This window comes from Astyanax mexicanus, chromosome 1, assembly GCF_023375975.1.
Source record: "Astyanax mexicanus isolate ESR-SI-001 chromosome 1, AstMex3_surface, whole genome shotgun sequence".
NCBI lineage: Eukaryota > Metazoa > Chordata > Actinopteri > Characiformes > Acestrorhamphidae > Astyanax > Astyanax mexicanus.
The window spans coordinates 84922028-85066206 of NC_064408.1; the positions used below are offsets into that span (position 1 = coordinate 84922028).

A 144179-nucleotide genomic window follows, 5' to 3' on the forward strand; every position below is an offset into this window, starting at 1 on the left:
GAATGTAAAGTTTTATCGGATTTATTCACTGGTTTTATTAAGGAATATAGAAGCAGGTATTCCACATGGATCAGGACACAGAGGCAGAGTTTCCTCAACAGGGATTAATCCTAGTCTATATTTTAGACTATATTTCTCTTTCAATGGAAAATCTCCAATCATCTGCTGTACAGTCCAAGATCAGGCTTAATCCATGTCTGGGAAGCTGCCCCAGACAGTTTATAAGGAGCTTGGTCAGATCCTTTTCATTCCATTATAGTAAAAAAAAAAACTTTAACAAACACTAGAGGGTGCTCCTGAGCAAGTTAAGATAAGTAGGTGAGAGAGGGCTAAACTGCCATTTTATTTTGTAGAGTAGAAGTAAGTATAAGCCACATCAAGCATTGAGGCTCCTATGCGCTGACTACATAAATCAATTAGACACTACTACATAGTCCTATAACTGGAGCTAAAGAGTGTTCAGAGGTATGAACTCAGTGTTCAAATATTTGATCGTGATTCATGCTAAGGTGTAGCACCGAAGCTTCATTTGAACTCATTCAATCTGGACCTGCTCAGGAGTGTCGGAATCCTCAGGAGCATCTAACCAATTCTGAAGACACTTAATCGAAATTCTCCTCTCTACAGATGCTGTGGGTTTGGCAGCATTCCACTTGTGGTAAGCACGATAGCTGCACTCACATTTTACATGCTCATGTTTAGAGGGAAGGTGGCTAGCTTAACATTTTGGAAACCACTCCTTACTGCTGCAGCTTGTGTAAATTAAATGTGCCATCATAGTTATGGCCAAAATGGATTGTAAGCAACAAACAAAAGTAAATCTTGTTGAAAATAGCCAATAAAACGTGCATCTAATTAATAGATCCTATATATATATATATATATATATATATATATATATATATGTATAATTGTGTCATATAGTGTCTGATACTAAATGTCTTTTTTAGAAACTGTGCAAAAGAACCTAACTCCTGACCTAAACCTGATAGAACATATTTGAGATAAATTGGAGTGGAGACTAAGCCAGACTTTTTCGTCCAACATCAGCGTCTGACCTCACAAATGCACTTCTTTAAATGGTCAAGAATTCTCAAAAAACACACTCCTAAACATAGTGGAAACTTTTCAAAAGATGGGCAAACATCATACAAAAGACAGGCAGATTCTTTTGGAAACATAGTGTATATATCATTATTTTCTTGTGGCTGGATTTGATAAGGACAGATTTAAGAGCTAACACCAGAGTGAAAATGGCTGATGACAGATGACTTTTAGTATTACTGGGATTAGCCTACGTAAGCTCAACTGCATTCATTTTACAGCCTATAAAGGTGTTTGTTTATTAATGTTTTTGTTGTTATGAGTAGTCATTAATGTGTGATTCTTCTTACTTATATCTTCATTGTTCAACAGTTCTGGTCCATCTGGTGTTTGTTTAACAATTTTGTTCCTGTTCTCTGAGTCACACTGCATGCGAGTGCTCTGGGTTAACTTTGCACATGTAGGAGTGATTTGGCACTTTTAAGATCACGGGTAGCACTCCACCTTCAAAGGTGCTGGGACGAAAATTATGCTATTTGACATGCACAGCTATTTACACTCAACTAATTATGAATTGACACTAAGACTTTAATAATCATTACACTATTTTAACTAGTGTCTCAATTCATTATTATTTACAATATTCCAAAGCATTATAATTTAATAATGTTTAATAATGTAATAATGTCTTACTTAGTGTCAGTTAATAATTAGTTAATACATCACTTAACTATTTAACATTTTTTATTAATGTTGTAATTACAGTTATTAACATTTATTTTAAGACAGTGCAGTTTTTCCCTAGGATAGTTTTTTTTCAATGCAGGGAGTGAGGGAGAGAGCTACCCTAAAGAACCGGGGTAATTTGTATGCTCTACTAACATACATTAAATAATTTAAAGTGTTTAGCATCATTTATCATACGTAATGTCAAGTTTACTAGCCACCTGTTTGAGAACTGACCATTTAGCAAGGTAGAATAGTAATATATATATAGCTAAGCTAACTTAGCCTCAGCATTTATTTGTTTACCAATAGGGCAGTTGCTTTTCTCTTTGTGAATGTAACTTGAGTAGCGCTGCATGATCAGAATAGTATTAAAATTTCCATTTTGATCACCATGCTTCAAATTTAAAGCATTCACTAAAATCAAGCTCAGTGTGAACAGTAGCATTTTTCCTACTGAACAGCCACAACACATGACGGTGTTGTGGCAAATTCAGCACCCCTGTCAGGAAGAGCACCCTTTTGGGTGTGTGCACTATGTCGCTTTCTATGTAACCGTGATTTTTGGTGTGTACTTCCAAATAAGTTAATGTGGACTATTTTCGCTTTCATCAAGAAGACCTGATCCTGAGAGAGGGTGTTTTTCATGGTGCGGGTGCTGAATTTGGCACAACACCTGCAAGCCCTCTAAGCAGTAAGTAATGACAAAAGTGTGCTCAAGCACAGATTGTTTAAACGCAGTGTGAGTACAGGCCAGTGGGGGAGTGGGGAGGGGTCATAACCGTGCTCCAGCAATATTTAACCAAACCATGCTTAGCGTGAGTAAACCCTAAGCCAGGCTATTGGCTGGTCCATGCCTGTAGGTTGGTACTATGAGTGGTTCAGGGGACTTTTATTTTTTATTACCAGCAGCTTAAACAAAGCAAGAAGAAGCTTGCCCACTCGCCCCTGTGGTTCTGGAGCCCGTGTTGCAGATGCTGGTTTACTGCTGTAATACAACGTGCTTTATATTAATATCTGCTTGGTCCTGGTGGTACCAACAGAAAAGATGGACGACTGACTAGCTAGTCATGCACTCTCCTTGGGCTGCAAACGACAAACAGATCAATTGATCTTAAAAACTGGGCTGAGCAATCATGTTAAAGTGAATGTGCACAGGCTGTAATTGATGTAGGTTCTGTGTGGATATAGGACATGAGTGCATGCAGGTGATTAGTGTTGGAAGTGAAGACACCCAGTGGCATTAGTCACGCGCGGAACTGCTGCGTTAGTGCTGGAGATGGTCCAAGACACACATTTGCGATGCGAAATATAGATTTATGGCACATGGGAGAAAGGCGCCGGTGCTTTTAGTTCATGTGAAGTGTGGTGTTACGGCCTGAACCCAACTGGCTGAAGATTAAATTACTTTTCTGATGCTGCGGCGTTCCATTGTAATGCAGTCTATAAATCTGATTAAATGGGACATGCTTAAGATGCTTGATATTTGCTGCTGCATCAATCTTAACAGGAAGCTAGGTGGCCTGGGTCGGTGCTAATAGGAATACTCTAGTTTTCTATTCCTAATCTTGAGCTCATGCATCTGCTTCATACTGAGAAATACCAAGGACCATACTGTACCCCTATACTGAGAAAAGGAGATAAATCTTAAAAAATGTCTCATATAAATGTCATATAAATATTACATCTCTTATAATTGAAGATGTTGGCTTTTATTTTGAAGGGGATTCTGTTGCATTAGCACATTGTTTGCAACATAATTTAGGTGGTTTGATGTAAATGGTGTAACAACTCTGATTTCTATATAGTGTACTATTTAAACTCTCTAGTAAATGTCCACGTCTTCTAAATTGTGCAATGTAGAGTTAATAATAGTAAAATACAGTAGATGCCAATTGGAAAATAAAAACCCAACAGGAAGTATTTGGCCTTGCAACACTCTGCACATATTTTTTGCCCAAAATCTCAAACCTATAGTTTTTTTTTAAGGCATCAGACAATATATTCCCAAATATTTGGCCTAATACTTTTCTTATGTAGCTTTTAGAGCTTTTCAGACATACTGTGACCATAGCCACAGTAAACAATTCCTACTTAAACTAAACTATTTTTATATGACAATTAAATATCTATTCATAAATACTAAAATTGATATTTGACAAGCTGAATGAATTCCTCTTTAAATATATTTGTCAATGCACTTCCTTCTGTTTTCTAGACTCTGGGAGCCAGGATTGGACAAAAAATTCAGAATTAAATTGAGAATTGAGTTCACAAACAGTAAGCAGAATTGCTATTCAAATGTAAATTGCAGCATGTAGAAAGAAATTCAAAGAAATTCATAATACATAATTATGAAATATTTAACAACAATGATTTACAGTATATATTACATATGATAACATAAATTTAATAAAACATATTATTGTTTAGGGCACAAATTAACATTAAAAACTGTAATAACTTTCAAATTGTGGAAAATGATTGGACAGCACTTCATTTCCCAGAATACCTTCAAAAAAGTTGTTTAAACATTTAGGCCATTTGAGGAACTGTTAAGCATTGGCTGTAACATCTTTAACCTGTAATGTATTTTAATAAATGATAAATTATTGCTTTTATCATCGTTTCATTTGTGATATGTGATAATGTGATAAGAATACATTTTTAAATGGCAATTATTTCAATTTTGCTTCTTGTAATTCCAATTCAAAATCAATTCAACATCCTGTAAGGTGGAACCAATTCAAATTTAAATTAATTAATTGAATTGAATTAAATTCTGAATTCTGCACAGCCCCGCTGGGAGAACATTAGACGAATATAGAAAATAGGGTAATAATCAGTGTAGGCTCATCCAGATACTAAATATAAAATATCAGCACAGCTCTGTTCAGAAATAACAACCACAGGCCTTTTCACCTGGACCGACCCCGGGGGAGATGGAGCTTGTACAGGAGCGCTGCAGGGCTGCAGGTTTCTGTCTCGTAAGCGCTGCTGTTGTGCCTTTGACAGAGCACTCAACCTCAGGTCACTCCAGGGGTGCAGACCATGTTAACCCAGTCTGCTGTGCTCTGCTGGTGGTGGAAAGTTTTCACATTTTTAGTCATGGCTAAACTGTTGAGGATCAGTCTGGGTTTGTGTTTAGATTCTGAAGTTCTTTACTTTGTTGTACCTCACATTTTATTGATGTGCAGACTTCATTCCTTCCAAATATCACCATACCAGGCCATACAGTGCTTGATTAAGACATTTAATAGTTTTTTTGTTTGTTTAAAAAATAATAAAATCAGCAAAACTGCATATATTATAACTCTACCAGAAGTGTTTGTAAATACTACATAAAATACAGATTTTGTCATTTTAAATTAAGAAGTAGTAAACAGTAACAGTTGTGTCTTCCATCAAGGTACTGAGGTATGTTTAAACTAGTGTTGTCACATTACCAAATTTACGACTTTCGATACAATACCTGCCTAAATAATAAACAATACCTCGGAAAAAAAGAACAGGAACCAGGAAAAGTAATGGAATAACAGATAATTGAACTTTTAATTTTAACTTAATAAAATTTTTATTGCATTAAGTTATGTCAGAGCTGAACAAAAATAAAATAATTCTCTGTTACAGCAGCTGAGCTTCATGGCCAAGTTATGAGGAAAAAAAACGTGTTGTCCTCTTTATTTTCGCTGACTTATTTTCTGGACAGTTATTTGGCCACCTCAAGGTTTTAAGACAGAAACATAAGCGTGTCAATGTGCTCTTTAGTCAGTCTAGTGTGTCTAGGACTGCAGTTAATGCCCATTATTCTTTAAATAAATCTGCAGGTCTGTCAGAAGGATTTTTGGCTAAGTTGGAGGCGCTGGCTCTTTTGGTTTATATAGGTTTAAAGCATCGTTTGCAGACCGGTTTTGATGTGTTCACGGGGTAACCCTGACTGTCAAATGTGTATGCAAAATAAATCCATACTTCGCTTTGTGTGTGTAGTTTTTTACAAGCTGAGGACGGTCTGCAAAATTGCTCCTATTAGCAGCCATGCTACACGTTCTCTTCTGACTAAGAGAGGAGACAAGTGCTGGAGTGCTGCGTGCGCACACTGCCCCCTTGTGGCACTCTTTGTAAATACCGCTCTTATTTTAAAACATGCTCATCATTTAGCATCGGTACTAAATAAATGGGGTATTGTACCGTTTTTAAAGACGAAGTATTGAAATACATTTTTAGTATCGGTATATCGTGCAACATTAGTTTTGACTCCTGAGAAAGGTCTACAACCCTGCTTTGGAGAGCTACCTTCCAGCAGATATTAGCTCCAAATGCTAATCAATCGCACCTGATCCATATAATTACTGCCTCCAGGAGAGCTTGAATGGGTGTGTTAGATTTGGGATGGAAATATAGCCTGTAGATTATTATCCTTTTGTAGAAAACCACTGGCAGCATCATAACCCCAAATGCTTGACAGATCTGCCCGCATGCTTCACAGCTGGTAAAGACTTCTTTTCATGACATGCAGTTACTTTTTTTATTCAGATATACCTTTTCTGATTGTAGCATATACTAGATAGTGTTCTATTTTGACCCCAACAGTCCAACCCTGCACCTGAGTTCCCAACTTGTCTGGCTTGTACACATTTTGTGGTGTATATCATGAAGTTATATCTTTGATCTACAGTGAAAAAGTGCATATCTGGTGTATATCTGGTCAAATTGCTATAGTGAGGACAGAATTCAGTCCAGTTACAGAAAATAAAAGAAAAGGAGTCTGTGACTAGAATCAGCATCTAGCAATTCTGTCATACTCTTCACAGTGGACTTTGATAAGCACAGATTTCAGATTTAACAACTGAACTGAGAGAATGGGAAACTCTATTATTTTGTTTATAAAAGCAGTCATGAATATGACTTCTCTTAAATACCTTTTCATTATTTTAATGAATGGCAGTTCTGCTCTGTTTGGTGTGTCTTTAATAAAGGTTTGCATACACTGCTTGTAGATATTCTGTAGTTTACTTTTAAAATTTATGTCTCTGCAATCGTCGCCCCACAGTGAAACAGTGCAGCTAAACATTCATCCAAATACTTGCCATTCTTTGGGGAATTTTGCTTTGTCCGTCTTACCAGAACTTACAGAGTCTAATTGATATTTCAGATCTCATCTTGACCTCCACAGTTCCCCTGAACCGCCATTCCTGATAACATTGTGCACTACAGAAAACATAAGCAAAACACTGACCTGTGGGCATTAATAACTTCTATTTTTAGAAGGAGCCCATGTATATAAATTTAGTTTTTTTTGCGTTTTGCTCTGTGAAAAGTTAATTTTAAAACTGTTCAGCATTTCAAGGCTGTTAACAGACAGTGAAATGCTGCAGATGGTGTGATTCCTGATACCTCCAAAATTGCTTTAATCCCCTGTTACTCATTTATCAATGGTATAATCCCCCCTCGGTGGGCGCTGCTGGAATACTGAGAAGGAAGTTATTTTCATTTAAATGGATGAGCTCTAGCCTGGGTTCTGGCGGCGTGACAGTAAGTGAATTTACTGTTTTGTAGGGCAGAGGATATTGAAGTAGAACAGGAAAACAGTGGACGAAATGACTATTTGGCATGGCCTGCTGATTGTGGAGGGGAGTTCGTCAACACACTACTAGATCTCGCTTCACTGAGGCACTGAATTAATGCTGTTGAAATTGGATGTTTTGGGTCTAGAAAGAGGTGGCAGGATTGTTTCAGTCAGTATTTCTAAGTATTACTATATGGAGACAATACAGTATTTATATTTAGAATTATTATATTATGCTTTTGCAAAGCTCAAATACATTTTTTAGCATAAAACATTGTATTTATGACAATGTATTTTATTGTATTTATTATAAAAACAGAGAGAACAGGATGGATGTAATATTATATTTCTGAAGTTACTAGTTGGCTAGAATTATTCATACAATCTGTTTAATGGCAAAACAATACCAGTTCCTGTCCCATATCTTTGGCATGTCAGTGTATATTATGTAAATTATTTGCTTAGTTGAATAATTAAAACAATCTACTTAATCTACTTTATTCAATGCATAATCAATGTGCCATCATTAAATCTTCTGCGGAGCTGTGACTGTAATCCAGCATATCTGGTCAAATTGCTTCAGTAAGAACAGAATTCAGTCCAGTTACAGGAAATAAAGATAAGATAAAGAGTCTATGACAAGAATCAACATCCAGCAGTGCTGTCGTACTCTTTACAGTGGACTTTAATAAGCACAGGTTTCAGATTTAGCAACTGAACTGAGAGAATGGAAAAGACTATTATGTGCTTATTAAAGCCGTCATGAATATGACTTCTCTTACTTACCTTCATTGTTTTAATGATTGATAGTTCTGCTCTGTTTAGTGTGTTTAGTAAAGGTTTGCATAAACAGGGGTGATTTATTGTTTTGCAGACATTATTATACTGTTGCGATTGATGGAATATGCTATATATACATGGATACCGGCATCAACGTTAGATGAATGATTAGCTACTCAGCCCACTTTCCTTCACTTTTTAGAAGGTCATCCAGATATTTTTAAATCGGTTAAAGCTGGAGCAGCAACTGTAAGGAACTGCATCAATATTAAAATTCATTACTTATTTTAAGGGGTCATTCAAAGTATGTCAGTAATGAGAAATGTGACCTGAGACTGTGAAATTAGACCTAATTACATTGGCCAAGAATTGCATGGCCAATGGTTGATAGTTGTCAGCCTTGATGTTTTTTAATCAAGGTTTTTTGTAGGTTTTTGTATTAAACGTTACTGGCTAGAATTTCCAGAACTTCATGACTGCATATGTTACTGATATCAATATATCAAATGTAAATGTGACCCTTACTACTTCTGTGTCTCAAAAGCAATTCAAAACAGATTTACCATCACAATTAAACTGTTTATTGTATATTATCACTGACAAAAGCCAATTACAGCAAAGCCAACTGGCTAGCATATTGAGCTAACTAAGCCTGTCAAGCTCACAGAGGATTTCTTTGCAGCCCATATGCTTATGAACTACCATTAGCCTAACTAGATAGGGTTCTTTTTTATGACCGTATATCCTCAAAGTTAAATATGTAAAATCAAAATCCTTAAAGTGACAAAGTATATAAAAAAATTATCAGAGTGACAACAGAAAATAAAAAATCTAAGTGAATGTAGGTGATAAATAATAAATGAAAACAGAACCTTTAAACTAGCAGGCTGTTTGTGTGCCTACATGTCTGGAGCATTAAGAATGTTCTTTCATTGCCTGGCTGTGTGATGTATGGTAAGCCTTTATGGTCGTTTGTTCTGTGGAAAAGTGTGCTGTTGTTGAAAGTCGTCAGTTTGTACATCATCAATAATGGGTTATCTTTCCCCATAGGTTCAACGGGTTGCCCATTTCATTCTAAATCCAGTTCACAGGAGTGTGGTCTGTGCATTAGCCTCTGCTTCCCTATAGCCCCCGCTATAAAATATTCCTGCCGCTGTTGCTGCCGCTGACCCTGTGGAGGGAGGCACAATTCATTTCCTGATGATTTATGAATGGGTGCCTCAGAAAGCTGGGAAAGGTTAGCTCGTGATGTGGCTACAGGTAATTTATTGTTACAAAGTTTGCCATTTTCTTTCTCTCATTTCTCTTTTTCTGTCTTTTCTTCAATACTTTTTTTCCTGGCCACAATTTAATCAACCATTGGTGACATTTATCACATTTAGCCCACTCTGACAAGAGCGATTTGAATAGGGAACAGGATGACAGTTGCTGTCACAGTATCCTGCAATGGATTTCCTCATACAGCGTAATTACCAACCATTATTACTCAGTACCTGCAACTGCAGAGTGAACTGCTTATCTTCCCAATGCCATGAATAATTCAAACACAATGATCCAATGCTCTTTTTTATTAAACACCCTCCAACATAAAAAGTAAAAAGCACACACTGGCACATAATAATAATAATAATAATAATAATAATAATAATAATAATATTTTTTTCTCTTATGTTGTTTAACCAAATAAGGTCTGCAAGTGCATTCACCGACTCCAAGGCTTTTTGTGTGAGGGAATGTACAGCAAGATATATTATAATAGTTCATAATAACTGTCCAACTTATTTATATATTTTTCTCTCTCTCTATGTTTTTCTGTTTGTATATCACTCTTTAATGTAAGATCCTGTTATCAATTCTGTAATTAAAAATCCACACACTGGCCTACACACGTTCCTATATGTACAAGTGTATGTAAGTAAATACACACACGCTGCAGTACCTGAACACTGCCAGTAACGGTCCATAGCTATTTTGTTGAGTTTTGTCCAACATTTGACCATAAATATTATTTTAACACAAATGGACATTTGGGATACTTGCATTCTCTCAGAAATAAAGCAAAAAGTACTTTATCTGCCTCACTTCTCCCACCCTAGACCTTTTCACAAAGTCCATCTGTCTCCCAGGAGCTGATTTAGAGAAATGCTAATATATACTGGTATACTGGTCAGGTATGCAGCAAACGAAAAGGCAGCATTATAAAAATCCCACATTCCTCAGTGTTCTCGGGGGGGAACATGTTGAGCTGCAGCCACTCAGCCGTCACTGAGAGGAATCTATTCACGCTGGCAAAATACGGCAAATCAGTCAGTAAAAATCTCTTTCTTGCACCTCCCCCCCAAACATCTGTTCGTCAGAGGTGCTCATGTAAACGAGTTTCAAAGTTGTCCTCATTTTATTATATCTTGATCCAAAACTAGAAAGAGTAAAAGCTCAAAAATGATACAAGCAACACTATGTGTCCACAGTACCCAGTCATTCAAAAACCCACGACTAGCAGTTCACTCCAAGTCTTTCATGCATTCCAAGATGAAACCTTCTAGGATGAATCGATCACGAACCGTGACTTGGTCATGTATCAATAATCTCTTGAACTGGTGTAGGTTCATGTGGAAGGCTTGTGGCGTTTGGTAGGGCTTGTCCATGTCCCACCGAGTTCTGCTGGATCTCCAAGGGAATGCCGGTTGCGTTCTCTCGTGCTGCTGGAAATTCGCGACACTGTTTCCGATATTCCAGGAAGGTACAGGCCTTGGTGGCTATTGCCACCACGTTTTTGCCAACAAAGATGGTGGAGACACGGCTGTCCTGAAAAAGCACCATGTTGACGCCGCGTATGAGGATGGTGACCACGTTGATTGTGACCAGGCTCAGCATGGGGTACAGCATCATCTTTTGGGGGGAGACGTGTTCCCCCTGAACACTGATCTCACTCAGTGATACACAAGGAAGGATGAGCAGAAGGATGTAGCAGTAGAAGAACATTAGCCCCTCTGCCCAAATGGGCAGCCCTGTTCGCTGGGGTTCCCACAGGTTTGCCTGGATGTCTAGAAGGTCCAGCAAGTCCAGGGCTACCCAGAAGAGTCGTCCCCTCATGTCCTCTTTCTTCCTAAACGTCCGAACGTATTCCATGCTGTCCAAAGCTACCAGGACTAGGTACAGGCCTGGGACGCAAACTGATAAAAGCAAAGTCAAAGCCTTTCGTGCCACCGTCTCAAGACTCTTGCGGTCCGCCTTGCAGTTTTGGAAAACGAAGTAGAGCTTGATCTCCAAGACGAAGATGTAGAGGAACCAGAGGATCATGGCGTAGCCGCGGCGGGCTGTCCGAACTTCAGCGCCCACCCAGACCGCTACATAGCGGAGGACTATGAGGAAACACACGTCCCCAACAAGGACAATGATGCAGACGCCAATCTTCCTTGGCCCCTGGTTCTGTTCCACCAGGTAGGCATCCATGAAGGCCATGCTGGTCATGATGACTATAGTGGTGAGACAGACATGTCGTTTGTCCGGTGGTGGCAACACCATGGCTAGGGCCACCACCACTGGTGCTATCTCACTGCTATGTCGTCCCTCTTGTGCACTGGCTCTAGGGAGTCCGCTTCCAATTACTTAGCCCAATTCTTTTCACTCTATTTTGCTTGGCTGTGGGCTCTCTCTTTTTGTGTAAAAGCTGATTCCCATTTCTACAAGGCTGAAATACGTTCCGGTAAATTGAGAGACTCCTTTTTATATATCTAATCCTTGAGAGTGAGCATGACTATGAGAGTCATTTGTCTTTCTTGCCAAGCAAAGGACAGAGGCAAATAGGTTTTTTTTTTCTGTAGTTACAATAATTCGGTTATGGAAAAGTCAGGCCTAGATTACAAAAAAGCAGGACATTCAGCGTTTTTCTGTTACAGTGGAGTCTTTATTTCTCAAAGAGATGCAGTTCCAGTTTGAAGCAGTATAAAATGAATCTGAGTTCAGGCAGAGGTTGGAGCTGAACTGCTTTGCAATGGAAATGCGAGTGTGTGAGAGAGGAAAGCCAAGCTGGGTTTTGGCAGGTGATTCCTCTCTGGCTCACTGAATGGAAGAAGCTATCTGCTCATTACTCACTGAGGTTCCATTGATCCCGCTAGACTACTGAGACTGCAGGCCAGCCACGCCTCAGCATTTATGGACAAAATGCCATGATTTTCCTGCATCCGGCCTGTACAAGGAGAGTGAGGGAAATCCTTAGTGGGTATACACCAGATTGAGTGCGTGAGTGTGTGGGTTTTGGGTTTATAAGTGTCTGGCTGTGTAAAATGAGAAGGAAGCTGAGAGGATGCGAGTAAAAAAGACGTCCGCTGAGTCAGTCGGATGAGTTATCAGACAGTCTCCAGAAATACAGAGAAATATATAGACTGTTCAGGCTGGAGGTCCAGCAAAATGGCCAGGCAGTCTTTGAAGGTCAATGTATATTAGGTCCAGAGACTTGTGTGAGCGAGACTGGGCAGCACTGGACAATTGACTTTTAGAAGACCAGCCATTCATCACCCAGACACTGTTACAGCAGCTCCAAGGGCCAGAGTTCATCCATGGCATCCACAGCAGGAGGCTCTCTTACTGGACTCCAGTCGCATCCTCATCGCTCTCGCCTGAAGCAGCCTAGAAGAAAGAGAGAGAGAGGAGGAAGAGGCATGTCAGCACAAAGCTGATTAAGACTGCTAATGGCCAAAGGAACACACTGCATCAGGGTTATTGTGTCAGATAAACTGGACACAGTCATTTCATTTGTTTTTCAGGAAACACTTCAGTGCTGAGGGATTTAATAATGGCCATGTAAAGTCCTGCCCTCTAACAAAAAGGGTCTATACTGTACTAAACATATATACACTTTGACTTATTATAGTAGTGGAACCCTTTTGGTGGTGTATAGAACCATCTTTTGAAGAATCATATACAAACACATATACATAAACATATATATTTTCGAAAAAAACAAAAAATAATAAGAGTTTAACCAGACAAAGAAAAATGAACGCATTCTGTGCTTCTTAAATAGACCCCTTTTTTAAGGGTGTCCATAAGCCTTATATTCGTAACCAATCATTTGCAATTAAGAAATGAATTGGGCAAATTAAGCCTCACCCAAAGCACTTTCATTTGGTATTACACATCATAGTCTTTTGCACAGCAACCTCATCAAGCCAATAGCTGTAAACTACATTACAGAGCCAATAACTGCTAATTGACTTGCTCCAGATTGTTGTACATTTCTAAGCAGTAACTGGGGGAAATTAAGCATTTTCAAGAGCATTTTTTCCATGGTTTGTGTGTAATACAGTGATGTATAGTGTCATTCAGTCTGTATTTTAGCCTGTGTTAATCAGCATGCGCTTTCATAGTTTTTTCTTTATGCAAAGTAATCATTTCATTTAAAGTTTGTCCCCAACTTCCTCCCATTATTTACTATTTGTAAACACAGCATTGTAACTGTGAGTTGAAAAGTTAGATTACTTTTAATTTATTTTAAAACATGGATTAAATCTCATAACTCAAAACATTAAGTTTAGTATTCATAATGTTTTAAGAGTTCAGTGATCGATATTTGGTGGAATAACCCTGGTTTTTAATCACAGTTTTCATGCTTTTCATTCTTGGCATTTTCTCCTCCACCAGTCTTACACACTGCTTTTGGATAACGTTATGCCAAGCCTGGTGCAAATATTCAAGAATTTCAGCTTGGTTTGGTGGCTTGTGATCATCCATCTTCCTCTTAATTATATTCCAGATGTTTTCAATTTGGTCAAATCAAGGAAAACTATAATTTCTAACAGGCATTTTAAACATGGGCAAACTACACAATCCTGCATTGTCCTGACTTGTGCTGTGTAAGATTTGCACATGATGCACATCACACAATAATTCACATCAGTCTGTGGACATGTTGCCATTACCAGTCAATTACTTATAGCTTTTTTAAAATTGACACATGAAATGTAAATTGTCAAACAGAATGTATACTTAACACCAATAAAGGTGCTATATGAAATGCTTTATTTATCTCTGTCATTGCATAACAATGTAGGAATAAGCAGCCAGTCTGCCAAAACTAGCTTGTAAAGGCTTAATCAGGGATTTACAAGAGCATTACAATCAAGAGCACACTCCACCCTACTGCTCATAGTATTAAAAAGGTTCTGTATAAAAAGGTTACAGTTAAATGTTTTTCAATGAAAATAAATTGATATCTACATATACTAAGCAATATTAGCTATCTTACCAACAAATGAGAAAACATCTCTTAAATGTATTGAATTTATGCGACATGTGAGCCCACACAGTTACAGTCTGCCGTTATATTTAAAGTTAGGTGTGTGCTCTCTCCACTGATGCATGACAATACATTAATTATAGGCTGCTATACAGGTGGATGGGTAGAAAAAAAAACACACTCTAAAAGATTATCATGCTTCCTGCATATTTTCTGGCAGTTAAACACTAAAATGCTGCAAAATGTGTCAAAAAGTTAAACTGGAAACTTTCTTGCTTGCTGCATCTCTCTTTCTCTCTCTGTCTCACCATGTCTCTCCTGAACCTTTACTTCCTGTGGAGACTTTGGAAAGCGAATCCCCCCACCTTCCATCATGTGGATGCTCTCTACAGTCCATCTACAGAAGATCTGGTGTGGGAATTGCAACATCTCTGTTCACAAGACCCTAGATCACAAGATCATTGGATTCTCTGTTCACTGCATCATAGACCTTTACGCCACATGATGCACAAAACCACAAACATTGTGAAAGATTCCACGCATCCCTCTCACAGAGTCTCACTAATGCTGTCTGGAAGAAGATACTGCAGCATCCAAGCCATCATTGCTTGACTCTGCAACAGCTTCATCCCCCAAGCCATCAGACTCCTTAACAAACATATATATATATATATTGTAAAAAATTAGAGACCACTTAAAATGATGATTTTCTTATAAACCTCTGGAATATAATCAAAAGAAAGATGGATGATCACAAGCCAACAAACCAAGCTGAACTGCTTAATTTTTGCACCAGGAGTGGCATAAAGTTTTCCAAAAGCAGTGTGTAAGACTGGTGCAGGAGAACTTGCCAAGATTAAACTGTGATTAAAAACAGGGTTATTCCACTAAATATTGATTTCTGAACTCATAAGGTTTTATGAATATGAAGCTAAAGAAATACCCTTATCACTTTTATCTTTTATTTTTACAGTTAGTGCTCGTAATTAAGTCCATACTTTAATCTATGAATAAAAAGTTCCTTATGAAACACAAGTTAAAAACATAATCGATTCACATCCCTGTATTTACTTGTTGGAAAGTAATCCATTTCCCAGCCAACAAACTAATTTGGGGCTCACAAGGGTTGGAACATGGTCTCTAAATGTGGGTTTATATATGCTTTGTTACTGGAACCCATTATTACAGTAGATAATAATCTCACATGGTCTCATCTAGGCCCTGTATGCAGAAGTACAACTCAAATGGTGCCCATGTTTAGTCCATCCTGTTCCAATCACTGACCCTAATGGGACCCATCACATGGATGGATGGATGGATGAATGGATGGATGGATGGATGGATGGATGCTTTATTGATCCCACTTAAAACCCATTAAAACTTTCTGTTTCCAAGTTCTGCTGTTCATTCAGGCCCCACATGGGAATGTTATCTTAGTTCAAGGAATTCTGCACCACCCATTTTTCTTTTTTTAAACCATACTTTTTTTCTTGTTTCTAAAAAAAGCCTTGTTTAGATGTTCTGTTGCTGTTGCACCATCACTCCAGTATCTACATTTTGTCTCTAAAAGTCTTTTGCACTCAAAGAATAGTTTTATTTTGCCTTCTTAGCAAACTAGACCATGCAAGCCTTTCCTTCTAAATTCACAGACAGATATCAAGCTAAAATATAAATGCATCATTACTCCCAGATCCATAAAAAGCTACTTTTATTTTTACAAAGTGAAAGATCTGCTGTACAGAGAATGAAAAGGAATGTATAGACTCTGGACTTTTCTTACATAATAAATCTTACAATCTCAGATTCTATTTCATATATTAAGTTTCAAAGTTACCGTATCCATTAAAGCCTCAAAGGGTACCATAAACAGAAACGTTCGTCCTTCTTAGAAAGCTTTAAACTCTACTCATTTGCATGGATCACATTAATTCATGCTGCTGTATCTCTAAGTTTAATCAGTCAAGCTGCAAATGTATCGAACCTTGCTCAAAGGTCTGCCAGGACTGACCCGTTTAATATTCAAATGCTTACTTGCTGGAGTTTGTCTGACAGCCAAGGTCTCCAGACGTCTAATCAGCGCACTGAGCTGACATTTGCAAACATTTAACACAAATAATGAAGACTAGACACAACACACACACCCCGACAGTTTCATTGGGGCATTCAGCAACAAAGACATTTAGCCTTGTTCAAAATGACTTTCTGTCAGACTTTTCTGTTTACCTCTGCTCACAAGGAGCATATCTTTTTGCACAGCTCTTCGAGGTATAGATGCTGCTATCCACACCACTAGTGCATCTCAAAAAATTAGAATATCATTGAAAAGTTTATTTATTTCAGTAATTCACTGATCTGCCATCAATGCGGCATTACTAGTCTCCTTGCACACTCATACGCTTTATGCCTAGGGGTCAGAGTTAGGCTTGAGGGGGAGGCGGAAATATTAGGGGTATATTGCCCTTCAAACTGAGATTTAATAAAGACACAATCCAAACAGAAAGCTATAAGAAATCACTGGCAAGATGGCGGCACAAGCAACCAAAGAAACCCACAGGTATATTCCTTCTTGAACAATTATGATAGCCACTATAATCCATGACTTAATGTGTAGTTTCAACATGTTATGGCCATTTTCTTCATTACTAAATGACTAAATACAACAAATTGCTAGTAGAAGCTAGCTAGCTAAATTTGTTAAATTGTGCAACAGACAGCAGAGACTGTATCATATAAAAATAAAATAACAGCTAATAAAGGTTAATTTCAGTTTACCATCACAGAAGTCTTGAATAATAGGGTTTAAGTTTAAATTATAGTAATCAGGATTGGACAATAATAATACATTCTTTTACTACCTGCCTTCTTTTTAAAGACATGCAGTGCCTTAAAATGAGTCTAGCAGCTAGTTAAGGAACTTTAGCACGCCACTGCTATCACATCAGCCTGGCAGGGTTGCCTACAAGTTTTTAAAGGGTTGTCCCTGTTTTTAGGGGGAGGATTTCACCCTTTCCTGTTGTAATTCTGTTCTAAGAGAAAGGTTTACATTTGAAAACAAGGGGTAGGTGATCAGCCACAAGTCTTTTGAGCCACTGTTAACTGTAACTGTTTAGTCTACAGTTTGGAGTTTGGAAACTTATTTCTTTACTTTTTTTCTAAATGCAAATGTAAAAATACTGTTATATATGCATTAAAGTAGCACATGGAAATTAGCTCTTTTTTTACATTTCTTGGTAATAATTAATGCACCTTGGGTTTGAACTTCTGCACTCTTCTGCATTCTGTTCTTTTTTAGAGAAAATGCATTTAAGCAGTCTATCCACGTAGGACTATAATTAAGTTACAAAGTGAGCAAAAGCCCCAAACATTCCTGGTACCTCTGAAAACTTTTTTTTTTTTTTTGCTGAGGCTAGCATCAGTAACAGTTTCTGGCAAAGGCAACACAAGCATATCTGGTGTCCACATGTGCCTTCCCTCCAATTAAATTACTCTGCCTTATTTAATCAATCAATTAGTTTTAAATTATCCACACCACTTACTGTATATGTTAAGGAGCAGGCCAACTGCATTTTCATATAAAGAAAAAAGCTGGAAAAAGCCTGACCTGCAGAAGGTATGAATGTATAAGAAAATGAAAAATGTCCTTCATTATATGCAGTTCCACCAGGAGGGCTGAATCTGGACTTTGCTTCTGCTAAACCAATATCTGCAGGTTTGTTTAAGCATGACCGCTGTTCTTTTTTTCTTTTTTTTTTGCTAGTGGGTATTCAAGATTCAAAGATTCAGTTTGTCATCTGCACAGTAAGAAAACAGTTTTTCTTGTACAATGAAATTCTTTCCTTGCTTCTTGCCAAGTATGCTGCATAAAGAGAAAAATAGAAAAATACAATAAAGCAAGAAATAATAAACTAAATATAGTATACCACACGTTATGCTGATGTTTAATAAACTAACATTTTTAAAGCAATGCATCAACTATGTAAAAAAGTGTCATAAACATTTTATAAATGAAACACAAGCTTACAGTTAGATAACTAACAGACTTTTTGAACAGACTGTAAGCTTGTGTTAGTTTAACAGGAGCAGCCAAACATTTTATAAGACTTTTGGAACCGACTATTTAAATCTGATTTAAGTCTGAAGTTTCCTTGTACATGTTTATGTTCATGTTTAAAAATCTCAACAATAACTTAACTTTAAATGTTTAAAAAGTTTAACAATTGTTTTAAATACATTATTCAGACCAATTGTAGGTCTATTCTTCTCTCTAAACCTAAATATAGTTTTGTAGCTATTCTCAACAGTGTGTTTCTGAACATCCACGAAAGACTTATTAATGCTGTTTCTTATTTTCCTGTTTTATACGGTGCATCTTTGCAAATAAAGCAAATATAAACATGGAAGAGATTAGGGGACATTCTTGGTGTTTCTGGTGGGTTTGTTGCTCAATGATTAGCTAGCTACATTATAGAAGCATGCTAACAGGCCACATCAATAAATGCCCACACTATTCAATTGTTTCTCAAAATTCCCCACTGCTAGAAATTCTGCAGACTAGGAATGAATAGCACAGAATCAGCCAAACAGAAAACCAGAGCTAAAATCAGGGTAAAAAAATCATGTAGTGCAAATCCTGGCTTTAGAAACCACAAGCTGTCCTTCAGCCGCCAAGTTTGGCAGCGTTTGACAGGGGCAGACCTCGCTAGTGGGTGGCAATTGGTCACGACTAAATAAGAGGGAAAATCGTGAAAAATAAACAAGCAGGATTTAATTATTTTTCCTCTGCCTGCAGGGGTTAAAAGGAGTGAGCTGTGCTAAAACGGCTTATTTGAGCTATTACAGTGTGTGCTGTCAGCTATACAGCAGAGTAGGAGACGTTTTCTGTCATGTCTGACTCTGAGGCTTTTTAACAGTGGATAGAGAAGCAGATGGGCGGCTGAAATCTCATTTCTGTGCTCACCAGTCCTGTCAGAACATGGTGAAAAAAAGCAAGAAAGAAAGAATGAAACATAAACTACTGAAGATTACCTCATGAGTGGATCAATAAGAGCCCTTAGCAATCAGAACACATAGCCTTTAAGCTAATGATGTAATTTACCTGCCTAATCCATTCCCACTCAGACTCAAAGCACTGTGTTTAACCGTCTTTTGACTGAGACTGAGACATTTTCCCGTATATTTCATCTCTGTTCTGCTCTTTTTCAGCACAAGCCCTCCCAGCAGATCTCACATTTCATATCATTCCTTTTTGATGGCGTGATATAGCTCAGAAATCGATAGGCAGGAAGAAAACAATATGCTGTGAACTTTGGACATTTTATTTTTTTCTTCCTTTTGCAGCTGAAATTTAAATACGCTGTCATTCATGTTTCTCGCTTGAGAAACTTGAGAGGACAGGAGGAGGCACCGGCTGTCAATGGCAGAATAATTGATATTTCTGTTTGTTTATTTATTTATTTACTTACTCACCTATTCACTTTTTTTTGTCAGGCCATTCAGAGAAAAAACAAAAGAGCCTTTTCATCTCAAGTCAAGGGCACTGCTTAGGCGTGGAGTTCTTTGGCAGTGTGCTCTTTTCGCCCCGCTTTTTCTCTCCTTTGGACAAGTAAAGTGTTACGAATGAGAGGGTGGACGTAAGTGCAGATATATTACAAGTATTTTTAATAAACAAGATAAATGAAAACAAACAGAAAACAAACACGGGTATCGCATAAATAAAGAAATAAACCCTTAGAAGTAGAATATTGAACAGAACAAAACTAAGTATGACTAAACAAACAAAACACTGAATAACTAGAACACTAGGGACACAAAATAAAATAGGTACACTTACTGAATTAACAAAACAACAGACCTGGATTCAGGGAACATAAATTCACAAAATACAAAACTTGGATATACAGACAACAAAGACACAAAAGACTCCACAAGGCAACACTCATACAAGAGGCTATTTATACACAAGGAGGGTGAAGACAGGTAATGAGGGGGCGGGGTTACAAACAAGACACAAGGTGACAACACTAATGGCTAGGGCTGGGCTAGGGCGGGGCTAGGGTGGAGACAGAACAATAACAAAACAATGCCATGTGCTCAAAAAAGCACATGGCTGGAAACACAAGACAGGAAAACAGGGCAGGAGCACAGAAAACCAAAAGAGGGAAAAACACAGGACAGACAGGCTAATATGTGACATAAAGTCCCTGAGAGAGGTTGAATACAAACCCCACATCCAGCCTGCGGCGAAGCTCGGCTTTAAAAGAGGAAGTGCTCCTGCTGTGTTCTGTCGTTCTGCTGGAATCTGAATTATGGCGAGGTCTCCACAAGCTTTTTTTGGAGTCAGTGAGGGATTGTGTGAGATGCAGGTGTTCGCCAGCAGGGACGCCGCCTTTCACGTGGTGCTTTCAATCTCTATTCTATCCTCACTGCACTAATGACTGCAAACAAGTTCTCATTTAGTTTTACACTGAACAGACAAACTACCCCGTGATCAATTTTCTGAAGATAACATTTTTAATATTCATGCTTTTATTGAAAATATTTCATTAACATGAATGAAAATTGGAAATGTTAAGTTAATGTTAAGGAAATGTTATGATAGTGTTATATATTTCAGTGAATGTTTGAATGAATCTACTCTGAAACATCCATACATAATGCATACCACAATTTTTAAAATAGCACAATCATTTTTATTCAGACTAATGTATTGTAAAATACAAGCGTATGGTGAAAATATAAGATGTTTTGTGTTGCAAAGCCTTTACTAAGGTAAAAGTAGAAGAAAAACAATACCAGTCAAAAGTTTGGACAAACCTTTTCTCATTTAATGTTTTTTTTTCCTTTACATTGTAAATTTAATATTGAAGACATTAAAGCTATACAGAAACACATGTGAAATTGTTAAACAAACCAGAATATGTTTTATACTTTAAATTAAAGTAGCACATTTAGCTTTAAGGACAGATCTTTTCTCAGCGTCTTAAAGGAGTTTCTGGAGGTGCTGAACAATAGTTGCTGCTTTTTCTTCATGCAGTGAAGCTCCAGTTTGTCCCGAATCACCTCAAATCACCATCTTAATTCAGGAGTTTGTGGAGGACAAACACTATTGTACTGTTTACTACATAATTTCTTATGTAGTCATTATTTTCATGTCCTTAATGTTAATTAACAATGTATGAAACAAATCAAATTAAGAAATAATAATAAAAAAAATGAACAAGAAGGTGTGTACAAACGTTTGACTGGTACCGTATGTTTAACAGTAAATGAAAAGGTTTCTTTCTTCATGGAGTAGCTCCTGTTCTTAATCAAAGACAAATTAGCATAGTACTGGCTTGGGTTTATTTTGTTGGGTATGTTCAATTTCAAAAACAGAAGAATACAAACACTGATTTGGACTACTGAGAAATCTCCAGGTCTTGTTGTGTAACCAGTACTTTGAAGGTCTAAATGAAAATGAAAGGAGCAAAAAGTAAGCGACAATTTAAAAAAGCACAGGTTATTCCAGATAATGTCTGCTTGAGTACAGCAATGATGTGCAATTGCTCAAGCATTTTCTGCCTCGGGCACAAAATCTAATTTACAAATGAAAGGTTCCCTTTTACATCACTAATGTAGTCAATTAAGCCATTCTTGGATCCAAACAAATGGTTAATTATGGAGAAAATTTCAGCTCCAGCAAGGCTGCTAATACAGTACAAAAAAATGCTAATTCGCTATTAATATATTGCTTCAACATCCTAATAGAAAAACGACACACTTAAAGTGACAAATAGCTGCGCTAAATGTTAAATGGATTCTATGTGGGATCTGCAAAAAAGGTGCTTAATGTCATATGCTAATACGCTAAATAGACGCAAAAAGAAAACCCCAAAGCCTCCCAGGAATGATACTTTCACTAAGTTACTGTAGTATTGAGAGTTTCAAATCCATATTGTTAAATAGAGCCTTAAATAATGACTTAATTCGTCTGACGCAGATTAATCGACTGATTAGCCGATCGTTGCAGCTCATTTGCATGCTAACAACACTGCTTGCATATGTATATCAGCCTAATGTGACTGTTATTAATTAATTCTGGTAAGAACCCATTTCCAAATGGAAGAGTAATGCGCTCTGTCACGACTCATTATTAATAAAAGCTATTTAAATAGTTATTCAGAGGAAGAAGCATGAGATCCACTCTTGGATTCCATTCGCAATACTTCCCTCGTTGCCTTGCAGTCCTGGAATTTAAAGCGGGATGAACTTTGACAGTGATGGATAAGTGTTAATCCACTCTGTCTCCCATCTTGGCGGGCAGTCCTCGCCTGCAGGAGCCCGTTGCTGCAGCGCTTTACATATCAATGATATTAAAGTAGTGAAATGTGTCAACTAGATTTCTTTGATCCTCCACAGGGGGTCTGTTGAGGTGTTGATGCGCAGAATCTATGAGTGCGATGTGACTCTGAGGCTCAGCCAAAGAAAGTTTGGCCTAAAGTACACACACAGCAAGTTATGGCTCGACATAAAAAGTCAGGACGAACTAAAGTCAAAGCGTGGCTACGTTTCTCGAAGAGTTTCAGGTCAGACCTGAGATTAAAGTGATAGTTTGGCAAAAACCTAGATGTGTGTCTCTTTCACCTTTTTCTAAATGTAATCAATCAGCCAAGCCATGTTTACTGCTTGATGTTTACTTCTCTTGTTTTGTACTGGAGCTACCAGGCTAATGTAGCTTGCAGATAATCAGTTAGCATGATGCTAAGTGCTTTCCCAAATCATTACACAGAGTCCAGAAACCTTTGCTTCTTTTCTCCTCCTCCTCCCTTCCTACTGCTCCTCTCCTACCCCGGAAGAAAGTGAAGGAATGGAGGAGAGCAGAGGAAAAGGGGGAAAGGAGAGAAGAAGCAGTAATTGAGGAAATGGGACAACGGAAATGGGACAGCATCCCTTTTAATTGGATGTAGACTTTAATTGGAGCCAATCACAGCTGCTGCAAACAGCCTTCCTTTTTGATGGGGTTAATTACAGATGTTTAAACTCCTGCTCATTATAGAGAAAACACAAAATGTCTGAATTCGTGTGAATTATTGGCAAATATTATAAAATATTTAATGAGATAAAAGATAAAAGTGGAAGGTTTTTGTTTTTCTCTTTTTTTTACTTGTTAATAAGAAATGATTATATATGTTATTTTTTCATGTCAGTAAGGGGATTTTATAAAACTGTTATTTCTACACAATCTACCACCAAAAATAATTCATAAAAAAATTAATAAATATAAAAACATGTGATCATGTGCTCTGTGAGTGTGACCACAGTGACATCACTCCTAAAAGACTTCTTGGGTAGGATGCTCTGGTGTCTCCGCCACTAAAAAGCTGCTTCAGAGGGATTTTAAACGGCTTCTATTGTCACCTTCAGTATTTGGACAGGCGTCAAAATGGCATCACTAAATCAGCTTCCAGGTCATGGAGGAGAGAAGGAGAATCAGCTATGTTATTTTTCAGAATTCAGAATCACTATTGCTTTAAGGAATGTTAAATTCTTCTGATTTACAATTGTCACGAGCAATTTTGTCTGAAAATAACGTCACTCAGGCCTTCTGAGCGTTCAAATATGTCATTGTCAGTATGAGTGACAGTATATCAGTTGTCAGAAATGGAAAACAGCACTGGCAGTTGTGTGCCTGGAGTCTTTAAACTGCTACATACACGCTCAAATATGAAATAATGTCTATTACAAGCTTTAGAAAAAAACAGGCATAATCTTTTCCCTGTTAAAAAGTATGGCCAGTTCAAGTCATTAATAGTGGTTAAGATGGTAGACCAGATTAGATCTATGACCAAACTAGTCAACTAAAATTACATGCATGACCAAGGGGGTCTCTAGTCCTTTTTTAAGGGGGCTCAAAAGTTGTGTTTTGTCATTTTTAAAAGTTTGTCTCTGATAAGCTAAAATGCACAATTCTTACAAAGTATAGAATTAAACCTAATTTTTAAATCAAAATATAACACTCTCCCCTCATTACGCAAATGGTACTGCACTCTTTACATTGAGATTGTATTTTGTTTTTTTATTAAGTAAAATAATGCTGCATTCTGCAGCCACTGTCCTCTGTTTAAACTGAAGTAAGAGGGGCTAGCTCTGCTGCCATTGGTCAGTCTGTGTGTTTATATTAAAGCCAGTGTGCTAGACTAGTACTGTCTGTATGTGTATCAGATAATGTTCCAACAGCTAATGTGCGAAGGATTTAAAAAAAAAAAAAAAAATGTGCCGCCAGTAGTTTTACCTTCTTATCTGCTGAAAAGATGTTTCCCTGTGATTGTTTCATGTACATATTAGTTTGAGTGCCTGATTTGGATCTAAATCTGATTTTAGCCACTTAGACCTCCTGGGAACCACATTTTCGTGGGGCTGTTTTTTTTTTTTTGAGGCGCTCAGCACCCCAAGAGCATTTTTTGAGCAGTTTTTTGAGAAGCATGATTAGCATAACCAAGCTGGTCTACTAGCATGACCAGCATGGCCACAAATGCATCATACACCATGCTGGGCAAAAGCTGGTTAACCAATTAGCTTACCAGTAATGGTATGGGTTTTTACCTTGACCTTGATCCAAAACCAGACCAACCCCTCTGCAAAAATCTTGAACTGTTTTCTTCAGTAGTGTTCAAACGTTTTAAATGTCTGCTTTTTTTGTTAAGGATGAGATAAATATATGTATTCAAATGCAACAGCTATTAAAAACCTGAAAGGGTGCTTTCAAAAATTAGCTATTTAATATGGGTGTTTATTCCCCATTTGTGAACCCTGTTTTAACATGCATCATCCAAAATGAGAGCCCAGATCTAATATCCACTATATTGCTGTATAGCCATCTTAATCTCATCCGTCAGCAGCCTGTTAGCACTAATAGCATGAGGCTATGTGCTGAATCATGATAAAATGATTGCACTACTTAGTCAATACTTCTGTAGGTCTCATTGCATGCAGCTTTTAGTGAAGATATCGAGCTGTCTTTGATATACCAGCTTGAAGCACACCTCATACAAGGTTTAATTAGGTGTTGCTGTCACTGTCGTTATGTCTTCTGAAGAGTTAACAGCGGGTGGGAAGCCTGCTTTGTCAGAGACTTCGGCGGTATTGTCTTCATTACCTCAAAATGGCCTCCATATGTTACCCTGGCATGGAGCCACGGCTGCTAATTCGGCAGGTGTGTCCCGCGTCCTTTTGTGTTTTGGCCAGCAGTCAATGTCTTGTCTGACTGACTCTGTTAATTGACTTACACTCAAGTACACAGGCAGAACATATATTCTGCAGCAAGCATATGGACATGTTGATACGGCAGCAGAACACAGCTTGTTCTGACCATGCAATCTGATTGGTCGATAGGCTTTTTTTAATTATCTTTTTTTTTTTACATAACTGCATCATCACTGCACTGGATGCTAGACTTTTGACTATTGATCATATTTATTAGATTACAGATTACACATATTCTCATTTTAATTGCATCAGATTATACTTTTTAATTCCTGTCCTATGCCCACCGTGTTATGACAAGCTGCAGGACAGTAAGGACAATGATAGGGTGTTGCAAAGGTATAAAACTGTTCATGGGAACCTTGTTTTGTTTAAAAGATACATTTTAATTTTACAAAAATATTGGAATTACGAAAGTGTCTTCAGTGGGTAAAAAGAAAAGTGTGAAAATTGTGATGTCACTGATCTTAAAGGGGAGGTTATTTAAAGACAAAAGAGGATGGACAGTAAATTGCACTTTTTTAAATAGCTTGAAAAAAAAAAGAAAATGCATTGTGTTATTTTTTATTAAAAAAAAAAAGATTACACTTACACAACACTTACACAACCAGTTAGCACTTCAGACATGGCAAAAAAATTGAAAATGACCTCCACATCAAAGAAAACTGTATAAAACGTACAATAGGCACTATAAAAAGAAGTCTGTGTTCTTCAATATTTGTAATAATGTGTTTTTTTGCTAGTATTGACCCACGCCCTTGACTGGGAAGAGATAAAGAAAAGAAAAGAGGGGGAGCGAACTCACTTCACTGTAAAGTGTGAAGCTGAAGCCCCCCCTCACACGAAGAGAAACATGAGGAAAAAGAATAAAATTAAAGAAGGAGGAAGATGGGGAGGAGGTAGGTGCGAGGTTGTTCAACGAGCATGTATACAGAAAGTGACGGTTTAAATAGGGAAGGAAGTGGGAGGAGTGAGGGCGTGGATCAACTCCCAAAACTAAGCTATAATACATAGCTCCACATTTAGAGTAAATACTGACAAATTCATTGTTACATCCCCAACATGCGAACACCCCTGTGTGTTATGCACAAAGACACTTAACCCCTGAAATAACAATGCGCCAAGTCAGAGCTCATCTGGCCATTAAAGGAAACAGCAAGTGACATGCTGCCTGGTTTATTTCACAGTGTGCCCTAAACACACCTATGATTAATTAAGAGAATTAGTACACTAGGTCAAGGTGTACTTTTCCCGTTATTACGATAGCAAAGACACAATAGCATGACATAAATCAAGCTGTGCAGTGTGTGGTTAACGGCTTGCCTATAGATTGCTAAAATAGGGCCCCCTGTGTTGATTTTAGATAAAGGGTATACGGTTGTTTCCTAAATAGGATTTCAGCTTGTTTTTGTACTACACACCGTTGTGAGTAGAGATTCCTCATTGCAACAGAAAAATGTGTTTAGGACTAGTCTTTTTTGTCCTGTCCTGGAAACTGGCCCATAAAACACTTTGCAAAGCTGTTGTATACAAGCAATGAAACAAGCAAGGTGTTATGTGTTTCTTCTTTTATGTATTTCTATCTAATTTAATCTTAGCATAGAATAAAAGATGCAACAATCTAAACATTTTCACTGTTACAAAATGTAATCACATATGTCAGTATTAATAATATGTATTATTCTTTGCTCAAAGGGAACAATAGAAAGCTGGAAATCACAGGAATTTCTTTTTACACTTTACTTTCACCTGTATGGGTGACCACTATAATACACAGCCTCATCTGTCAGCAGCCTGTTAGCTCTAAAAGCCACTCGATGTCCACTTTATGAGCTCGACCTGCCTTATTGCTCCACTATATAGGTGTACCATTACAGAGGTCCACAGTTTATCAGTGCCCTCCTCCACCGCAGGATCAGATACACAGACTGGCCAAAAAAGGGTCACCTGCTGGATTTAACCAATTAAAAAGGTAATAGAGGCCCCCTAATTGGATAATTACTGCATGGCTAACTATGTTTCAAGTGGCAACAGGTTATTTAACCTTAACTGATGCAGTGAGTAGATTCTCATTTGTTAAACATCGATGTTGAAAGACACATCCTTTTTCGGGGAAAATATGTTATTCTGTCAAATTATTGGCATGCATCAAGCAGAAAAAACATATAAAAAGATTACTGAAAATACTAAAATCGGTTTGATAATTGTCCAATGTTTTATTAAAAAAGTGGAAGGACCGTGGGAAAGGAAATAAGTTCTTTAAGAAAAGAATGTGGTTGGAAAAAATTCTTGAACTATTGTGATCAGCGATCAATTAAACCTTTGGTGAAATCAAATTGTACAAAACAACACTAGAAGTCATGGATATGTTTAATAGTGAAAGTAAGAGCATTTCCACTCACAGTGCAATAGGAACTCATGGGATTTGGACTAAACAGCTGTGTAGACCTAAGAAAACCACTTTACAGTGAGGCTAACTGGCAAAAACTAGATTCAATTTGCTGGGGAGCATAAAGATCAGACTCTAGAGGAATGGAAGAAGGTCATGTGGTCTGATGAGTCCAGATTTACCCTGTTTCAGAGTGATGGAAACATCAGGGTGAGAGAAGAGGTGGCTGAAGTGAAGCATCCATCATGTCTAGTGTCTACAGTACAAGCCTGTGGGGGGCGGTGCTATAATCTGGTTTTGCTGCAGTTGGTCAGGTCTAGGTTCAGCAACAGTATGTGCTGAAAGAATGAGGATGATGATGGATTTTTTTTTTTTTTGGATGTCAGGATTCATGGGGCTGGAATTGTGAAAGAGTGATTCAGGGAGGATGAGATCATCATTTTCACACATGGATTCCAGACCTTAACCCCATTGAGAATCTTTAGGATGTGCTGGAGAAGACTTTGTTCAGAGCTCCAAATCTCCCATCATCAGTACATGATTTTAGGGACAGAAATTAATGCTGTGACATAGCAGAAGCTTGTGGAGATGATGCTACAGTAAATGTGTAAAGCCGCAAACAAAGACTAACTGCATTGTTTTTTGGCCAGGCAGTGTATTGTATTATTTGAGTTGTAATCCAAAACAGATAAGATGATGAAGAACAACTTTCATACATCAAAAATGCAGCTTAAAGTGCTTCTCAATAGTTCAATGAAACATCATGCCATTTATGGAAAACAATACCTGAGAAGGTCTTCCTTGGCCTACCAGTCCTTTATTTACACTGTGCTTACCACTGTCTTTATAATGTTCCAAATTTTTTTATTTTGGTTTTGGTTAGCATAGGATCTAACTGATAGGGTCTCTTACTGTTTTGTAGGCTATTAAAGGTTTCCTTGTCTCCCAGTGGATCAAATCTGTTCACTCCAAAGACAATCAAAAGCAAAAAAAATAAAATAAAACACTAAAATTATCTTCTTTAATGAAGCAGTTAAACCCATCTAAGTGAAAAAGTAAAAAAATTGAGGAAAAAAAACATGTGAATCATTTAGGTATATATATAAACAGGTGGAGTAAAGAAACAAATCTAAAAGAGAATCTAGTGCCTTTGTGCAAAATGTCATGCATGAAACTGTGTTTTTTTTATGACCCATGCAGTTGTTTGATATTCAATAAGTACTCAATAAGAAAAAGGGTACTGCACCTTCATTTTATGTAAAAACAATAACACTGCATTCTTATTTTTTCTTTTTTTCACTTTTAATTTTAGAAAGCTAAGCTTGGCTGGAGCTCCTGCATGACTCTCTTTGCAAAAGTCATTTCAAACATGTATTAATGCAGTGCCTGGGGGCGGGGGAGCCTCGAAATTGCCTGCAGACCCTTTCATTTGTTCCCGGTGTTATGATTCAGGTCACACTTTTATTCTGCCATTTGAAAAAGGACCACAGTCTGACCATGAAATTAAATTACAAAAACACAGCCGTATCGAGTGTTTAGCTGTAATGAGTCACTGTGAGAAATGCCTCTCTTCCTGACACTGAACCCCCCCGTCATTCGAGAATAAAAAAGATAATTTGGCGAACTGCATTTGTGAACTGGCGTCAGGTACAGCATGTGTAATTGCTTAGGGTCATTTAGGATAGAGTTATGAGAACGATCAGAGCTGAATGAAACATTCACAGTGTATTTCTGAGCCGAGGCTGTTTTTCATCAGAAACGCTGCAGGCATCAGACATGAGAGGGTGATTAACTATAGATTAGCATGAGCTCTAATCATCATGTGTTCAAGGTTACAAAGTTGATGCAAATTCGTCATGCAACGTTTAGAATCTCTCTGTGAAGTTTCGGTGGAACATGAATCAATTTCTATCTGATTTGGAGTTTTTGGAGTAATTGGAGTAATTTTTCAGCTCTAGGGGGCTTGCCTTTAATTAACAAAATCTGCTTACATTTTAAAAAGAGTACTGCACTGTAAAACATGCTATTCATGCAGAAAATGGCTAATTATTAATGTACATGTACTTTTTATACCATATCAATTATTATTATATACCTTAATTAAATTTTCAATAAATATAAGGTTCATTCAACACAAAACTTTAAAAAAGTCTGTTGTTAGGGCTTTTTGCTCTATGAACTTTTGTTAAGTTGGATTTTTACAGTGTTCTGATGTAGTACTTTATATTGTAATAGAAACATTTATAAGCAAATCAAACGTTATTTAAGTATTTTCATTAAATAATCTGACCTTGGATGGTGCTGGAATTATACATTTTATTTTATTGTGAATGCACATGCCAGTAAAGAATTTCAAAGATAAATAATGATATTTTAAAGTAAACATTGTTAACATTACTGAATGTGAGCGATAAGGAATGTTTTAATTTTATGTCAAATATTTTTCAATAATAGACCAGTTGCGATCACATAACACCTCATTAGTGTTTAAGATACTTTCTTTTGAAATGACCTGGATAAAAGTTCTTTTAATAAATTCTTGTTTGGTAGAAAGAGCTTTCAGAGGAGTCTAGTGTTGTGTAGCGTTGTGTATATCTGATGAAGGCCTTGAAGCATGAGCTGAAACAAATATTTTTAACCCAAAATGTAGGTTGACGCACCTGTTTTCTTGCTTTTGGAAGAAAGGGAAAATATCCTTTTTCATGTCACTGTATGACTAACAAAAAAGAAATACATGACTGTGTAAGAAGGACATTTTTTGCATTGTTTTGTTGATACAGAATGTAAATTGATTGCAAATGTTAATAATTATGCAACTGTCACTTTTGTGTCACAATAGTACAGCACAATGACTTCAAGAGATAAAGAACAATTCTTCTGAACTATGTAACTCTGTCATTAATTAATTATGAATTAAATAGTACAGAAAGAAAGACAATACTAACTTTCAACTTGAGAGAGTTAATTAATTCTAATGATTTCGTACACTGTGAGATGATGGCCTGACAGATGCTAAATTCATTTCAGACAGCAGCACACAGCCGTGTCATTCTTCTCTTTTCAGAAGAGCTATTTTCCACCGGGAAAATTGCGAGAAATGTCAATCCAGATTTATTCTTCATGCACGGAACCGAACAGAAGATCAAAATGAACATGCATGAATAAGTGTTTCTCAAAGGGGAGAACGAGACGAAATGTGCTCTCCTGTCTGTCAAACTGAGAAACAGAGAAAATAAGTGCTGGCTGGGTCACTCCCAGTCAGATATGCTGGTTTTGCAAGTACAGTCACGAATGGATGTCATGGCTGTGAACAGCATAGAAAACCGTCCACCATCTGTCTCCTACATTTAGTAATGACCCAAAGGGCACCAGACATTTGTCAATACTGAGATTGACAACTTATTCTGGGACTAATCTGGTGAAAAACAGATTTACACCGGGCCCTTTCCCAAACCCTCTTCTACCATGAATGTAGTGGATCAGTCAAGATATCTTTGGTGTCTGAAGTTTGCTGTTTTATGTTTGTACTGGAACTATAAGGCTAATATAGCAAAGAGCAGAAAACATCCCAACCAATACTTCTGGGTATTTTATTTAGGGTATTTTTAGGACATTTTCACACCTTCAGAAGTTTTTCTGGTCCGGATCAGTTGATGAGTTTGTTTAATTGGAGCGTTTTTTCCCCCTTTGTTTGATTTGTTTCACACGGGCATTAACATAAATCCAGCAAAATGAGCCCCAACAAACCACAAATGCATACTGTCTTCTCTGAGTGGTCAGAGCTATCTGCTGCTGGAGCAAGGAAATAAATATATCAAGATAGTCTTGTGTTTCAGAGCATCTCATATAGTTGTGCAGTCTAAAGTAGTAAACAGAGTTGAGTGGGTTGAGTGGGTTAAGTGGGCGACGAGCACTGCAAATATGGCGTTCAGTGTGAAAACAGATTAGCACGAAGCAGCAACAGAGACCACACTAAATTCTGGCTAATATATCAAGTTAAACTGCACCTGAACAGCCGTTAAGCTCAAACCGTTGGAGTTTATTTGGTATTGGTTGGATTGAGGTGGGATCACATTCTCACCACAAACCATCACCTTTTCTGGCTGGTCTCTGTACGGACGTTTTAGTCTGCACCAGAGTGTGATTACTGTTTTCAAATCTGGCCAAACAAACTGCACCAGAGGAACCAGGGTCCATTTTTACCGAAGCAAATAGTGTTGGTGTGAAAGCGCCCTAAGAGTGAAAAAAGTAAAGGAGTGCAATGAAAAAAATTGTAGAGATTTAAGCTCTTAAATATTAGCTTATTAATAAATAATATCGTATTAGCTTGGTAGGGCTATAGCTTATTTACAGTTATCATTAGTAAAGGCCAGATGATGAAAAATGGAAAGCTTTTAAACACCCTGACACCTCAGAAATATCAGCTGCCATGGGCTCCTCTGAGCTGTTGTGTAGCACTTAAAAAATAGACGTATTTGATGCCCACAAAGTAGTAGTAGTCTTTAAAAAGATAACAAAGCACTTAGACTATCAAAAACCCCAGATTAAATACAGAACAGGAACATTACACAGACTGGTTTGGTGAGGCACTGTTCTTCTGTGCAGCAACACCTAAAATGGATGAATCATTAATAGAAAACCTTTCCTGCACTTTCACAGCAAGATTTAGCATCAGAATACAACAAGGCTGGTTCATATTGAAAACAAGTTCTTTAGACTGATGAAGTAAAAATAGACTTCTGCGATAAGCACATATACAGTTGGAGAATAAAGAGTGCAAAACTTGCTGTGAACTTGTATCGCCAGTGGTAAAAAAAAAAAGAAAAGGCAATAAAAAAAAGTGCCAAATAAAGCTGCTGGTTAAAATAGCTAGCAGATATATATGAAGTGAGCATATAGAGTTTCTCATTGCATCATCGATGTGTCTGTGTAAACTTGGGCACTGTACCTATAAGCCAACTCTCACTAGGCTATGTTTTATCTTCAAAATAGTGTTGCATTACAACCACCAAGACTGTTTCAAAGGGGAAAAAACATTAGGGTGAATATGGATGAATAGGCATTAATGCAATCTAGTGGTTGCCAGATTTTTCACACCAGAAAGAAAAAAAAACTTATGATACTTATGATACTTTTATTTCTCACCTTCTGATCATTTTTTGCTCGTAGCTTGTCTGCAATCACAGACTATGTTGCGGGAGAAAAGAAGTCCAGAGACTTTGGTAATATTTCCAGAGTGGCGATGATATTGATTTGTGCGATGTATAGAGCGGCTCATTTCTCTAATAATGATTTAGACTTCATATTACCTGAGGCCAATAATGATTCCCATCCAGTGGTTACCCAGGGACCTTTATTTAATCTTACAATGTCAATATTTTTTTCTTTTTGCATTGGATTGTGTTTTTGCTGTGCTGAGGGTTTCTGCCTGTTCTCCTCTTGTTCAGATACAGGAGCAGCAGCTCTGTGTTCGATTCTGACTTTCAGTGGCGGAATTAGAGTCTTTTCACATTGAGGACAAGTAGCAGAACCTCTGAATTCCTATACCTTTCAAACAATGACTGACATTTTTATAACAGCCCTATATTAGCTGATCTACCCAGTCTACTGTACATATCCAACCTGTTAATAAATACAGTCTTTAAATACTCATACTCGTATTTTGCAGTACAAGCTTTACAGAAAGCTGAAATGTATGAACTGTCTGAAATGTATGTAATTAATCCACAGCAACCCGCTTGATCACTATTAAAAAATGATCACAGAGGGCTTCTCGGCCAGTTATGCACATATTTAGTTTCCCTCAAAAAATTAGCATGCAGAACCCACATGCAAGACATGCATTATTTAGAGCAGACACACAGGGGAGTTCTCTTAAGATTCAGAGTGAGATCCAGAGTTGAGAGAGCAAAAGCATGTGTACGACACTCAGAGAAGCCCACTGTGAAAATTAAAAGAAACTTTTTACCACCATTTGTTTAACAGATGGCCCATTACTGCCCTAATAACACTGATTTGAATAGAACGTAATCCTTTCTCATGACATTCCTACTTTAGAGCTATTTCTAAAAGCAAGAAAACATCAAAAGGTCTGTTGAAATGTGGAGAAACACATGTTCTGTACCTGAAGTCTGAACCTCTTAATCTAACATCCCACAAAACACGAACTCAACCTTGTTCACATGTTAATAACAGATATTTGCGACCCTCTACTACCTCATCGTCTTCTTAGATAACTTTGTTAACTCAACTTTGTATTAACTCAAGCCCCAAAATGTTCTCTACTAATAATATTAGTGTGGGTTCATGTATCAAAAACATTGATAACTCATATCTACACTGACATTTGAAACCTTTGTTAAACATGTGTTTACATTCAGTAGTATGGAGTAAGATTAGACCTTGAAACTGGCTTATTGAATTTTTTTATAAGTAGCAAACTACATTTTTAATAATGGACGTTATGGACATTTCAATATTTTAAAATGTTCTGCATTGTAGATTAATACTAAAAAAAAGTCATCCAATCTATAAAGAAAAAAATGTAAATATTTATTAAACAAAAAAGTGTTAAACCAACCAGAATATGTTTTATATTTTGTACATATTGGCTGAATTCACTTTTATGAGGTAGAATCACCTGGAATGGCTTTTAGTTAACAGCTGTGCTGAACTTCTCAAAAGTTCAATACTTGAATTTCTTGTTACTTGAAGAAATGAAGGTCAGTCAATTAAAAAAATCAAGACCTTTTTAAAGTCTCCTCAAGTGCAGTCGGAAAGACAACCAAAACATTATGATGAAACTGGCTCTCATCAGGACCACCCAAGGAAAGGCGGTTACCTCTGTTGCACTGGACAAGTTAATCAGAGTCAACTTTAATTCTTCACGGCATATTTTGGTTTGTTTAACACTTTTAAGTTACTACATGATTCCGTATGTGTTCCTTCATAATGTGGATGACTTCAGTATTAAGTTAGTTTTAAATTCATTCATAATTTAAGAAAAAAAAAACATTCTATTAAAAGGTCCAAAATTTTGACTTGCCATTTAATCAACATCTTTACCTTTAGATTAGACATCCTGTGTTTGGCGTGTTTAGATGACTTTGGTAAATATTTTGATCATACTTTAATTTACCTACACCAGAATTTGTTTGCACCACTTTATTTATGAAAGTGAATGTCTACAAAATTATAGCACATGGTTTGTACAAAAAGGCATTGTATATTAATTACAATGTAAAGAGAGCATCTACAGTTTTATAGCGATGGGAAATATAAGCTTATCACACAAATTACACATAAAAAACATTACACTCATACTAATCATTCTAATGATCTGCACCAAATTTTCTTTTAGAAATGGATCCATCTACTCAGGGAGTATCAGTTCAATTGTTTGATTAGCACCAGAGTTTATATGGCAGCAAGTACACTTACAAACTGTATTAAAAGAGCAATCACACCAAGGATCATTTTAATCAAGCCAAAACTGACAAGTATAAACAGAGGCTCTTAATCTGGGGTTGCATCCTGAGGGTCTAGACCTAGTCCCTGGGATGTTGCAAAAATCATGCTAATGGGTTTTTTATGCAAAACATGCAGAGAATCAGGTTTGGACATTTCCCATAATTGTCCATTCTCTGAATCAGGCCATCTCTGTTACCATTCCACTCGACTCTTCCATTCAATTTGACTCAGGTGCATTGTGGATCTACAAAACCAGATTTGCTTAAAATGGGGCTCTTTTTAGAAGGTAGAAGTGGAAGCTGAAGACAAACGATAATACGCAAAAACAGATATGAGGCAAAATCAAGGTTTTCTGCACTTACATATCAGGAAAACAAATACAGAGCCTGTCTCACTTTAGACGATGATCTGCTACTATTTTTAAGCCCTATCAAACCACATATGGAACATGTGCCTCTATCCATCACATTAATGCATGAATTAACGTGATTATTCTCTTATTTTTTAGAAAGCAGTACTATGGTAATTTTAAGGAGAGGAGGGGGTTATTAAATATGTTGAACCTTAAAAACTTTAAGAACTTCAAGACCCCCTGCTTATTTTTAGAAATAATCATGTTTGGAAACCCATGCTGAAAAGCAAACAAGTGGAAGTGTACCTCAGCGCTACTGTCAATGCAATATATTGCCAATACTCTAGTTTAATGTTTGGCAGCCCTTAGGGGCACCCACTGGCCTGAGGCTTTAAACAGTTGATGTGCAAGTGGCAATCACAGCAAGCAGCGCCTCTGTGGAAGAGTACTCAACTTTTCCTGTGTCCGCACCAAAACATTTAGCACCATAAATTTCTGAATGAATCTAAACAAGTATTGTGCAGTTAATGAAATTGAATTTGAAATTGAATGAATAATTAGGACTGAAGTTAAATCAGCTAAACAACTGTTAAGCACGGGGGTGGGTGGATCATGCTTTGGGCTTGTTTAAATCCAGTGGCACTGTCAGGTAGGACAGGTAGGTATTTATTGCAAACAAGGAATAAACAAAGCCAAAAAAACAGAACAAAAAGAAACACTGAAAGCATAGAAAACACTGAAACACAAAACCTGACTCATGCAAACACGTACAACCACGGATGCATAACAAAAGAACCAGGAGGACTATTTATACACAAAGACGTGGACAGGAAATAGGAAACACCTGGGACTGGGTAACAAGGGGGCGGAGCTACAATCGAACAGGGTAAGCACACACAAGATAGGGACAGAGACACAGGATACACACAGAGCACGTGCACAGAAGGGTAAATAAACACAGGGACACACCAGAGAGATGCAAAAACAGGACGAGACCGTGACAGGCACGGGGAACATTTCAGAGGTAGAAGGAAAAACTGATTAAATTAAATAAAAATTAAATTACAATATTAAAAGTCTAAAGAATTATAAGAACATTTTTTCTGATATTAAACAGTATCTAAAAGAACCAAGAAGAACAGTGCCTGTACTTTGAGAACCACATTCTTATGGTTGCATATGTACTTTTAAGGAAATGGTTAGCTATAGCGACACATGAAATTCATAAAAGAACATCCATGTGTGTGTGTGTCTCTGTGTGTTTTTTTCTGTGTTCAAATGGCTGTAATTATATTTATTCATCACTGGAACTAAGTGTACATGGCTCACAGTGGCTGGTTTTTCTGAAGCTAAGAGGGGGGTTTGATGCAGCACATTCGGCTAACCCCGGCGGGAGCAAACACACTTATCCTCCTTTCAGAGCAGAATACACCCAGGAGCAATTTCTGGGGCCGGCAGACAGCAAGCAGTCACTTCTAATGCATCAGCTCCTGACAATACAGGCACTCCCATTCCTGCTATTGTTTCCAAGAACTTCCAAGAAGAATAGCTTTTCAGACATCAAACCGTGTGTATTTTAAGCGTGGCCAATCAGTTAAGACAGGTTTGGTGTCTGAAATGTATTTTCTTTGTCTTACAATAAAGCTATGAGGCTAATGTAGTCAACAATGAATGGAAACGCATCCCTCATCAGATTACACCACCGTTTCTAAAAGGGAGCCCTTATGAAATACACTGCATGATTTATAAGAGGAAACATCAACAAAATTTAGCCATTGGCAGTGTTTATCAATTACTACATTTGGTTTATGGAAGGAAGCATCTACAAAGTATAATGCTGGAGTCTAACATTGTGTTTTGCAATTTTAAATGTGGCCTTATCATTATGAATTGGGATTAAGTTTAGCAAAAAAAAAAAAATGGAAGTTTATTACTTAATTACAGCATTGCTTTCTGACAGGGAGCACCTACAAATTACACTGCTTAGTTTCTGTAAGGGAGCATCTACAAATTATAGCTCATGGTTTGTTTAATTAGAGTTCTGAGTTTATGAAAGGATGCGTCTTATCCAGTACCTTTGGGATAAGATAAAGTGGCATAATGAATCATCCAACAGCATAACGTTACTTTAGAAATGCTCTAAAGTGACAGAATACTTTAAAACCCTCGCAGCAATGCCTCAGCATTTAGTGTAAAGTGTTCTCAGAAGAGTAGAGCTTTTGTCCTTGAAGTGTCTTATGATTTTGTTGGATAAAACAGTGCAGTTGCCCTGGTAGCCTGTTAAGAACTGATTTACTTATTGTTATTGTTATTTTCGGACTTTAAAAATGCAGGTAATCTTAAAGTAGCAAATAAATTCACAATAAAACACTAAAAAGGGGTTGTTGTTCTTTTTAAGTACCAAAATCAACAGTTAGAACCCTTTTTGGTGCAATGTAGAATCTGGAAAACATCTAAATGTTTCTTAGATTTAAATGGTTCTTCATCTTTACTAAAGAACCACAGTTTTAACAGTGTACCCAGATTAATACTTCTGGACTAGTATTGGCTTATGTTGTTTCAGTGTAATTGCTAATCTATATCATAATATATTCTAAAGTGAATAAAAAAGCTTTTTGTTGGGTTATATGCTTCCATTTCTTAGCTACATTTGACTCACAGCACCAGTTCAGACACTGAACATGATTTGGCTGATTGACTAAAATTAGTCTCAGGAGGAGAAGAAGTGAAAATTGTAAAATCTTTTTGCTGAAATGTCACTTTAAGTGATATTTTCTACAGTCTGATGCAGAAAAGGTTAACAGAAAGACACTGATAAGCAGACGCAGGAAAATGGAGAAGAGAAAGAGAATAATTCGCAGAATTGTGTTGCGGAAATGAAGTGTGATAAAAGTCACTCTGTATTCAAAGGACACTGCTGTAGTCACACACACACACACACACACACACACCTGCTCTATTTGAGCAGATGCAAATGAATACATAGAATTATTAACACACACACACACACACACACACACATACACCTACCTAATATTTCACCTTCAGTCCACATACCAAACGTCAGAATCAAGGTGAGGGTAATGCGAGATGCAGCACTTTCATCTCCACAAGAGCTGCATGAATAAGAAGTGTTGACAAAAACACGTCCATATCTCTGGAAGACATGGGAGTGTCTCTTTTTCTGCCTGCAGGCGACACCTGCTCACTCCGATAGTGGGCCACGGCCGACCCCAAATGGTTCAGCAGGGATTACACATGACACAAGGAATGCTGGGTAAATGGCACACCAGCTCCCTCTGTACTCGCGACTAAAACATTTTGTAAATGTGAAATTTACACACTAGTTTGTTACTATGGGACTGACAAGAATGCTCTAAGATAATAGGGTAAGCATTTAAATGTCAATGCCATTCAATTAAGCACGGTTTCCAAACATTAAAAACAGGGGTTTGGTTTACAGTTGTTCAGAATATGGAATACAATTTGCAATGTCTAAAAAAAAGAGGGGTAAAAAAGAGGGGTTTATAAAATAACAAACGGTTGGGAGGATGCATATGCCTTAAGCCTAACAGTGGTGGTTTCTTTATTAGGACAATCGAGTGATGCCCCACCAGAGGGTGAGAAAAAGGAAAACGTTTCTAGCACATGCAACCAGTGTTACACTAGCTGTGACTGTTCTGGACAGCCAGTCCTACCTCTGAGTATCTTGCACCAATCAGGGTCGAGTTGCGCTCCCCACAGTACCGCCACTTTTGAGATCGCTCTCATTGACTCCCAAGTTAACTGAATCTCAATGGAATCAGGCAGGGCTGGAAAGCACTTGCATGCTTGTGTCACACGTAACCTGGGCAGGGATTTCACAGACTTCACACAGTGTATGTTTCCCCATACACTGTGTATAGCACCGGAGTGGAAGCGACTCACTACACCAGTTACAGTTTTTTTTTCACTTAAATCAGGACCATTAAGTGCCTCGTAATAACTATAAGTCAACTGCTGTTGTTAGATGTGTCCTTATTTAACAGTTTGCCTGTTAGCATTGCACTGCTAACCTTGCTACAGACCGGATCTCCGTCCCTACAGTGGAATAAACACACCAGCTTCCAGCTACTGCAGTGACTGACCCATGACTGAATGCACAGGCCATGCTTCAGGTGGAGAGGAATCAGGGTCAAAAGGGGGATTTATTACTTCACTGCTTTAAAGGCAGATTAAAGGCAATTTTTTATACAAGTAAGTGATGTCGTTTTTAAATTGTTATTGCACTTATATTGTATCTTCCCAACTGTTTAATTGTGTGTATTTTATTTAGTGCACATCAGCCGTAATGCCAATTTTAATTCGGTATCAGCAGCAGCAAAAACAAAATACAGTCAGAAAAAGAAAGAAATTGTTATTTTCTTTATTTAATTTATTTAAACTAATAATGGTAAAGTTTTATTCAAGAAGGCATTTACACTGAACTTCTGAATAAATCAGTCCTCAAATACTGTACAGTATGTAACTTAAAGATAAATATATTTATATTGCCATGTAAAGTTTATTCAAGGTAATGCTAAATGAGGTGACCAGAAAGCAAAGACTAATTGTGTAATGCAAAGTGACAATGTCAAATTAACTAGCTAATTAACTTGCGCAGTGCAATTTGACTATTGTCGAGTTAGATAGCTGTTATTATTGAACAGGTCTCCATAAAATCATATCATCATAATATTCCCCCCCTGAGAGATCTGTCAGGAGCCGCCACTGCAATCTAACATGCTATAAATAGCATCTCTACTACGATACTTCCATGATTACAAGCCTAACGTATCTTTCACAACAGCCTAACCACAGGAGAATAGGTTTAATCCTGCATCCAGGAGAGTGTTTCCTTGCTTCTGTCATTCTTATTAGAGGAGAGTGTATAAATAAATTGAACCACCTTCTTACCGTCTATCCCTATTAACCTCACCTGCAATCAAGCTTAAACATTTTAATTTAAGCATCATATTACTTTTTAACCCAGCCACGCCCCATCATTATACACCGCTCTATCATGTCTGGGTTAACTTCTGGACCACACAGAGATAAAATAGCATGTCAGCTGTTAATCCGCTCCACACCATAAACATTTAGACATTGACATGTGTGCAATTACTTAACCTGTACAACTGTAATAAATCTGTTTGTGTGTTTGTTATCAGTAGTTACGATGTTATAACATGTATTGTTATTGTGTAACTATACAGTTATTAGAGAGCTAATTGGACAAGTTGATCAGTATGTAACTTACTAGTTGGAGCGGATAACCTTCTGACCAGAGCCAGATGTTGAGTTATCTTGCATAGTCAGAACTCTGAAGCCTCACTCTTTGGGTGTTGTTTTTTCCTTAAACTGTGATTTGTTTTCCTTTATTTTTCATTATCTTTAAAATGGAAATTATGAGCAACAGTCTGCTGCCTGTAGGAGTCTTCCTGTCTGTTCTTTAGCATAAACTTTAGTAAACTTTCATGTGAAATCTCTGCAGGTGCTTAATTAAACCGGTTATATGGTTAAATGTACAACACTATCACATTTCCACCCCCAACATGCTGACCTGACTCACATTACTGTCTTGCTTTCGATGTCCACAGATTAAAATATTTTCAAACAAACAAACATTTTACTCAAACCATAAGCTAGTCTTATTAGCTCACTGTGATGTATCTTATGTTAACATTAGAGATGGACCAATCTGTGGTCCAATTGGTCTGATTTCATTTGCTGATTGTCTTTCAGCTATATATACCGAACTTGGGCGGGGCCAAATGACACATTAATGTCACACAGATGGCAGGCAAACTTGGTACAGATTCCCCTATTTACAGTCACCTCTAATCGAACACTGGGAATCTGAGCTGACAGCATATAAATGGACGTTCTTTACTCACCCAAACAAACCCATTTCAGGAAAGATGTGTGTAAATAGTTGTATGTGTGTAAATAGTGTTTATATATGTGTGTAAATAGTTGTATTTTTATTTATTTATTTTTTTGTTTACTTAGACGCTAATACCAGAGGAATTAGTTACTTTACATAGGCCACCTCGTTGCCTGTTTTCATTAATGGAGTCATCTTACTGCTTAAAATATATAAATATATAACTAGGTTATTATTTTTAAAATAGCAACAACAATCATAAAATGCGGCTCAGCTACAGTGTGGAGCTTAAAGTGGAAAGAACAGAAAATGGCTGTTTATCCAGCACGAAAAACAGTCTGAATTTGATTACTTTAGCTTTCTGTATTCTGCTGCTATACTTCTGCAGCACGTGGTGGTGTGTGTGGTTAGTTAGCTCTGCTACTCACTGATTGTGTCACGTCTTGGCCTCGTCTCGTGTCTCTGTGTGTCTTCCCCACGTGACCTGTGCTCCCCTGTGTCTCCCGTCTCAGTACTTTTCCACCTGTGTCTCATTTGTAGCTCCGCCCCTTCCCCAGGTGTTTCTAATTATAGTGTGTTTCCTGTTTCTTTAAATAGCCCTCCTCTGCCACTTTGTCTCCGTCGGTCTTTGCACCTTCCACTGTTGTCTGTCTCTCCGCGTTTCTGTGTTGCTAAAGCCCTAGTTCCGTGTTTATTCCTAGTTTGTTTCCCTTGCTCCTTATTCTGTGTTTTTCTGTTTATTTCTAGTTTCCTGTTTTTATCCATTGTTTTTCCTCCCTTGCCCTGCTTAGTTTAGTTTGACCTAGTTTAGCTTCTTGTTTATTTCCTTGTTTAATTCTAGTCCTTCCCTTGTATATATATCCCTAGCCCTGTTAGTCTATTTCTTGTATCTCTTGTTTGTTTAGGTTTATGTTATTTTGTTTCACTGTTTATTTTGGTTATTGGTTTTTGGTTATTCTTTGTTTATTTACTCCCTGTTTATATATATATATTTAGTACTTCTTGTTTGTTTAGTTTATGTTCACTAGTTCCTCTTGTTTGTTTTGGTTTATTATCTTTGATACGTGTTTACTTGTTTCTTTGTTATTTATTTAATAAATTATTTATTTATTTCGCCCTACCTGCACTTGTGTCCGCCTCCTCGTCTACCTGCCTGGGTCTCCGTGACAGATTGGGCTGAAGAGAGTAGTATTATCCAGTTATTTGGCTTAAAATCTGTATCCTCTTCCGCCACAAGGAGCATTAGTACTACATATATGAACTGCAGAAACTGTAAAACTACAGACTGACTGAACTGAGCTGAGCCTGTAGCTGGTCTGGCGTGTATTGTCAAGCGTGTATTGTCACGTGTGCTCCAGCTAGTGGCTTGACAAGGAACTGCAGCTACCTGTGACCAAAATGCTACAATAGTGATCCACATACAGCACTGTAGCCTTAGCTCCTGAATCGGATTGACTAAATCAGTGAAATATGTTAGTAAACATTTGTTTTATTCATTACACAAAGTTTCCTTAAACAAGAAACACATAACATAAGATACGTGCCCTTTAACAATTCGCTTAAACATGCATGATATGCAGTTAGCAACATGCTAACTGACATACAGCTCAGAGACCACTTCAGTTTCTGAATCAGTTTCTATGATTTTGCTATTTATAGGTAAATATTTGAGTAAAATGAACATTGTTGATTTATTCTATAAACTACAGACATTTCTCCCAAATTCCTAATACAAATATGGCCATTTAGATCATTTATTTGCAGAAAATGAGAAATGACTGAAATAACAAAAGATGAGGAGCTTTCAGACCTCAAATAATGCAAAGAAAACAATTTCATATTCATAAAGTTTTAAGAGTTCAGAAACCAATATTTGGTGGAATAATCCTGGTTTTTAATCACAGTTTTAATGCATTTTACACACTTCTAATTTTCAATAACTTTATATTACTCCTGTTGCAGAAATTTTAGCAGTTCAGCTTGATTTGATGGCTTGTGATCATTCATCTTCCTCTTGATTATATTCCAGAGGTTTTCAATTTAGTAAAATCAAAGAAACTCATTGTTTTTAAGTGCTCTCTTATTTTTTCCAGAGCTGTACTTATACTTTTATTACTTACTTGAATTGTAACATTGTAGATCCAGTACAAATACTATACTGTAAAACCTCTTTAATGTGAAAGACACTTAACATGTCCTGACTAATCGGCTAAATTTGGGCTAAACTGGGTAAGTCTGATATTTGACTAAACTATTGTTTTAAGTAATGATCTGTGAATATGGTATTATTGCAGCTCCATTAAACATGCGCTAATTATGATTTCCTGAGTCTATCCGTCAAGACTATCAGTCAAGTGACAACAAGGGAGCATTTGAGCCTAATCACTCACATTAAAAAGCCTAGAGTTAATAGAGCTTAAACCAATCACACACAATTTCCACCTTCTACAGGAATGATTTCCTCAGAGCAGCATAATAAGTGATTATATTTCTTCTATAATGACTAAATTAAAATATGTTGCTGTAGTATACCTTAAAGATGTCTCCATGAACTTGAACCGTGAATTATAGGAACAGATTGAGCCTTAGGGTGATTTTGTTATATGTACCCAGGCTTATGATTATTGGGGCTATAGATTACATAAGGTTATTGAGGTGATAATAGTATATAGACACACAAATATTAAGAAAATAGAAATAGGAAAGAAGTAATCAGCTATTGTGCAATGTAAGATGAGCGTGGTTAAGACTGTAAAGAGCAGGGTAAAAATGTACGAAAAGTGATGCAGCATAATGCTGCATGAGTGAAAGGAATAATATAATCAAAATGTATGGTTTGAGTTGAAGGTGTATTATATCTAGTGTATTTCTATGTATAAAGATATAGTTAAGATATAGTTGTTGATATCCAGAAGAAGTTTTGGTAACACTTTCAATGAAGCCTGCATTTGTGAGGCATTATACATATGGTTATAAGTCATTACAGCTTGTTAAGTTGAGCATGTTATAACACAAGCATTGTAATGGTATATAAAAGTTTCAAAAAGATTATGAACATTGTTTTACAAAAACTAGCATTTATAAGTTACAGAATAGAAGTACTGGTTAGCTAAAATACAGGGATGTTGTTCTTGGCTGCCTATTCATGATATCAGAATATACAGTGCACATAAATGTGCCTGAACACATAACACTGTTTTTTTTTTTCTTTAAACTGTAAATATCACATTTATTACATGTAGAAAATCACTACTGACTCACTTGTACCTGTACCTCGTTAATAGGGCTTTTTTTTGTTTGATTAAAGACAAAATACTCCTTATTGTTCTTGCTATGGGTTAACGGTTTAAATTGCAACAGTGTTTTTGTCTTAATGTGCATCTTGTGGAATTTTGCATATGTTTGAATGACAAAAATGGTAGGAACTTAATTATACTTTTTCTTAAAGCATGCATTGATGACATTTCAAATAAAGTCCATTAAGTTGTTTATAAAACATTATAATTGTGTGTTATAATTATAACTATAATATTGGGTTATAATATGTTCATTAGTTAATTAGGAGAGCATCATAAGGCATTACAGCAGTTTATATATAATGACTTACAAATACCGCCTTATAGAATTGAATAACTGAATTTCTAATTAACTCAATATCCATGATGAAATTCTAGTAGAAATATTCAGAATGAAGTTTTAATAACATCAATGACAAGAATTAAGTTCTAATATCACTCAAATCCAGATGGAAATTCAAATAATGTAAATATTCAGAATGCAGCTACGTGATTTACACACACACACATATAAACACATGCTCTTTCAGAGCCCCTCTCTCTCTCTTCGACAGGCGCCCACGCTGCCTTTGTTTTTGATAATTACCAAAAGCGTCAGTCAGGAATTATTATGTTCACTTCTGTCTTTCACATTCGCACACCCACTCCAGCACACAGTGCAGAGCTCAGTCTCAAACAAAACGCAGCCTGTCAGAGGCTCACAACCTGACGAGAACACAGTCTCTGCACATTTATGCAAGGTCAGTGATAAGTGTGCAGTATGGAGGAGCTGAAAGGCCCTTTCATCAGTTGACTTCATCAGCTTGGAAAGAATGCGGGAGATGCAGGAATATGAACTGAATGTACATCTTTTGAAGAGCTTAAGATGAAAGAAATACCTGGCTGGCAGATGGTAAGGTGAAGTTTCTCGCATCCAAACAAAGAGCGTTCATTCAGACAGCACTAAATGTTCTCCAATTCCGCTGTGTTATCAGCACTTTACACAAAGTGCCAAGGACGTCAGGAAGTAAAATGCTTTGGGTGCAGAAATGAATTTACAGTAAGAGACCTCGCACAACTCAGAACTGGAATACAAAGACAAATGATGTAATTCTGAGAAGAAGCAATATTTTAACTTTTTCTTTTCCTGCATTCACAATGTACCATTCCTAAATCAGACGAACAGCAACTAGTGCCATTTACTAAACTCCCATTTACTCAAATCCACTTTTATTCCAGTTTCTTGTTTCTCGCTTATGTTCCATTGTATTATTCAGAACCTTTTTAGTCATTTACATTTAGCCTTAATTCTGTTGTGTTGGATCAGCTCCTAGACTGTTCTACTGTAGATCACTCCTCTCACTTTCTGTGTTTTATTTTACACCAACAGAAACCAAAAAGACAAAAACACAGTCTAATACTCATCAGTTCCTGTTCTGAGACAAGCTGGATGGACTGAGTTATTCTAATGAACTCAAATCAGTGTGAATCAAAAATCAGAGCTCAATTACTGTTGTGATTATTAATGTATTTCTGAACAAAACAGGACAATTAGTCTAACATGATTCTCTGAACATGATTTTATCTATTGGGATTTGATTGGATCTCATAAAAGGGGGTGTTCCAAAATAAGCATGGAGTCAGACCTGTGATTATCATTTCTAGCCTTTGTCCCCAGTAAGCACTGTAAACAATACCAGATGATAAGACAGAAATCTTGTGAACAGTACTGTGTGCACACCCCATGTAATGAGGCAATAATAAATAGAAAGAATCTTGGATTCTGAACTCAATGTTGGTGAGTCTCTCCCAATTTTCTGAGTAGAAAATCTATGGAATCCTTCTAGTTAGATTTTTTTTAGAAATGCTGACAATCAAGTTCAAATGTCATTTTTGTCATTTAAGATCAGGATCTGTATCTGTATATAACATTATACATAAATGTGTCTTTACTTCACAGCATTAAGCATCTCCAGAAGGACACACTTTACACTTGTATTTGGAATAACTGGCACTTGGAAAACTGCCACTAAAAGTAAAAGAAGGAATGAGTAATAAGACCATATTGGTTAGTATTTCTCCAGTGTTTCACTTTAAAACTGCTATGAAACATTTCGGAATATGTTACTTGGGTGCTTAATCAGTATTAGGCGGGCGTGGCTTTGTTGGATCCGTGTCCTGTAGTAATACAACAAAGCTGCATCTTAATTACCTCTAAGTCTATGTGAGATTTGAAAGTTTTGGCTTCTATGTTTGGGACTTTACTCTAAGCTTAATAAATTATTTGGTAAAATATTGGTTTAGTGCAGTTAATTAATTATTCTGAATGAATAAGGCTTGCTTATTTTGGCTTATTTTATGTGGTTCAGGCATAAGTAATTTGTATTTCAAAGATTACAAAGATTTTATCCTTGAGTATAGTGTTGCCATTTAGCCAATAGATGGTACATGCCGTGTATCCATATGAGGTCAGGGGGTCAACAGTTTAAAATTAAGTATCATGGTGCAGAAAAGGGTAAATATAATGTCCCCAAATGAGGATGCAGGGTCTCAAGAGGTAAAATAAATTTTAAGAAAGAACATCCTTACCTATGATAAAATTAAAGTAACACCGACTATATGATATTTATTTTATATTTGTATATGCTGGTGCACAGCAACATAATCAAACATGATAAGGTTGCAAAAGCTGTGATATTTTAATTAAAGATGACAGAAGATATGATGAATTATGCTAGAAATAGAAAAATATGAGACTTTCTTGGTAAAATACTTTTATGTGATACATTAATTCACTGAAGTAACAGCACATTCACTTGACTTTTTGTGGGATAACTTCACTTCCAACCATGTTAGGAACTGGAGTAAGCCCAACAAATTACCTCTGACCATATAATTAAGCATTTCCTCCATTGTTAGAACACTAGAGAAGAGCTTATTTGGAGATAGACAGTAAACATATTTGTCTGAGTTGCTGTGTCAGAAATTCAGATTGCAGAAATAAATTAAAGTGCAATAGGAATGACTGAGGGTTCAATTGCATTTAAACATCAGCATAAACTGCTGGCGTTTTATGGAGGGCTTGATTCTAAACACAACCGTAAATCTACACGCAACACTGCGCTTAACTCACATGTTACTGCCCATCTGGCTTTATAGGGCTTTCCCTGATGTGCCATGTGCTTTACACACAGACACACAGATGCAGACAGTGGGCCGGCGAGAGAGTGTGAGAGGTGGTAAAGTAAGTGGAGGGTGGAAGATGAAGGGAGTTTCCAAGCAGGCATTTAATGGAAGTGGTAAAAAGAGCAATAGGAGTCAATACGCAGTGCACGGTGCGTGCACACATACACACACACACACACACACACTTTCTCTCTTCTGTTTCCACTAAATTATGTCTTGGTCCAAGTGGTTTTCAATAATTCTCTGGTTTCCATTCACTATATCAATAAGCCATTTACTTTTATCATCTTTGCGTGATTTATAAGCTGCACTGCAGGAACTGCTGTGTGGTCACAACTCAGTGTGTGTGTATGTGTGTGTGTGTGTGTTTGTGTGTGTGTGTATTCTAACTCACTATGCACTAGTGATTAGTCTTGTCTTTGGTGTTGTTCTGCAAAGGCGTGGCCTGTCTAGCTGCTTGTCTACAGAGTCTACTATCATTACAAAAGAAAAAACGTATAATATCCATATTTATGTGTAGACGATGTGCCTTAAGTATGATATTTATATATCATTGCTGTCATACAAAAACACTGTCTGTTCAAAAGGTCAATTTTACAGGAGACAAAAAGAGAGCAACTTCCTGTGATCAATGTTAAATATTTCTTTCCAAGTCGTTTCGGATCATGTTTACTGTTTTATTCATCATTTAAATCATGACAAAAAATAACGGTCAGATTCAAGTTAAGCGAAAAATTTTACTGAGTGGCACAGTGGCTTAGCGGTTAGCACGTTTGCCTCCTTGCACTGGGGTCTTGGGTTTAAGTCCCTATCTGGGTGGAGTTCCCATGTTCTCCTTGTGTCTGCCTGGGGTTTCTCCAGGGACACCGGTTTCCTCCCACAGTCCAAAAACATGGACATTACCCAGAAAAAAAAAATTACCTTAAATTCTTTTGTATATGTCTCTATAGGTATGTGTACTGTATAGGATTTTGGATTGGCACTTTGTCATTGCTGTAGTGCCCGATGCAGTCCTTCAGGTGGACAGTTGTGTCCGGTTGAGAGTACACTGTGTGCTATTGGATGCTGCTTTTCACTGATGTGTGGATGAGTGCTGAGTATAAATGATTATGTGTAAAACGTGTAAATTGTAAAGCATCTTTGGGTTTCTAGAAAGGCGCTATATAAGTGTAACTTTATTCATTCATTCATTCATTCATTCATTCATTCATACATATTAGGCCAAAAAAGCGAAAAACTAACAAATCGAAACTCAAGGTTTCTGCATGACAATGATGATATGTAAAAAATCTGTATCTAATAATGCTATATATATTTTTAATGTATTATTCACTATGTACGTGTACATGCCTGTAACATTATTAATCTTTAATTAATGCAGTTTATGTAGGTAATTATGGTGCAAAAATGCCCATATTTTATTTATGATGTTTATACAGTATTGTCCTTATCTGAATATGATATCCTATTCAGCATTCCTCTACAGCAATTAAGTTCTGCCCTTCACGTCAAAATAGTAAACACTGATGCAGACCCTCTGTTGCAGAGTTCATGTAAAGGGCTCGGATCATCAAGGCAGATGTAATTTGCATATATCAGTCTTATAAGGCACAGTACATAAACAACACAATTATTAGTGTCCATTGTAAAAGAAAAAGAAAAAAGGGAATATGAAATTTTAATAACAGAAACGGACAGGCGCACACACGCTCACACACACACACCTTTCTTGGTTTATTGCTTAGTTCCAGAGATGCTGATGTGATGTGTGGCAGCGTCGGCCATGAAGATTAAAAAGAAAAAGGCGAGTGATGAAACAGCATCTGGCGTGACATTTCACCAGCTCATAAAAACATCACGGTTTGATCTCATTTCTGCTGCATGTATTCTGGCTTGTCTCTGATACACATAGCAGGCTGCTTTACATGCTCAGTGCAATGCATGAAAATGTACATTCATCTCTGGCTATATAGTAATATGATACTTTTTTTTATTTATGGCATAAAAGGAGAAAAATGTTAAATAAGCCTAATCTGCTTACTAAAATATAAATTATGAAAACATACTCAGAAATATATCCAAAAGAGTAGTGCATTTGTTATACAACAGGATACACTGAGTTCTAAAGAAAACAAAACATTAACCAGGAATTCCCACAGTTACAACAAATATATACCAAATAAATACAAATAAAACTATGCTACTAGCTGTCTGTTGAGTTCTGTATGTGATGCTTATGATAGTACAGTTACATTTACATTACGGATATTATTTCTTATCCAGAGACATTTACAAAAGTGATTTTTTGATTACTGAATTATTGAAAAGGTCCATAGCTAATTTGTAGAGACTAGAATCAGAAAAATAAATCAAGCTTTGATAATGTTTAGACACCTCTGTGAAAAGTTGAGTCTTCAGTTGCAGTTTGAAGAGCGTGAGTGACTCTACTGTTCTGATACCAAATGGATCACTGTTCATTTTACCACCTTTATGCAGGACAGAGAAGAATCAGGATGTCTGTCTTCTGTGGGACTTGAGGGAGTCAAGCTTAACTGGAAGCTTGAAGATCTCTTGGTACAGATCTGGTTTTGACCATTACTATCAAGTATGAAGGAGATGGAACATTTTTGACTTTGTTGGACATTGCGTCAGGTCAGGTATTTGAATCTGATGCCTGTCGCAATAGGAAGCCAGTGGAGGGAACTCAGTAAAGAAGTTATACAAATAAACTTCAGGATATTGAACACTCAAGTCATGCTGCTGCACGAAAAAAAGTCTCAAACCTGAACAAACACAATTTTGAATCTGATAGCCTAGTTCTCTCTTATTCTTGCATTGCACATTATTAGGACCGTAGTGTTTAATATGATATAGCAATCTACTCCTGTTAAAATGAGGGACGTTGAGGATTAGGTATAGTTATACTTTCATATCGGTTTCATCAATAAAGAAATACTTAATCTGCTGGAGCATAGGACTGTTAGCAGTATAAGAAGCTCTGAAACGTTTGTGCAAGAAACTGTGTTTATTCAGAAGAAAGAACCTTATAGACTTGAAGGAAATCATCTCCTTTATTGAGGACTTGCGGGCAATAATATGAATTCATTCTCACAAAATATTATGACGCTGTTCTTGAAATATTACAACTTCATTTTCCAAATAATATGACTTTATTATCAAAATGCTGTACCATACATGTAATATGGTGGAGGCAGGATGCAATTATCTCAAATAATAAACAAAGAACAAACATTAGGGAAGTAAAACAAACACCAAGGCTGCTGAAACAAACACTATAAAATAAAGGATTAACCATACCACTAATAAACAAGCAAACAAACCAGAAAAACAAGAAACAAACCAGAAACTAAACTTACACAAAACTGCAGGATAGAGGATCAAACAAATAGAAATTAAACAAAAGACTGGGTCTACTGGGACAGGGTCTAAATCTGTCCTGTGAGGCTAGAGCTCACATAAAGACAGAGGATAAAACACAAAAAGCACAACAAAGAACAAAGGAGTACATGGGATATTTATGCACAGACACAGACAAGGAACACCTGTGGAAGTAACGAGGGGGCGGGGTTACAAATGAGACAGGAGGGATAACAGATGACAGGGCGGGGCTAAGGCAGACACAAGATCAAACAGAAAACAGAGCCATGTGGAGCACATGAGGAGACAAACCAAACAAAAGAACAGTGGACAGGAGCAGGAAGGACCAAAAAAAGGAAAAACACAAGACAGACACTGGCTAATGTGTGACAGTGAAAGTTTATGTAGAGCTAAAATGCTGTTGTAATTTATAGAGGAGTAAGCTGAGAATATGCGCTAATGAGAACGATGAGGTCAATGAAGCCTTTTGTAATGAAACCATGGCCATTGTAAGGAGTGGTAATGTGAGATGACATTAGCAAAACATTGTAAATGCAAATTGTAAAGAAAACTACCCACAGAACATGGTAAAAACTACATACTCAAAATCAACCTGCTGAAAATGCAAGTGCTTTTAAGTACAGTTATCTCAAGCACTGTCCTGCATCTCACTTCATAGTGTTACATAGTGCAGTTTGCATCATTCTAAACATGGATTATCAATAATAGAGATGATACACCCCTAATTACAGGTCAATGGTATGTCATCATTTTATGTTTTTTTATTTTAAGGTCCAAATGCTACATAGTGTTGCTTCAAGCACTATAAGGGCACAGCTAAACGACATGTTTTTAAATCTATTCATTTACATTTCAATACTATTTCCTTCATAATATTTTGGCTGCTATAGATTTGCAAAATTAAAGTGGGTGCAGAGTTAAAGGCCAGTTCTCTGTATCTTTACATCAAGGGGATTGACAAAAAAACAAAAACAAAAAAAATGTTTTAACCACCTTTCAATGTTATAACTGGCTGCTGCCCAAGAAAGATGCAAATTTGCCACCACAAAAAGCATTCTGGTGTTGCTACTGACTTTGAGTGTGAGCCAATCAGATTTATTAAGCATAACTTTCAGTTGGCAGCCAGTCATTTACATTAGTATAGAGCTACTCTGCATTAGTGTCATCTGAGTTTCGCTTCAGTGCTTCAGTGACATTTCAGTTTAATTTAATACATTTGTAACCCTGACGCGAGGCCCTGACCTTGGCCATAAGCGTATCATAATCAGTTTAGCACAGCCTTGAGTGGTTTAATGCTTCATTTCATGTGAACAAAATCTTTGCAGGTGTGATTTCTTGCGTAATTGAAAAGTAACAGTGAAAATCACCACAAAATTAGCTGGAAATTTTCAAAAGGGAGCAAAGTGGCCCAAAATTTTTAAATTCCCCTCAAAGCACTGCACTTATATGTCTGGTTTAGTAGAATAGCTGAGTCTGAGGGGTGTGAGTTTGCCAGCTCTCGGCATTAGCAGCACTGCTACAAGCATTCAGTGTGTGTGTGAGAGTGTGTGTGTGACAGTAGATCAGTGTGTAATGGCTCAGTGGCTCAGCTGAAGCACGGCACATATCTCCCATCTCCAAGCACCTAATAACCCCCCAATCAGGAGCTTTTAATTACCACTGTGCTCCTCACTCATCATTCTGCCACCATCGGCCCAGAGCAGAGAGAGAGAGAGAGAGAGAGAAAGAGAGAGAGAGAGAGATGGAGGGAAAGAGAAAGAGGAAGCAAGAAGTAGAGAATGAGAGACAGAAACAGCGAGACAGAGAGATGAAGGAGATAAGTGAGAGGATTAAAAGGGAAAGGAGGGAAAAGAAATAAATAGAAAGAGATGAGAGGGAAGGAGATGGGAATAGAATACAGACGAAACGGCGTAGAATGAGAGATGGACAGAGAGAAAGAGGAAGAAAGGAGATGGCAGTACAGAGAATAAGAGAAAAATAGGTGAAAGAAAGGGTAGAATGAGAAAAAGAGAAGAATAAAAGAGAAGCAAGGGGGTAGAGGATGAGAGCAACAAAGAAAGACAAGATGAAAAGGAGAGATAGAAAAGAGAAAGGGTAGAATTATAGATGAGGATAAAAAGAAAGAGGAAACAATTAGTAGAGCAAAAGAGTAATAGATAGAAAGAGAGAGAGAATGAGAGAGAGAAAGAACGAGAGAGGGATGGAGGAGATAAGTGAGAGGATTAAAAGGGAAAGGAGGGAAGAGAAATAAATAGAGAGAGAAGAGAGGGAAGGAAATAGGAATAGAATACAGACGAAACTGGTTAGAATAAGAGATGGACAGAGAGAGAAAGAGGAAGCAAGGAGTAGAAAGACAGAGATAGATGGACCAAGAGAATGAAGGGAAGAGAACCAAAGGGGGATGAAAAGAGAAAGAAGAAAGCAAGAAGATGGGAGTACAAAGAATGAGAGAAAAATAGGTGAAAGAAAGGGTAGAATGAGAAAAGGGTGAAAGAAAGAGAAGCAAGGGGTTAGAGGATGAGAGCAACAGAGAAAGACAAGATGAAAAAGAGAGATAGAAGAGAGAAAGAGAAAGAAAGAGAAAATAAGAGAGAGACAGAAGGGAAAGGGTAAAATGATACATGGAGGGAGAGATACAAAAGATTTAAGGAATTAAGTAAGAGAGACAGAGAGAAAGAAAGAGAGAGATGAGGAGGGAAAGAAGGAGAGAGAATGAAAAGAAGGGACACAACAAGGAAGCAAGGAGTATAGGAAAAGAGAGAGAATTAAAGAGAATAAGAGAGAAGAGGAAGCAAAGATAGATAAAAAGAGAGACAAAGCAAGAGAAATGCAGTGAAGAGAAGGAGAGAAAGATAGAAGAGAGGAAGGGTAGTTTGAGAGATGGAGGGACAGAAAACAGGGAGTAACGGAGGAGAGACAGGAAGAAGATATGAAAAAGAGATGAGAAATTGAAAGTGTAAGACAATAGAGTGAGAAAAAAGACGACAGAGAAGCGAGGGATTGTAGAGAGAGAAAGAGGAGGGTAAAGAAGGAAAATGAGAACGAGCAGTCTATCTCCACTGTGCACACTATTATATTCTCAGTCTATCATCTAATTCCATTCACTCACTAATTCTTTAATTAATGTGACAAATTAGTGAAATAAACTGAAAGGCGAAGAATGATGAAGCCTCTGCAGCAAACGGGGAACACGTGGAGCGCTAGATAAACTCTGGCTGTAGACAGACCTGCTGAGGCTGCAGCACGTTCAGAAGACCAGGGTTTCCACAGACAGTAGTTTTAGTAGGCTTTGCAGGAAATTTTATTAGAATAATTGTGAAAGATAAGACTTACAATATCGACTGAATGTCAGGGAGAATTTGGTGAACAATCCATCATTACTTTTCAGTCTGTGGACTGTTTGGGTGTATCTGAGCCCCTACAGGTGGAGGTCATTGAACCTGCCAGAGTCGATGTTCTAATAATCTATCTTACCCATCAAGCCTTCCTCCTGAAGGTTAAAGCATAGGCAGATGCCATTTATACAGTTCACTGACACGCCAAAAGTCATTGGATAGCAGTATATAAACTAGTCATGTAGTGTTACCTCAGGACAGCTTGACAATGCCCACACCTGCATATGTTGTGAGGCGTTATCTTGTGAGTGAGGTTGAACACTGACCAATTTAAATCTCCATTACTCCATTACTGAAGGTAGCAATGAGCGTGACCAGCTGCATCTGCCTACATTTGTAAAGATGGCTGCTGCCCAACAATCTTGCAAATTTGTCACCACAAAAAAAGCATTCTGGTGTTGCTACTGACCTTGAGTGTGAGCCAATCAGATATTAGAAGCATAACTTTCAGTTGGCAGCCAGTCATTTACAGTATTACAGAGCTACTCTTTTTTGGTCTCAAAACAAGTCCAAAAAACAATCTTTCAGTAGCCTTGAGGTTTATTGATGTGATCTTTAGCAAATTGCAAAGGAGCAGCAATGTTATTTTGGAGAGCGGTGACTTTCTGCACACTATTGTTGTCCAGTGTTCTCCTGAAGGTGGACTCATGAACATTAACATTAGCCATTATAAGAGAGGCCTTTAGTTGCTTAGAAGTTACCCTGGGGTCCTTTGTGATCTCGCTGGCTATTGCACACCAGGCTCCTTAGAATGGTCTTTGTTGGTGAACCTCTCCTGGGGAGCGAAAACAATGTTTTTGAATGTCCTCCATTTGTAAATAGAGATGGTTTTGTAATGTTTTCCAGCTTGATGAGCAGCAATTACCCCCTTGGTTCATACAGCTAAGCGCTGCCACTATGATCAGGAGATCGATGGTTTGAATCCTGTTTATGTAGCTCAGGGCTACCGGAGCCCGGAGAGAGCACAATTGGCCTTGCTCTCTCTGGGTAGGTAGATGGTGCTCTCTCCCCACATTATTCCAAAAGGGTGATGTCGCTCAGCACAAGGCAGCTGTGAGCTGATGTATCTGAACCGAGTCGCTGTGCTTTCCTCTGAGCGCACTGTGATGCTACTCTGCAACGCTGCATCAGCAACAGTTGGAAAAGAGGCACTGACTGACTTCACATGTGTCGGGGGAGGCATGTTCTAGTCTTAACCCTCCTGATGTTGGGGCATTACAAGTAAGAGGGAGTCCTAATGAGAGGGCTGGGTAATTGGCCGTGTACATTGGGGAGAAAATGGGAAAAAATTTGATATAAATAAAACAGGCTCCACCTAAACACTCCTGATTACCATCCTATTAATTGAAAATATTCTAATTTCACCTTCAATTTGATAATCCTAGAGGTTCACATACTTTTACCACTCACAAATATGTGATAATTTTCCTTAATAAATAAAAGACTAAGTATAATATTTTAGTCTCATTTGTTTTGAACTTGATTGTCTTTCTACTTTTAGGACTTTTTAGTAAAAATCTGATTGTTTTTTAGGTCATATTTTTTGCTGCAATAAAGAACATTCTAAAGTAATCGCAAACATTTAAGCACATATAATGTGAATTGTAGTAATCAAGCATTGATATGACTAGAGACTGAACAAGCATATGGTTGACCTTCTTAGACATCAACTGTGAAATTCTCTGATCACTGAAGAGGAGAAATCTGATTGTGTCAGGACTGCAATGTGAGCTAAAAAAGCTTGTTATCGACAAATGCACCAAGGTTATGTGTTTCAATAGATAGGGTGATCGATGAGTTCTCAACGGAAATTTAGAGAACACTATTAAGATCTGCAGTTCCTGGAGTGTAGAGCAGTTCTCTCCCGCTTGTGCTGAGAATTTCTTACCTACATTTTTATTTAGTCAACTGTACCTATTAATATATGAAGGAGAAGGACATTTTGACAGGTCCAACAGATGGCAGTTGGCCTGGTTTAAATAGTTGCAGTTCAAAACGAGGATTCTGAATTTAACCAGTCATATTTTGGCCATAAAATTCATTACAAATCAACATAGCTAGAACCACTGCACTGTGAAGATTAAGATATATAAATGACTCACGAGATATGGCAGAAGACATAGCTACATTTTCTATTTCAGGCCCTGGGGGAAAGTAAAAATACACATTCATGTACATTCTACACTCATCTCACACTTAGCTGTTCATGTCCTCAGGGGCTAAACCTGACTTGGGGGACCCCTCAAGTCATGTTAAACTTTCACACTTCTCACCTTCCCTTATAAAAAACTTACCCAACTGTTCTTCTGCTACGTTGTGAGGGCAAGTTACTGACAAAAATCAATCTTATCTTTATATATATTACTAATGTGCATTTTTTTAAACCAGAAAACAATTTAAAGAAACATTGTTCTGCTATATTGTAAGAAGGTGGGGTTAAATTTTATTAGGAATTAAAAGATTGACTGTCTATATTCCATGGAGTAACTGAGTCATAGTTGAGCAAGGAGTCAACAAGCTAGTTGGTCACACATTTATTTAATTATGTTATGTTCAATTAAAAAATATTTTTATGAAGTTTTCTGCAGTAAATCTGCTGAAAAGGGCTCTACTAATCTGTTGGCTAGTCAGTTAATTTTAGCATAGTTAGACATTCTGGACTTTATTAGTAGCATTTGTACTTTGTAAGTCTTTTCTAGCCCTCTTACCAAATTATTTTCTGGCTTGGACGGAGTCCAAATAAAACGATAAATAACTGTTGTTCTGTTAATCACCACTAGTGGCTAATCCAAATAATAATAAACTGAAATGATAAGAATTCTAATATTAATTTAATGACCCCTGAATATGAAGGAACGCATTAAGAATCATGTAGTAATTTAAAAGTAATAAACAAACCAAAATACTCTGAAGCATTTAGGTGGTTCTTATCTTGAGTGCTGTTAACTTAAGGTTTCTGAGATCGAAAACTCTGATGAACAGAGGAAACTCTTGGTCTTCCTTTCCTTGTGTGGTCCCGATGAGAGACAGTTTAATTATATTGGTCTTTGTGACTGCATTTGAGAATACTTGAGAAAGTTTATGTTCTTACCATTGACTGAAAGTCATTTTTTCTTTACTTGCCATAATATTGATTAAAACATTATTCAAATAGGGCTATTCAGTAAGGAGGGCAAAATCATTTAAGTAATTAACTCTTGAGAAGTTCAGCACAGCTGTTAACTGAAAGCCATTGCAGGTGACTCTACCTCATAAAGCTGACTGAGAAAATCCAATCAAGATGTGTGAAGCTGTCATCTAAGCAACAGGTACCTACTTTGAAGAATCTGAAATATAAAACATATTCTGGTTTGTTTAACACTTTTTTGTTTACTAAATAAATCCATATGTTTTTTCTTTATAGTTTGGATGACTGTAGTATTGTTCTTTAGTGAATAAAATAAAAACCTTAAACATAAAAACATTATATTGCAACAATGACCCAGAGGTGGACCCGACAGTATTGGTTAAAAGGTGGAGGGGATGCTACTTTTTCACATCCAACACACAACTATATGTATATTAAATACTGCACAGCAATTGTAATCATTAATATTATTGTAATAATTAATTAGCCAGGTTCAGGCCACACTGATGTTGCTATCGGGGAGTGATGTAAAATGGTACATATTATTTTTCCTGCTTAATGATTTGTCACAAAAGGTCAGTGTTGTCTTTCTTCACTTAATTACCCAAGTCTTACAGCAAACGCTGTTATTATCTATGAACTCATCTCAGTGTTTCTGAGACAGGGAGATGTCCCATGTTCCCTTGTTTTATTCTGCCTAAAAATACAGTATTGAAAAAGCATAAATGTGTAGAGGACATAAGGTCTGGCTCAACATTTTGGCAGCAATGGCAAAGAAGGGACTTGAAAGAGATGCTTTGGAAAAGGCAATAGCTACATTAATAAACAATAAACTGTACAATGAGTTTGTACAATGGTTTCGTATAATAACCTCACCCAACACAGTTCCTAATAGCTTCTTAATGCTCGTCGATTGTTAAAGCCCTACCTGCTGCCCAGACTGTGAGACAGAGAGAGAGAGATAGGGTAAACAGGAAGTGGAGAACTGGCCTGGAAATTCTGGGCAGCTCCTCAAAATCAATCTTTGACATTGCCATGCAGCTGGAGTTCCATTATTACTGTCTCCTAATTTCATCTCACCTCTGAGTGATGCTTCTCTGCTCCCCCCACACAGACACGCACAAACACACACACACAAATGTATTTCCTATTTTGTCACCTGGGCTGGGCTGCAATTCCTGAATCCCTGGCAGCCTAACTGTCCTCGTTAGAGCAGCTATCAGTGTAAATGCTCTCTGATGATCATTATGCCGCGCAGGTTTCAGGCAATCAGAGTGAAAGCTATGAAAATGTGCTCATATGCATAGACGTGATTTCCATGGGTGGGTGGCGTTTGGGTCAGAGGGGATTCAAGATACTATTCCACCCACCCTTTCCCCCAAACAACCCTTCTAAAACACATTCAGCGTAAGCTTGCAGTCGTGAGGAAATCTGTAAATACTGTAATACTCATACTACCTAGCTGTCATCATCCAGCAGACATGCTGTATATTATCATTATATCATTATGATACTTTCCTAACACCTCTAACAAAATAACTCATTCTAAACTCATTTCCAGCTCCCCCTCCTTTTTAACTCCTTATTCTCCTCTATCCCACTATTTTCCCCATTGGCCTCCTTTAGGCCCTGTCAAAAATGTTGTTGCCTTGAACTTTTATGTCCTCTATTGCTAAAGTACATCATTATTTGTAAGTCGCTTTTAATAAAAGCATCCTCTAAATGTAAGGTAATGTAATGTTATAATATAGGCTTATTGAAAACAGTGCTGAATGATACACTGGTAAGACTCATCCACTTCAGTGGTTAGCCTCACATATTTTAATGGTCACTCTACAGCCTTTTTCATTGTTTCTGTACAGCCTTTTCCATGGATATGCTATGTCCGTTTCTATCTTTATAATACATGCATGTCTACAGTTACTGTATTCTAGAGAAGTCGCCATATTTGCAGTACAGTAAATCTATTTCCATAAATAAGCAACATCCTTTTCCATAGCTGTACCATACCAGAGATTAGAGATTGTATAAGTGAGAATTCTCTTAGTGCTCATCATGGCGTCTGTTTACAGATAAAGTCCAGCTAGTAGTAGAGGAAGGTCGGTTGTTAGAGTGGAAAGCTACTGTCACTCCCTACCTGTCGCTCACCATCAGAGTGTAATCATTCTCCACAGACTGCTGCTTCTATTGAGATTTATATACAGTGAGTCCAAGAAGTATTTGATCCCTTGCTGATTTTCTTCGTTGGCCCACTAATAAAGACATGATCATTCTATACTTTTAATGGTAGATGTATTCTTACATGGAGAGACAGAATATTAAAAAGAAAATCCAGAAAATAAATCTAAGGAATATATATTAATTGATTTGTATTTCATGGAGTGAAATAAGTATTTGATCCCTTAGTATTCATTAGCAGTTCTGGCTTTTACAGACCAGTTAGACACTCCCAATCAACTTGTTACCTGACCTGAAGCCACCTGTTCTCACTAATCACTTGTGTGAAAAACACCTGTCCACAGAATCAGACAGATCACACAGATTTCAAGTCTCCAACATGGGTAAAACCAAAGAGCTGTCACAGGACCTCAGAGTCAGAATTGTTGACCTTCACAAAGCTGGAATGGGCTACAAAAAGATTAGTAAGGTGTTGGATGTGAAAGTAACAACTATTGGTGCAATTATCAGAAAGTTTAAAGAGTATAACATGACAATCAACAGACCTCGGCCCGGTGCTCCAAAGAAGATTTCGCCTCGTGGGGTGGCAATGATGCTGAGAACGGTCAGAAATCGTCCTGCAACCACTCGGCAGGAGTTAGCAAATGACCTGAAGGCAGCTGGGACCACAGTTTGCAAGGAAACAATTGGCAACACTTTGCGCAACAATGGATTCACATCCTGCAGTGCCCGAAAGGTACCCCTGCTGAAGAGAGCACATGTGGAGGCGCGCCTCAAGTATGCCAATGATCATTTGAAAGATGAACCAAGTTATTGGGAGAAGGTTTTGTGGTCAGACGAGACCAAAATTTAACTTTTTGGCCTCAACTCCACCCGCCATGTGTGGAGGAAGAAAAATGCTGCCTATGACCCCAAGAACACTGTGCCCACCGTCAAGCATGGAGGTGGAAGCATAATGTTTTGGGGGTGTTTCTCTGCCAAGGGTACAGGGCTACTTCACCGCATCACTGGGAAGATGGATGGAGCCATGTACCGCACAATCCTGAGGGACAACATGATAACGACCCTAAACATACAGCAAAGGCAACAAAGGATTGGCTCAAGAAAAATCACATTAAGGTCATGGAGTGGCCCAGCCAGTCGCCAGACCTCAATCCGATCGAAAATCTATGGAGGGAGCTGAAGGTCAGAGTTGCCAAGCGACAGCCCACCAACCTTCATGATTTAGAGAGGATCTGCAAAGAAGAGTGGGCCAAAATTCCCCCTGGTGTGTGTGCTAAACTTGTGGTTAACTACAACAAACGTCTCACCGCTGTGCTTGCAAACAAAGGCTTTGCCACTAAGTATTGAGTGTGTTTGGCAAGAGGGATCAAATACTTATTTTCCTCATTGAAATACAAATTAATTAAAATATATTCTTTAAAATTATATTCTGGATTTTTGTCTTGATATTCTGTCTCTCCATGTTAGAATATATCTACCATTAAAAGTGCAGAAGGATAGTGTCTTTATTAGTGGGCAAACAAAGAAAATCAGCAAGGGATCAAATACTTCTTGGACTCACTGTATGTGTTTTATAACTGTTAACTGCCTGAATTTGATTAATGTAAAATGTATTTCTTTTAGATGATCCTAAAAGATACAATACACATTTCATAGAACTTAAGTTAGTAACTAAAACTGAAAAATATTAATTAAGTTGGTGAGACTTAATATATTAATTTAATATATTAACTAAAAAAAAGTAGCATTAAATTTAAAAAATAAATAAAATGAAAATTGTATTATCTGAACAAATAGTGGTTTTAACCACTGGTGGTGGTTTTCTTCAAAACTTAAACGTTTGAGTTGGCCTCAAAAATAAAAAATCTAGTGCAGTAATTTGCCTTGAAATTTTGAGTTTTCTGAACTTTTTCATTTCAAGGAATCAATTAATAGGAATGAAGTTTGGTGGGTCGGTTTGAGGGTCAGTTGTTAGTTCTCTCTGTCACCTCACTGTCTCACTGCCTCCCTCCTTTCTCTCCCTCTCCTCCCCTTATCTCTCCTGCTTGGCTTCTCCTGTCTTGTCTGGCACTGCTATTCCTTAAGAGACTCTCTTCACACTGCTCTTCAAACTAAAAGAAATGGATTTGATCAAATGGTCTCTCAATGCAATTGACACCATCTTCTCGACGAGAAGCCTGGGTTCGGGGGAACCTGCTTGTCCTGATGGAACGTTTGCAGCTGGCTACACGAGGGACGCGTGGGAGACGTGGCGGACCGTGTGCCTGGCGACTCTTCACATCGAAGACGTCTACCTTTTCGGCACAATGATCACAGGGTTCTTGCTGATTGGATTAGGCATTGCCCTGGTGTATCGTGAAATTAAAAGTGTGGGGACAGCTGTCAAGGGCCCCCAAAAGCTGCCCGACCTGATTGATGCGGTGGGCAGAGCTGTCGGCACTCATACTGTGACTTTTAACCGCAACATGGAAAACATCTCGGAGAAGCAAACGGCTTTGCAAAGGAAGGTGGAGAAAATTGAGACCATGATGGACAATAGAGAGTGACCATGCTAAACTGGAGAGCGGTCACTCGCCTAAACAACTGAAGTCTAATCTGCTTTCGGCTCCCGCCCTATCAGCACTCGGCCTTGAACACTGTGACTTTGAATCTCTCCCTGTTTACCTAACGACCCCCCCCCCACCTCCCGTACCCTTTCCCACGCCTTCATTGCTTGGTCTCTTGTGTATATTGTATGTGCCTATGTGCTGAGGTTTTTTTGATGTTCCTACACTGTGCTCTTCAGGGCACAGTCTAGGGGTATGTTTTTTTTTACCCTCTTCTTCCCCCTTGTATCCCTCTAACTGAAGAAATGATTGGCGGCGCGTGCACACGCTGCGGCTTACCCTGTCTACCTATCCTGTCCTGTTTCCCCCTTGTATGTTATTGTATGGATGGGTTGATGGCTAATTTCGCTGGTTGACCATGTGACAATAAAGGCAATTCTGATTCTGATTCTGAAAGCTCCCCCTCTCAATATGGAAATCTGTGCAAGTGCAGATTTCAACTGAAAAATCTAAATGCTGTGCTTTATTGAGCCAAACACTAAAACTGTCCAGGATGTTTAATCAAATTTTATATTTTTATATTTGTAAATTGTGTTTAAAATAAGAAATATTAACGTGAAATGTTGGATCTTCAGTTTCCAATCTCCCTATTCAAAGATATGGCAGGCTGGTGTCATATGATCAGCTGAAGACAAATGACCGCCGGTGTTGCAAAGATGGCTGCCGAGTGAAAAGACTTCTTCATAAGGACTGTTACTCTACTGTTTTCTCTACTGGTTATGCTTCTGATACCTGCACCAACATCAGTATTGGCTGCTATTAGCCTAAATGCTAACCCAACTTCAACAATCTATATCCCCAAAACATTTTACTCATGCATACTCTCTCTCTCTCTCTTATATTGACTATATGCCTCTCCATGCTAAGACCCTTCTTCACAGCCACACTTCTGCACGTTTTCCTTTTCCCCTCACTTCAGTGTTTCATCTCACCCTGTCTGACCCAGACTGTCTCTTCTTATTCTCTCCTGGCCTTTTACTGCAGATCACAGGCTGTTTAAGACAATCCAGATTTCAGCCACGTCTGAAACAGCTTGATACCTCTGTGTTGCAAATGCCTCCCTGCCTGCCCTTGTCACACAGACACACCAACCTTTCTTGAAACTGCGGTAGGTATCCACATCAAGAAGATGCAGTCTGTGTACTAATCACTACTCAGGCATAGTCTAGCATGCCCAAGTGAAACTCTTCTTAACAAATGGATTCCTGAAGTGTTCCTGATGGGGCTGTAAAACTCGTGGTGTAAAACGTTTTTGTTCCTTTAATGGTTTTCTGTTAAATGTCTAATCCGGAAGGACCCTTTACCATCCCTCTTTTCTAATCTATTGCAGCACACAGCACACCAGGTAATTCACGGCAATAGACCTCCATTACCTGTCTCAGGTGTGCTCAGCGCTGGAACAGAACAAGAATTCAAAGCGGCAGATGGTCCTCTGAAGTTGGGTATTTTGGTGTTCTGAATGAGCGATTGGCAATGAATATACACTCATCAACATATAAATAGTTTCTACTTCATTTGATTTTTACATCAGCTAAACAAAAAACATTGAATTGCACTATAAACTATTGCAAACAAATTGCCTCAAATAACATGATTAAGTTTTGTGCTAAAAGTTGGTCTAAATAAATAATCTGTGTTGGCAAAATGTACAAACTCTAGTTGAACCCTAGTTGACGCTATGCCAACTACTTTGCACATGCTCAGTTTGACTCTTCAGTTAAACGGGGTCTACTGAAGAACTTTGCAGGGGTCCTTCCACCTGTCGCTTACTCACCATCAGAGTATAATCATTCTCTACAGGCTGCTGATTCTCTTGGGATTTATATATGTGTTGTATAATAGTTACCTGCCTGGTCACCAGTGTTGAAGGCTATAAGAGCAAGTTGCTGTGTTTTGTGTTGCTGAGTGCGAGTATAAGCTGGCCAGGTCCAGCTGGTCACATTCGTATTACTGCAAGCTTATATGACGAACAATGCAGCAGATAGGTAATAGTCATAAATTCACAGTTGCTAAATTAAATTAACAATAAATACTTTCCCTTACACTGTGTCAAAATTTCTTGATGAATGAACTAACAGAAATTCTCCAAAATTATATGAAATAAACTCTTTTTACATTGACCTCCATTGAAAGTTAGTCTCTCCTGTAAAGTTGCCGTTTTGGAGATACTTGTTTTTTATTTGACAGTGACGATATAGTGTTGCACGTATTGCATAATTTTGATTAATGTAAAAAGTGCAATAGGCACAACTTTTTTTTTTAGTTGCTTTTAAAGGATAGTCAGCAGATAGTTAGCGGTAGAACTTAAATTAGGCCTAATAAAAATACAAAAAAGAGAATTTGGTGAAACTTAATACATGAAGTCATAAGTCAAGAGGCTTTTATTGTGATTATATCTGAGTACAGGTACACAGTGTAACGAAATTAGGTTCCTCCGGAACTATGGTGCAACATGGAACGACAATACAATAGACAAACATAAAGTGCAAAAGTGTAACAACAACAATAAACAATAAAACTATAACACTACAATAAATACAGCAGATGAGACAGTCTAAAAGACAGGACAGTACCGATATGGTACAATGAAAAAACTAGTGAGAATAAAGAGAAGTTTTTTATACATATGAAAAATTAATTATCCAAACCACATATTTCTAGTTTTTTAGGGTTGATTTGACATTGGACAATGGACATATAGAAGATTAGAATGTTAATGAAGTTCTGCAACAAGTGGCCTTTTCTGAATGCACACTCTAATGAGCTATTCCAACAGGACAATGCTCATCTGCATACTTCACCCTCAATCTGAAGAGCTTACTTTGAAGACTCAGATACTATGCTATGTCCAGTTTAATTGCCAAACCTATTTCTGAATAAAAATTAGTTGGGATGTTATTTGAGGCACTATCCACATTCCACCCCTACCCGAAGTTGCTGCAGGAAGCCCATTAGGAACCTCTACAACTCTACAACGTGTACATGCCGAGATGTCTGGAATGTTGCATTGGTTTGATTTGCATTACACATTACTGCTACATGTTTAAGGAATAATATGAAGCATTGCCCATATCTGCCTACATTTTAATGACTGATTGTTCCTGGTAATATGTAGTGTATATACAGTGAACATATAAGACACTGCTAACTTGCATTAGTTCTCAATTCCCAGTTTATCAGAAGAACCTACCACAAAATAAGAGCATTTTTACTTGCATTTACAGTAGTTACAGACTGCATCCCTTCTGTTGCATCCCTAGCTGTACAGTGTCAGTCTCCCCTGTAGCCCAGTTTCTGACCACGGAACGACTGATGACCCAATATTATTTGGGTGGTGGACCACTTTTAGCACAGCAGTGACACTGTAATGGTAGTGGGGTGGAAGTGTGTGGGGTGTTGGGCATGTCAGTGTTGCTGCTAGGTTTAAAGAGGTTCAACAGACCAAAAAAATATTGGCCAATGCTCTGTAGATATAAAGAAAAATACAACTCTTGAGTTGATAGATTGATAGATAAATAGAAGATGACACATTTTACAGCTTATGTTTTCATAACTAAAAAAAACACCCATATGGATGGGGTCACATGTATATTTTAATAGGATCATAATAATAGGATTTCTTTATGCTTCTTCATGTAGCAAATTACAGCAATTATCATTTTTATTTATGTAGTGTTTATTTTAGTCATTATCTGCTAAAGTACTTTGGACAGTGATATCAGTGAACCAGTGGAAAGATAATTGGACAAGCCTGCATATTTTACATTGCCTGGAACATCAGTTCAGCACCTGCATAATTAGTGCCCCATGTGAGGAGCCAGTATAACGGCTAATAAAAAATATAAGTGTATAGTTCTGTCTTTTAATCTAGCAATCTTCATTAATAACATTGTTTGTAATGCTGATTTAATGAGAATTCTCTAATAAAGCCATTTGTAGATTTTTTTTATAGATTTTTTTTTTTATAATTTATTTTTACTGCCAAACACTAGGAAGGGTAAAGACCAGCAAACAGTTTATCAGAGATACCAGCCTCAGAAACCACAAGTTAAGTTGTTCCTTCATAGTTTAAATGATTTCAGTATTCATCTACAATGAGACGTGTGTCCAAACTTTTGACTGGTACTGTACATAGAATTTAAGATGTTTTCCATTTATAATTAATTTATATGTTTTCCATTTATACATTTGTCCTGTAAGCTTGATTTTAGACTTTTTATAAAATCACAAACTGTATGTTGACTTGTATAATAACAATTAGAAAACTATAGTTACTGATAAAATCTTCCATATGAGCCATAAGATCAGTACCATGCAGAAATACCTGCAGTATTACTGTAGATTAGTAGAGGGATAATTTATATTAGTGTATATATTTAAATAAACATAAGATACTGTAGAATAGCACAGATATTTTAGACTAGTCCATTAGGACTTACAGAAAAGCAATAAACAAAATTATTTATAATAAATAAGGTTTAATAAATTACAATTCAAATGCATCAAATTGGTAGAAAGTGCCCACTATATTTATTCTATTATTACAATATATATATATATATATTTTTTTTTTCAAATTGAAAGACTTGTCTCTGACTCTTGTCAGAGTGCATCCACAATAGTTAAAGAGGGGCATCCCCAAAGTCTCTGAATGGATTACTATTTAGAATGCAAATGAAGGAAAAGAGTGGTGGTGTCATCAATCACACGAATGGCACAACAGAACCTAAAACAGGCTAGTTATTCTCATTAATGAAAGAGTAAACGTGTTGCCATGATAATATGTGTTTTATCATGATAAAGCTGGCAATTCATTTTATGAATGTGGCTCATTACATTACAGCAGAGCATAAAATCACAGGAAAAAGAGTTATAGGGTTGGAGATATTTCAGGAGCTGCTTCAGCTTAGCAGCTACATCATTATGAAGTTGTAATATTAGTCACTGGGGACTTTGAAGTAGTGGTGGTGGGAGGAGGGGAGGGGGATGTGACGGCACGTCATAACCGGCACACAAAGGTGCAGGAGCCACAGGCTGAGCCGCAAATTAAGAATGGCTGCCCACACATCATGAATTATGCACATTACTCCAGGAATTGACTAATTGAAGCCATTAGAATCCTGACACGGGTTGTTAATGCTTCCCGGTGTATTTATAGTAATCATTTCCCCCCGCTGCACTGCACTGATGAAATGCAGGTTATAATGCTACAGCAGCGTGTTCGACAAGCCACGAAACACACAATACGCTGCAAAAGCCACTTCACACACATCAGACAGCTGCCACACACACACACACACACACACACACACACACACACACACACACACACACACACACACACACACACACACACACACTCCCAAAGAGCAGAGCAATCTATTGTTAGAGTTATGAGGAAGAAGACCTTTTAAAAGGTGCTGCAGAAGAGACAGTAGAAGCCAAACAAGTGCAAAAGCGGACCTGACCTTTTCCACATGTGGTAGAGCTGAATGTAATATCATAATCAGTCCTGTCCTGGACCCTGGCCATATCTCTCCGAGGCAAAAAGCCAATTTCTCTGCCAGCAACTTCTGCCTGGATACAGAGGAGTTAAATTTTGGAAATCATGTCTACACGATTCTTGAGCTCAGTGAACTTTACTCGTTAGAATAAGAAGATTTTACCTTAAATTATCTAAAACAGCTATAACAGCAACTACAGCCTACTATTGCTTGTGTTTATTATTTATATATATATATATATATATATATATATATATATATATATATATATATATATATATATATATATTTTTTTTTTTTAATTTGTAGACATTTTAAATAAATTCGAGTAAAGTTAACGAGACTTAAGCGCAGAAATCTTTCCTTATTATAATGAGAATATTTTTTTCCTAAAATTATACCTTTTAAACTTTGCTGTCACGCAGGCCAGACACACGACAGACACTCAAAGATACCAAACACATCGTTTATAAATAAAAGGGCTAGGTCTACAGGAGTAGTATGGGACAGGCAGGGTCACTAACAGTATGGCAGCGTAGTCAGGCAAAACAGAGTCAAACACAGAAAATCTAGCAAAAAAAAAGGGCAAGGCAAAAGAGTAGTCAAAAATACAAAAATGGGTCAGCAACAGAAACCAACAATAAATTGGGCAAGGCAAGTTTGAGATGGTTTTAGACACACAGAGCTGCAATGAATTCTGTTTACAAACCAGTTACAGCTGTTTCTTGGAGAGCATGTTTTAGCATTAAACTGCTATAACAAATATCCCCTTTAAATGATGGCTAGAGCACAGCTAGCAAGCTAGCAAATACAAAATGAATGTTGCTTACTGGCTAGTCACCTAATTAATTAAGCTCTAATCCTGGTCGCTGGTATTTCTAATGCTGCTAGCCTGACTATATAGAAATGTGCTGCTGGAGTGTTTCCAACATTGTAAGTACTATATTATTCGACAGCTAGAACCAAGAGAAATTGCACACAATAATGTATGATTTTCTTCAATGTGATAAGTTGTTAAATTGTTGGTAGAAGATGCTGCACACAAAAGATATTTCAGAGCCACATGATGATTCATTCTGTCATTATTACATAAATAATAGTGTTATTATTACAACTGAGCCCTTCCAACAAATATCCATATATCAATCATTTCTCCCTTTTGAGAGAGATCAGTTATTTTCCTTACTTTTTAAGTTATTTCATTTTAAGTAAAGACATTTAAGTTTAAATAAAGCATAGGTTAGATTATTAAACATAAAAAGATTGTGTCAAATTGAAAATAAATAAACAAAAGGATAACTAGCCTAATTTCTCCTAAAAGGCAGAAATGTTTGATATCTAATTATTTATGTCTTATTACCAATATATTATTAATAATAAGACAGTATTAGTAATATTAACTTTGAATAAAAAGTCTCTGTTTTTTTTATCTAAGTTTATATTTTCTGCCCAAGCCTGAGACTAAGCCTGAGCCGATGCCCCACCAAGATATCCCACCACTTTCCTCGGGTCGGGTCAGGCACAAGAAAATGGTCTGTGATGTAGGCATCTGTTTTTAATGCTATTTTATTGTATATATAAACCTATGTCATAATAATTACAATACAGCAAAGTAACAAATCAAACTGTGTTTAAAAAAAGTTGCACAAGTTAAAATGTTAAAATCACGCAGCTCTGGCCGGAGCTTGTCCACATTACGCTCTTGACTTGTGGTGCATAGCCTTATTGCTGTTTTTTTGTGTGTTTTTGGATTTAGGCTATATGTAAAATGGCTTAATATTAGGCTTAATAATAAAATGTTTGTTTGTTCAGAAAGTGTTTAATATTCTTAAACCTTGTTAATTATAAAGGAAAATAGAGGAAAGCCATTATGTTATTCAATTATGTTATTGTTGTTGGTCTATTTTTTGTTTAATGATTGTACAGTGCATAGACGTACTGCTGTTTTTGCACTTTGGCTGTAAGCTCAATATAAAGAAGTTCAAAAAGTTCAAGAAAGTCCTTCAGACATCATTCTTGTAGCCTAATTATTTTTTCATAAACTATAGGTCTATGCCTCGCCAGTGTTGCAATGTTAATTAACTCATCATTCTGAACAGATTTTGCTTACTTAAACAGCCCGAAAATGTTTTAAAAAAGCTTACTAAAAATGTGGGGTTTAAATCAGGCTCATAATGACAGTTCTGGGGTCGGATCGTTCTCTGGCTGGATTTTTTGGGCCCGATCTAAGCTCTAAACTCATCAATTGCTCCGTGAGAATCCAAGGTCAAATCTGTTTGGTGACCCTTCTGTAGTTTTATATCCAAGCAGCAAGCCCAAGTCATTAAAAACATAGCAGCTGTCAGTGAGTAATAGTCTAGCTCAACACATGGTGCACTATATGCTTCGCAGAACCTTTAGCACAGAACCGCGTGCCCATGGGCCTCATGTTGTCTAAGATGATGTGGAAAGAGTGTTGTATGTAAGAATTAACACGCTTAAAGGTCATGTTACTCCACCATCAGCCTCGGTTCGCCATCACAACGATGTGCCATATCATATCAGCAAGTCAACCGTGATGCTAAATGAGAAATGAAGTAGCCGGCAGTTTGCAGGCAGCTTCCTTGGGCAAATCTTTTCTTCTGGGTGCCCCGAGTGCAGCTGTGAGGATGTGTTCAACAACCGTGTCCAGTTGCAGCATCAAACGGCGCAGCAGGAACGCTGATGCGATATGGCCATCTGTTTAGCTGTCAGTGTTCCTGCCTGCAGCTGCCTGGGACCGGGCTCACACCAGCTGTCTATCTGGCGCTGGAGAGACGAGAGACAAAGTGTCAAGCCAATGCCTATCAACTGTTTAACAGACAGGGCATGTGGAGGGGAAATTTGGCTGCTCGTGTTGGAAGCGGGGAAGATAAATGTTTACTAAAAGGACAGGTGTTGTTAAAAAAATAGATATGCACCGATTAAAGGTTGCAGTGACACCCTCTAACACAGTGAACAGACCCTTTCAGACACCCTCCAATTATAGGAAATCATACCATGATAGGGATGCACAGTGGAGTTATTTGCTGATTGCTGATGTGCACTGTATGCCCAAAAGCATCCAAATACCTGTTTTACAAAGTGTCTGCCAACATGTCTGCCAAGATTTTAATAAGCAGTTCCTCTCATCCCAAAGACATCCAGTTGAGATTCAGAACTCCTACCCAATCCAAGGACACAAAGTTAAGCTTTACTACTCACACGTATCCTAAAGACTTTCAGTTGATGTTTGTTACTCCTAATAATCCACAGATTATAAGACTTTCAATTAAACTGTGTTATTTCTACTCATCCCAAGACTTTCAGTTAACCTTTGTTACTCCTACTCATCCCAAAGACTTTCAATTGAGTTTCAGAACTCCTACTCAATCCAAGGACACAAAGTTGAGCTTTACTACCCAGACTCATCCTTGAGACTTTCAGTTCTCTTTGTTACTCCTAAAAATCCCAAAAACTTAAATTAAACTTTTTTATTCCTACTCATCCCAAGACTTTCAGTAGAACTTTGTTTCTCCTACTCATCCCAAAGACTTTCAGTAGAACTTTGTTTTTTCTACTCATCCCAAAGACTTTCAGTTATCTTTGTTACTCCTAAAAATCCCAAAGACTTAAATTAAACTTTTTTATTCCTACTCATCCCAAGACTTTCAGTAGAACTTTGTTTCTCCTACTCATCCCAAAGACTTTCAGTAGAACTTTGTTTCTTCTATTCATCCCAAGACTTTCAGTAGAACTTTGTTTCTCCTACTCATCCCAAGACTTTCAGTAGAACTTTGTTTCTCCTACTCATCCCAAAGACTTTCAGTAGAACTTTGTTTCTCCTACTCATCCCAAGACTTTCAGTAGAACTTTGTTTCTTCTACTCATCCCAAGACTTTCAGTAGAACTTTGTTTCTTCTACTCATCCCAAAGACTTTCAGTAGAACTTTGTTTCTCCTACTCATCCCAAGACTTTCAGTAGAACTTTGTTTCTCCTACTCATCCCAAAGACTTTCAGTTGAGTTACAGAACTCCTACTTCATCCAAGGACACAAGGTTGAGCTTTACTACCCAGACTCATCCTTGAGACTTTCAGTTATCTTTTGTTACTCCTAAAAATCCCAAAGACTTAAATTAGACTTTCAGTTTGACACTATTGCTCCAACTGATCCCAAGACTTTTAGTTGAACTTTGTTTCTCCTACTCATCCCAAAGACTTTCAGTTGAGTTACAGAACTCCTACTTCATCCAAGGACACAAAGTTGAGCTTTACTACCCAGACTCATCCTTGAGAATTTCAGTTATCTTTTGTTACTCCTAAAAATCCCAAAGACTTAAATTAGACTTTCAGTTTGACACTATTGCTCCAACTGATCCCAAGACTTTTAGTTGAACTTTGTTTCTCCTACTCATCCCAAAGACTTTCAGTAGAACTTTGTTTCTCCTACTCATCCCAAAGACTTTCAGTAGAACTTTGTTTCTTCTATTCATCACAAGACTTTCAGTAGAACTTTGTTTCTCCTACTCATCCCAAGACTTTCAGTAGAACTTTGTTTCTCCTACTCATCCCAATACTTTCAGTAGAACTTTGTTTCTCCTACTCATCCCAAAGACTTTTAGTAGAACTTTGTTTCTTCTACTCATCCCAAGACTTTCAGTAGAACTTTGTTTCTTCTACTCATCCCAAGACTTTCAGTAGAACTTTGTTTCTCCTACTCATCCCAATACTTTCAGTAGAACTTTGTTTCTCCTACTCATCCCAAAGACTTTTAGTAGAACTTTGTTTCTTCTACTCATCCCAAGACTTTCAGTAGAACTTTGTTTCTTCTATTAATCACAAGACTTTCAGTAGAACTTTGTTTTTTCTATTAATCACAAGACTTTCAGTGGAACTTTGTTTCTCCTACTCATCCCAAAGACTTTCAGTTGGACACTGTTACTCCAACTAATCCCAAAGACTTTTGAGCTTTCACACCAGCACTATTTGGTCTGGTTAAAACAAACTCTGGTCCATTTGTAACTTTAGTTTTGATTGAGCAGGTATGGAAACAGTAATCACACTCAGGTTCGGCTCAAAACTAGAGGAGGTGGTCTCGGTCAGTTTACTTCTGGAGAGAACGTAATCCGGTCTCGATCCGACACAGCTATCAAATATAGTCAATTTATTTAAGCTAAACTGCTGATAAGGTGCAGTTTAAACTGATATATTAGCCAGATAAAACTAATTACCACAGCTATAAACAAACGGTGTGTTCATGCACGTGTGGTCTGTGCTGCGTTCACTCCTCACAGCAGCACGACTCGGTTTACTATGTGTACATCTGCGCTGCACGTCTAAACACTGTTTGAAAACGTAGCGTTTCAGCATTTAGTGTTAAAGCACAGATATATGTGCTGGAACATAGAATCTTCTCACTATATTTACTTTATATTTACTTATATTTACTCCCGTGCCCAGACAGCTCTGACCAATCAGAGGACACAGCCGGCTCGTGTGGTTTATTGGTGCGCATTTTGGTGCGTTTAGGTTTATGTCGGTGTGAAACCAGACCAAACAGAGGGAGAAAACGCTAAATACTAAACAAACTCATCAACTGATTCGGACCAAAGAAATGAACTACAGGTGTAAAAACGCTTTTAGTTGGACACAGTTACTCCTACTCATCTCATACACTTTCAGTTTAACATTTTTACTCCTACTCATCCCAAAGACTTACCAATTCCAAAGAAATTCAGTTGAGCTTTGTTACTCCTACCCACCTCAAAGACCTTCGGTTGAGATTCACTTCTTCTTATACATTCAGTTGAGCTTTATTATATCTACACCGTGAGCCCAGACAAGTTCACTACAGCTTCATTACTCTAATTCATTCCAAGTATGTTTAGTGGAGATTCATCACTAATATAACCGTGATGTGATCAACGGAGATTCATGGTCAATTCATAAGAATAACTGCCATACTCGTGGCATGTAAAAAAGCAAGGCTTTTGCATGAAAGAAACCATGTAATGCATATGTGATGGATTTTTTCTATTCTGCATTCTGATGAGTGCAGCACAACACACCTGTATCTCTGTCTAATGTTTCTTGAAATAAAACTTAATTTAATACAATCTAACATAATGGGATTTACGTTTAGTCCATTTTTGTTGATTTTTAGCTCACTACAAAATGTGAATGCATATTTTGTCCTTTACAGTGTGACAAAATTTCTTGATGAATGGGACTAATAGAAATTCTCAAAAATGACCTGAAATAAACTCTTTTTGCATTGACTTCCATTGAAAGTTAAGATAGTTTTATATCTCTCTTGTAAAGTTGCTGTTTCGGTGATACATGTTTTTATTGGACAGCGACAATATGCACATAAAAAAATATCTACATTGAATCACCCCAGACAAGCATTTAATACAAAAAAAGACATGTTTTTGGACAATCTATTGGCTTCACAAACATAAAAAAATACTGTCACGCCTGACACTGAAGGCGGTCCTGTCTCTCCTACACTCAGCTCTGCCTGCGATCCTCAGCCTCCGGACTACAAAACCCAGAATGCACACTGACATCACTCCCTCACATGATCACATGACACTGCAAATTGCACTACTAGGAAGCACATCATCGGAATATTAACAACATCGGATTTCCCCACTATATATACACCTGCACTTCACTCACTCATCAATGAGTATTGTTGGGTCTCCACTTAACAAAGCGTTTCTACCTCACTTGTTTTTGTATTTTTCGACGCTGATTATTGCCTGCCCTTTGATATTACCTCGCTGTGTTTGACCCTCAGACTGTTTCGTGGTTATGGTATGTCTATTCCATCTTACTGCTGTTGACCCAGCTTGTTTTGTCTACTCCTTTGTACCCCTTCTTTATAAGATTTGCATCTGCATGTGTCTAAGTCCTGTCTGTCCATGACAAATACAAAACTATTTAAAATTTTAAAAAGATTTAAAATTAGTAGTTGAATGGAAGTACTATTTTAAATTAGTAGTAGAATGGAAGTATGATTAAATTATATTACATATTTAAAAAAAATCAAATATTCTATTACTGTTTATTTACAGCTCTCCATCCTTGAACCTGGTTTAGATCCCTGGCTTCAGCACTGCAGACACATTCCCCCTCTTTAAAGTCCAGTGGACAGGAGATTTACAGTCCTCTAGCTGAACATGCAGTTGCTCTAGAGCATTTCCCTCCCCTGCCTGTGCTTTTCTATGGGGGATACACAGCTGTGTCAGCGATGAGTGTGCTTTAAATAGCAGAATCATCCAATTAGATCAGTGTGTTTGGAAAAATTTGGACATACATGCTGGACATCCTGTTGGAACCAGCCCAAAAGCTCTACCCATGTTCCAAACTGTAGAGCAGTTTCGATTTAAAGCCCATTTCGCTGAGCGTGGTGCAAAAATATTCCCCAACAGAGGCACAAAGCTTTTTGCTTCATTGATCAGGAAAATAAGCCCACAAATTGTGAATAATGCAAAAGTGTAGACCAGTGGCTACAGAGAGAGTGCAGAGCTTTCCAGAGCTATGATGAGCATGTCTTCTTTCTGCTCTAATGCTCTCAGTTCAGCCTGTGAGGGACTTCACTGTGGGCTGATTAGCATGAAACCTAGAACCATAAAGAGCAATGGAGGCTCTCGATTTTGTGCAGTCAGCAAAACAACTCTTAAACTATCTGCATTGTGTAATAGGTGACTGCGAGCTGAACATGTTGCAGTGAAAGTGCAGGTTGCAGTTATTATTACTGCTGCTGGAGCAGCAATAGTTGCCCACAAGGCCTAATACTGGCTCTAATACATCATTAATTAGGCTGCAGTGGTGAGCTGATGATGAGCCTCTCGGTTGTAGAGCTTTTATTGATGACCAAACAATAATTAAGTCTAATGGAACTGCAATTCATTACAACCTGCAACAGTGTCGTGCTTCCGGCTTCTTCTTGTTCTGCCTCTGTCGAATCCTTAAACTACACTTGCCACAATCCACCTGATCATGATATCACATAGTCACACCATCACAGACGACCAATTCTGAAGGGTTTTACCATTTCTTATCACCTGAGTACTAATTATTATCATCTATTCTATATGCATATATACCTGTCTCTTCTATTTATCAATTTGCACCGTATTGACAACCTTGTCTGTTGCATATATTGCACACCCTGCGTTGCAATGCTCTTTGCTACCTTACACCGTGTCAACATATTTCATGCTGTGCACTTGCACCCTTAAAATAGCATCACATTTTAGCAACATATCTACGCTGATGGGCATGGTGGTTTGGAAATGACGTGTTTAGGTAAAATTCTGTTCTATTTCTATCTTGGCGGCGGAAAACACAATTGTGTTTATATATATTCCAATTGTGTTTTCTCTGCTGAGACGCGCAGAAAAAGGGATTTTTATCACCAACACCTGTAGCCTGTATACAGGTCAAGGCATTTTAAGGGGTTAAATCATCTTTGTGGCACATTAAAGCATCTGTCATGAGGTAAATTGTGTGTATATTTGTATATGCATTGGCTTTAACCACACAGTAAAACTTTAGACTCTGTTGTTGGAATCTTGCCAAAATGGCATGTGTTAGGTTGCTTAGCAACCATTCTAGCTAGCTAACTGAGCAAGGCTAAAGTATGGAGTGTATCTGCTTGTGTGCTGAAATGTGGTAAAGTCAGTTTAGCTAAGTTAAATTATGTAAATACACTGATAGAGTTTCTGGAGTGTAGAGTTTCCAGTGAGCTGTACAAAGCTAGAGCTGCTGACAGTGAGCTGAGTCTAACTTAAAAATAATAACTTATATATATATATATATATATATATATATATATATATATATATATATATATATGCAGGAAATGACCCCTTATTCATTAAACAGTTTATAGGGGAAGAGCTCAGACCACACATCATAATGTCATTATGAGCTCTGCTTATGTATTTAAGTATATATTAAGAGACATGAGCCAGAAATGTAAATAAAAATAAAATACAGACATGTGATTGATTTTAACCAATGAGCATTCACAGAGTGTTCAGTTTGGACTGTCTGTAACATTAATAATAATAATAAAAAACATAGATAACCATATGTACACACACAGACGCACACACTCTCTCTCTCTCTCTCTTGCTCACACACACACACACACACACACACACACACACACACACACACACACACACGCACGCACGCGCGCACGCGCGCACACGCGCACACATTCTCTCTCTCTTGCTCACACACACGCGCACACACACACACACACACACACACACACACACACACACACACACACACACACACACACACACACACACACACACACACACACACACACACACAGGGCCTATGTGTACAATTTTAGAATTTAGAACGTTTTGAATTGTGATGTCACAGCTGATGAGTTGTGATAAAACACTGCTGACCAGCTGAAATCTCATTTCTGTGGAGTTTGGTTGGAGTTCATTTGAAGTTTATTTGGTGTTTATTTGGTGTTTATTTGGTGTTTATTTGGTGTTTATTTGGTGTGTATTTGGTGTTTATTTGGTGTGTATTTGGAGTTTATTTGGTGTTTATTTGGTGTGTATTTGGAGTTTATTTGGTGTTTATTTGGTGTGTATTTGGAGTTTATTTGGAGTTTGTTTGATAAACATAAACACACAGAAAGTGATGGAGCAGCACTGCGCTCGTACAGGTCAGTTCATAGATTCTTGTTGAAACTTATTTATGATTTATTTAATGATTTTCCAGAGAGATGTTCTTTATTTGATTTATTTTTACTAGTGATGGGGCAGAAACTGATCTCCACTAAGCAGCATTTATATGGACACTCGATCAGATTCAGCACATTTCCATAGTAGTTTCCTATTTAAAAAGTACATTAATAATATGTGGTGAATTATTCTGACGATCTATAAAATCCTACTAAATATACTAATCATCTTGTCCACAGCTGGTTTTCAGAGAAAGCGAAAAAGGACAGAGGAGATCTGTAATGTCCATCCAAACTCTGATGGCCCCTCTAGCAAGAAGAGGAAAGGGACAGAGGACACCAAGCGAGGTCAGTTCATTACCCCACTGAACACAAAGAAGTGTTTTTATCTATATAACTGAAGTGTAACTATCCAAGTGTACATGCTGTACAATCCACTGCATATCCAGTAAGAGTAATAATGAACACATGATAAATGATACAAACTGAGCTAAGATTCATGTTTACCACTATTTTCCACAGAGACGTTTGCTTCTCTCTACATTACTGGTGTTAAAATTGGTGAAGGAGCTTTTGGATTGGTACATGAAGGAACACGTCGCTCTGATGGCCTACAGGTTTTTGACTTATTAATCTCACTCCATAACGTCATTATCTCATCAAATTCCTTTGAAATTCTCGTAATCTTAATAACAGTCTTTTACTGCACTGTCTTTGTGTGCAGGTTGCCATTAAATTTGTTGTGAAGCGAGACACAACTCAGTACGTCCCATCCGTAAGTGTACCTAAAATACAGGTTTGAAGATCACAGATCATAATAACACAGGACTGAGTTTCAAATTATCAATATTTCTCACTGATTAACCTCGTCATATTTTCCTGCAGGCTGATGGTTCCAAACCCATTCCCATGGAAGTGGCACTAATGCAGAGGATGAGTGAGCCCCCAGTTACCAACATTATAAGACTCATCGAGTGGTTTGATGACCCTAGGTACTACATCCTCGTGCTGGAGCGTTTTCAGCCATGTTTAGACCTGAAGGACTTCCTAGATATATTTGGAGGTTCCTTAACTGAAGACATGGCCAGGCACATCATGCCCCAGGTGGTTAAGGCAGCAGGAGAGTGCCTCAAGAGAGGAGTTCTACACAGGGACATTAAACCTGAGAACTTCCTCATTAACCCCAACACCTTGGAGCTAAAGTTAATAGACTTTGGATGTGGCGACTGGCTGAAGAAATATGGATATAATCTTTATTCAGGTAAAATATTTAGAGCAGTGCATTCACTGTAAAATTCACACATTACTCGTAGAAATTAAGTTCTGATCTCAAATCTGCTTCTTTCTCTTCTATGTTCTCAGGCACATTTGAATACGTGCCACCAGAGTTGTTCCGGAAGAGGAGGTACCATTCAAAGACTGCAACTGTGTGGTCTTTAGGGATCTTTCTTTTCCGGATGCTTTGTGGGTCGTGCCCTTTTAAAAACGCCAAGGATATTGTGGCGGGGCTTCTGTACTTCAAGGATGGCCTCTCTGATGGTAAGATAAGTGTGAAAAACAGACTAGTGACACATAATGACTCTTCCTTTTATTAATGGTAATCAGTAGCTAAATCTTTAGCTGTGGAAGAATGTGCAGAGTTAAAGCTGAAGGACTGAAACATCTCTCTCCCATCCTGTCCCATCACTCTACACAGAATGCTGCGATCTGATTCGCCAGTGCCTGCAGTACATACCTGCTAAGAGGCCTACTATTCGTGAGATTTTAAAGCATGATTGGTTGCATGACTGGTGACGAGGTCAACAAAGTGAGTAAGTCTAGAAGTCCAGGTCAGAGTTGACAAAGGATAAGATTTCCAGACGCTTGTAGAAGATATAATATTTTAGAAATATAAAGGAAAATAGAAAATTATTTGCAAATCTTTGGAATTGCATATTTTTACCTCTTACATTTGGATTGTTTTGTGTTTCAGGTTGTGAAAAGAGAATTTTGTGGTGGCCTGCTGATCCCAGCACCTTCTGTGTATCCACCTGCGATGGACTGTGAAATGTGTAAGCCACCACAAGCTTCTACAGCACAACAGCCTCAGCGCGTCTTGGTATAGATTCTACAAGTCTACAAGAAATATATTTCGTTTTCCATCTACCTAAACCATTTAGGGCTCATTGTGCACTCAAGAGAGATTGTCATATTTCTCACATCAGAACAGATACAGGATTTCATTTCAGTCCAAATAACTTTGTGTTGTTCTTTTGGTGGTTTGTCAAACCTCCACTGGCCCACTGAGAAAATATCAACAGTGTTTTCTTAATATCTGATGACACATCCTGATCATTTTATCATTTACTATTGAAAATTGGATACTGAATGACCCTTTAACTCTAGCTGAAGACAGTTCTAAATAAGGAATAAGGTAAAAACCAGCACTGAACTATAATTCTTTTAGAATAGTGATGGGATTTTCGGCTCTATTTTGAGATGCGGCTCTAATGGCTCTCCTTACTGTGGAGAGCCTGCTCTTTCGGCTCCCAAACGGCTCACCATATATGTTTTTTTTACATAATTAATTAATATCTTAAACCTAATTTTATAACATTTTGTTTCATTATTGAAATTTGTAAGCACTTGTGATGAGTAAAATTGCTGCATAACAGCAGTTTCCCCGTCACGTAATTGAAAGCTGTGTGTGATTGGTCAGATGTGTGGAGCACACGCTTGACATGCGGACAGTGGAGACATTAAGGCACCGACTGAGGGAGGGTGGGATTACCGGGCGAAAAAAAACAACGTTGGAAAAAAACTGTCGGGTCTGTGGCACTTGCAGAGCACAAGCACAACGACAGGGAGGCGGAGAGACAGCGAGATACTGAAGTAAAAAAATGGCTCCCAAATAAGACCTAAAACGGCTCCCATTGTGGAGCCGGTTCCAATCGTTCACTTCAAAGAGTCAGATCGTTCGCGAACCACACATCACTATTTTAGAAGCAGTCAGGCCTGCCAACCATATATCACATACTCTCTGCAATACAAAAAGTCAAACCAAAGATTAATAGCAGGGTTAATACGTGAATTTCAGTAAATTAAGATACTATTACAATAAAACATTTTATCTGTTATAAATTGGTCAGAAGGGCAATTAAGATTTGCCATTTCATCTGTGCAGAAGAGGAAAATTCGGCATTTGTATAGAAGATGCTTCTGCTACTTTATAAGTTGTATGTCTGGCTGCATTTTGGCTCCAGTGGAAACAATAAACAGTAACAGAGTGACCAACAAGACACAAACCATATGTAAATACTGTAAGTAAATCATACAGGCTGTTGTACTAATCCTTTAGCTCTGTACTGTATTTAAAACATTTTCTGTCTCTGTTTGCACTTCCAGCATAGTCTTAATATGACTGGTTATGGTTATGCATAGTTTAATTACAAGAGATTTAGGAGAAAAAAAAAACAAACAAAAAAAACATAGGCTTAATATGACTGGTTGTGGTTTGCACTTATTGTTTGCACTATATAAGACATAGAAAAGTTTTATTTTTATTTTTTATTCTAAATCTTATTTCTATTTCTTATGAAATCAATGTGTGAAAGAAACCAGTCTGTGGAGTTTGTGTTATACAATTTTGTCAAATAAAACGTCAAAAATGTGTAATTTTTGACATTTTCTTTAAAACTTTATTTTTAAATCTCGTCTCGTTCTCGTGGATCCAGTATCGTGTCTCGTCTTGTCTCGTTATATTAGAGTCTCGTCACACCCCTAGTGGGAGAAAACCAGCAGATCAGAAATTCATGCAGGCACAGGAAGATCATGGAAGCTATACACAGATAGGGACTTGAACCCAAGACCCCAGTGCTACACGTGTCACCCACAAATGACCATAATAACTGCTGTAAACTGTTAGCGATTAAGTGACACTACCTTCCCATGCAAAACTTTAATACAGCGCTTTCCACAGAACAGCGGTGATAATGGCAGCATGAGGGAAGGATTTAATAATAGTGGCAGTCTGAATAGGTTGATATTATTCATGCACTACATATCTCACGCAGCCTGGCCTAGAAAGCCCTCCGCATGCTCGCCTGCTATGAGTATTCATCAGACAGAGCAAGATTTCGCCCAAGGTCTTCATTCTGTTCAGCTTCTGTGTCTGGAAAAAAAAAGCTGTCAGAATTTAATACCGTTTATGTGAGTAGCACCTGAGGGCCAGTTCAGTCAGCGACCAAAAGACTACCTGACTCCAGAGAGTTCTCAGTGCAGTCTAAGCCCAGTGAAAAGATAAGACTTCACACTGTTCTATAATAGCAAACACACACATGTAACACAAATATGAATAAAGCCATACACTCTGGTGGAAGGTGTGTATTTATCTTTCTTACTCTACATATCTTACCACACTGTGTACTGCAGATTTACTCTGAGTTATAGAGATGCTCACTGTTTTCGTATAAATGAGTGACTTTCCTTTCCATAAGCAACATTAACAGATTCAGTCAGTCATGTACCCCATTAACCCCATGTGGGAGGACTTTACATCAGTTAATGACTCTCCTACATGTCACGATATCAATTCATACTGGATACTGAATAATTCATAGAAAATAATTAATCATTTATAGTAGTTACTGATCAAATCATAGAAGATTCTAAATAAATCATAGTGGATACTGAATAATTCATGGACAATATTTAACTTTTTATAGTAGTTACTGATCAAATCATAGAAGATTCTAAATAAATCCCAATGGATACTGAATTATTTGTTATGGACACTGAATATGCTGTTGTAAATACTGAATGAAACATAGTAGATACTGAATAATTTGTTGTAGATATTGAATACGCTGTTGCAAATACAGCATAAATCATAGGAGATACTGATTCATTTGTAGTAGGTACTGAATACACTATGGTACATGCTGAATAAATTATAGTAGATACTGATTCATTTGTAGCAGGTAATGAATACGCTGTTGTAGATATTTAAGGTGGTTACTGAACATGTCAAAGTATAGATTTAATATTTACTAGTAGATACTAAATAAACCATAGTGGATCTTAAATAATTCATTGTAGACATTAAATAAATAATTTTGGAGATTAACTAATTTGCTGTAGATACAGAATAATCTAGGTGGATGTGGAATGCCGGTGTTATTAAATATTTAATAGTAGACACTGAATAAGGCACAGTAGATTCTTATAGCGGTTACTAAATAATTTGCAATAATTAAGTAATACTTTATAGTTTATACTGCATGATTCAAAGTGTATACTGGAGTCATAGTTCAAACTCAGAAACTACTTTCTGAATAATTCTCAGTTAATTCTGACTAAGCAAAGTGGGTACTGAACAAATCCAAATTGTTTGGTTTAGGTCATGTCAGTGTGTCTTTGCTATCGAAACAACGGTAAAGGTAAAATTTTAATGGTTTGAAATGTGCAAAAGGCAAAAGGGTGTGCTTTAGGTTTAAAGAGGAACAAACCAATCAGCTTTTCTCTTTTCATTCCCTTTGAGAGCCAGGTGCACTTTGTCTACTGGGACCTGTCCACTGCTTCTCAGCAGAGGAGACTGACCTGCTCGTTTTTTATTTATTGTTGATGTAAAAGTTTGCATAGCTGCCAACAGGTACATGCTATGGGTTTGTGCACTGCTGCCTGCCCATGTGTGTGTAAAAAGCAGGGGTGTATGTGCACTAGGCACGTGCCTATTGACAAATTACTGCCAAGATAGCAATGAATGTCTGACTGTTGACATCTGTCTAGATTGTTTTCAGTCAGTGGAGCACCTGTGTTTTCTGTTGCCAAGATAGCAATACAGCAGAAATTTACCTGAACACACCTCACTTCCTCACCACCACACTCATCAGCGTAGATACATTCAACAGCACCTTTGCAATTTAAACAACGCAGGCAGAAGGCATGAAAATAGACTGTTGCCAGGGTGTAAGATAGCAATGAGTATCGTGACATGCCTTGTAAAGGATGTAAAAAAGAGGCTGCGGTGTAACAGTTAAATCATGTTACAGTATTAGGAGGATGTAGTCCTACAGATTCAGGTCAGTAACATTAGGATTTGGGCCCAAGAACAAGAACCCAGTCTACCATTTAGACACATTTAGACCACTGCTGTTTTAATTAACGCTGATATCAGGAGTGTGAGTGAAGTATTGGGTGAGAGTGAGAGTGAAGGGTGAGCGCTGTGGAAAAAGGGACTTTCTTGGTGTTTATTCAGGTTCACAGATAATTATGTTTGCTGTGTTCTGTAGCAGGACTATTACTGCCTACTACCTGAGTGTGAAAACACTGAATTACACACACACACACACACACACACACACACACACACACACACACACACACACACACACACACACACACACACACACACATACACATACACATACACACACACACACACTCACAGACTCAGCATGTGGTCTCGGAGGCGATGTTGTCGGACGGCAGCGGTGCAGAGCCAGCAGGGTTACTGCCGTGTCTGCCCCGTTTCCACGGAAACAAATGGTTGCTTAGGTTGACAGAATTGGCAGATGACAAATGAAAGCGTAAGCCTGTATTTCAGTGTTTCTGACTGCAGGGTGTGTCTCTGTGTGTGTGTGTGTGTGTGTGTGTGTTAGCCATAAGCATAAACTTAATTACTATCAGGAATATTTAAACATTACATTTAAACATAACTTCAACTTTTACAATAGAAGCAAGACAGACACAGATGCTTATACACACACACACACACACACACACACATACACACACATAAACATTAGTGTACATGGTACACTCAGGTAAAAGTCATGTAAGGGGAAAAAATGCCACTAAGGACAAAAGCTTAGGCCGTGTCACAGGGTCCTATAGTGCACTAATGTTGATAAAGTTGGGATGCACTAGGCAGCCTGTTTCAGATGCATATACAGTATGCCCATTGAAAATGAATGTATTTTAGTACAATGTAAATATATTAAAGAAGCTTAGTTGGGACATTTTACTCAGGTTTGTTTGAGTCTCTCTGTACAGATCATCTTCATACTAGACTTCATACATCTGCTATGTTTTTGGTGGAGTGAGGGCATAACGTGTGCATTATGGATTGAGTTTAAACCAATAGGGTGTTGGAATGTATCTGATTCAAGATTCAAGATTTAAAAGAGTTTGTCATGTGCACAGTATAAAAAACAAGTTTCTTCTCGTACAATGAAATTTTTTCTTTGCTCCTTACTGTTTATACTTCTCATCCATCCACAATCAGATTCACTTTATCTGAATGGAGACATTTGTCTGGATAGGTTTTTTTTTATCGATGAGAAGCTGAATTGAAAGCAGTAACAAGGCTATTTGTAAAATGTAAGGAGTAGAAAGTATAGATAATTGTGTGAAAATGTAAGGAGTAGACGTAAAAAATAATCTGAAAAATAATTACTCCAGTAAACCTTAAATTCTACTCAAGTAAAGTGACAGAAAGAATTTGTACTTCATTACATGACACCTCTGGTTGGGTGTTTCTGCACAGTGATTAAACACTCTTATACTAAATTCATTGGAGACATGTGCGCTCTCTCTCTCTCTCTCTCTCTCTCTCTCTCTCTCTCTACTCCTCTAGAGAAAAGCACAATCAGAGTGAAATCTTCTTTTCACACTTTTCCACATGCCTGTGGCTTTTTCCCCACACTCCTCTTGTGTTCATTCCAGGTTTTTTTTCCCTTTTTATAACGAGCCACAGTTGGAAGTGCAATTAACCAAAATCTTTTTATTCTAAATCAGATTGAATCAGCATGACAAAATATTCCCGTAGCTCCATCTGTTTAGAAGGAAATACACACACACACAATCTCTAATCACACAGTTTTTGTATGAAACTTTGTGGGGTTTTGTGTAAGCATGAAAAAAAATATTTGGCCCACTTGTGGTCTTAATGATTTAATCGGCACTATTATGATATTCTTTCAAAAGACAACATTCCAGTGTCCAGTTTACTTGAATGTCCTCCGCTGGAGCTCCAGGAGAAATTCACTGTGGGAAACTGTGCTGTAACTGAACACCTGCTGCAGTGGACAAGACAACCACATTCACCATACTTCTGCTGGAAGCACAGATGGAATTTGGCCTTCGCCTGTAATCCATCCGTGCAGTGAATAGACGCATGCACATAGTGAACACACATACACACAGAGGCAGTAAGCATACGTGACCGGAGTGGTGGGCAGCCATTGCTGCAGGTCCCAGGGTCTTGCTCAAAGGCCCAACAACAGCAGCTTGTTGAACCTGGGTTTCAAACCCACACCTGCTCTTACACACACCTGCTCTAACCGCTGAGCCACCAGTACACCAGAGCCACAATGGACTATTCCTCGGTTACAGAGTTAAATATAATTTTATATCTTCTCCTTTAACAAACAACTAGTGTCATAGCATCGCAACAAGCATTAGTGTTTGTTGCATGTAACTGTGATATAAACTGAGTTCAGCTTAGTAACAGGAGCAGGCCTGTGTTTTTTAGACAGTTACAGAGTGTACTCTGCACTATTATGCACACATGAATAAGAAACTGTCGTCTAAAGAAAACCAACTTACTGTGGAGGTTACACAAGAAATACGCCTCGTCCGTGGTGTGGAAGAATGATGAAATATGAACATTTTGTGCCCGTGGAGATAACTGGCTGCTTTCCATCAGGAAAAGTACATTCTACCCCAAAACAGCAGTTTTTTCCAAGAAATCTGCTCTGTTAGTCACAGAGGTTTAGGTGAGGGTTGGAATATAAACCCATAAGCAGAAGAAATCACAGAAATATATGAAATACATATATTTTTCTTTGTTTTTTGTTTTTGTTTTAATAATGTTATGCATGACAAAGCAACACATCACAGCAGAGACTCCACAGGTATTTTTATATTATTTCCAATAATGTTTTTATTTTGTACTTTGGCTTTTACCAAATATCTATATTGAGCTGTGTGTGCGTGTGTGTGTGTCAGATTATAGTACTTAATTATAAATCAACCTGTGTGCCCTCCTGTTTAACACCACAAAAAAAGAATGACCCATACACAAGCACAGCGGCAGTGCCTGTATATAATCGCACAGATGACCACAGAGCATTCGCATTCACACACACACAAACACACACACACACAGAGATTACTGTCATCTATCCTGCATATTAAAGGGTCTGGAAAGGCTAGTAAATACTGTAGCCTCTGAATAACCCCGACACATCCACTGCAGACACACACCAGCTCCATCCATTAGCCTACACACATCTCATTCTCTCTCTCTCTCTCTTTCTCTCAGAAACACACACACACACACTTTTACTTTTATAATTAGGTATAACATAGCTAGCTGTAGACCGGGAAAAACATACTATTGAACTTTTTATAGATGTCAATGTAAAAACATGATATTTTAAGTTATTTTTTGGAACATGTATATTGGTCCGTTCAGCATTAAATTCTGAAACAATAAAAAGAACAATTGCCAGAATTCCAACACTTTATCAAACAATTAAAAATCTTGTGGAGACACAAGATTTCTGTCTGACAGTGATTATGAGCAAGTCTATCTATATATAGTACTAATGCTCCTCATATATTATATGTTCTACACTGAAAGTTGATATTTACTTGTATTAATAAAAAATCTCCTATATATAATCAAATATGTGTAAGCACATGTAAGTATTAAAATGTGTCCAAGATTTTTTATATACAGTTAATTGTTGGGTCACATAATCTCTAATATCCTCAATATCTCCACAACGGCAGAAGGCTTCTTAACTCTCAATGGTAGTCAAAGTAAAAATATTTTATTTTAAGTCTGTTTTTAGCATTAGTATGAATCCATTCAGTATGAGATATTGACCAATCACAGATTTAAATGAAAGTAAAAAGAGAAATTAGGATTTATAAAAAATAATATGTTCAGCACTAAGCCAATAAAAGCGTGTATATGCGTATGTTTATGAACCTAACCCTAAATCTGTAACCTAACCTTAAAAAAAAAAGTCCTGTATAGGGGTGTGTTCTGTTGACAAAAACAATACCTCAATAATCTGTACTTTTGTCAATAATAATAATAATAATAATAAGGTTTTTTCTTATTTAAACTCTGATGTATGTCACAGACATCTGTGTGAGATTTAGCCTTCAAATCTGCCCAACCCCAATCCCATTTCCACACTCAGGGTTGCCTGGTATTGACAACAGCATGCAAACAGTGTGCTGCAGCCATGGAAACTGGTCTAACATCTATACGTCTATATATTTACTGATCAGCTATAGAGTAAGACTCATCGTTGCTTGCCACTCTGTGTCAATCTGGCAACCTATGTCAGCTTTGCATTTATAATAATGGGGTCAATTGCTTAAAAATTAATTATTAACAACAATATTCTGTGACTAATTATAATTAACAAAATATTTTGTGCAGTATGTTATCCCTGAAGATTAGATGCTTTTTTGCTTCAAATTGGATTTTTGGAGCTTCTGGAGAAACTAGTCGCCTGCCTAATATGAATTTAGTGATAGCCCTTTCTAGCACACAGCATAAACATTCTCAGTGTGTATGCACAGTAGTCTATATAGCATGACCTAGTGAACATGGTTTTCCTCACTGATTAGCATACTGGATAATTAAGATATTATTGTAGATGATATGAATATCACATAGCCCTATTCCTGTATCAAAGCCTAATAATCTTTTTTTAGTCCTTCTCATGCTTAAGGCCTTTTTATATACATTTTTTTTTACCTCATAAAGTCATAATGTTTGTTCTTATAAATAAACAATCACACTTTCCCTTCACCTAGTTGAGATGTAAACTTATACTACTGCACTGAATGCTCCGTCAGAAGAGGAATCGGGTTGATAATCACATGCTGTGAGGCAGAGAGGAGCAGTTTCTGCAGGATATCACGCTAAATTAATGTTTATTGTTCTGTACAGCTTGCTGCTGTTACTTTGTTGTGGCGGAGAGGAAGCTCGCAGACCCTCCAGCTTCTTTTACAATTTATACTCTGAACAGCTCCCATTCTGATCTGTGCTTACACCACAAAAAGCAATTTCCTCATCGTTGTGTGAAAAACCTTTAACACCATTAACTCAATGAAAGCAGAGATGATATGACTCTAAAGCGCTGGAAAGTACACACGTTTCAACATAAAAACAATAGCAGTGGGTTATGTTTGGAGGAACTCTCCCAATGAGAGCTTTAAATAAAAATAGACAATTAGCTGGAAACAGTAGCAGCAGCCACAATGAAGCCTGAATGTAGTCCCATGTTTATTCAAGGCCTATGAAATCTGATCTATTTTTTTGGGCAAATTCTGTTTTCTGTTTCCAGGTTTTGACATTTTTTGTCAAATTTTGGATTTTCATACAGCTGTCAGGCAAATAAAAAAAATCATCCAGTTAATTAAATGCTCTGTAATTCATTAATAAATAATCATCACAGAGCATTAATCACATTCATCATCAAAAATCACAATTCAGTGTAAATCTTAAAACACTAGACCAATTTTATATAGCCGCACTTTAATTCTTATAGGAGTTTACAAATTCCAGAGGTTATTTTCAGGAGATTCTAGGCTACTCAAATATGTCTTATAGAGTAACTACACTCTAATAAGTTTTTATATTAATAGCTGAAATTTGTTGCTCTGTAATAAACTATACAGCAAGATATGAGATGCAAATGTTAACAGTTAACAGAATTTAGATATTTGATCATATTTCGATTAAATGGTTACTTCCTACAGTCCAAAAAAATATAAAATAATCTGAATAAAATGTAAAAAATGGATGTTAGCCTGGATGCTAACTGTCTAATAAGATGAATTAATTAATAGCCGATTTTTAATATCAGTATGATGTTACTGTGCTGGTTAGATGTGTCAAAAATTTGATTTTTATTTTTTTTAGTTTTTTTTTTAGTATTCGAAAAATTCTATACATTCAGTAGCAGATTAACACAGTTCACAGACCTTGCAAGATACAAAAAAAATAAATAAATAAAGTATACATGTATAAAAGTAGAGTCTTTTAGTGTCTGTGTAATAGAGGTTGTGCAGAAGTTTCCTACAGAACTTTTAAAGGAAGTCAGTGTAAAAACACTTTATTTCAAGTAAGTTTTTGGAGCAATTCTATTTATCCATTCAGAATGAATTTCAAAAAATATAAAGAACAACTGACGGCATTCCAACATTTTATCAAAAAGTGAGAAAGATTTCTGTCAGACAGTGATGATAAGCAAGTCTATTTATATGTAATAATATACTCTTCATATATTCTACATTCTATAATCTCCCATATATAATTAAATATGTGTAAGCACACATAAGTATTAAAATGTGTCCCAGATTTATTAGATACAGTTAATTGTTGAATTACAGACTCTCTAATATCCTCTCATTAGAAAGTCAATGTAAAACTATTTAATTCCAAATCTTTTTAGAGCATTTGTATCAAACCATTCTTCATGAGCTATTGGACAAATGCCAATTTCAGAGGAGTTGAACAGTCTTATAGCCTGAGGGACAAAATACTTTCTGAGTCTGCCACTGAATAATATGGGAATCACATTTAATTTTTGGCCAAACTTTTGCCTTTTTTCCCTCCTCTTCAATTATTTCTGTGTTATCCCTGATCCTTTGTATGTCAGTAGTGTTTCAAAAGATCTGTTGCTCCAGTTCTTCTAAGCTCTACCTGATCAAGCGAGGAACCCTGAATATGCGTTGCTGGAGCTCTGATGCAGTGATGCAGCTCTGCTTCTCCATAGCCATCTACAGTATCTACAGAAACCATGACAACTCAGAGAACTAATTTAATGTGAATGCTGATTATTCTTCACCACAACTAAATACCTGTTGTAGAAATGCTTCTATCAGCCTCTAAAAAAAAGGATTCCAACATCTTTAGAAGAGGCGAATTAAACATTTTTCTACATTTTTAATAAGGAAGGAGATGAGCAGAATGTTTAAGTCCAACATTTGATTAAAGTTTGCAGTTGCAGTAAAGCAGTGCACAGGAGAAAGCCAATGAAAAACTAGAGTAGAAAAATAAAATCCAATCACAAACAAGGCCAAGGTCACAAGAACACAGAAGCCTTTGAGGTAAAAGGGTAGTTAGTTGGTGCTAAATAAAATTCTTCCAAGAGCTCATTGCCTCCACATTATAAACCTTTTTTAATTATAGATTCATACAAAGCTCTCCTATATCATCACTCAAAAACACTGTAGTGCAGTTAAAGCAGAATTTAGCTTCACCAAAACTGTACAGTGTGTGGGAGGAACATGGTGGGTTTTTACACCTCCACCTTATTCAGCATTCCTTAAACCAACTGTAGTTTTTACTCTCCCTTTCTTTCTGTTGGAAAATATCTAAATACCAGCTCCACTTTAGACAATGCTGCACATTAAGTTAAGTTTTTTAATATTTTGTGGCTAAAATAAACAGCTCTGTAAAAAATTAAGAGACCACTTCAGTTTCTGAATCAATTTCTCTGATTTTGTTATTTATAGGTTTATGTTTGAGTAAAATGAACATTGTTGTTTTATTCTATAAACTACAGACAACATTACTCCTAAATTTCAAATACAAATATTGTCATTTAGAACATTTATTTGCAGTAAATAAGAAAGAAATGGCTGAAATAACAAAGATGCAGAGCGTTAAGACCTCAAATAATACAAAGTTTAAAAAACAAGTTCATATTTATAAAGTTTTAAGAGTTCAGAAATCAATATTTGGTAAAATAACCCTGGTTTTTAATCACAGTTTTTATGCATCTTAGCATGTTCTCCTCCACCAGTCTTACACACTGCTTTTGGATAACTTTATGCCACTCCTGGTGCAAAAATTAAAGCAGTTCAGCTTGGTTTGATGGATTGTGATCATCCATCTTCCTTTTGATTATATTCCAGAGGTTTTCAATTTGGTAAAATCAAAGAAACTCATAATTTTTAAGGTAAGTGGTCTCTTATTTTTTTCCAGAGCTGTACATGCATATAAATTGTCCTCATTAATCTGCAGATTCTGTTAATTGTGTTAACTCTAATTGTGTTGTTGAATATAGAATATTGAAATGCAGCAGAACATAGACTAAGACTGCATAAAATAAAAAAACAGCTCAGAATGTATTTGATTTCTATACCTACATCAGCACTGTATGAATAAAATATACACTGCCAAAAACACTGTCTGTTAAAAGATAACGTGATGATGGGATATATTTTATTTATATGCGACTGATGTAAACAGTTGTAATATTCAAGTCAAAGTACTTTTCCAGTGAATGCCTTAGTATCAGAATTCAGTACATAGAACACTTAAAATCAATATAGGTGTTTCAACATATATCAAAATGTTTATGTGAATATTCATATCCACTGATCAGTCATATTACAACTGTTCAATAACACCGATCACTCCATATAGTGACCTGTCATTCAGGTGGAAGATACGTAGATACAGTGTTACAGAATAAGGCCCCACAAATGAATGAAGGCCCCAGTCTCCCCTTTGTGTCAAGTTAGTAGGTGTTAGTGTCCCAAATCAATTACAGAAGATGAAGCAAAACTGTCCTTCAGGACCTGAAAAAAAGAAAAGAAAAAAAAACTACTACACAACATGAACTGTGGGAACAGCTGTCTCATGAACTTGTGATTATCCGGCTCTGCACAACCTTAAAAGCTTCAGAGTGCAACAGTCAACGTACAGTACATGAACCAAACTCTGAAGCACAGAAGTGAACAGTGAACACATGATGGTGTTTTTGAGGGGGTTAAACGAGAACTAGACAGTAAAAACTACCAATACACACCTTCCTTACTTTTTCCATTCCACCTTAAATGTGAAGTAATTACTTCCAAGTGCTAAGTTGAGCTCTTCAAAGTTTCAGTTCCATCTTAAATGTTGTCACTATATTGAAAGAATCATGCTATAACTTTCTCAGTGTTTTCATTACAGTGAAAACAGATGCACCAATTAAAGGTGACACTAGGCTGTGAGCTGAAGAATATACAGCTCAGTTGACTTATTTTTTTTTCTATTTCAATGTTCTGCAGCTATTATTAGATTAGTTTTTGCCATCTGCTTATTTGTGCTTATTTGATTTATTGGTTCCACTTTAAATTAGAGTTTTCTTACCTTTATACTTGTAGTACAGTTAAAGTCATCGCTCACCCTGGGCCATGTACCCAAAGCCTTTAAAACAGCTGTAATTAAACCTCTGATCAAGAAACCAAATCTTGATCCTAGTGTACTGTCTAACTATAGACCTATTTCAAACTTACCCTTTATTTCTAAGATTTTAGAAAAAGCTGTAGCCCAACAACTTTGCTCTTACCTGCAAAGAAACCAGATCTTTGAAAAATTTCAATCTGGATTTAGGCCTTATCATAGCACTGAGACAGCTTTAGTTAGAATAACAAACGATCTACTTATAGCCGCCGACCAAGGCTGTGTTTCCCTACTGGTACTTCTCGATCTGAGCGCAGCCTTTGATACAATAGATCATACTATCCTTTTAGAAAGACTAGAGAACATGGTCGGTGTAACCGGAACTGCCTTAGCATGGTTTAAATCGTACTTAACCGATGGCTATCAGTTTGTGAGGATAAATGATATGTCTTCCAGTTATACCAAGGTAAGATATGGAATTCCACAAGGCTCTATATTAGGACCGTTATTATTTACATTATATATGCTCCCACTGGGCAAAGTTATTAGAAAACATGATGTGAATTTTCATTGTTATGCGGATGACACGCAGCTCTTCATATCAGCCAAACCTGATGACAGAGTGAGATTAAAGAAAATCGAGGATTGTGTAGAAGATGTTAAATCATGGATGTCGCACAACTTCCTCCTATTAAATAGTGATAAAACAGAAGTTCTCCTATTAGGCCCCAAAGCTGCTAGAAATAAATTATCAGACTTAATGCTAAATCTGGCTGACTTCTCAGCCACCCCTAGTTCAGCAGCTAAAAACCTTGGAGTTATCATAGATTCAGATCTAGCATTCGATAAACACATATCTAATGTAACTAGAACAGCTTTTCTACACCTCCGTAATATTGCCAAGCTAAGAAATGCCCTATCACTGCATGACGCAGAAAAATTAGTCCATGCCTTTATTACCTCAAGGCTAGATTATTGTAATGCGCTACTGTCTGGATGTTCCGGCAGTAACTTAAATAAACTTCAGCTAGTTCAAAATGCTGCAGCCAGGGTCCTTACTAAAACGAGAAAATTTGACCATATTAGTCCAGTACTATCAGCACTGCACTGGCTTCCAGTCAAATTCCGCATAGACTATAAAATTCTTCTGTTAACGTATAAAGCCCTACACGGGCTCGCTCCTGAGTATTTACAAGACCTCATCTCCTGTTATGAACCACCGCGATTACTTAGATCTCAGGGTGCTGGTTTATTAGTAGTTCCTAAAATTCAGAGGAGCTCTGCAGGAGGAAGAGCTTTCTCTTATAAAGCGCCTCAACTCTGGAATAATCTCCCCGAATATGTTCGGGACTCAGACACAGTCTCAATCTTTAAGTCTAGACTGAAAACTTACTTGTTTAGTTTAGCTTTTGGTAATTAATGTTTTTCCCTTTAGATAAGGCTGCAGATTCAGGGGTTCATGGACAGAGGGAATTGTGGTAAACTGAGATGCTGGTGCTTTTGTTCTCCCACTGCACACGGTCACTCAGGTTTGTGGACGGTGGAGTGGGTGGATGCCAGTGTTTCAGGGAGCCTCCATGTCTATGTTACCTTCTGGCTCTCTGCCTTTAGTTAGGCTGTTTTATTTAGATCTGCCGGAGTCATTTGCCACACTCTGATAATGTTTTATATTCTCTGTTTTACATAAATCCAGTCAAAACTAATTCCATCTCTCTGCCTTCCTCCGAGTTACTGACTGCCCACCTGTCTGACCCGATACCGAGGGATGTTGGACCCTCAGGCTCTCATGTCTTCTGTCTGGCCAGACTGATGGAAGTTTCTGAAGTCAGCTCTTCTCCATCCACCACCACAGATCAGCTGCTCATCATCCATCTTACTCTATTAGCCATTAGTGGAGCTGCTATACACCTGAATATATAAAACCTATGTGGATGTATGAAAGACTTTTTAAAATTAATTTAAAAGCCATTTGACCAGTGGTAGGATGGTCCCCCCTTTAATGTGAGTCTTGGTCCTCCCAAGGTTTCTTCCTCCTCCTGCAGCTCTGAGGGAGTTTTTCCTTGCCTCCGCGCTCACTGGGGGTTCTGTATTATGTATATTCTATGTTTAATGTTTTGCCTGATTCTTTGTCCTGTAATCATGTTTCTGTAAAGCTGCTTTGTGCCAACACCAGTTGTAAAAAGCGCTATACAAATAAATTTGATTTGATTTGATTTGATTAAAGCACCTTAAATTCTACATTACCTTTGTTAAATGTGTTTAAATTTGCGTGAATCTTGAAAGCTAAATGAAACTCTGGTGGGTAAATGTTTGAACAAGCTGTCACACCAAAAATGGTCACATTTTAGCTTACAGAGTTTAGAGTCTATGAGTGTGCCCCAGAGAAGTCTGAACTGCTTTGTTCTTACATCACTTCCTTCATGCTACATGTTTAACTGTCTCCAGAACACATTACATTTTTTTTTTACATTTTTCGTATTTACATACTGAACACTTTGAGGGCTTTAGAGACTCTAATAGGGCACTTGAAGAAGCTGTCTGTGTACTCTCTACACCACTTAATAATTTTAGATCAGTAACAGGAACCAAGTCTAATTCAAAAATTTTAAAATAGATGTAAAACTAGACAAACTTAACACAACTAAAGGTTAACTGATTGATTTGTATTCAGGAAAATATTGATTTTAAAAGTCTAGGAAAGAGCCAATTTTTATTCATTATATTTTGACAGTTGTAGATTTACTTTTAATATATTTTTTAAATATTACAATTAGTTTTTCTATAACGTTTCTTACCAAACCTTAAATATATTTTATGCAATGTTTGAATACAAATCCTCGTAATATATTTGCAATATAATCTGTTGTAATAATTTGTCATATCAGGCAGAAAATTGATAAAAATGCCTGCCTGTTAAGGGGTTAAACACATACTATGGGCCAGTCTATGATAGCTTACTGACTGGGTCAGAACATCTCCAAAATATCAGACATTAGTACCTGGATGTTCCTCGAGAGCTTTCTTGAGACATAAAAGATGCTATGCAATGGCGAGCCACATTATCAGACCTATCACCAACTGAAAATATGTGGAATTCTACAAGGGTTGGACAATGAAACTGAAACACCTGTCATTTTAGTGTGGGAGGTTTCATGGCTAAATTGGAGCAGTCTGGTGGCCAATCTTCATTAATTGCACATTGCAGCAGTAAGAACAGAGTGTGAGGGTTCAATTAGCAGGGTAAGAGCACAGTTCTGCTCAAAATATTGCAATGCACACAACATTATGGGTGACATACCAGAGTTCAAAAGAGGACAAATTGTTGGTGCACGACTTGTTGGAAAATCTGTGACCAAGACAACAAGTCTTTGTGATGTATCAAGAGCCACAGTATCCAGGGTAATGTCAGCATACCACCAAGAAGGACCAACCACATCCAACAGGATTAACTGTGGACGCAAGAGGAAGCTGTCTGAAAGGGATGTTCAGGTGCTAACCCGGATTGTATCCAAAAAACATAAAACTATGGTTGCCCAAAACACGACAGAAATCAATGTACACCTAAACTCTCCTGTTTCCACCAGAACTGTCCATCAGGACAATAAATTATTGTGGTCTAAAACCAGGTGTTTCAGTTTCCTTGTCCAACCTCTGTATTTCTAAAGGATAAACACTTCACCCTACTGCAAAATCGGCAGGAACTGTGTAAAATTACGAGCTGCAAAGGGAGGATTGTTAAAGGACACCATTGGAAAATTGAGAAGATTGAACACAATGTAAAAATTCCATTGAACACAATGTAAAAATGATTAAACTTAAATAATATTAATATTTCATACAACAAACCCTGCAAACAACACATTCCTCCAAACTATACAGCTAAGCACACACACACTGATAAACAGGGGTCCAACCTGTGAACAGTGTTCGAAAGAACAACAAGTGAAGAGCAAAATGGTCCCAAAAGCTCAATGGAAGTATAATCCATGGAAACTCCACCTCACAACTTACATACAGACCTAAAGAATCTGTTTGTAACATCTTGGTGCCAGATACCACAGGCCAGACCTTTAGATGTCTTGTGGAGTCAATGTCTCAGGGGTTTGAGCTGATTTGATGATGTAACTGAGATCTTCTTAATATCAGGCTGGTGGTTCTATTGTTATGGCTGAGTATTGTATACACAGTAATACATGTAGAATTAATGTCCTGATACGTGACACACACTGTCTGTGTGTGTTTATAGTAGTGTTAGCTTCACGCTCTGTTCTTTAACATGCTGCAGAATCTGCAGATGATTCTCCTCCGTTCTCTCTCCGTTCCTGCACTGCCCTGTTCTATTCTGCACTACAGCAGCTATCCATTAGCCCTGCCAGTGCACTATTGATTAGAATGGAAGCCTTTATATCAGTCAGGGTTTTAACTCCACAGCCTATCTAAAGAAGCAGAGAGACACGGAGAGAAGAATGAATGAGAAATGAGAGTGAGAGAGTCAGTAAGCATGGCACCGAAAATGTTAAAGAACGGTAAAATAGAGAATATAAATGTGAAATGAATACTAATAGAGTGAAAGAAACACAATTCAGCAATAAAAAAATGAACAGTGAAAATCTTATTTTAGTGTATAAGAACAGAACAGAGGAAACCTGCTATTATAATAAAAAAAGAATCAAGCAAACAAACAATGAAAATGAATCTCTCTCTCTCTCTCTCTCTCTCTCTCTCTATATATATATATATATATATGTATATATAAACACAGAAGTATCAAACTGCACTGTTATTTAGAAGGAAGACAACAAATGTTACCAGAAAAAAGGAATACATAAAAAATGCAAACTGATATACACAGTATTTATTGAGCTACATATATAGAATTATAGAATTGTATGTGTAACGCATCCCTCTCCTGCAGCTCAAATCTTCCTCTAGCATAGATTTAGGGTAGGGTAGATGTAAAGTTTTTCTAAATGAATTCTAGGGTATTTTCTAAAAGAACTCTGGTGCTTTTTTCCAACAAGACAATGCTTTTCCGCAAACTGCTGCTGTCTCAAGAGCTTTCTTGAACAAAAACAGATGCTGTGCAGTGGCAAAACATATTATCAGACCTACCACCAGTTGAAAATATGTGGAACTCTATTTCTGATGTGATAAACTCTTCATCTTACTGCTAAATCTACAGGAGCTGTGTAAAGTTTAGAGCTGCAAAGGAAGGATTATTAAAGGACACCATTAAAAAATGGAATACAATGTAAATAAAATCATTAAACTTCGAAAAAATAAAGCCATTTTTTAATGAGGCCAAAAATGTGCCTATTTAATACTTCATACAACAAACCCTGCAAACAACACATCCCTCCAAACTATACAGCTAAGCACACACACACACACACACAGCAATTAAGCAAAGTCAATACCTCCCCCCACACATGACCCCTGATTGGGGTGAGCATCATCCATCCTCCTTCGCTCTTCAATGAGTCAATAGGGAGGGAGAGAGAGAGGGAGGGAGAGAGAGAGAGAGAGATGGAGTGAAAGCAAGACATAGAAAGAGGATGAGTGAGAGAGACAGAGCCCCAGCTGTACTTTAGGCCTCGAATAAGTCTATCAAAGGCAGCTGATTGGGTTCTGAGCTCCATGGATGAGAATCGTGTGCTTCTCATAACCTCATCTTCATCCAGGGAGTTTCAGAAACACAATACAGACCACTGCTCTGGAAGTTACACCTACTTTTGAAGAAAACACTTGGAAATGTTATTTTGTTCAGGAGATAACAGACAGTAATGCAATCCACAACGGTGTGTCCTACATGTGTACAGCAACAGATTGAGTAGTATGTGATTGTGAATCAGGTTATCTGCTGCTGCTGCTGGTTCTCCTTCAGAGGTTTATTGTAGCTCTAATAAGATCCACCTGATTCACCCATCTAGACCAATCAGGTGTATTACACTAGTGGGAAGACTTTTTAACTCTTAGACCTATTGGAACTGTGGTTACAAACATGTATTTTTTACTGTATAATTGCTGAATTTGAGACAATGGACACAAGATAAGGTGTCTTATAAAAGCTAGAACTAACTTATGCTCTTTCCAATGTGAATGTTTGACGTGTAATGTAATATGTAATGTATTCATTTGAATCCATATTAAGGCCAGAGCTAACCAATTAACTAAAAAAAATACTTTAAGAAATTAAAATCAGTCAATCTAAAAAAAAATTACTTTGAAAAAGAACTTTAAAAGTATCCTCAAGTGCAATGGCAAAGACCATCAAAAACGTTATGATGAAACTGGCTCTCATCAGAAAAGGAAGACCACGAGTGCCCTCTGTTGAACAGAATTAGTTCATTAGAGATACCAGCCTCAGAAACTGATAACTGCTTCAAAGAGCACATCTTGCTTTTTTCACTATTTGTTAGTTAATTCAATATATTATTAGTGTATTTAATTTCAAGAGAAAAACAACAATGAGCTGCTAGAATTTTGGCACTTAACAGTACATTGGAAGCATGTGGAATATTTCTTATAAATAAAAAAACAACAACATAATCTTCTTATTTGAAGTGTTCTATTATGAAAAAAAAACATTTGCAAAACCAAATGATGTATGTATGATACTGTTTTCTACAATTAGTGTGAAAACCTGTTCTCTTCAGGCTACAGTAAAAGCACAGCCCGTTCGCCTAAACTAAACATGTGTTTTTTGTTTTGTAAGTTGTTCATTATGAATTTATTTGTGTACATTTGGCCTCTATTGAACAAACAATTAAAGCAGTTCGTCTCCTTAAACCCTGTTTAACACAGAGGACAGATTCGTAATTATGGTTATTAACTTTTTAAGGACATGGCAGCAATTCTGAAGTCTGTGTTATTATTATTGCTCTACTCTCCTTAACACATTTGACCTTTGTTTCATTTCAGGACAAGCACTGCATAAATAACACCAACAGTCACTATTCTGAAGGATTTACTGGTAGTTGCTATAGTTATTGACTCAGCAGCATCCACCCATCCATCTATCTTTGTATCCTCCTGTATTTTTCCTGGTCAGGGTCATAGTGGGTCCATCTCAGGGTACCACACACATCCTCATAAACGTAAGGAATTTAGCACGACCAATTCCAATATCATGTGTATTTTTGAAAGGTGGATGAAAACTAGAATATCCATAGAAGACCCACATCCAAATTCAGCCAGAACAAATCCAGCCATACACCACATTTATTTATCACGGTTCCTTGAGTAGGTTTTGAACCCACAACCTTCCAGCACACAGAGGGCTGTACAACACATGCCCTACCTTCAAGAGCAGGAACTTTCAACAAAGCATTGTTTAAAGGGTCCATGATGCCTGCCAACTGAATTTCTGGAACAAAATAGGTAAATAAAAACCCCACTGTACAAAAATCAATAGAATTTAACATGTAAATCAAAAGGAAATGTCACAACCATGAACACATTTACATGCATTATCCCAGGCATATCTGGCCGTCCTTTCAACGAGGTCAATAACGTAATTCAAAATAAAATATACAAATATTAAAATTAACTGTCAGAACACAAAGGTTAAAAATGGACTAAATGTAACTAAAAACAACCAACCAAACAAAAATGTTTTCCCAAAGCATATTACCATATGGTTTGTGTTTACAATTCTCTTCATTCCTGCTTTAATGAATGCTATAATGAACAGAGCCCACCTTCACACCTCCATCTGTCCTTCATTAAAGCTACACACTGAAACAACAGAGGAATCCAGCTATTCTTCCACTGCTTCCTGCATGAGTTAGTGACCTGGATTACTTTGAGAACTTTTCTCACTTTCACTGGGACACATTTGTTTCATGTTTTTTTTTTTTCCCAGAAAGACAAAATCAGCTTTGTGCAAACTCTCGCTTTCTTGTCTTTTGTCTCTTAGCTGTTAGACCAAAAAACAAGGACTTGAAACAGAATCCAGAGTGTAGTAGATGCTAATGAAATTCCATCTCCGAACCCATTAAACACAGAATCAGGGGGGTATTTTCTATTGCAGTTACAATTTAAGCAGCGACTTTATGTGCAATTTATTTCCTCCTAATTTGGAGAAAGAAATGGACGAGATATTGCCTTGTGAATAAAATGCATTGTTTTGCAAGCAAAGAACTCTTTTCAATATCACAATGTTTTCATACATAAATGACTTTTTGAGATGATTGAGAGAATATTATTGGCACTCTTTTCCATGTATGAGTCAATGCAGCAAGCCCACAATATACAACAATCCTCAGCTGAGGGTCTATTCAGACTTTTTAATATTAAGTTAGAAAAAAAAAAGGATATGATGAGTCAGTTTTAGTAGAGGCAAAATAATCCCAAAGCAAAATAGTCATCAGGGAATGAATAATTGCCAGTTTTAATGATATAATGATGATTAAAATTGTAATAATTCCAATAAAATAGTATGATTATCATCTTTTTCAAATGTGATAAAAATATAAATAGATGCCAGTATAAAAAGGCACTATACACTTTATAATTATTTATTGGTTTGTGGCCATATTTTTGTAGATTACTTAGGAAAATAAAGTATGTACACTTTTAAATCTATTTTGAGTATATTTTTGTAAAACAAAATCCTTTGCTCACTCCATTACTCACTCACTCATTCCCCTTATTCTCTTCCTGATATCCTCATGCTGGGAGTGTATAAGGAACTATTATTAGATTTGTCTCTTAATGGAGCTTAGCCTCTGTGATTTCTCCATACAGATCTATAAAGAACAGCAAAGGCTGAACAGGGACCAAGAGTGTCAAACACCAAATCCAGTCAGACAAAATCCAGCCAGAAAAAAAACAACCAGACCAAACAGAGCCAGACCAATCCCAGCCAGAACCCATCCAACCAGGCCGAATACGGCCAAAATAAATCCAACGAGACCAATTTATGTGGAGCAGTAAATCCAACAGTAAATCCAACCAAACCAAATACAGCTAAATCAAATCCAACCAGACCAAATACAACCACAATAAATCCAACCAAACCAAATACATTTAGAATAAATCCAATAAGACCAAATACATTCAGAACAAATTCAACCAAAACAAATACATTCAGAACAAATTCAACCAAAACAAATACATTCACAATAAATCCACCCAAACCAAATACATTCAGAATAAATCCTACCAGACCAAATACAACCAGACAAAATACATTCTGAACAAATCCAACCAGACCAAATACAATCTGAACAAACCCATACAGAACAAATACAGCAAAAAAATCAATTCAGACCAAATTACCAAATTAAACTAGAACAAAAAATACAGCCAGTAGAAATTCATAAAGAACAAATCAACTCAGACCATTCAGACCAAATTTAACAAAAACAAACTCAACCAAACCAAATACAGCAAGAAGAATTTCATAAAGACCAAATATAGCCAGACCAAATTTAATCAAACCCGATCCAGCAACACTATATCTAACTAAACAAAGATTATGCAACATTTTTTTAGGAAATCCATAAATTCCAATCCAGTGTTGTGTTTACTAGTCTGGGTAGCTGCTCATTTAAATGGATAAATGCGCTACTAATGCAACTCCGAGTGACTCTGTCCTTCTACAGTATTGTTTGATATACAAATTGCAAACAAAATGTAGTATTTAATTTGTACAAATACACTATTTGTCCTTTTACAGTTACTGACTGTTATTGTTAGTGACTAAAGATTAGACAAGATTATAATTGAATTTAGCTGGAAACTGTCTTAAGAAAGAAAAGAAAAGACAAACAAATCAAATCAGGGCACATCAATGATTCAATCAGATTAGAGTAGTTAGAGTAAGAGTAGTTTAGAGTAGTTTAGAGTAGTTGCTCATAAAACTAAACAATGCAAAAGAAGTGGTGTTAGATTACTACATAAAACAGCAGTGATTGATATACACATTGTCCACAGTATGCAGTCAGTGACATGCATGAATATATTGTGGTATTATTTTGTATTTTTTTTTATTTGATCTCTACCTTTTGATAGAGTAATGCACTTAATCATACACTGACATGCCATGTCCTGTGGCAGATAAAGAGCATTGCTCTGACCTGTGGGATTAGATGTGATTTCTTCCAGAGTTGCCTGGACAGTTCTAGCTAGATACCACAGATCATGATCATTACCACCCACCATGCTGTCTTCTATGATGGCTTCCCAGTACACACAAAACACTGTGGATGGAGGAATATTATAGGTCTGCACAACTTCCAGAATGGAATGTCCCATCCATCTGGCACTCACAATCAGGCCTCATGTAAACCCTGATAATTCACATCACCTATCTATGAGCTCACTGGCCCGTCTTCAACCTAACTCACCCAATCCACATACTGCCATCCCATTACATTTGCTAGGAGGATGCTTTTCTCTTGCAAGATTTTTCAGTGCTATAAAATAATAATTTATTTTGCTATCAAAAGAGCAACATTATATAACTATTGCAAATGATGAACATTGTAAAATTTATAGATTCTAATGGGTTCTGATGAGAAACACACATAATCCACATTATTTGAAAACCCTATCAAAAATACAGTCAAAACAAATCAATACCAGCACAGCCATCGCCTCAGATTGGTTTCTTAATGCTGCTCCTGGACTCCCTTGCTCTGCCATTTTTTTATCAGTTCATTATCAAAAAGGTTTGTGTGTTAAAATGAATGGTTTAGAAGGAATGAACATGCTAAATGTACAGAACAGCAACACATAATCAAGACTAGAAAACACGACACATTAAGCTTAAAACAAATAGATGCTTGAATGCTGAACATTTTTATAACTTTAGAAGTTTCTGACACAAATGGTTCTTTGTCAAAAACAAACTGAAAGGTTCTTTCATTATTTCATTCTGAAAAGAATATTTTAATGCATGGTTTCAAATGCCCATTTTCAAAAAATATATATATTTATTTATATATATTTATGTTTGCCCTTAATAAAATGGAAAAACATATATATTTTTGAAACCTTTATAGCTACTTAGAAACATATATTTCGCCATAGGCTCTGGCTGCCTCTCCCCCAGCCCCTCCTCTCTTCTCTCTCTGCGTGTGTGTGTATGTGGCTCACACTCTATTGGAATACTCCTTTGGACCACTTTCAGCACGGTGCCTTAATAAATCAACTGATATGTGCTGCATAATTTTACGTAGTAAACCCCAATGCGGAGCAGCGCGGGGGGAAATGAGCAGCTTCCATGTGCAAGACCCTCGGAAACCCTGCAAGCTAAAAGTACTGCAGCATACCCAAACCAGACTTAGCTGTGTCTGAACAGCAATAAACATCAACATATGGAATATATATGGAACATATACAGAAGACTTCAAATAGGAGACTTATTGGAGTTTCACATTGCTTTTTATATCCCGTTTGCTCTTTCGGCAGAGATTATATAGCTTCAGGTTGAGTAGTTCTAACAGCCCATAGCACATTCCATTACCTCTCTAACCGATGGGGTTTCACATGCTAAATAAAGTCACTTTGCACTAAAATTTGGTGGAATGGAAGAGGAGAGATAGAAGAACCGAGAAAGCAGCAGATGTTAGCCCTACCGTGCAGAGATGTTGGGAAAGTGGCTGTAGAAAAATCGGAAACAGGAGAAGCGGCAGAAACGGCGGTAGCGGCGGTATCGGCAGCGGCTGAACCCGCCAGGCGCTGTCCAGGGTGCTGAACGATCCCTATTAAAATCCACACGGAGGAAATCCAGCAGGGCTTTTTTTCTTCTTTATTCACATCTCTCACAATCCAGCGGATGTCTTATGAAATGAAATGTGAAATATAGAAGACTCGGGGGAAATTACATCGATAGAAATCGCTCGTAAATAATGAACAAGTAGTTGGGAAAATAGCGCTGTCGGATCACAAGGCTAAGCAGCTGCCTTCTTACCGGATGCTTTGGCCTCTCTCTCTCTCTCTCTCTCTCTCTCTCTCTCTCTCTCTCTCTCTCTCTCTCTCTCTCTCTCTCTCTCTCTCTCTCTCTCTCTCTCTCACACACACACACACACACACACACACACACACACACACACACACACACACACACACACACTTTCTCTCCCTCCCTTCTCTGTATCTCTCTCTCTCTCTCTTTTTCTCTGGGTCGCTCATTCACTCAGCCTCCTCGTCTCTCTCTCTCTCTCCCCCCTTCTCTGACTCTTACTCTCTCTTTATTTCTTTTTTTCTGAGTCGCTCATTCACTCAGCCTCTCTCTCTCTCTCTCTCTCTCTCTCTCTCTCTCTCTCTCTCTCTCTCTCTCTCTCTCTGTGTAATTTATTGCCAATTTACTTACCTAGGGCGAAGACTCGGTCTGTTTTCCGCCCTCCTGCCCGCCTCTCTCCTCTCCCCCTCCCGCCGCGCTTCACCCGAAACTTGCGGAGATGCGCGATGATTCTTCAAAAAAGAAAAAAAGGAAAAAAGAAACCCGAGCTGGGATTTAGGGGGGGGAGGGGGGTTAGAGAGCTCGTGCCATGAGGACGGTTTCTGTGCTGTCTTATTAGCTTTCAGGACACCAGACCACCACAGCGCGCGCACGGTCAACCGGCAAGGAAACGCTGCCCGGAATCAATCCTCCTCAGCAACCAAACCAACAGCTCTGCTTTTACTACAGGAGAAACACACACAAATACAGACACTGAGAGAGAGGGTCACCGACGCACACACAATAAACACACACAATTACAGGTTATAATGTCTGCATGTAATTAAACGCTATGGACGAGCATGCAACTGAGGAGTAATTAGGCATGCATTCTGTTTTGTTTTTCTTATTTGAAGAAGCTGTTGAATGAATTGATTCTGACTTGTGTGGTGGAGGATGTTTTGGTTTTGTTCTTGTTTTTTTAATTACTGGTTCTCATATGAGAGCAGAAAAAACAACAAAATAAAAAATCAAGTTGTATTTGTGCCCTAAATTGCTTCATGCTCTCAAAAAATGGTACAAAACTGTCACTGTGGTGGTACTCTTAAGAAAAGTAAGAGATCAGTTCAGTTTCTGAATCAGTTTCTCTGGTTTTGCTATTTATAGGTATATGTTTGAGTAAAATGGACATTGTTTTTATTCTATAAACTACAGACAACATTTCTCCCAAATTCCAAATAAAAACAGTCATTTAGAGCATTTGCAGACAATGAGAAACGGTTGAAATAACAAAAAAGATACAGAGCTTTCAGATCTCAAATTATGCAACAAGTTTATATATAAAACAAGTTTAGAAATCAATATAGGGTGGAATAACCCTGTTTTTTAATAACAGTTTTCATGCATCTTGGCATGTGCTTCTCCACCAGTCTTACACACTGCTTTGGATAAATTTATGCCACCCCTGGTGCAAAAATTCAAGCAGTTCAGCTTGGTTTGATGGCTTGTCATCATCCATCTTCCTCTTAATTATATTCCAGAGGTTTTCAATTTGGTAAAATCAAAGAAACTCATGATTTGTAGGTGGTCTTTTATTTTTCCAGGGCTGTATACACAGTTCAGATAGAATATTATGATAATTTTCTTTGATTCTACACTCATTTTCCATTTTTGTTTCAGCTCCACTGAGCGTATAGGAGCTTTTTGTATTTCCATATTTGCAGACTGTATTGACCCACCCAAGATGGCGGCGCGTTAACACGCAGCGGCCGCTCCGGGTCCGTTAAATGGTGCTTTTGTGTTACTATTTGTCGTTTTTTCCGTTTATTCCTGCAAATATGTGCATCGGAACACCCGTGCACATGTTCTACCACCGCCAGACCCTGCTACAGTGGAGAAATCAGCCAGAAAACACGCTACCGGACGAGGTTCTGCAGACGCTACTTGAGCTTAGCCTGCTAAGAGACCCAGGCCGCCAGCCCGCGGTGTTTCCTGACGCCGGAGCCCAGCGTAAGTGCCATCGCAAGCGGTGCGAGCGTAAGCGGAAGCGCGGAAAGAGAGCCGGGATCCGCGCGAGGCTAAAGGCTAGTCCTAGCCGGCCGGCTATACCATCGCTCTTTCTTGAAAACGTCTGTTCCCTTGACAATAAACTGGACTACATCCGACTCCAGCGAACTACCCAGCGTGAGTTCAGAGACTGCTGTGTTTTGTTTTTTGTGGAATCGTGGCTTAACGACAACATTCCGGACAGCGCCATTCAGCTAGCCGGGCTAACCGCGTTCAGAGCGGATAGGAGCGCGGCTCTATCCGGGAAGACCCGCGGTGGAGGCGTGTGTGTTTACATCAACACGGAATGGTGTAACAACGCTGTGACTGTCGCCAAACACTGCTCTCCGCTGGTGGAGTTCCTGATAGTCAAGTGCAGACCTTTTTATTTAGTACGGGAGTTCTCCGCCATGCTAATAGCTGCTGTCTACATTCCACCCAGCGCTAGCATTGGTGCTAATGCTAAAGAGGCTCTGTGTGAACTCTATCGGACTATCAGCAATCGGCAGGCAGGCTCCATCTCTGCCCTTCAGGACTGTTTTGAGTGCACTGCATGGGACATGTTTAGGGAGGCTGCTACTGAAGGCGATTCTGTTGATTTGGAGGAGTATGCAGCATCAGTCACTGGCTACATCAGCAAGTGTATTGATGATGTCACTGTCTCCAAGACCATCACCACACGCCCAAACCAGAAGCCTTGGATGACTGCTGAGGTACGTGAGCTGCTGAGGACCCGCGACTCAGGCTTCAGAGTGGGTGACAAGGTGGCCCTGAGGAAAGCGAGAGCCGACCTGTCAAGAGCTATCAGAGTGGCAAAGCGCGCACACGCCCAGAGAATCCACAGCCACTTCAAGGACACGGGTGACGCGCGGCGCATGTGGCAGGGCATCCAGGCAATCACCAACTACAGGACAATGCCACCATCCTGTGAACGTGATGCCTCCCTCCCTGATGCCCTAAACAACTTTTATGCACGGTTTGAGGCACAAAACAACACGATGGCGAGAAAGACCATGCCCAAGCCGGACGAGCAGGTATTGTGCCTGACTGCAGTGGATGTGAGGAACACTCTGCGCAGAGTCAACCCACGAAAAGCTGCAGGACTAGACAACATCCCCGACAGAGTGCTCAGGGAGTGCGCAGACCAGCTGACAGATGTTCTCACGGACATCTTCAACATCTCCCTGTGCAGCACCACTGTCCCAACCTGCCTCAAGTCCACCACCATTGTCCCCATGCCGAAGAAGTCCACAGTGTCCTGCCTCAATGACTACCGTCCCGTTGCACTTACACCCATCATCATGAAGTGCTTCGAGAGGCTAGTCATGAGGAACATCAAGACACTGCCCTCTTCACTGGAGCCCCTGCAGTTTGCGTATCGTCCCAATCGCTCCACGGACGATGCCATCACCACCACCCTTCATCTCTCCCTCACCCACCTGGAGAAGAAGGACACTTACGTCAGAATGCTGTTTATAGACTTCAGTTCAGCATTCAACACCATCATCCCACAGAACCTCACCAGGAAGCTAAGCTCGCTCGGCCTCAACACCCCCCTCTGCAACTGGATCCTGGACTTTCTGACGGGGAGACCCCAGTCAGTCCGGTTCGGGGGCAGCACCTCCAGCACCATCACACTGAACACGGGGGCCCCCCAGGGCAGTGTCCTGAGTCCTCTGCTGTTCACCCTGCTGACTCATGACTGTGCTGCAAAACACAGTTCTAACAGCTTTATCAAGTTCGCCGATGATACAACCGTGCTGGGTCTCATCACCAAAGGCGACGAGTCAGCATACAGAGAGGAGGTGCAGCGGCTGACAGACTGGTGTACAGTCAACAACCTTCACCTGAATGTAGACAAGACAAAGGAAATGGTTGTTGACTTCAGGAGAGCACAACACACCCACTCTCCACTCAACATCGACGGGTCCTCTGTGGAGATTGTTAAGAGCACCAAGTTCCTTGGTGTCCACTTAGCAGATAACCTCACCTGGACCCTGAACAACAGCCAAGAAAGCCCAGCAGCGTCTCTACTTCCTCCGGAAGCTGAGAAAGGCCCGTCTCCCTCCACCCATCCTCACACTCTTCTATAGAGGGACCATTGAGAGCATCCTAAGCAGCTGCATCACTGCCTGGTTTGGGACCTGCACCGTCTCTGACCGCAAGACCCTCCAGCGTATTGTGAGGACAGCTGAGAGGATCATCGGCGTCTCTCTCCCCTCCATCACGGACATTTACACCACCCGCAGCATCCGCAAAGCAACCAGCATTGTGAATGACCCCACTCATCCCTCACACGAACTGTTCTCCCTCCTGCCTTCGGGAAGAAGGTACCGCAGCATCCGGTCCAGCACGACCAGATTCTGCAACAGCTTCTACCCCCAAGCCATCAGACTCCTTAACTGCAGAGACTGAACTGATGGTTTTTCTGTACATGCACACACACTCTTACCCCACTTACCCCAGAAAATGGAAAGCACTAAAAACCCTACTACCTCACTGGACTCTATTACACACTGTGTAATAGAGTAATTACTACCTCACCTGGTCTTTTTTGCACACTGCAAAATTTGCACACTGTCTTGTTATTTATTATTCTTTGTCTGTATGGTGTTGTATTGTCTGTCTGCACTTTTGTACTGTTGCACTATTGTTCTGTCTACACTGTGTTTATGTGCACCATGGTCCTTGGAGGAACGTTGTTTCGTTTCACTGTGTACTCTGTATATAGCTGAAATGACAATAAAAACCACTTTGACTTTGACTTTGACTAGTTCTTCTGTTTTCTTAGCATACTTTATTATACTCTGTTCACCCTATTCTTCCATGGTAAGAACCCCACAGTTAGTCTTTGTGTGTGTTGTGGTTGGAGTTTATTAAACACCTCATTGTCACTGCTGGACTGAGCTTTCTGTGTCATGAGACCACTGATCAAGGACTAGAATCTGACTGAAAGCTAGGTTATAGTCTCTAATACAGTGAAAAGTGCATATACACAGTGTTTAAAAACTCCAGCAGCACTGTTGTGTCTGAGCCACTTGTTCCAGAACAGCACACTCTAACACATTAATCACCACCATGTCAGTGTCACTGCAGTGTTGAGAATGACTCACCACCCAAATATTATTATCTGCTTTTTGGTGGTGCTGTGAGCGTGTGAGATTTTTTTTGTTAGACAGCAGAATTCATGGTTCCATTCATCACAGCAAGTCTTCTAGGTCCTGAAACAGCAAAACAGCCCCGGACCGTCACACTACCACCACAATGTTTTACTGTAGGTATTATGTTTGTTTTTTCTAAATTGCATTGTTACTTTTACACCATATGTAATGGGACAAACAAAGCTCAACTTTTTTCTCATCAGTCTACAGAGTATTTTCTTGGGGATCATTTATATGTTTTGTGGAAAAATTGAGACAGGCCTTAATGTTCTTTTTTCTCAGCAGTGTTTTTTGTCTTGGCGGAGGTCTGCAGTTCTTAGGATGTTGTTTTGGGCCTTTTCTCACCTCTTGGATGAGTTGGTGCTGTGCTCTTGGGGTAATTTTGGACAGTCGACTACTCCTGGAAAGGTTCACCGCTGTTGCCATCAGTGGATAATGGCTCTCACTGTGGTTCACTGGATTCCCAAAATTTTAGAAATGACTTTATAACCTTTTCCAGACTGATAGACTTAATTACTTTATTTATCATTTGTTCCTGAATTTCATTGGAAATTGGCATAATGTCTAGCTTTTGAGTATATTTTGGTCTACTTGGCTTTGTCAGGGAGGTTCTATTTAAGATATTTCTTGATTGAGAACAGGTGTAACAGTAATCAGGTCTGGGTGTGGCTAGAGAAATTTAACTTAGGTGTGATAAACCAGAGTTATGTTATGTTTTACTGGGGGGCAAACACCTTTTTACACAGGGCAATGCAGGATTGATTTTGTTTCGCCTTTAATAATGAAAACATTTATTTTAAAACTGCACTTAGTGTTTACTTGTGTCGTCTTTGACTAATTTACATTAGTTTGATGATTTAAAACATTAAAGACGAAAAAACATGCAACAAAATAAATCATGAAGGGCCAACACTTTCTCACACCAATGTGTATGCAATTAAATCTAAACGCAGCAATAAACACACATTCAAATATGTTTAGGAGTTTAAAATGCAGCTCAGATTCACAAATATCAGGCAATTGGATCAATGAGAGAAATGCTGGTGGTTTTGGGGGGATTGGGTTTGCTTTAGCTCACTGCTTTCCTGTTTTCACATCCACTGACCATCCATTATCCATTACATAGACAGCAGATACCACAAATATGAAAAGCATGACATATTACACTACACCAAATCCAATAAATATGTAGCTTTTTCTTGGCATTCTGCCCTGCGTGAGTTCCCCTAGCATTGTACATGCCATACTGAAATAGTGAACCCAAATCATGATCTAAAACCTATGACAGAAAACAAGACATACTGCAGTAATAACAGCAATAAGATTTTTTTGGGGGAAAAAAGGAAGGGTCTTATAATGTTGTTTGGTTTGAAGGCACGACATGCTCTGCACTCACAGTAAATATTTAATAGGATCAATCTTTGCTCTTCTGGCAGATCTCCCTGAACCACTAACTGATTACTACTTATTGTTTTATACCCTGGATTAAAATACAAGGGTGATTGGTGATAAGTAAAGTAAATGATCAAATGATCAGGATGTGTCATTAGATATAAAGAAAACATGCATAATTTAAGCACTGCATCTTTTTGTCAGCAGAGCTTCTAGAGGGAAAGTTAGAGATAACCTAAGTTAACCTAACTAGATTAGCTAGATTAGCTGAAGTGTTCTGGACTATGCTGTCTAACTTTTCTTGCTACTCATGCTAATGTGAACTGCAGTCAGTCAGAGTGGAGAAACAGGCGCGTCATATCTGATTCCTACCTCGACAGTGACTAGTATTCAGAAAATATGTCAGAAACCAAAAGTTAGATTCTATATTGCTACAAATGCTACAAATAGCATTAATTGTTGTGCAATTTCTTACATCCAAAACAAGTAACATTTATGAACCCAATAGCATTTACATTACATATGGCCTTTCGTTGCAACAAACTAGTTATTTAGCTGTTTATTTATCCGTTTCATGTAAAATACAGACAATATAACTTTAAATATCTGTTTGGTAGAAGTGACTGAACTTGTATTGCACTCGCTTGTGTTGGTTTACCGTCCTCAGCTTGGCAACCTGAGTGAGCTTTGTATCTGTGGAGAGGTGGGTGGGGCAGACAATTCCTTGCTTTCCTGCTCCTTTAACTGAGGTACTGAGCTCCTTAAATTTTATCTCTGAAAGTGATTTTTTTGAATATATAATTTCTTCATTTGTCATATTGTGATGTACGTGTTGTTTAGAATTAACAATATTTTGGGATATGAACCATGCCTTAATTTCCCGAGCTCCTCCCCTTGGTCCTATATATACCTTCCAGGTGCTCACCTACAACACCAAAACATCAACTTTACAGGAGAGAGAAAAAACCTTGTAAACTTTAAATTGAAGTCAATGTAAAAAGAGTTTATTTCAGGTCATTTTGAAGTGTTTCTATTGGTCTGTTCATCAAGTAATTTTGGCACAGTTTAAGAGACAGTTTGTCTGTTCAAATTTTGTAGCAAATTGAAAACCAACAAAAATGGAGATTAGTGCTTTTCATAGCACAGCGTTGATATGCTTATTATGCTTCGATAAATACATATGTCTTACATAAAAGAGGAAATACCAATTTACCAAACCAGGCCTATTCAGTGTTGGAGCTGCTCTATGCAGACTTCTTTCTGCTGCAGTTCTCATGTCCTGTCTGCTGTGGGAAACATCCAGAGGGGCCACATGAGAGATAAACTGTTTGATGCCGTAGTGTAAAGCACAGGTTGCGATATGAACATTAAATATTTACAGGGAAATGGATCAGGCACTGCTTAGCTGATGTGATCTTTGGGCTGTTTGTTTGTTTGGATGTCTGTGCTGCCCTGTGGTGGTCAGTCCAGGACTGGACTCTGGCAAAAACGTCACTTCAGCAAATTAAAAAAAAGAAAGAAATTCTCACTTTATGTATGAATAACGCTGTTTGTACTCAGAACACAAGAACATTTCTAACAGTGTGTGTAATTGAGATGTGCAGACTTTTCACATGAATGGTTACAAAATGCTTTCAGGTTGAATCTTTACAAATTGTTAACAAAATGCATTTTTTTTTACTAAAAAAACGGACAAACAAACAAACAAACAAAAAAAGTGATTAACTCACTTGTTGTGCATTTGTAATTTCTATTAGCCATTTGGGATTAGTAGGACCTAACCAGTATTAAAAAAAACTAACAAAAAAAAGAACATTTTGTTATTGTACAGGACCTTATCCAGCTTACCTATTGCACAATTAGCATCACTGCGGCAAAATTAGCATCACGGCTGTGCTATAAGCAACACCACTGAGCCATTAGCATCACAACTATGGTATTAGTATCACTATCACTGGTGTGCCACCCATGCCAATAATGCATTGCATGTAGGACACCAAAAAATATTAGGCTTTTGAACAATCACAATAATAGTAATCACCACATAATAAATGACAATAGATATAAGCAATACAAAAGTAGCATATTTGCTTGAAAAAAAAGGATTCATCTCCTCTGTGAAACTGGCAGTGCATATCAGTGGAGTTGGATGGAAGCTGCTTGGGCTTCTTGTTCAGACACTGACTATGGAACAGAATTGAGTTTCCAGCTCAATAAACATAGTTTAATGAGGTCAAATCAACAAATACACCAGAAACAAAGCTACCCATCTATAGAACTTTTCTCTCACTAAAAAACAAAATACATTTGTTTTGTCATCTGTTAAATCCCATCATATTTTAAAACATTATGTTATGTTTAGACAACAATTTAAAGTCTTATTAAAGAAGAAAATCAAGCTGCGATAAAGCAAATACAAAAATGTGTTGAAAAACACTTTCCATGGTATTAATTACTATAGGAATTTGGAGTGAATGGCAAATAATATAAAAAAAAGCCTAATTGGTTGTACATATTGGCTAGAATTTAGAGTGCAATAAAATAAGACAATCAAAGTGTTATCAAATGAAACAACTAAAGCCACGTGTAATATTATTCATTGTGTATGTTTAAAGTAATAAACTGTTAGAATTTAAATGGACAGAGTGGTAAATGTAGGAAAATTGCATATTTGGTTTTATATAGGTTAGAGTTTGTAGTTCTAAAACATAAAATATGTATAAAATATATATATATATATATATATATATATATATATATATATATATATATTATGTAATCATGATTAACTGCTAAATTAGTAATTCTAATTCTTATGTATTTAGGTTATATGTTTCAAGCGTGTGATAGAACCAACAAATTAGTTTACAGTCCTGTTCTGTCCCTGCTCTATAAGCTTAGTTTAAACACATTTACTCAGCCATTTTCTCAGTTAATACTAATCCCCTTTTAAAAAGTTGAACATTTTGCTAGCCTGGAACTTTTATCACATTTTACAGTTTAAGTATGCTACTGAAATATACTTTTTTTAATAGCTGCAGGTACAATATTTACACTTACTTGCTCACCTGTGCTCCTGTATTCCCTTCCTGGTCTGGCAAAAGGCCCAATAGCTGTTTTAGCTGCCTTTAAATAGGGCCTGAGCAAAATGAGGCATGCCCAGTAGGCCCCATTTTGGGCCATAGCATTTAGAGGGGAGTTTTTTATTTTATTTTAATTATTTCTTTTTTGCTTTTGTCTATGTTTATTTTATGGGGTTGAGGCCAATACTGTGTACAATAACTATTGTGTTTTTCCATTTTGTGTTTATTTAATCTATTGTTAGTATGTTTAGTAGTGTATTCCCCTACAGAGAAAATTCTTTGATTTTAGCTGGGTTGGGTAGACCAGTGGTTAAGGAGTTAAGGAAAATGTTAATTCCATCTGTTCTATTTTTGGTGTGTAAATAGATTTAGTTTTGTTTAATTTTGTGTTCTTTTGATGTTTTGACTATTACTAATTTTGCACCTGTCACTTGATAAAACACTTGCCTTAGATGTGCTGCTGCATTTTGCCATCATGTCTTTCTACCCTCACCTGTAAGGTGTTACAAAGTGATATTACTGTAGCAGTTTGGTGAATTTGAGTCCTGTAAAACCAACAAATCAAACAGTTATAAAATAACACCATTCAATTCTTAAAGAAGCCTTTCCATACCAATAATGACATACGTTTCAAGTTATTGTTTTGTAGTGTTCTGGAGGGAAGGAGGGACAAAGCATTTAGGCTCTAACTATCACAGAGCTAGTCTCATCTAGTATCGCTAACAGTGTTAATCACAAAATGTGTTCATCAGTGCCCCTAAATATCTAAGACGAGTAAATATACTAGCTAGCAAGGCTTAAGCCCTGTACCAGGCAGGATCACATGAAATGATACATGAAACATAAAAGATACTGTATCATATTTAATGCAACAGCACCTTTTTTAAAGTAAGGAGCATGCCTGTTGTTGGAATGCTTTTGACACTTCTATGCAGTGTGTGGTGGTCTCACCAAAGTGGACCCGGCTGCTTTATCTTGTTTTTAATATGAAGTGATTTAAGAGTGTAATGTGGAGCCAAACTTGCAAGACCAAAGTGTATGATAAATGGTTGGGTGTGAGCCGTGTGTGTGTGTTTGTTTGTCTGGGAGAAGCACTGGGGTGTTGGATAATGATATAATGATTTCAGTTCACTCTGATAGTGTTTTGCTTGGCTGTTCAGGCACTGGGCTTCATGGCCTTCTGCTCAAAACACAAACCGCTTCAGCTCATTAATGTCACTCACACCTACCCTGGTAATAGCAATCTCCACTGTGTGTGTGTGTGTGTGTATGTGTGTGTGTGTGTGTGTGCCTTTATTATTGCATTTACAGCAGCCATAGGTCACTGTGACTTTTTGCCCACAAGTTTATGTGGACGCACCACTGTTTATGAGTTTATAAGATGTGGTCAAATATGCATCAACAATCACACCTTTTGTCAGACACCTACTTTGAGCTTCTTTACAACCATGTATTTACATATGACCATGTACTCAACTCATAGCAGTTTGGCTCCAGTGAAGTGATTACATTACATTACATTACATTTATCGGACGCCTTTATCCAAAGCAACTTACAAATAATGATGTATATTATTAGGAACTTTAATATTTTTAGCAGGGACTAAAGGAGGCCTAAGGTAAATAGTGGGATATAGGAGGGAAGGGGGTTAGAAGTAGTTAGTTTGTTAGAGGTGTTAGGAAAGGTAGGTGCTCTTTGAAGAGCTCTGTCTTCAGCAGTTTTCTTTTTAAAGATAGTGAGAGAAGCTCCTGATCTGGTTGTAGAAGGTAGTTCGTTAGAGGTGTTAGGAGAGTAAGTGCTCTTTGAAGAGCTCTGTCTTTAGGAGTTTATTAAAGATAGTGAGGGATGCTCAGTTGCTCGATCCTGCCGCTTCGCGCTTTATAACATCAGGAAAATTAGACCGTTTCTGACGCAACAGGCCACCCAACTCCTGTCGTCATCTCACGCCTCGACTACTGCAATGCCCTGCTAACTGGCCTCCCGGCCTGCGTAGTAAAACCACTCCAAATGATCCAGAATGCAGCAGCACGTCTGGTCTTCAACCAACCAAAACGGGCACATGTCACCCCGCTGCTCATTGAGCTCCATTGGCTACCAGTTGATGCTCGCATCAAATTCAAAACTCTTACAATCGCCTACAAGGTGATGACAGTACAGGCTCCTTCCTACCTGCACTCGCTCCTGAAGGCTTACGCTACCTCCCGGCCGCTGCGCTCCTCCAATGAACGTCGCCTCGCTTTGCCAAACATTCACACAAAGTAATCCAGAGTGTTCTCATACAGAGTTCCCCAATGGTGGAACAAACTACCTTCCACTACCAGATCAGGAGAATCTCTCGCTATCTTTAAGAGACTCCTGAAGACAGAGCTCTTCAAAGAGCACTTACTCTCTTAACACCTCTAACACACTAATTACTTCTAACCCCATTTCCTTCCTCCCCTCCTTCACTTCTCTATCCCTTTATTTCCCTTCGACCTCCTTTAAGCCCTATCTAAAAATGGGTTATCTTTATTCCTATTACTTTTGTACTTCATTATTGTAAGTCGCTTTGGACAAAAGCGTGTGCCAAATGAAATGTAATGTAATGTAATGTAATGCTCCTGATCTGGTAGTGGAAGGTAGTTTGTTAGAGGTGTTAGGAGAGTAAGTGCTCTTTGAAGAGCTCTGTCTTCAGGAGTTTATTAAAGATAGTGAGGGATGCTCCTGATCTGGTAGTGGAAGGTAATTTGTTAGAGGTGTTAAGAGAGTAAGTGCTCTTTGAAGAGCTCTGTCTTCAGTAGTTATTTAAAGATAGTGAGAGATTCTCCTGATCTGGTAGTGGAAGGTAGTTTGTTCCACCATTGGGGAACTCTGTATGAGAACAGTCTGGATTGCTTTGTGTGAATGTTTGGTAAAGCGAGGCAACGTTCATTGGAGGAGCGCAGCGGCCGGGAGGTAGCGTAAGCCTTCAGGAGTGAGTGCAGGTAGGAAGGAGCTGTTCTGTCATCACCTTGTAGGCGATTGTAAGAGCTTTGAATTTGATACGAGCATCAACTGGTAGCCAATGGAGCTCAATGAGCAGCGGGGTGACATTTGCCTGTTTTGGCTGGTTGAAGACCAAGGGTGCTGCTACGTCCTGAACCATCTACTAAAGAATCCACACATCCAAAAGCAGCAGATGAAACGAACCACTTGATTTTAAAGAAAAGGATACGATACGTGATTCTTAAATATTTACATACAGTATATACTAGTATGAATGTATCAGACACAGCAGTGCTGCTGGAGTTTTTAAACACTTCTGTTTCACTGCTGCACTGAAAGTAGACCACCAACCAGAAATATCCAGCCAACAGCATCCTGTGGGCAGCATCCTGGAACCACTGGTAAAGAACTTATGTCTCTGACTTTACATCTACAAGGTGGAGCAGCTAGGTAGGAGTGTCTAATAGAATGTACGGTGAATGAACGTAGTGTTTAAAAACTCCAGCAGCACTGCTGTGTCTGATACACCACCACCATGCCAGTGTCACTGCTGAGAACGACCCACCACACAAATAATATAGTTGCTCAGTTGTGGTCCTGTGAGGTCCTGATCGTTAAAGAACAGGGTGAAATGAGGATAATAAAGCATGTAGAGAAACAATATGATATGACTACAGTCTGTAATTATAAAACCACAAAGTGCTGCTATATTGTCAGTGGAGCTGGAAAAATGAACATTAAGTGTATACTTCTGAAAGGCATAGTGAAAGAGATAGTCTGTAGAACATAGTAAAAATCAAGTACAAATAAAATCCATATTTTGGTCACAAAAATAACAAAAATGTGATGTGATGCAGCAAAATGTAGAATGTAGAAGTTAGGCTCTTTAAATTGCCCTGGAAAATCAAACCTGCTCATCTGCAACACAACTCATTCACATTCAGCACGCTTAGGAGGACACAAACCGTCTACATGGCAAAGCAAACTCCATCCACTCGGCTGAATCTCCTCTGATGCAGAGCCGACAAAATTACACACCGACAGCACGATCCGCTCTCACGCTCAGTCAGGAGCTCGTGGAAGCAGGCGAGAGAAAAAACATAAAGGAGAAGATTACTGTTCAGATGTCGGGAGAAACAGAACTGCATCCTCAAATCAAATCAAATTTACACAAATGCAGCTATTTATCTCCAGACATCCACCTTTCACGCACGTTTTGTTTTTTAGCTTTGGGTATTCAGAACCCATTCGCTTCCTCCCGGCCTCATTTCCCTTTCTTCTTTTCTTCTTCACACCATGTTGGAGGTGTTACTACCTCCCCCTCTCTCAATACTCACCTCTGTTTCTCACCTACAGATTTCTGCCTTTCTGTTATACACGCACTGGCCACTTTATTAGAAACACCTGCCTTATTCTTCCACTCACTGGCCACTTTATTAGAAACACTTACCTTATTCTTTCACTCAGTTGCCACTTCATTAGAAATACCTAACTGTGCTTCTGTACACTGGCCACTTTAATAGGACCTCCTACATTGTGCTTTCACTTACTGGCCACTTTATTAGAAACACCTACCTTGTGCTTCCCAATACGAGTCACTTTATTAGAAACACCTATCCTATGCATCCACTCACTGGCCACTTTTTTAGAAACACCTACTTTGCATTTACACTCACTGGCCACTTTATAAGAAACACCTATCCTATGCATCCACTCACTGGCCACTTCATTAGAAACACCTACCTAATGCTTCCCAATATGAGCCACTTTATTAGAAACACCTATCCTATGCTTCCACTCATTGGCCACTTTATTAGAAACACCTATCCTATGCTTCCACTCACTGGCCACTTTAGTAGAAACACCTACTTTGCATTTACACTCACTGGCCACTTTATTAGAAACACCTATCCTATGCTTCCACTCACTGGCCACTTTAGTAGAAACACCTACTTTGCATTTACACTCACTGGCCACTTTATTAGAAACACCTAACCTGTACTTCTGCTCACTGACCACTTTAATAGGACCCCCTACGTTGTGCTTTCACTTAGTGGCCACTTTATTAGAAACGCAGATATTGTACTGTCACTCACTCACTCATTTATCACCAATTATTTCTTAGATGAGTGTACATGTATGGACTGCATGGATTAAAGACGAGTGATAAAGGAGGTTAAAGGGGATAGTGAACCTGAGAGGGGTCCTTTAAATCATCTCATTTGAGTTGTCCTCTTTATACTGCTTGTGTTAAAACCTTACCACCCCCCTCTTGTCTGTTTTTCCCTGTACTTCCTCTAGTCCTCTTTTCTTTTTGCATTCCACTTTGCTCTCTCTCTCTCTCTCTCTCTCTCTCTCTCTCTCTCTTCCCTCTCCAGCTCCCTCTTGTCGTTTTCTCACACTTTTCTTTCATCCTCTGATCTATAAACCTTCTTACCATTTCAAAGCTGCACCTGCCAATTCCACCTCACACCACCTCCAACACCTCCACACACACTGCAGGGCAAAGCTCAGCTGCCAACGCCAGACCCATGCGTATGTGTGTGTGTTTCTGTGTGTGTGTGTGTGTGTGTAGCTTGGATCTTACTAGTAATCACATACTTTCTACCTGATATGTTTGTGTTGCTAGCACTGATATTGCATATACTGTATATACGTGTATACATATGTATATATTAAATATTGTGTATATTCACCCTGATATACATGTGTTACTGTAAGAGTTTTTGAGTGATCCCATATTTTTTATTTCTAATATTGATCCCACTTTCTTTTTATACAGCCAATTACCTAACTCACTTATTAGGACTCCTCTTATCATTAGTGATGCCCCAACACCAGGAGGGTGATTTTCAAGCTGTTGCTGATGCAGCATTGCCGAGTAGCTTTACAGCACACTCGGAGGAAAGTGCAGGTTCCGATACATCAGCTCACAGACGCCTTGTGCTGATCAACATCACCCTTTGGAGTGAGGAAGGCCAATTGTGCTCTCTGAGGGCTCTGGCAGCGGATGGCAAGCAGCATGAATGGGATTCGAACCAGAAATCTCATGATCATTGTGGCAGCGCATTAGTCTGCTGGACCACATAATTTTCTAAACCTTTTAAACAATGCTAACACTCATATATTTTGCAAGCATAATACCGTTGCCATAAAAGGCATTAAGGAGTGAGTATGGTATGGATTAAAAATGTATCACCTTTGGGACAAATTCAAGATCAGACTGCAATCTAATGATGGTCAGGTTAGAGTATGGAGTTTCCCAGGAATGTCTCCGACAGATTCCAACACTTCCTTTAACTGTCTGGTCCCCAAATATATAATATATAATATATAGTATAAAGTGTGCAGATATACAGGTCCAGTGGTAACATTGATGGGCAAACTGTGTGTGTGTGTGGGTGGGTGCAAGTGTAAAACAAATGATTGCATGTAAATGTTTACAAATATCTAAAACATGTGACCTACTATTGTTTTTATGTTAAATGGAACCCACGCAGAGTTGTCAGTTTATCACTGGCAAATTTACTGTGAAACTACGATGTGCATAAATTGCTCACAATGCAAAATATATAACACTTATGGTGCATCTGCATGATCCCACAGTCTGGCAGAATATAAAAACAAAAGTGTGTGTGTGTGTGTGTTAATGTTGGAGTGTGAATGCACTGATGTGTTAAAAGCCTCTCTGGCAGGCTTTACCTGAAGCCGCTCCAATCCTCAGGTTCTCACCGCATCAGCAGCCTGCTGCACTTGGCGAGGACATTTACACAAAAATCATTTAAAATATTTTCCAGGACAATGAAAATGTTTTTTTTATTTTAAAAAGTGAGCTCCATGATGAATACTACTAAATGCATATCCAGCTGAGCAAAAACAAGTTTAGTTTCAATCCATTTAGCTGATTTGTTCCCCTGTTTGACTCTTCATGCTGTACTAGGAGCTATAGTATCTACACTGGCCACATATTTAGATATTGTGCGCTAAATAAACATTGCTGACCGTTCCCCTGAATTGCGATTGGTTCTTATATATATCAGCTTATATCATATATATATATGATTTTTTTACTAATCAGACTAAATACTCTGAGTGCAGTTTTAGACATCAAAGCTCATTTTAATGGAAAATAAGAGTTTATTCATGAATTCTTGAAGTGGAAAACTATAATAAAAACCAAATAGACAGAACATTGTGACTGTTAGCAAAATAATTTTCTATCCTCTGTATTTGCATTTTAAACTGTATGAATTTTATACACTTAATGTATGTCTTTATCTTTTTCAATAAATGTATTTTCTTATTACAATGACTGCTTGACTCGACTTGTGTAATTGTCATGGCAACTCAGTGTCCAATTTCCTCCACAATGACACATACGACACTTTGAAATTGCTGTCCTTCGTATCACAGGTCTCCTGTCAAAAAAAGTAAGAAATGTCCACATTACTGTTGTTTCTATTGAGGAAATGGAAAAATATATTGTGAATTATATTATGAGTCTGAAAATGTAATAACTTCCCAGTTAAAAAAGTATTACATTATTAGTGAAAAAAAAGACCATGTAGTACATTTTTACACTAACAAGCCAAAAGTCATGGGACAGCAGTATGTAAATTGATCATGAAGTGTTACCTCACAGGACGGTTTGGGAATTGTTGTGAGGTACTATCGTATGAACCACACCACAGATTCACAACACTGGAAATATATCAAAGAAGGCATTATCACCCACAGTGGACCACGCAGTGAGTGATAATGATCGTGACCACAGCATCCGGCTAGAATTGTCCATGTGACCAGACAAGAAACTCTAGGCTAGCAGAAATCATTCAATATGGGACACCCCACACACTTACCCCACTGTTCAGTGTAGCTTCAATAGACATGGCAAAAAATGTAACACCCCAGTATTGTTATATTACTTTATTGGGTTTTATTATATTTTGGGAATTTACAATATTACAATATTAAGAGCTACGTCTCATTCACAAACATGTGTTCCTCCATAATGTGAGTGTTCCAAAGAAAAGAAGAAGAGGAGGAGAAAAGAGGAGAGGAGACGACAGGAGAGGAGAGGAGAGGAGAGAAGAGGAGAGGAGAAGAGGGGAGAGGATAGGAGAGGAGCTTCTGCAAATATCGACTCAGGAACTGCAAACCTGACTTCAGTACTGGTGAGCAGGAGCCTCTGCTAATATGTATGCATCTCTTCTCCAATAACTGCAGCACTATGTTTGCTCTTGTGGTGCATTCCTCAATCCCTTTAAAATTTCTCTGCAATCTCACCGGCTACGGCTCTCAATAATTAATATGGTAGAGATTTTGATTTACCCTGAGGAATACTTTAGTAATGATCTGATTTTCAGTGAAGATCTCACCTCCCTTGGAGGTTAAATGCTGAAACTGGTATCCAAAGGATTCATGGATTTATTCATACCTTACCATACCTTTCCTTATGCACTCAGAGTGCTGAAAAAAAAAAAAAAAACAATGGAATACTTTCTGAAAGAAAGGGGTTCCTATCTTTATCAGAACAACATAGAACCCCACTGTTTGGTCAGTGTTATAATTGCAGCATTTATATTGTCTGTATTAAATAGGAACATAGACTGCCTGGCCAAAAAAGGAATAAAAAAATGCCACCTGGATTTAACTAAGCAAACGCGTGCCGCAATCAAAGCTAAAAGAAGTACAATGAAATAATAGAGTGTATGACCTTTTTCTTTTTTTTTTTGGGCTAGGCAGTGAATTTATGCAGTTTTTTATGATATGTTTATTTATATTAAGCACACTGAATTGCCTTTGTGTTCACTGCTGTTCCCACTGCAGTACAGTACAAAAGTCTTAATCATCAAAGCAAACTCTTTAAAACCATCTGTACGCAGTTTCCCAGAAGCATCTTCACGATTTTTAATAACTGCTAGAGAGCCCACAGCATATGATATGATGTTTTAACACCACATACAGTACAGAGTTGGGAAAAAAAGTGTTTTCCTCATCTGAATTCCTGAATTTGTGATCATTTCAGGTTAAAAAATGCTTAAATGTTCCTTTAAAATGTATTTTGTACATACAAACACTTAAAGTAAATGAGTTTGAATTATTTCGTCTGGTCATGAAGCTGATTAAATGTTGATTAACAGGTTCACGCTCCAGTCATCACCTATGTTCATGTATAATCAGTTCTGTGTAATTTTCAAGAGTGCTGTTAATGTGACCTCTCAGTCATTGGTGCTGTGTTCCTTCATGTCCACCACAGTGCTAATTTCGAGGTGCTGAGTGCTTTTAATGACTTAACCTTCAGCTCTGTGAACGTGTTACAGTGGAGATATTTTACACTTCAAGTGTTGCCAGTGTTAATTAGGGTGACCCGGTGTAAACTGTTCAATTAACACATTAAGTCATTTGTGGAGGTGGTGGCATTGGAGGTGGTGGTGGTGTGATGGTGTGTATGCATGTGTGTGTGTGTGTGTGTGTGTGTGTGTGAGACAGAGTGTGTGTGTGTATGTGTGTACACTGGGAAAAACAAGCATTTTATACACTGCTGACTTTGTGAATTTTCCCACCTCAAAGAATAAGGTCTGTAATTTTATTGTAGGCACACTTTATATGAGAAACCCAATCTAAAAAAATCCAGAAAATCACTGGATTGAATGAATTTTAAATAATTGATTTGCAATTTATTGCATTAAAAAATATATATTTTTTGCCGAGTGGTCCAGCGGCCTAAAACGCTGCCACTATGAGCAGGAGGTCGCAGGTTCGAACCCCCTCTCATGCAGCTTTGCCATCAAGCACAATTGGTCCTGCTCCCTCCGGGTGGGTAGATGGCGCTCTCTCCCCACATCACTCCTATGGTGATGTCCATAGCACAGGGCGTCTGTGAGCTGATGTACCGGAACCGAGCCGCTGCGCTTTCCTCCGAGCGCTCTGACTACTCAGCAATGCTGCATCAGCAGCAGCTCGAAAAGAAGCGGTGGCTGGCTTCACATGTATCGGAGGAAGTCACATGTGTTAGCCGTCACCCTCCTGGTGTATTGGGGCATTACTAGTGATAGGGGGAGTCCTAGTGAGTGGGTTGGGTAATTGGCTGTGTAAATTGGGGAGAATTGAAAAAAAAAAAAGTATTTTATACAATAAAAAACAAAATGTACTATTTGGAAAACTTTTGTTCAGATATTTCCTGTAGTTCTTGACCAAGTTTGCACACACTGAGGCAGGGATTTTGGCCCACTCCTCCATACAGTTCTTCTCCAGATCTTGGTTCAGGTCTGGAGGCTGGCTAGGCCACACCAGGACCTTGAAATGCTTCTTACGGAGCCACTTTTTAGTAGTCCTAGCTATGTGTTTCGGGTCATTGTCATGCTGGAAGACCACGCCATGATCCATCTTTAATGCACTTACTGAGGGAAAAAAGGTTGTTGGCCAAAATTTTGCGATACATGACTCCGTGCATCATCCCTTCAATGAATATGGTGCAGCCGTCCTCTCCCCTTAGCAGAAAAGCACACCAGGGTATGATGTTTCCACCCCCATGCTTCACTGTTGGGATGGTGTTCTTGTTGTTGTACTCACTCTTCTTTTTCCTCCAAACACAGCTATTATGATCGCATTACTGACCTCCTTAGAGTGATCCATTTTTTCCCTAATGTTTGTAGAAGTAGTCTGCAGCCTAGGAGCTTGGTGTTATACACATGTGGCCATGGAAAATATTTTTGGCAATATAGTGCATAAACTATTTCTCAGACATTAATGGAATGGCAGCGGGTTATCTTCAGTGAAAGGTTACACTGTTGTCTTTTTAGAGGTGATGAAGGAATCTCTGTGTTAAGGCCTTGAGGGAAGGGTCAAGATGAACAGTTTGTTGTCTTGCGTCACATGTCCAAAGGCCTGGTGTCATCACGTTGTGGCAGGGGTGTAACGGTACATGTATTCTTTGGGTACCGTCACAGTACGGGGGTCACGGTTCAGTTTGAGCATGGTAAAGAGTGTTGCACCCATTCGCTGCGCTAAAAATAGCACCCTGCCATAGGAAATAAATGGTCGCCTGTTGCTTTACAGTGTCGCCCTCACTCCTTCTCTCTCTCGCACACGCGCCTTCTCTCTCTCTCTATTGCCCACTCTCTTTTTTTTCTCTTTCTTTCTCTCTCTCACCCTTTCTCTCACATGCCCTCTCTCTCGGCCTCTCTCATTCTCTCTCTCTCTGTCTCTCACCCTCTCTCATTCTCTCTCTCTCTCTCTCTCTCTCTCACCCTCTCTCATTCTCTCTCTCACCCTCTCTCATTCTCTCTCTCTCACCCTCTCTCATTCTCTCTCTCTCTTGCCCTCTCTCTCGCCCTCTCTCATTCTCTCTCTCACTCTCTCTCTCACGCCCTCTCTCATTCTCTATCTCATGCCCTCTCTCATTCTCTCTCTCTCTCATTCTCTCTCTCTCTCACGCCCTCTCTCATTCTCTCTCTCTCTCACCCTCTCTCATTCTCTCTCTCTCACGCCTTCTCTCATTCTCTCTCTCTCTCACGCCCTCTCTCTCATTCTCTCTCTCTCGCCCTCTCTCATTCTCTCTCTCTCACGCCCTCTCTCATTCTCTCTCTCTCTCATTCTCTCTCTCTCTCATGCCCTCTCTCATTCTCTCTCTCTCACGCCCTCTCTCTCATTCTCTCTCTCTCGCCCTCTCTCATTCTCTCTCTCTCGCCCTCTCTCATTCTCTCTCTCTCGCCCTCTCTCATTCTCTCTCGCTCAAACACTGAATTACATCCAGTAATTTGTTACAAAAAAAAATATTTGTAGTTTAATCAGTTAAAGAGTTATGCTGTTGTTTTTGTTCTTAATAAAGCAAAACAATAATGCTCATTGTTTGTTTGTTCCAACAAGATACAAAAGATGGATCCTCTCATGATGACAGTAGGAGAGAACCCTGGTTTTAAGCATTTGATAAACGAGCTCAAGACCCGTTACAACATTACATCCCCCCAAAAAACAAAATATGCTTATAAGGTAGATTCGTTGTTATTATTAAGATAATAAAGGTGAGACTATACAGAATGCCCAGCCTCTTTATTTTACCACCAACCGCACCGAAAACGCACCGAACCGTGGGTTTTATACCGAGGTGTGAACTAAACCGTAAATTTTATGTACCGTTACACCACTATGGTGTGGGGTGCAACTTTATGTTAAAGTGGTCCTGCAACCAAGTGACCTGTTCTGCCTGTTCTAAAAGCACACTCCGGTTTGCCATTCCAACAATACCATGCTCGTCCACAAACTGCCACCGTCTTAAGATCTTGCAAATACTATACCACAGCCAGCCACACTGCCAGACCCAACTCCTACTGAAACTATTTCCAGCACATTTTTGCACAGAACTCAAAAAAAGTTACAGAACAGGTCAGCGTAATGATGGGGCTCGTAAGGGTCACCACACTGGAAACAGCAGTTTTAACTGTGTTGAGTATGTGACAGCAAATCCATGAGAGCTACCTTTAGACAGATGCTTGTGGTCACAGTGCTGCTGACCCTGCACTGCACACTGTTTTGTGTAAAGCGCTAAATTGTGCAGCGTATGGGGTGGGGTGGAAGGGGTGGGACACGCTGTCTGCAGAAAAGAAGCGGTGTTGGATATTTGATGGACTGTCTGTGACTGCTGAAGAGTGCTGAATTCGGATAGGTAGAAACTGAGCAATCACCTAAAATACTTACAGACACACTTATGTCAATTAGTCTTACCCCTTTAATTACCCTGTGTGTGTTGGGGTCTTGGAGAGTGAGGGTGTGTGTGGACTGGATGAAGCATTGCTAAAAAATGTAATCACAATCATTTGTAGATACTGTAAGTGTTAAGCAATACATTATATTCTGTACCCACAACAGCTGTTTTCGGACACACCTCTTCTCACTTAGTATTTTCTTTCTTTTTATGATCTTTCATTATACATTTCATATTAAATAATATATTATGGCAAAGCTATTCAGGAACACATGCAGAATTATTTTGTAAACAAAAAGTGTAAAAAAAAAACAGATGTTTTTTTTTGGCACACATGTAGAAGAAGGAAGCAAACTTCTTTGGGAGAGCATTTCCAAAAGCTTAATGTTAGCCTGATTTATCTATTCCACAACCACCTATGATGTATGTTTGGAGTCGTTCTTGTTGAACACCAACCTTTATCCAGGTTTCCACTGTAAAGCTGGTGGTTTATACCAGTGTTTCAGCTCTTAAACAGCTCCAGAGCAGGGAGATTTTATCCAATATTAAGAACCAGATGTACAAGCTAAACTCACTGAATAAAAGTCAGTAGTACTAGTAGTTACTAATAATACATATCAAATAGAGAGTGAAATGCCGACTGGCAATCATGTTCCTCATACCTCTTTAAAGTGTTCTTTGAATACTCAAAGGGAAGGTAGCCCTGGTTGACAAGACTACACAGTGATGGTGAGTGTCCTTTAAAACATAAAATGTAATTTAGAACACACACTGATTGTATACATGCATCATTAACACGATTTTGTTTATACTGTAAAAACACAATTGCGTTTATAAATAATTGTGTTTATAATGCACACATAAAATTATTTATTACTTACTAATAAATTACCAACTGTACACTCAGACTATTTTTGTCACTCCTTTTTTTTTTTTCTTTTGTAACAAATACCAGGAGCCGGAGAGAGAAACGCTGATTAGAAAACACAGGTTTATTAACAGGGTTAAGCAAACAGAGATGGTCAGGGACAGACAATTTCAAAAACAGTAAGGCAGCAATTATAAACAACATACCTCGAGAGAGGCAAGGTAAGCAAGTGAGGTTTAGTACACAGATAATCAGTCAATCAATAACCGGGGTTGGTAAGTGGTCGGTAACAAGAAATCAAAACAAAACAAGAGAGCTAGGCAGTAGAGTAAACAGTAGGCACAAAAAGGGTCAAGAAACAAAGAATCAGAAATCAGAAAGAAAGCTTTGTACAGAGCTAGAAAACTAGGTAATACACAGAAACTAAAGAGCTGAACTAAGGGAGTATTTATACTAGGCAGACCAGGTGGGATTGATTAGCAATCAGTCAGTAGATGGGTGATGCCGAGCACTTAAGAGACACGTGACCCTCTGAGTCACTGTAGTTCTGAGACTGAGGCTGCTGGGAAACCGAGTCTTTTTTGTTGAGAGACTTTAGGAGCAGGCGTGATATTTTTTGTATTCTCTCTCCTTCTATCTCTATAACTCTCTCTCTTGCCCTCCTTCTCTCTCTCTCTCTTCCTCTTCTCGGGGTCACCTCATGCCAATACATGCAGTAGGTAGACCTTGATCTCTGGTAATAAGGACATTTTTACATCCTTCCCCCTACCTGCCTCCAATCCCAACAAAGCCCAGCCTACACAGTACCTCCACTGAGACTGGTAACACTATAATGCCCCTTCAGCCAGTCTGGGCTTAAAGCCACAACTGCAGAACTCTAGAGCCAAAATGTAAAAGCACAAATCACAACACCCCAGTGCCGTCCCACAGACCCAGCTAAACTGTAATTATAGTAGTAGGATGCTAAGCTGCTGTAGATTTTTGCTTCATAATTGACTTCAAAAACTACTCCTCAGTATCTCCTCTTAGTTTCCATTAATTCCAGATTAATTTTAAGCTCTGCGTGTAGACGATGCATGGGCTTAGCATGTTTTAAATACGGCTCTATTCAAACGTAACCCAATTCTGAAAAATACACATTTACAGGATGAACTAATTATAAATAGGGTTTAGGGGGAGTTAAGTAGATGCAAACAGCCAGTGGTTGTCCAACATTATTTACCGCCTAGTGATTCTCATGGTAGGGTGGATTTCTAATTTCTAGAATTTATTTATACAACACTTTTTAATGATTTTGCTGCAAATCATCTCTGCAGAAATCTGGTAGAAGGATAGGGAATCAAATAAAACATAAAACCCCCAGTGAGCGACAGGAAGAACTCCCTGAGAGCTGGAAGAAGAAGCCTTGGGTGGAATAATCTCAGCTAATCGGAAACATTATAAGAACATTTAACAATGTTTTAAAAAGGTTCAGGGAAGGTTAGCCTTTAATGTTACAGAAATAATGTTCCAGGAATGTTGTGAGTAACATTCCTAGACCTAGCTTCCTCTGATCAGACTACTTACAGTATAGTTGAATGATAAACTGACACTATACAGCTACATATAGGTGTTACACCTCAGCCCTTGTCTGTCCTCATTTTCCTCTTTTCTTGTTTTTTTTGTTTTCCTAGCCATGTCCTTTGTAGCACATAGCTCTGCTTTGCTTCTTTCTTGTCTTCACCCAAGCCCCGCCTTGTTTCCACCTGTATCGTTTGTAACCCATCCCCCTCATTATCATCTCCACTTGTTTCTTATCTCTGTCTGTGTTTTCCATTGTTCTTGGTGGTGTTTTAATGTAACTCTTCAGAGATGGAGGCAGGATGCAAGTTCAAAGACTAGCTTGAAAAACAAGGACTAAAATAATCAGATGTCAAACAAAATCAAACTAAAAAAAAGATAACAAACCAGTATCACAGTGAAAATAAACAAGCACAACAGTGGGTCAGAAAACGTGGGGTATATATACACAGACACAGACAAGGAACACCGGGTGAAGATAACAAAGGGGGCGAGGTTACAAATGAGACACAGGAATGAACACTAATCACATGGCAGGGCTCTGGTGAAGACAAGAGTGGAACAGAAAAAAAGAAAAGAAGAAAATCAACAAATATGAGCTAAAGTGAAACAATAATTCTATTATAGTATGTTCAGAAATACTTATATATTTGTAATAGTGATCATAAGCACAATGAATGCAGGTTGCTGGTCATAAAAAGCAATTAAAAAATTGCTAGTTAGAGTCTGAACTTTAGTATAGTTAGTTGTGGAGAATGAGCAACTAGTCTGAGGCAGGTGGCATAAACTGATAGGTGGGCATCTGGTCTCGGTGGCAGGAGTGAGCAGTGGTTAGAAACTTTCATCAGTGCCTGTCTGGAAACATCACAGGAGAACCTTGCAGTAAAACAGACAGCTGAACAAACACTCCTTTATTAATCAACATTTAATAATGTCAATTATGATATGATGTCAAATACACATGTTCAGAAAAATACAGAAACAAACAAACATGAAAAGGTTGTACTTTTCTTTTTTTTTTAAGAAAGTAGTTAGCATCCTATGAGCTATTCTGAAGAGCAAAGCTTAAGTCCAGATTTAGTTTCTCTTGCATGTCCTCAGCCAGCTTCTGCATGTGTTCAATTCCCATACCAGCAACTGTGTTGTAAATTCACCACATTTTCTTGAATGTTATTTGTATTCATTCTAATATTATTCATTCTAATATTATTCTAATATTAGTATATTTTACTCAGCTAATAAACAATTACTTCCCCAGTAAGTAGCTTTTTCATAGTGTCATCCACAGGTGTCTAAAGCTTTTGCACAGTTCTCTAGATCATTGATACATTTCAATGAAATAATTAATATTATTTTGTAAAGCATTCCCATTGTAAAAATTCCCAAATTTCTTCAAAAACTAAAAAAAGCTAAGACTGCCCGTTTCACATTATGCTACCAGTGCTGGGGGGATGAAGGCCAACATGTGCTTCCTCTGAGACACATTAAGTCAGCCAACTGTGCCTTTTGAACTGATGCTGATGCAACATCCTGGAAAGCTGGATGTAGTGAAGCTCTTTTTCATTTCTACTATTCTCTCACTGACTACACAATTACAAACACACAAAACCAAAACATGAAACACCTGAATAGCAAGATCTTTCTAATGTTTATCATTTAGTTAAAAACAATATATGATGCAATCTAATATTCAGTATGTCTGTATGTAAACTAATAATGAAGTGTTACATCAAGGGACAGCTGGGGAACACCTATACCTTCACAAGTTGTGAGGTGTTATCTTGTAAGCGAGGCTAAACACTGGTCAACATTCTCATGAGTTTCAATTTGCTAGATAGTGGGTGTCAGATAGATAGGACGTTCCATCTCTGAAGTTGTGGGAACATTTACTATTCCTCAATCCACAGTGTCGCATTTACAGGGATTATGTCTAAAAGGCATTACCAACCAAATAGACAGTACAATGCAGAGGATGGCAATGATCAGGACTGGCAGTATCTGGCTAGAATTGTCCATGTGAACAGACAATTGACAATAGCAGAAATAGTCTTATCCATCCAAAAACATTCTTCCAACAGCCTTCTGGCTTTTCCACGTGATCGTTAGCAAACTGCAGATGAGCAGCAATATTCTTTTTTGAGAGCAGTGTCTTTCTTCTTGCAATTACTGATTAATGTTCTCCTGGTGGTCTCATGAACATTAATATAGGCCAATGTGTGAGAGGCCTTCAGTTGCTTAGAAGTTATAGTGGGATCCTTTGTGAATGTCCTCCATTTGTACACAATCTGTCTCTTCAGACTTTTAACCTGTAACCTTTTCCAGCCTGATGAGCATCAACAACTCTTTTCTGAGGTCTTAAGAAATCCCCTTTGTTTGTGCCATGATACACTTCCACAAACATTGATTGTAAAGAGCAAATTTTCATAGATTCATTTTCTTTAATTATTGAACAATGGATTTTCATCCCATTGAAAATTGAGAATATTGGAGAATAATTAACAATTATAATATTTTTGTCATTTGCTTAACATGGTTCTATTGATCTACTTTTAGAAATTGTGTGAAAATCTCATGATCTTTTATGTCATTTTTATGCCGAAATATAAAAAATATAGGGTTGGGGAACTTTCAAGCAGCACTGATACCTGATGCTAGCTGTGCTGGGAGTATGAAGGCCAGCATATGTTTCCTCTGAGACACATTAAGTCAGTGAACGCTTCTTTTTGAACTGATGCTGATGCAACATCATGGAAAGCTGAACACAGTAAAGCACATTTCTATTTGTACTATTCTCTTATTGATACAATTAAAAATAAATGAGACCAAAACATAAAAAAAAACAAGAAAATACTGATGCAATGGAATTGATGCAATATATACATTTTAAAGCTGAAACTGTACAAGTTATGGCATGAAACCAAAATATAAAAAAATAAATAAATAAAACATTGAAACCTTAAAAACTAATTCTCATAAGTTATTCTGTGGGTATCCTGGGACATTCATCACTGTGGCTACTGATTAATGAGCAAAAAAGTTCCTAATGAAAAAATCCACACTCGAAGGTCAGCCTGAGACAGAGTGTGTGTGATGAAAAATGTATACTTTCAGCACTGACATAATAACCAAACTTAAGTTTATCATATTTGACTACAAAATTAATAGCCATTGGAAGTTTTAGGGGAAACATACAACACATAGAGGATAAAACAGACATTCTTAATGTGGACCTTGTGTTGTTGCTGTAGTTAATGCAGTTATTGTATTATATAAAGTGTGTTTTAATTCCAGGTCATTCTGGATAATTTCTATCCACCTTATTTTGCCACCACCCATTTTTAAGAGTTTGGGCTGGAGTTCAGGCAGCTTCTGCTTGTTGTAGGAAATCAGGCCCCTCTGTGATATGTAGAGCCAGGAAGGGGAGATAACATATCATATTTTTACACTATAAGGCACAATTAAAGTACTTTAATTTTTCCAAACATTGACAGTGTGCCTCATAATGTATAAATTCTACCAGTCAGGTTGTAAGGAGCAGCAAAGCCACTCCACTCAAGTACAGCATTATAAAGGAGTTTCACTGAAGTTTCTTCAGCACCAGGGCTGGAGCAGTATTAGCATTAGCTGCTAACTGCAGCTTTAGCTCTTTTACTGTTCAGAGGTGAGTATTATCAATCTGTAGTCTGCATGTTTGTTGTGTTAAAGCAAGCTTCGTGTGATGAACTGCTAGCTGATAGCGCTCTGGGGAACACTCAGGGTTCCTTAGTGTAGCGATGTCAGCCGGCATTTACGCAAAATAGCACTGCTGCTGCTAAACGCAAATAGGTCTGCTGCTAACTGCACTAAAATACTGGATTTTTTATGCTTACTGTAAGTAAGTAGAAGCGCCTAACTCACCCAAATAAACAGATTTCAGAGCTCATTTAACTTTTTTAAGAATTACAATTTTGATTGGTTTTAGAAGCCCCCAGAGGTGAGGCCTGCTAAATTAGGGAAAACATGGGGTCACCCTTGTTCCTTACTAGTGTCGCTTAAAATGAGTCTTATAATCCGGCATACCTTACGTATAAAAAAAAACAGACCAGAAAATAAACATTCATTGCATAGACTTTATCATAAAGATGTGAACAAAGTAGAGATGGTATTATTAGTACATTAGATTAGTGGCACTCGTTCAATGCATATTCCTCCTCCCAAAATGTTGTTATTTTATTGCATTACTTGTCATAAAAGGTTCACAGAATGTACAGCTCAGCTGGCATTTTCAAAGGATGTTAAAAAAAAACTGTATGCTGCTTTTTTGCCAAGAAGGCAAATATGCTTTTGGCTCCCAGTAAGGAACAAAAACGTTTAGTGCTGCCATAAAGAGAAGCTCATTTGGATAAAAAAAAAGAAGTGTTACCCAGCATGCATTCACTTTACTGTAATTAAGTAACGAAAAATATTAATCGTTAAAGTCCCAACAATCCTATTAATGTAAAGAATTCAAAAGTTATTCAACTGTGTGATTAAAAGACAGAGCGAGAGAGAGAGAGAGAGAGAGATGTGTTTTTAGTCCAGATGAAGGTCTATGATGTATGGGTGTCTCTCTCCCTCACGCTCTCCCTTGCTCATATTCCTTGGCAGTGTGTGAGTCAGTGTGTGAGCCAGCTCCTCCAGTGCTGCTGCCCCGAGGGCAGTCTAATGATAGATTTACACAACTCTCAAATGCTGACCTTTCAGTCTCTGCGGAGCTGCAGGAGACGCCTACGAGGGAACACTCCAGAAACTCTGCTGCGCCACCTGGCTCACAGAGAACTTTCTGATGATCACTGAAAACTTTGATCAGATTTACCCAGAAAGCCCTCACTGAAGCAGAACAAAAGATCAGCGTGCACCCGCGGGTTTCTGGGGCGGTTCCCTATACGGATCCACCAGCTTTCATCCAGAATCAGACGAGAACTTTAATCCCCACCTTCTGCTGTGAATGAAGCCATAGTGCTTCACAAGCAGAAAAAGCTTTACCATAAACGCTCGTTTATTAACCCCCGACGGCACAAGCTGTCTGTTATGGACTGCCAGCACAATGTAGTGTATCATTCACCAATATCTTCCTCAGAATTTTCTTTTTTCTATTTATGTGAGTGAGACCTCATGCGTTTGCCAGAGACAATTATCTGATCACATGGACAATTCTAGCCGGATGCTGATGGTCACAATCATTACCACCCACGGTGATGTCCACTGTAGTTTAAATTGGCTTGCCATTAGTATGCTGGCCAGTGTCCAGCCTCACTCACAAGATAATTCCTAACAGCATATACAGGTGTGGGTATTTCCAAGCTTTCCATGATTCATACTGCTATTCCATTATTTTTGGCATGTCAGTGTATAATGTTGGATTCTATTGTCCATGTAAATTAGACCCTTTACAAATAGAACATTTGTGAAAGTCAGAATATTGTGAAAACTGTAAAAATACGTTTTAGAAGAAAATTTCTTTTAATAACGGTTAGTGAATAAGGTCTGCGATTTTTCTTTACTTTTGGCTGTTTCTATCTATTCTTCAATACATTTAAAATTACATCATATTCACTGTATTTATGTTCAGAGTTATGTTCAGTTTCAATATTTTGTACATAATATATTAATTGTTTTGTAATCTAATTTAAATGTTTTTAATAATGTTATTGGGCAGAGATGGGATTTTCTGGACACTGAAACCTATATATTCTTAGATTAGCTACAGAGTAAGACTCGTTGTTGCTATCCACTGTATGTCAATCTGGAAACCCACGTGCGTTTCGCGTCTGGGGTATTTCTTTTTTCTGGGGTATTTATTACTGTTTGTTCCTTTAAATTAGTCTTTAAACGTGCTGAATATAAGTTAACAAAAAAAATCTTAGCATCAAACAAGAGGAAACTCATAAACAGAAGCTTTAATGTAGGAAATAAACGGTAGTTAATGCATTATATTAGACAGCGCTAGAATAAACCTTGTTTCGCTGCTTGGGTCTTTCCCTGCTCTCATGATGATACAAAATTCAAATTAATTCAATTCAAACATATTTATGTAGAGCTCTTAATAAATATATAGTCCAGTACTATTTTGAGGAAGCCATTATAACAGAAACAACAAAATACCACACAATTGTTGCCCTTGCCTTGATGCTTATTCTCAGAAATCAGCAGAAAGTTCACTCTGCTGAGATAGACACACACCTGCAGGGGGTGCAAACAGAATAATAAGCCAATTACATGAAACTTTGGGGTGGCATCCAAGTTGGCCAAGTAAAGGATTCAGTCAGTTTTACAACAGGCATCAGTCTGGCCTAACCTCTGCATCCGAAAACTGAATTTTACAAACAAAAAATAGAACATTTGAAAATAACAGTCTCTCTGTGGATCCAGCTGCTCTTGCCCCAAGATAGTTGAGCACACACTGCGATTGGCTGTGTAGAGTATGTTGTGTATAAATGCAATCCTGTCTGCTTGGCTAAATTCACAACCTAGCATCATGTGAGCTCCACCCACAACTCTGAATTCTGTTCCTGCCTCTCGGCTTTGTGTATTTAAACTCAGGCTTATGAACACAACAACTGAGAAGCACTTTGCATCCAGGAAAGGAGAGTATACAATTATTCCTGGCTGTGATTTAAACACATCTTTCTTTCTGCAGCATTTAAGTATGAGCGAAACCTGCAAAACTCACTCCTTTACTTTTTTGTGTCCTATAAGCCTGGAGCGCACAGCTTCGTGACTGCAAATTGATTTTTAAGGTATTAAATAAACCATAGCCTGCAGGGCCTCCACCTACTCTGCCCCACTGCCAATCAGCTCGAGTTAAAATTTCAAACAACAGGTTGTACTGTGAAGATTTGTGAATTTTACAATAAGCTTAAAATAAGCTTATACAATATAATCAGTAACACTTTATAATAACTTTAATTAGTATACTATTAACTAATGATTAATAACTGTTATTTGTCACATTTTTAAAAACTAAAAAGTTTTTAGACCAATAGACAAAATTTGTTTAGTTTATTAGCAATTTATTAATGTTCAAACTCTAATGAGCTAATGATTTGCTAACATTTTAATATATCCATGCTGATAAATAAGTGTCATGTGTGAGCATTAGATAAAAAAATATCAATTAAAGTTATTATAAAGGTTTACCATATAATCTTGTAATTATCAGATAATATGGTAGTTGTGTATAGATTCTTTCTTTTATTTTTTTGTGTAGTTTCCAAGACTTTGCATCATTTAATGCAGCATATATCACACAGCAGATATACTGTAGAACACACAGCTAAAAACTCATTCAACTCATAAGAAAAAATCAATTTAAAGCAAAATTTTGGTTTGCATCATCTGCACAAAACACACAATTTCTAAAGTACAATTACTGTTAATAAAATATTGTATCTGCAAATGTAATGACACATTGAAAACATTACGCATATTTCTCCCAATGTGGAAAAAAACCCCAGAAGTCATCAATTTGCAAACCCATTTCCACACTAAAGGTCAGTTAGAAACAAAAGGATTGAGTGCTCCCTCATTAACGCAGCACCCTGGTTTGCAGCAAAGCATGTCCACACATTTGCAATTTCTTGTATTTTTAATCTTTTATTGTTGCTGTATGTTTCTTACTGACTTCATATTATTTGTGTTTATCACTTCATCATTTCAAAACTTTGCACCACTATTCTTCAGTCATGTTAATTGTTTTATTAAACACTGATTCTGAACAAAAAAAAAGGGAGGGTTGATGGCTAATTTCGCTGGTGACCATGTGACAATAAAGGCAATTATGAATCTGATTCTGATCACAGCAAAAACATGGTGGCAATCAGAGAAACTATAGTAACTACCTCACAACCCTAACAACAGCCCAGTGACTACCCAGAGGTGGCAATGTCTGAAGCCATACAACTATACTCCATTTCATTTACTAATTATTTTATTATTATCTTAATTTTCTCGTTTCTTCCTTTTTCTTTTTATTCTTCTTCTACTTCTTTTTCTATCTTTTCACAAAAATACAGATGTAAAAAGGCCAAACTGATCTTATTCATGTTATAAACAAAAGTCATCAACATGCTAAGCCTTTTTCCACACTAAAGGTTAGTTTGATAGAAACAACAACAAAAGGTGAAAAGAAGAAAAAAAGAAAAAAAAAGTGATGCATGAATAAATGATGCTTTACCAGTTTATTCCTTGCAAGTTGTATGAATGTCTTTGGAAATGTAGCAATGTGGCAATCAAGAAGCATATTCTCTTTCATGATTCCTGTTGATTATTCCTTTTTATTCCCTCTTCTGTTTCTCTCCTCGCTCCTTCTCCACCTTCAGAGTGGAAATGGGTGGAAATGCAGTGAGTGCTTACAGTGACCCAATTACACAAACTTGTTGGACTCGTCTGAAGTGCTCGCTATAATACCCCGAGACTACAGGAATAAAGCTGTACAGGAAATGCATTCATCACGTTTGGCATGGCTGCCACATTTCACATGCCTCTTATAGAAATGTACTCTTTCCTGCTTCCAGACTATATAGTGTATCGCATATGCACAGAATGTGTGAAACCTTTAGCTTAGAATGCAAAAAAAACAAAAAAAACAGCTATGGCTGTGAAACTGCCCCAAACAGGAAGAGTAAAGAAATCAATATTCGGTGGAATAACTCAGATTTTTAATCACAGCTTTCATGCGTCTTGAAAAACCTCTGGAATATAATCAACAGGGAGGTGGATGATCACAAGCCATCAAACCAAGCTGAACTGCTGGCATTTTTCCACAAAGAGCTGTCTAAGGGCAGATAAAAGCAGAGTGAAAGAGCATGTCAAGAAGCATGAAAACTGTGATTAAAAATCAGGGCTACTCCACCAAATATTGATTTCTGAACTCTTCCTTAATTAAAACATTAGTATTGTTGTTTCTAAATGAATATAAACTTGTTTTCTTTATTCAGTATTTGAGGTCTGGTCATTGCATTGCATTTTTAATTTTCTGCAAATAAATGCCCTAAATTATATTTTTTCTATTTGAATTTGGTAGAAATGTTGCCAGCAGTTCTTAGAATAAATGAAGCATTAATTTTACTCAAACATTTAAATACAAATAGTAAAATCAGAGAACGGATCATTTTGAAGTGGTCTCACATTTTTAAAATGAAAACCCCAATTCTAAAAAAGTTGGCACTCTGTGAAAAATCTAAATAAATGTAAAAAAAAAAAAAAACAACAGGATGCAATAATTTGTAAATCTCACAGAAATAACACACAAAACTATTCATTTATAACTTAATGGCCAGGCTGTAGCATCCCCTCCTCTTTTAACAACAGTCTGAATACATCTGGGTAAGGAGGAGAGCAATTGCTCTGGAAGTTTTTGGAAAGTTATGTATTCCCATTCTTGCCGGATAGAGGATTCTAGCTGCTAAACAGTTCTGGATCATCATTGCCAGATTTTCCATTTCAAAAGTTTTCTTTTGGTGGCCAGTTGAGCACCCAGGCAATTCTTCATGATGTTGTGAAGGATGCAGTCTGTGGTTTATCATTGTCTTGCTGAAAGATTTAAGACCTTCCCTGTAAAAGACGTTGTCTGTTTTTGAGTGTTATTCTAAAAGCACTATATACTGTCAAGACTTGATATGCAGACTTTTGAACTGTGCCCTGAAAACACGCTGCATGCCAAGTTCACAAAATCATCAGAATAAAGTACTTTAATTAATGTTTCTTATAAAATGGTCAGTGATTCAAATTACAACAAGGTGAGTTTTTTTAATAAAGTGTCCAGCGAGCAGCAGCCCAATGTAGGTGTTCCTTAAGAAACGGGTGGGGAGTGTATATGTGTGGATGTGTCATGTGGAGAGTACATCTAGTGCATCTTTGTGGCAAACATTTCTTGGAGGAGCCCTCAGGCTGTCAAAAGATATTGGATTTGTTCTCCTAGCCCAGCGTTTCTGACCAGTTGCATCATGTGTTTGAGTTTCAGGGCGCATGAAGGCGTGCACATGGAGACTTAACACTGCAGCCTTTTCTCTGCTGTTTCTTCCTGTCTCTCTCGATAAGGAGCCTTTGTCACGGATCTCTATAGATGTTTAGTGGTTGAGGTTTGTTTATCTTGGGCTGTAAATAGGCCTGCCCTGGGATATAAGTGCATATCTGCTCTAATTTATCTCACTTATCATCGGCTTGAGGTATGCTAATTTCTTTTTAAGACGTTATGCCAGATGTCAGCCATTATTACACCAAAATTTCTCCTAGACCAGCCACGTGTACCTGTACTGAGGGACGGCAGATGAAGAAAGATGAATTTGGTGAAGCAAATGAGCCATCACTTTCTATTAGCAGGCTTAAATGAGATAAGCACTCGCTCTCTATTTCCTATAGATGGATGCAGAGCTGAAGAAGTACCAGGATACGTGGTATAAGAGGTAATAATGACAACTATCGTTTGTCTATTTGCTTAAATTACGATTTATTTGTTACTTGTTGGGTCTTTAATTGCATTATAGATTAGATACCCCTCACACATACTTTCTGCCTGCCTTTCATTCTTGCAGTAATCAATCTAGTAATGAGACGGGGGTAATTAAATCAAATCCTGTTATAAGGTAAAGCGGTGAGGAGGAACTGCTTAATTTAGACTCGGTTTTGAGTCTTATGTTCCGTGGTGGATGTTTATTAAGATGCAAAATGCTGATGCAGGTGCTGGAAAGAGCAGCTTCAGCACAGACTTATTCACACTTATAAGGACCCTTCTGGGGTTCTTTTGATCCTCAATCCTTATAGATCCTGATGAAGTTATCTTGTTATAGATCAGTAGAGGCCTTGAGGTAGTTAGTAGGTGTCCATAACATAGAGAGAAAATCGATGCAGGTGCCAAGAATGTAACATTAATCAATATATCTGTCAGCTTACTTCTCTGAGAGCAGCTGTAATGAGGAAAATGCTTTATAGAGATGTAATCTATTTCATTAACTGAGGGAACGATGGAAGAAGGCCATTCTCTTTCATGTCGAGCCAGAACTTTTGCCAATGCAATGGGACACAAAAGTGGACTGGAGTGGCGCTCATGATTATCTCTAATTTGTCCATGAATCAATCTATTAATCAGTCAATATGCCAATTGATCTTCCATTTAACTTTACCCAGATCACCGTTGGAAAAATATGGCTACAAGTGAAAAAAGCAGTTGAAGTGAGTGATAAAAATGTCTGCCAAATCCACAAGCGAGGTCATCCATTCTGACCCTGACTGTCAGTAATGGCAGAGTATCCTGAACAAGCGAATTAAGCAGTTGATGTACTTTTGCCTCCACTTGGCTCTGCAAAGCAACATGTTCTGCGCTCACCTACATCAAAAACAAGGACCACTCATGCTTGCTGATGGTGGTAGATGATTTACGACTGTCTGTGTCTGAGATTGAACAACAAATTACTCCTTTGTGCTTGCAGAAAGAGGCTCAACTATTGCATTGTGGGAATTACATAATAATTACAATTTTGCTGTGAATACATTACATTGTCTGTATGTGTTATATGTAGAACATTATAATTTTTGCATGTAAAAAGTGTTACTCAAATATATTTGTCTCAGTAATTTCTGGGCAAAGGTCAGTTGCTGTGTGGGGGTGGGGAATGATCTAGGGCAGGGGTATTTAATCAGGGTGCAAATTATACATTGATAATAGGGGGAGGCAGGTTTTTCTTCATGGTGTAAAAAGAAACCAGTACAGTGCAAGGACTTGTGTCAGGGATGTGCAGGAGCAGGGAGAGGACGTGGAGACTGAGGCGGACACAAATGCAGGTAATAAGGGGTAAACCACCTCACTATAGCTACCAGAATATGAAGCAGCATTTAGTTTATTGTTCACACTTTCCTCTCCATCTAAAATCGGTACATATGTTACATTGAGCCTGTCGCATATTTTAAGTGCTTTATTTTAATGATTTTTACACATTTTTGCTTATATTGTGCAGAAATTACAAAAAGTCCACATAAAACTAAACATCACTTTTTCCATTCTCTTCTTTTCCATTCTCTGCTCATTCTCCCTTACTTTGTCCTCATTTCCCCTTTTTGCTTCTCTTTTCTTTCTCTTCTCTCCCTCTTATTGTTTCTTCTCACTTTTTACCAACTCTCTTCTCTTTTTTCTTTCACTTTTTGTTTCTCTTCTCTACAGCAGCTGCCAAATCATGCACACTTGACCTTGAAGGTACAGATGCTAACAAGGCATGAGTCTGCCAGCTGTAGTTTGCGGTAATGCTTCAATATGCAGTTGTGTTGCATAAGGTTAGTGTTTTGAAATAATGGCTGTGCATTCTGAGGCCTGCTGATTGGGTATAATGGAGCTGGAGGGAGCAGTAGCTATAGATGGTACAGGCATAAGTAAAAATGAACCTGCCATTTGAAATAATTAATAATAGCTAGGAGACAAATCTAGCATGTAGATGTGAGAATGTGTCTGTCTGTATGCATGTGTGTGCAGAGAGAGTTTATGTGAAGGCTGTGTGTGTGTGTGTGTGTGTGTGTGACAGAGAGGGAGACAAAGAGCTTATTGAACCATGGCAGGCTTTTGCTCCGTTGCTTGCACCCATTTAAAAGGCTCTATTTCAGTGAGGCTGCTGTGCTAATCGTATTATTGCACCACACACACATGTACACACATACACACACACACACACACACACACACACAAAATTTGATCTTCAGTGATTATCAGCAGACAGGGCTCTCGCTCTACTCTGCTCAACCATATAGCTTCACATCAGTGACCATATGTACATATGAGCACTGATCTGGGATCATTTTGACCTTTTTGTCCTTTTCTGAATGTGATAAGTAGGTCAGTGAGGCCAATATCACAGTACTTTGAGATGTTTTAGTCCATTTTAAGTAGCAGTATACAATTTGTGTGCAAAAGAGTATATAAACCATTATAGTCTCATTAAATAACAGTTCTTTACTAAGGCAAGTGGTGCTATAATAAACCTGAATAACTCAAGGAACCATGTGGATACTTAAATGGTTCTTTACCTCATTAAATTAACTTTTGGAGATGGTTTAATATAGATGTAACAGCTGTCGTCTTGGCTGCTCCTGTCTCTCTTGCACTTGCCTCTGGTCTACAAAGTCCATTTACCAGAATGCACTGTACTCTGGACTCACTCACAACCCCATGACATCATCTAGGTCAAAGTCACCAGAATTGTGACTGTTCTCACCTGTTCATAGGCCTATATATACCCAGTGTTTTACTCAGCACTCATTGCCAAGTATTGTTTTAGTTCATCCTGCACTAGTACGATTATTCTTTCCTGTGTTTTTGATTTTTCTGTGTATGACCTTTGCTAGCTATTTCTTGTTTTATGATTTTTGCCTTGCCTTGCCATTTCCTGCTATCTACTAAACTGAACTGTTTCATGCTAATTGGTATGTTTTGTATTTTTGTCTCTTTTTGCCAACTTTGCCTGTGTTTTTTTATGTTTTTAAGTTGAACCTGTTGAAAGCCTTCACTTGATCCATACATCTCTTCACTGTCCTTCACTGATAATAGCACCAAAAAGCACTTCACTTTCCTATAAGCAAAATAATATTTTTACTGTACAGTAGACATTTTTAGGGTGTACTGGTCTGGGTTTCCCAAAAGGTTCTTAGCACTAAGATGATTCTTACATGGTTGAGCGAGCTTTATACTGAGTGCTCTCTCTATGTCAAGATGTTCTTAATGTTAAGATGCTTCTGGGAAACTGGGCTCTAATGTTTTTCTCTAATATAAAATCAGACCACATTTCTTGCCTCCAAGATCATTTTTTTCCATAATCTAAAGTAATTATCTAAATAAAAACTTTTACACCATTGCAGGTTTCAATAATTGACACTAACACACTCACACAGGTTTCTATTTAGCATATTTTTGTACTAATACTGCCCTCAAAACTCAAAAGTCTAATTTTATAATTTTTTTTATATTCATTTTGTGGTGGTCTCCAATATGAATGAATGCCCTGTGGGCCATTTTTTTGTTAAAAAATGCTCCTGTTTCATGACATGCAAATGTCTTGGCCTCTGATTGGCTTACAGCACAGTGGGGCTTCCTCCACCTCTCTGTGGGGGGTGGTCACAAGTCAAGCAGGGCAAGGCAATGAATTATTTAAGGGGTTGAAGTCAGTCATTTTTCTGTCTGTTTTCTTTTATTGACTAATGCAGTCAATGG

At 38.0% G+C, this 144179-nt stretch overlaps 2 protein-coding genes across 2 annotated transcripts; one reads left to right on the forward strand and one right to left on the reverse strand.

The window, feature by feature from the left end:
* Positions 1-9681: 9681 nt before the first annotated feature.
* Positions 9682-105471, reverse strand: tmem121ab (transmembrane protein 121Ab). The gene is made up of 2 exons (XM_022684492.2): positions 104885-105471; positions 9682-12745 (listed from the first exon to the last, which is right to left on the reverse strand). Exon 2 carries the CDS (start codon positions 11639-11641, stop codon positions 10688-10690), a length of 954 nt encoding a protein of 317 aa, XP_022540213.1. The 5' UTR covers positions 11642-12745; positions 104885-105471; the 3' UTR covers positions 9682-10687.
* On the forward strand, positions 77947-80123 carry LOC103035777 (serine/threonine-protein kinase pim-1). The gene is made up of 8 exons (XM_022684500.2): positions 77947-78091; positions 78350-78457; positions 78632-78726; positions 78834-78884; positions 78995-79370; positions 79472-79648; positions 79806-79916; positions 80082-80123. Exons 1-7 carry the CDS (start codon positions 78067-78069, stop codon positions 79901-79903), a joined length of 930 nt encoding a protein of 309 aa, XP_022540221.1. The 5' UTR covers positions 77947-78066; the 3' UTR covers positions 79904-79916; positions 80082-80123.
* Positions 105472-144179: the final 38708 nt, after the last annotated feature.

Excerpts from the sequence above, each read along its gene's own strand:
- tmem121ab (XM_022684492.2), bottom strand. The coding sequence starts at position 11,641 with ATGGTGTTGCCACCACCGGACAAACGACATGTCTGTCTCACCACTATA.
- LOC103035777 (XM_022684500.2), top strand. The coding sequence starts at position 78,067 with ATGGAGCAGCACTGCGCTCGTACAG. Across the intron at positions 78,092-78,349 it reads GCAGCACTGCGCTCGTACAG|CTGGTTTTCAGAGAAAGCGA; the intron begins GTCAGTTCATAG and ends TCTTGTCCACAG. Across the intron at positions 78,458-78,631 it reads GACAGAGGACACCAAGCGAG|AGACGTTTGCTTCTCTCTAC; the intron begins GTCAGTTCATTA and ends TATTTTCCACAG.